Source organism: Diabrotica virgifera, chromosome 3, assembly GCF_917563875.1.
Source record: "Diabrotica virgifera virgifera chromosome 3, PGI_DIABVI_V3a".
In the NCBI taxonomy this organism is placed as follows: domain Eukaryota; kingdom Metazoa; phylum Arthropoda; class Insecta; order Coleoptera; family Chrysomelidae; genus Diabrotica; species Diabrotica virgifera.
The window spans coordinates 110,561,240-110,674,534 of NC_065445.1; the positions used below are offsets into that span (position 1 = coordinate 110,561,240).

A 113,295-nucleotide genomic window follows, 5' to 3' on the forward strand; every position below is an offset into this window, starting at 1 on the left:
AAAATAATACACACATATGGATTACAATTATAAATCAAAATTTTGTTTATTTTATATAAATGGCAATTACTGCTTAATATTTGTTAGATCTTATTTTTATTTAATACAAACATTTAAAAATGGGAATCTTATTTCCTTTTGGTTTCCAATTTAAAACTTTTATTAATAATGAAACTATTAGGATTTATTAGCAACAAATTGATTTAAGTTTGATGAAAATCTTCTGATATTAGCGATTATGTTCTTCAATTTTTAATGTGGTATTTAATACAAAAAAACCATACATTCATGTCTTGACAAATGAGACTGACCTTTATCTGGTGAACTGCGAATGTCCTCACACAAACCCGTTTCCTCCTACCCTTGGTTGCGATGAAAAACTCGTCCTGGCCTCCAGTAATGTTCTCCTTTGAAAACTACCTCATATCGCTCTCGTTCCTGCTTTTCTCGTGATGCCGTGTTCTACCTTTTTCGAACCACTTCAATCAGCCACCGGGACACTCTTTGCTCAAGGAGATTCTTTTCTCTCGACTCGGCCTACCTCTCGTTCCGATGGGTACTCAACACTCACGGAACTATACCGGCGTTTTCACTCTTCGTACACTACCGTCCACCACTGGACTTCGCCTCTCCACCGCTCAAAACATTCTGATCTCTCATCCTCATTCATTCCCCTACTTTCTCAATATCCCTTCCAGATTCCTAAATCAACATTCCACCACAAATTTTAATTCGCCGTATTCCTCAATACCAACTTTTAATCTTTCTAAATATGTTTAATGGATTTCAAGAAAAAATAATCATTTCCCAATTTAAACTTACTTTCTACTTTTTACAAAACTTAATGACCTATTATCTATTTCACTGAGTCTTATTTAGCGTAGGCTAATGATCGAATCTTCCGCGAACTCTACAATGGTCCGCGTCACTCAAACTTGTTTATCTTAGGCGCATTGTTATCGAGTTTCGTACACTTCTTCGAATCACTTTCTTAAAAACTAAATATAATAATTTGTTGTATACAGGTTGTTCTAAATTTACATGCCCGTGGTTGAGAAAATTGAAGATCTTTTATATTAATTTGAATTTTGCTTATAATTATAAAATTCTAATTCTCATATCAAATAGTAATATAACAAATCCCCGCCTTTGTATTCGATAAAATTTATCTGCATTTTTAAATAAATTTTCTCGAGGCAAAACCAACTCCCTGTATATTTCCTTACTTTAATCTCTTGTCGATACTTGTATGGAATCGGGTAAGTCTTTGATCGAAAATTTCCCAAGTTTTTCACCTCAAATGAATGTTCGTACTTTTTCGCCACTCTGTTTTCCTCATTGATCAAATTTTCGTAGTTTCTTAACATCAACCGCAATTCTTTTTCTTTCCCTTCTCCACATATCAATTTTCTGTCCTTTTCCTCAGATTCTTCACATATGTTTACCGTGCATTCTGCATCCTCGTTTGCATATACCTCCTCTTCAAATACCACTGTTTCAATCATATTCTTTTCACTTTCATTTGTTAGCTTTATTTCTTCTTCTCCTGAGCTCGTCTCTTCTTTTGAGGAATCCCAGGTTTCTTTTGCTTTTGATACTCTCAATTTTTCTTCTTTTGGGCTCAACTCTTCTTTTGAGGAGCCACAGGTTTCATTTTCTTTTATCTTTTTCTGACTTTTTCTCCCTTTTCTTCTTTGTCCTTGCTTCGTTGCCAAATTCATTTCCACTGTTTGTTCTTTACCTGATCCGTCCGTATTTTGTTTCTCCTGTTCCTTGTCCTGTTCTTTTTCTTTTTCTTCTGTTAGTTTCCTCGTATTATTTTTAAAATCTATCACTACATGTTTTTCGGCCAATTCGTCAACTCCTACTATCATGTCATGTGACATATTTGGCATTATTACACATTGTAGTGCATACATATTCTTACCCAGTCGTACCATTACTCGTATGCCTTCATTTATAGTTGCCAATGTCCGTTTGTTTGCGCCCACTAAATTTACCCTAGGTATTTTGTAAATTAAATTTGTTAAGTTAACTTCTTCTATTAGTTTTCTGTTGACCAATGTCATTTCCGATCCAGTATCTATCATAATTTTAATTGGTTTCTCGTTGATAAATCCATCCACAAATTTTAAATTAACTCCATTTTTCTTTTCGTTGTTTCCTGCCAATTTAATAAACTCCTTGGGGTGACAAAAGATTCCTGTTTGTTTTTTTGTTTTTAGTGAGCGCCGTCGTGAAAAAAACGCCGGTGGCTCATCGTTGTTTATATTTTCGTCATAATTTCTCTCTCCGTCATATTCTTCTGTCTGGGTATTATTTACCTCTCTTCTATTTTCTCTTGGTCTGTCGGATCTGTTTCGGTTTTCTCGATATCCCTGTTCATTTTGTCTACCATTATTTCTGTTTTCTTGATTTGAGCGTGTGATGTTTCTACTCTGGTATTCTCGATTTCTGTCCTCATTCCATTGCCTATTTCTTTGTTCATAATTTCCTCTTCCGTTGTCTCTATTTTCGTTTTCCCTTCTGGGATTAAAATCTCGTCTTGTATATTCTCTCCTATTTTGATTTCTCTCTCTGTAATCCTGTGTCTCTCGGGGCCTGTAATCTTCTCGCGACCTTCTTGATTTTCTTTCTCTTAAACATGATTCTCTTATGTGTAGGAATTGGCATAAACTATCTATGTCTTTGTAGTTTTGCAATGTGATATGGTCTTCCAACGTTTCTTCGAAATGTCTTGCAATCAGTTCGACTAATTGTTCCGATGAGTTATGATGATTATATTGTAAATGTTTTGCATTATTGTAAATTTGTAACGCATATGTCCTTTCTGATACACCCATCCTATCATTGTACTTCCCATTTTGCAATTCCTTGTTAATTTCCAATTGTTGGACCTTTCCCCAGAAATAATTCAAAAATTTTTGTTCAAATTGTTGCCAATTGCCGAATTCTTCTTCTTTGCTATCGAACCATAGGCTTGCTTCATATTTGAGATGGTTTCTGATAGTTTCTTTTGCTGTTTCGAAATTTCCGATGTGCTGTATTTTCTTTTTCAGGCTATTTATGAACGGCACTGGGTGTAATCTTCTTACATCCCCGCCAAACCTTATCTTCACGTCATCTGTGCTATGTATAACCATTTCTCTTCTTTCTCCGACATTTTGTTGAGTATTGATTTCCGCAATCTTTCTTTCCACTTCTTCTATGTCTGTTTTCCAAACTTTCCATTTCTTTTTTCTGGCAATTCGTTAACTCCTTCATTTTATTTTGAATTTTCATTTCTTGTTCTTTCATGTGGTCCTTCATTCTCATTTCTTGTTCTTGCATGTGATCTTTAATTTTCATTTCATACTTTTCTATGCGTTCCTCCATTTTCTTGTTGTTCTCTTGTATGGCTTGTTTTGTTTCCTGTTGGTTGTCTTGGATTTTATCCATTTTCTTTTGTGTCTCATCCATTTTTTTATCCAATTTTTGTTGTGTTTCATCCACATGCGATGAAAAACTCGTCCTGGCCTCCAGTAATGTTCTCCTTTGAAAACTACCTCGTATCGCTCTAGTTCCTGGTTCGGAAACAAATATTTCTTGGGGATATTTGCTGAGATATTTTGTGCAAAAAAATTTGTGGGGATTATTTGTCCTAAGTTCTTGTTTAGGCATCTTCGTGATGTGTTTTGGTTTAGTGGTGTAGGCACTTTTAACCCTTTAATGGCCGGTTTCACAAAGTAAAGTTAACTTGTGGTTAAGAGATAACCAGAGGTTACCCCAAAATATGCGTTTTAGTTTCAGGTCAACGGCGAAGTATGGTTAACTCACAGAATTTTTAACCAGAGGTTGGAGTGGGTTACCCTTATGAGTATACTCGGAAGGGTAACAATTATGAAACTGAAACGCATATTTTGGGGTAATTTTGAGGTTATCTCTTAACCAGAAGTTAACTTTACTTTGTGAAACCGGCCGTAAGGGTTGCTGGTAGTTATGTATATGCAAAATACTTAGGGCTGTAATTGTGATCATGCAATTATTGCATGATCACGATGATGATGGCATTGTCACTACAGCTATTTCGGCAAAGTGCCTTTCTCAAGTGATACCTCCTATCCGTGTGCAAAACTTGATGTGAATTATTTAGCTAGTAATCGTAAAAAAGTGGGTTTTCTCCAGGATGTTAATGTATTCGTTGGTGAATTGGTTAAAAAATCTTATTTCCTTATTAAATTTTTGTTTTATCTTCTACTAAACACAAGACTTATTTCATTTCTTTATTATTAAAATATATCTTCCAATAAGTACATTCTTGCTATTCAGTTTTCAATAACATGGAGAACCAGTTCAAAAAGTTGCCGTATAGTAAAACTAAAACTGTGATTAGTACAAAGATCTGTTTTTTTTTGTTGCAAAAATAATGTAATGATGGATTTTATTCTTTATCTGTACGTTTATTCAAATATTCGTAAGAACATAGTCACAGTAATTAAAATATAAAAGTCAATCCCAAATTTTACAAAAATAAAAACAAAAACTTCATTTTGTAGTTTTTGTTTATATAGCTATCTTCAGGATGCTAATTATCATTTTTTTTTCTTTGTACAAATTGCATTAACAGAGTAGGTAATAAATCCTAGATACATCTATATGTCTTCCTGAATACAGCTACATTGATCAATATTTGGAGATTAACCTAAAACGTCTAACACTAGAAGTAATGAAACTTATATTGTCCTTACTAACAAAACTATTGTATCTTTTTTATTTTTTCATCAGTATCTTTCAGTAAACGGTACTAAGTATTCTACGAAAGATGGCGAAGAAAAAACTGTTTTAGATTATTTCCATTAGAAAAATTATCTAGCTTGTCACTTGTAATAAGATTAAGTTACTGTAAAGTTGAGCCAGAAAAAAATGCATAAGTCCAAAATATTAAATTTTAGACTTTTGATGGCATCTGGTAGCATTATCCAAAAGCTATGTACGGCTCTGTTTTCTTCTAATATATTTTACTAGATTTTGCTAAAATTGCGAAAATGAAATATGCATAAGTCCATTAATGTTGAACACCATATGAAATCTGCACAAGTCCGCTCTTGTTAGTGACCAAACCATTAAAACGTTTCGGTGTTTTTCTGATGTTTATACAATAAAAAGTCTTTTTACTGTAAACGGGCGAGTACCTACAGGGTGCATATTAAAATAACACAACAGATTGATTACTAAAAACGTGAATATAAATTATTTAGGGACTTGTGCAATTTTCACATTATATTTAGTTGTATATAAGTGGACTTATGCAGGTAGTTATTTGTCTCTCCTGTAAAATCAGTTATTTTTAACTTATGCATTTTTCACATTAGGCCGAGGATATGTAATTATATTTATATATTTAATAAAATTATAAACAATACCAAACGATGAATATGTACTTTTGAATTAGAGGGACATTCGAGAGAAAAATACTAAGAAAAGTATATGGCACTGTGTAAGCGAAAGCTGGCACATGGAGAATCAGGAGAAACGAGGTTAATGAATTGAATGAAGGTTACAATATTGTACGATTTGTGAAAAGTCAAAGATTGTCATGGCTAGGACTAGAGATTGCAATTGCTGGATCCAGCGTCTTTTTTACGTGCTGTCAAGTTCGAAATAAGTTACTTCATGTTTTCATTGGCCTCTTTATTCAAAGCCGTGTGTCAGCAACAGTTTGCATACTATGCTGGAACGATTCTACAGTCTAAAATTTTGCATCGATATAGTGTTGATAGACATTGATTCTGCGATAAAATTCTCTGCTGGCGAGTGGTCAATAATCAACGAGTTGATCGCTACATTTCAACCGGTGAAACTGGCTGTAGAAGCTCTATGCAGAAGAGACTCCACTTTGATATCGGCCGACACAACCAGGAAATTTGCCTTAGACAAACTAAATAGTCAGGACTATTTAGTTTGTTTAAAAAAAAATGTAAACCTTAGTTCCGAGCAATCGAAAGCACTACGCAACAGAATCGCGGAACAGCGCCTCTCTGAAATTACAGCTACATCAGTGTACTTACAAAATCAAAAAATGGATGATGAAGGACTAAAGAGTCCTGGTTATTTCCCCATGCCGAAAAAGAATGCAATGCGACAGAAAATGAAAATTTTGTCGAGTCGTATAAATAAACAAGTGATTGTGGAACCAGTGCCAGAGGACATAATGGTAGTAGAAGACGGGTCGCTAATCCGGACTCCGTGAATTTTACTTTAGAACAAGAACTTGAAATTGAACTGAAAGAGGAGAGAGAAAATACTTCTATAACCTAAAAAAATATATTCTCAAAAAATTACGCAGACATTTTCAAAAAGGAAATGACCGTTTATGAGACCGAAACAGCGAAAATCGATCATAATTTGTCCATGGTTTATAACCATTTGATGACCTTAAAACCGACCAGCCTAGAGACCGAAAGGGCTTCCTCCGCAACCGGCAATATGTGCAGTTTTGTGCAGAGTAGATTAGGCGGTAAGGCAATAGACAACATATGTTTTATAAGGTCTCACTTTCAAGAAACTAAATAATTCATGTTGTTTAGAAATTTAGAATACAGACTGATTTTTATCATGAGATCCAAAAAACGTCCTCAGTAAGCCATGGAAAAAAACATATTACTTAACGTGTCAGCTCAAAATTGCCGTCAATGAAATTTACTTCAAATGATTTACTCTTACAACAGATAAGTTCATTTGGATAAAATTTTATTCATGACAATTCTCAGCCGACACAAGCAAAGTTGAACAAAAAATTGTTCAAAAATGAACAAAATAAAAACATTAAAATCGTGTTTTTATTTTGAATTTACATTTTGCTGGATCCAGGTTAATCTTGCAAAAATCCAGCTGGACTGAAAATGCTGCTGGATTGCAATTCCTAGCTAGGACATGTGTAGACAAGACGATTAAAAATAAAACAAAGAAAATATTACAATGGAAGCAGATAGGAAGGCGAAAAAAAAGTAGGCTCAGAACGAGATGGTTGGATGACGTGGAAGACGACCTGAAAACCATGAACAAAGCAAATGGAGAAGAAGGGCACAAGAGAGATCCGAGTGGAAGGGCATAGCCAGACAGGCAGACCCAACCAGGGTTATGATGCCAAAAGAAGAAGAAGAATTAGAAGGCATCCATGAGTATTAGAATATTCTACAATGCCGGTTAGGATTTAGAGATAAAAATGGATTCTCGTCTATTGGTATCAATACCAAGTTTAACTTTATAATAACCTGTTCAAAAATATCAAAACCGATTTTCTTCAGCATCTTACGTATATTAACTATTAATGTTTCTTTTTTAAGATTAAGAGATTTATTATTTAATAAAACATACATTGTATTTTTTAACTTTCAAATTGCTTTCTTGATTAACTAGTGTAGAATCCAGATTTTAAATAACAGCTAAAACCAAGCTATCTCTTAAATTATTATATTTTGATGAACCACCAAAATATAACAAATACATTTTTCTGAATAAACATAATATAAGACATAGTTAATCTGTTAAATATAAAAGACTATTGATATAATACAGTTATTTTTTATTAGGTATATCTTTTCTAACACATTACTACTGAAATGGTCATCACGATTTGTAAAATTAGTCACAAGATTTTAAAAATAAACTTACGTAATATATTCCATGAATATAACAAAACAAATTAGTTCTAGCTATTATCTAAAATTTGAATGTTAACAAATATTTCATTATTACAAATAAAGCAGCACGTTTTAGTTTAATTATTGTATAAAATGACTGTTCATTGGGGCAACAAAATTATTCTTATAATACATAACCAACTTTAAAGGCTACAGATATACAGCATCAGTCTATTCTAACTAATATTAGTAAATTTTGAAGGTTGAACTATGGAAGTTTTTCTTATAGGAACTGTTTCAGGAGTCGGGATGGCATCACCTGTGCCTACAAACGATATAGGGCCGGGCAACTGAAGTCCTGCTTTGTTAGAAATATTGCCAAACTTTTGTTTTGCCATTTGATAATCTCCAGAATCAAAAAATTTCTGTCCCTTTGACAGACGCTTTTGTAAGAAGGCTGAGTGTCCACTTGCTTTTAAACCTGGTCCTCCACCTGAAGGAATGTTGAATTTGGCTTTAAGTTTTGCCTCCTCTTGTTTCTCTAATTCTTGAGGAGTTAATTGATTGGGTTGGGTAGATTCAACAGGGGACTGCTCTTGGTCACTCATTGTTTCTAATTTTCACTACAAACAAATATTAAATTAATGACCAAATACAATTAAATGAATATATACAAGCTTAAAAAAGTAAATACATAATATCTATTAAGTTATTCTTATAATATCAACACATATTCAGTCAACCAACCATTAAATCCAAGATAAGCTCAGCAGGAGTGGAGAAATGACAAAGTGGCAAAATATGCTTGTGTTTTTGTAACGAAAATCATTAACTCTTCATTATGTATGTAAATAAGGTCACAAAATTTCAGTGTGTGTGAAAGAGTGTTCAGAGTAGTGTGAAAATTGCATGTGTCCCACCATGTTCTTCACAAGTGAAGTTTGTGTAATATTAATGTTACACAATAATATTAATCAGAATCCTTCTGTTAAAAACCAGTTACGCTATAGCCAATTAGCTTCTTGTACATTTTCCATTCATTCATGATAGAATTTTACAGAATTTTGGAACCCTGTACCAGTGTGTACAAATTTAGTTGATATGTTGATGTGTTAGAGATGTTCTTGGAGTCACTTGGTAGTCTAAAAAAAGGGTTTGCTGCTTGTGACCCAATTCCTCACAGTTATGCAAGATATTATGATTAACCCTTTCCGTGCAAATTATGTTGAAAGACCTCATTCACTTCTTAAGTTACAGGTGCATGACTTCTTTTGACACAAGAGGCACAGGCACACAATTACTTTAGTACATAGTCAGCCTAAAGAGAACAACATATTTCGACTCATTCGCACCAAAAGGGTTAACTGTTTCAAGTTCTTTGCTATAGAGTGTGCAGCCTTACACTGAGCTGATTTCTGCTTGTTTTCCACAGTCTTCAGCCCTATTAGTGCATGTCCCTCCAATATACATTTTGACCTGTGCTTGACTGGGCATACTTTCACAGTAACTTTAATATAGTGTTTGGATATAGGCTAAGAAATTCAAAAACTCTTCCCTGCCAAAAATTTCGATACTGATCAGGACCAATTCATGGCCCCTCAAAAGGAACTTAAAAACTATATTATAATGCATATCAAGAAAATATTTGCCATTTGGGTCATGTCTACAAGCAAAACTCTCTGCAATAAGAGCTCTATTATTGAGACTAAGTAATATGTTTAACAACCCTATAAAAATTTGTCATATTATGATTTTCTAAAATTTATAATATATAAGCTTAAAACAAGCTTATATTTTTCTAAAACTTTTTTTGTTAGTTTGTATACATGTTAAAGTAAAAAGTTCTACTCGCAGATTTGGCCGCTAATTGTTTATTAATTGTTTAAACAATAACAATTCTTGTGTATAAATAATTTTAAAAATATCGTTGACATTTTACTTTGATCAAATATGTTTCTATTTTGTTTTTGATTCTGCTGAATCCGAATATGGCATTACAATTTAAAAATTCTTATACAGAAGCTCTTATACAGTATGTCTGCGTAGCTAGGAACCACATGCAAAACTTTTTTATTATCAATTTTACGAAAAAAAGTTATTCTTCATAAAATGCTCTGGATAGTCAAAAATTTAAAACTCAACCGTCATATATCAAATTTTATCAATTTTATACGAGTTATGTCAAAAATATAAATTTCGTTAAATAGTAAAGTACCTTCATATTCCAGAATATCAAAAAATGCTATTATGAAAAGTTGTTTGAAATTAAAAATTATGTAATATACAATTACATCATTCTAATCGAAAAAAATTTTTTTTTTCATTTTTTTCTCAAATTACGGATACCTATCATCATTTTATTACAATTATGATAACTAGTTTATTATCAATTTTACGAAAAAAAGTTATTCTTCGTAAAATGCTCTACCTGGTCTAAAATCTAAGATACAACTAACAGATATCAAACTTTTGCAATTTTATACGAGGTATGTAAAAAATATGAATTTTATTTAAGAGTTAAGTGCCTTTATTATTCACAATATTTTAATTAGAAGGATGTAATTGAACACCGAAACATATTTTTTAATTCCAAACAACTTTTCTTAATAACAATTTTCGATATTGTGAAATATAGAGGTACTTTACTCTTGAGTGAAATTCATATTTTTTGACATACCTCGTATAAAATTAATAAAATTTGACATTTGATGGTTGCATCTTAGATTATATACGATGCAGAGTATTTTATTTAGAATACCTTTTTTTCGTAAAACCGATAATAAAAAAGTTATCAATAGGTTTCAAGTTACGCAGACATACTCTGTAAGAGCTAAAAAAAATTTTTTTGTTAAACATTTATTATTGTTGAAGCTTATTATTAAATGTATTTTAGGTAAGTTTTATAGAAAAAAGTTTTGATCACTTTGTATAAACATTTCTTTAACTGGTAATTTTCGGTTTTTCTATTTCATTTTTGTTATCTTTCTTAATTTTCTCAAAAAGAAATAGTTTATTTCATTTCTAAAGTAAAATAATTTAGTGCATTTTAAAGATTACATCCTAAGCTTTAAAAAAGCACCTATAAAACTGTAATAAATCTGTTCAAACTTGAGTAACACCGTCTTAAGTGGTGGTAATTCTCTAAAACTACGAAGTTTTCAAAAATTACATTTTTTGAGACGTCGTATCATTTGAATTAAATTTTTGAGATTTTTTTTGAGAGAAACATCGTTTAGTAAGATGTCTGAAAGGTAAGCTGTGCAAAATTGAGAGTTTTATAAGAAACATTGTATTAGTTTCACATTTTTAAATCATTTTTAAACCAAATTCATGTAAGTCTCAATTTCCGCCCACACCATACTTATGCCCATACATTTTATTTATTTTTATTACAACCATAAGATAGCTAAATTATTCTTCTTTCATGATCAATTTATAAAATTTCATTTGATCCATTAGTTAAAGAATTACATTAAAATAACTCAACCGTGCACTTCGCCGTACGCTAGTTTACAGTGCGCCAATGTTTGTGAGAAGGGTGACTTAAGCGTTATAAATAAAAAATTATAGAAGCTACAGATTTAATTTTAGAAAAATCCTTATAGAATGTTTTTTTTGTAAAATTTTCTGAATTTTTCAACGGTCAAGTCAGTTTTTTTCTACAATTTATATTTTCGGAGTTATTTAAAAAATACATCTAATTTCGCAGTTCATTTGTTTAATAAAAAATGAAGCACCCACTTTTCGAGTAGAACTTTTTGATATGTTGTTTATTAAAAATTTCTTAATGAAATTACAAAAAGTTCTATCTTATTTGATTTTTTCCGAAGTGAAAATCTATATGCACTCCCCTAATAGTCGAATCATAAATTTACTTTAAATGGGATAAAACATACTTATAAAAAGTTATTATAAGTTTCATTGTAGGCTCTGCATCAGAAGTCTCAATCTTATCAAGTTGTCTATGACAATATATTCTACTTGTTTTTGTCTTTTTAATTAGGAAATCAAATCATTTACAAATCCTTCACCATACAATATTTTATATCAATCTATCCATGCAAACTTTAACCTGCAAACTTTCTACTTTTTGGTAGTTACTGCGACCATTTCTTTACCATACGTCCAATATTTTATACAATTCATAAGTACATATATTTAAATATATCGTCGGTGATGTGACAATACCTCCTCTATGCTTTTTCATGAGTTTTGTAAAAGAGACTAAAAACTTTTTTTAGGCACCTCCTGATTTCATATGATATTTTTTGACTTGTTTTGTAGTAAATTCAACTATTTATTTACTACAAAACAAGTCAAAACTTACAGGTCCGTGAAGTTAGCCCGAAAAAATCGGGAAAAAAATGTGACCGACGCCATTCGATTGTCCACTGTGTTATTTCGTTAGTCCACCCATCAATTTTTTTTATAAACAAAATTTTTTTTCCGGGCAAACTTCACATATCCACAAATTTTCTCAAATTCAAAAACTCTCTTGCTATATTGTTTGCCCATGTTTGTCCACCAAATAATTTTGTTTGTCCACCCACAGATATTTAAAAAAAAATTATATATATTGCTTACGGATAATAGGACAGTACCTACTGCTGAAAAAGTACTTCAGACTCCATTAGAATGAATGTTTCTGCGGAGGCAGAACCTCAACTACCCGTTTGTCCACACTCTCGCAGCGTTTGTCCAACCCCTTAAAGTGCAAAACAACCCCCTTGAAGACTTTAATTTATTTTTTTTTAATTCTCAACCCGGGCCAAGTTCACGTCTGCTTTAAAACGCATTTAGACGTTATTTCAGGTCCAGAATCCCAACTACCCGTTTATCCACTCATTCGCAGCGTTTGTCCAACCCCTTAAAGTGCGAAACGACCCCTCTGGAGATTGTAATTTTTTTTTATTCTCAATTCGGGCTAACTTCACGTCCGCTTAAATGCGTATTTAAAAGTAAATTCGTGGACGGAATCCCAACTACACGTTTGTCCACCCCTTCGCAGCGTTTGCCCAACCCCTTAAAGTGCGAAACCACCACCCTGTTAATTGTAATTATTTTTTTATTTCTTAATTCGGCTTAACTTCACGTCCGCTTAAATGCGTATTTAAACGTTAATTCGGGGACAGATCCCAACCCAACTACCCATTTATCTACCCCTTCGCAGCGTTTGTCCAACCCCTTAAGTGCGAAACTACCACCCTGGAGATTGTAATTTTTTTTTTAATTCTAAATTCGGGCTAACTTCACGTCCGCTTAAATGTGTATTTAAACGTTAAATCGGGGGCAGAATCCCAACTAACCGTTTGTCCACCCTTTCGCAGCGTTTGTCCAACTTCTTAAAGTGCGAAACGGCACCCCTGGAGATTGTAATTATTTTTTTTATTTATTAATTCGGGCTAACTTTACGCGTGCTTAAATGCGTGTTTAAACGTTAATTCGGGGACAGAATCCCAACTACACGTTTGTCCACCCCTTCGCAGCGTTTGTTCAACCCCTTAAAGTGCGAAACCATCCCCCTGTTAATTGTAATAATTTTTTTTATTTCTCTATTCGGGCTAACTTCACGTCCACTTAAATACGTATTTAAACGTTAATTCGGGGACAGAATTTTAACTATTCGTTTGTCCACCCTTTCGCATCGTTTGTCCAACCGCTTAAAGTGTGAAACGACCCCCCTGGAGATTGTAATTTTTTTTTTTTAATTCTCAATTCGGGCTAACTTCACGTCCGCCTAAATGCGTATTTCAACGGTAATTTGGGAGCAGAATCCCAACTACCGTTTGTCCACCCTTGCGCAGCGTTTTTCTAACTTTTTAAAGTGCAAAAGGGCCCCCTGGAGATTGTAGTAATTTTCTTTTAATTCTCAATTCGGGCTATCTTCACGTCCGCTTAAATGCGTTTCAACATTAATTCGGGGGCAAAATCCCAACTACCCGTTTGTCCACCCTTTCGCAGCGTTTGTCCAACCGCCATAAGTGCGAAACCACCCCTCTGTTAATTGTAATTATTTTTTCTATTTCTCAATTCAGGCTAACTTCACGTCCACTTAAATACGTATTTAATCGTTAATTTTTTACTTACAACATTTTTTACTTTTACAGTCCAACTTTAAGGGGTTGGACAAACGCTGCGAAGGGGTGGACAAACGGGTAGTTGTGATTCTGTCCCCGAATTAACGTTTAAATACGCATTTAAGCGGACGTAAACTTAGCCCGAATTAAGAAATAAAAAAATAATTACAATCTCCAGGGGGGTTAGCCCGAATTAAGAAATAAAAAAATAATTACAATCTCCAGGGTGGACAAACGGGTAGTTGTGATTCTGTCCCCGAATTAACGTTTAAATACGCATTTAAGCGGACGTAAACTTAGCCCGAATTAAGAAATAAAAAAATAATTACAATCTCCAGGGGGGTTAGCCCGAATTAAGAAATAAAAAAATAATTACAATCTCCAGGGTGGACAAACGGGTAGTTGTGATTCTGTCCCCGAATTAACGTTTAAATACGCATTTAAGCGGACGTGAACTTAGCCCGAATTAAGAAATAAAAAAATAATTACAATCTCCAGGGGGGTCGTTTCGCACTTTAAGGACTGGACAAACGGGTAATTGTGATTCTGTCCCCGAATTAACGTTTAAATACGCATTTAAGCGGACGGGAAGTTAGCCCGAATTAATAAATATAAAAAAAATAATTACAATCTCCAGGGGCGTCGTTTCACACTTTAAGGGGTTGGACAAACGCTGCGAGGGGGTGAAACGGGTAGTTGTGATTCTGCTCCCGAATTAACGTTTAAATACGCATTTAAGCGGACGTGAAGTTAGCCCGAATTAAGAAATAAAAAAATAATTACAATCTCCAGGGGGGTCGTTTCGCACTTTAAGGGGTTTGACAAACGCTGCGAAGGGGTGGACAAACGGGTAGTTGTGATTCTGTCCCCGAATTAACGTTTAAATACGCATTTAAGCGGACGTGAAATTAGCCCGAATTAAGAAATAAAAAAATAATTACAATCTCCAGGGGGGTCGTTTCGCACTGTAAGGGGTTGGAGAAACGCTGCGAAGGGGACAAACGTGTAGTTGGCATTCTGAACCTGAAATAATGTTTAAATGCGTTTTTAAGCGGATGTGAACTTGGCCCGGGTTGAGAATTAAAAAAAAATAAATTAAAGTCTTCAAGGGGGTTGTTTTGCACTTTAAGGGATTGGAAAAACGCTGCGAGGGTGTGGGCAAACGGGTAGTTGAGATTCTGCCCCCGCAGAAACATTCATTCTAATGGAGGCTGAAGTACTTTTTCAGCAGTACTGTCCTATTATCCGTAAGCAATATATATAAAAAATTGTTTTTAAATATCTGTGGGTGGACAAACAAAATTATTTGGTGGACAAACATGGACAAACAATATAGCAAGTTTTTGAATTTTCGAAAATTTGTGGATTTGTGAAGCCCGAAAAAAATTTTTTGTTAATAAAAAAAAATTGATTGGTGGACTAACGAAATAACACAGTGGACAAACGTGGACAATCGAATGGCGTCGGTCACATTTTTTTTCCTGACTTTTTCGGGCTAACTTCACGGACCTAAAACTTACATATGAAAACAGGAGGTGACCCTAAAGGTTTTTCATCTTTCCTACAAAACTCATGAAAAAGCAGATAGGAGGTATTCGTCACATCACTGACGATATACAATTGTTAAACATATTTACCAACCAGTCGGTGTATTTTGATTCAATTCAGTCTTCTTGCAAAGCCTCTTTGATAACGTCTAAACCTAGAAACATGTGTCACAGGATGGCAAGGGACTCAAATTGAATCAAAACGAAACTCATCCTAATATACAGGGTGTAACAAAAATACAGGTCATAAATTAATCACATATTCTGGGACCAAAAATAGTTCGATTTAACCTAACTTACCTTAGTACAAATGTGCACATAAAAAAAGTTACAGCCCTTTGAAGTTACAAAATAAAAATTGATCTTTTCCAATATATTGAAAACTATTTGAGGTTTCTTATTGAAAACGGACATGTGAAATTCTTATGACAGGAAAATCTTAAAAATAAATTATAGTGAAATTTGTGCACCCCATAAAAATTTTATGGGAGTTTTGTTCCCTTAACCCCCCCCCCCAAACTTTTGTGTTACGTTATAATTAAATTATCATTGTGGCACTGTTAGTTAAACACAATATTTTTAAAACTTTTTTGCCTCTTAGTACTTTTTCGAAAAGCTAGTTTTTATCTAGATATTTTGCATATTTATCAAATCCACCACATATTTTTTATTGTATGCTGTTACATACGATTAAAGAGACCTGGTAATAATATGAAAATTTATTTATAAATTACAGTTTTAGGTATATTTTGAACCATATTAGAAAAGAAGCCACATCTCGATAAAATGTGCCTTATTGGAAAAATACTAAGAGACAAAAAAGTTTTAAAAACACTGTGTTTAACTAATGGTACCGCAATAATAGTTTAATTGGAACGTACACAAACATTTGGGGGGTTTAAAGGCACAAAACCCCCATAAAATTTTTATGTAAACATATTAAAAAAGAAGCCGCATCTCGATTAAAACTGGTTTATCGAAAAAATATTGAGAGACAAAAAGTTTTAAAAACATTGTGTTTAACTAATGGTAAAACAATAATAATTTAATTGGAACGTACATAAAAGTTTGGGGGGGTTAAAGGGAACAAAACCCCCATAAAATTTTTATGGGGTGCACAAATTTCACTATAATTTCTTTTTAAATTGCTTCTGCCATAATAATGCCACATGTCCATTTTCATTAAAAAATCTCTAACAGTTTTCGATATATCGGAAAAAATCGATTTTCATTTTGTAACTTCAAAGGGCTGTAACTATTTTGTGTGCATATTTGTACTAAGGTAAGTTGGGTTCAATCAAACTATTTTTGGTCCCAGAATATGAGATTTAATTTATGACCTGTATTTTTGTTACACCCTGTATAATCTCATCCATATTCTATTCACACATTCCAAAAAAATGTTATGTAGCTATTTGGGAAGCATTCAGAATCTTCATAAATTTACATTTTAAAGCAGTGAGTACAGAGGCCCTAGATGAAAGCAATATTCGTGTTTCAGAGACATAAGAAACTGATACAGGACAGCATACCTAATGTCAGTATGACGATAAGAAAAGCAGAAGAAGTTTCTGTACATTCGACAATCAGCATGAAAGCCTACATGCTGCATAGTATGACACCCAAAGAAGAAGACAAGTACAGGGTCACATCTCACATGTGGGCATATCATGTTTCTACAAGTGATTGGAATAATTGGATTAATTAAATATAAACAAATAATATCTTCCTAATTAAAACAAAGATGTGCATTCTACAAAATTTCAATTTTAGTTGCAGCTTTGCACATCTTGGTTTATTTCAAACCATAATAACTAAGCACTTCTGTTTGAACAGAATTTTAACATTAAGAGTGATCGCCCAGCCACTATAACTCTATTGGTTGATTATTTTTCTAACTGGGTATACATTGGTACGACTTATATCTATTTACTTCACTACTTAAGGCCATCGGTACATAATTCGCAAATATTTTACGGGTATCCCTACTTTTTCTGTCTTTACACGGCAAATTATGTGTAGTAAAATTCACACTGGTATGGATATGTAAACATTACTAGAATGTCATTATACTTGAAAATGTCATCATTAATTTAAAGAGATGGCTTTTGAATGTTCTTGGATAACTGTTATTTTTATAATTGCAACTTATTAATTTAGTTAATAAATGTGATAATTTTTTCACTAACTATGTATTCAGTGATAATTCAGTGTAATAATTTATATGTACAACAAAAACTAATACTCAATCGAGAAAAGAGGAAAAGTGTTAAAGTGATTTTTTAATAATATATTGTTACTATGGAACGCTTACAATTTTGAACATATTCAACAACAAAATACTTGGATCACAGAATATATTATCCTGATGTATTCTCTGCTTGGATCTTCCACAAATAATACACAATAAATTCATTAATGATATTACCCCTTGTTTTTCCCATACAAAAGCTCTCCTTTTCGCTGATGACCGTAAGTGCTTTACAATAATAAGATCTCATGATGGCACTCTTGGACTACAATCAGATATTAATCAATTATCCCAGTGGTGCTCTCTTAATGGCATGGAATGAAATGTTGGTAAGTGTTATATTATGCGTTTCTGTAGGAATCACCATTTGCTAATACATGACTATACTATTAACGATCAAGCATTGCAATCATGCACACAAATCAAAGACCTAGGCATAATATTAGATTCTTCACTCAGCTTTAAACACCACATTAGTACCGTTGCCCAAAAGTCTATGAAAATGCTCGGTTTCATTAAAAGAACATCTCGTGATTTCACAGATATAAATTCAATGAAAATTTTATATTGCTCACTCGTTAGATCTCATCTTGATTTTTGTTCCTCTGTGTGGTCTCCATATTATCTAATTCATAAAAATAAATTGATAGAGTTCAGTATACCTTTCTCAGATACGTAGCTTTTAAACAACATATATATCGTAGCTACACGGATATGGAATTATTAATGAATATTACTTCATTAGAAACCCGTAGAAAAAGAACAGATCTGACAATCTTATTCAACATTATTAATGGTAATAGTAGCTGTCCCGATCTTCTGTCAAAAATTAGTCTTTTTGTACCTACTCGGTCAACAAGACAAACCCAAACTTTTCACATAAGCTTCCATAGATATAACTATACTTACAACAATTTTTTACCACGAACACTCAGACAATTCTCTAAATGACTTAAATATATTCTGCAATTCCTTTGATAGATTTAAAAACCATTTGTTGAACATACAATGTTAATGATATAATTTCTATCAGCAATTTTTAAGCTTAAACTTTGTTTGTTTTTTATATTGTAATGTTCTTTTTTTTTTTCTTTAACTTATTAGCTTTTTTATCTCATAGATATTGTAATATTTGTTCTTTGTGTTGACACTTTATGTTTTTGCTTTTGTCTTTGTAATATTTTTTTTTTCTAGGGGATTTTTCTGCATTCTCTATTTCATTTGTTTGTTTTCGTACGAGTGGTCGTCCAAACCAGTACCTGTGGATCTTTTGATCACTGAGTGTGTTTCAAAGATCTACATCTTTTGTTTTTTCATAAACATTATCTTACTTACTCTAAAGTAATTAGGGAATTAAAACTTGAGAATGGCATTGTCAGGTTGGGCGTAGATTTACGTTCCTGCTATGTCTAGGTCTCGAATGTTGTTTTTTGATTGGAATGTGTCTGAAGATATTCAACCTCTCATCTTCACCGATGAGCCCATAGAGGTTGAAGAGGGCGAAACACATTTCTAAGAGCTGGTGCTTGGATCTTCGATTCTATTCAAAAAAGTTTTCCCAGCCCGAAGTAGTGGATATGTGAATTGTTCGTAAGGGGATTTTTCCGCATTCTCTATTTCATTTGTTTGTTTTCGTACGAGTGGTCGTCCAAACCAGTACCTGTGGATCTTTTGATCACTGAGTGTGTTTCAAAGATCTACATCTTTTGTTTTTTTTTTTTTCATAAACATTATCTTACTTACTCTAAAGTAATTAGGGAATTAAAACTTGAGAATGGCATTGTCAGGTTGGGCGTAGATTTACGTTCCTGCTATGTCTAGGTCTCGAATGTTGTTTTTTGATTGGAATGTGTCTGAAGATATTCAACCTCTCATCTTCACCGATGAGCCCATAGAGGTTGAAGAGGGCGAAACACATTTCTAAGAGCTGGTGTTTGGATCTTCGATTCTATTCAAAAAATTTTTCCCAGCCCGAAGTAGTGGATGTGTGAATTGTTCGTAAGGGGATTTTTCCGCATTCTCTATTTCATTTGTTTGTTTTCGTACGAGTGGTCGTCCAAACCAGTACCTGTGGATCTTTTGATCACTGAGTGTGTTTCAAAGATCTACATCTTTTGTTTTTTCATAAACATTATCTTACTTACTCTAAAGTAATTAGGGAATTAAAACTTGAGAATGGCATTGTCAGGTTGGGCGTAGATTTACGTTCCTGCTATGTCTAGGTCTCGAATGTTGTTTTTTGATTGGAATGTGTCTGAAGATATTCAACCTCTCATCTTCACCGATGAGCCCATAGAGGTTGAAGAGGGCGAAACACATTTCTAAGAGCTGATGTTTGGATCTTCGATTCTATTCAAAAATTTTTCCCAGCCCGAAGTAGTGGATGTGTGAATTGTTCGTAAGGGGATTTTTCCGCATTCTCTATTTCATTTGTTTGTTTTCGTACGAGTGGTCGTCCAAACCAGTACCTGTGGATCTTTTGATCACTGAGTGTGTTTCAAAGATCTACATCTTTTGTCTTTTCATAAACATTATCTTACTTACTCTAAAGTAATTAGGGAATTAAAACTTGAGAATGGCATTGTCAGGTTGGGCGTAGATTTACGTTCCTGCTATGTCTAGGTCTCGAATGTTGTTTTTTGATTGGAATGTGTCTGAAGATATTCAACCTCTCATCTTCACCGATGAGCCCATAGAGGTTGAAGAGGGCGAAACACATTTCTAAGAGCTGGTGTTTGGATCTTCGATTCTATTCAAAAAAATTTTCCCAGCCCGAAGTAGTGGATGTGTGAATTGTTCGTAAGGGGATTTTTCCGCATTCTCTATTTCATTTGTTTGTTTTCGTACGAGTGGTCGTCCAAACCAGTACTTGTGGATCTTTTGATCACTGAGTGTGTTTCAAAGATCTACATCTTTTGTTTTTTCATAAACATTATCTTACTTACTCTAAAGTAATTAGGGAATTAAAACTTGAGAATGGCATTGTTTTTTTCATAAATATTTTTTTTGTAATAATATTTTCTGAATTGGGCTTGCCCGTAAATAAATAAATAAATAACTAACTTTTTATTAAGTTCACGTCTTAAATCAATATTATTTAATCAACAACTCAAAATATTCCCAATGCCATGTCAAATATTTAAAATTGTCACTGATTGTCACTGTCTGACTGACAGTATGCTGACAATATTTTATTCGACTGAGTGGGTTGTGACAAAGATAGATTTTGAAATATTACCACGCACATTATGTTCATTTTTTTCGAATACTGAAAAAACCAATAAATATTCTTGAAAAATTTAAACGCAGAATGAAAGACTATATAATTACCGAGGGCCGAAAGTCCCTTAGAATAAATAAAAAGTTTATTTTGAATGAGATATTTTAGATTAAATATCACACTAAATTTTCTCTTAGTTTTTCACCCCTGTAACTTATTAAAATAAACATTATAGAAGTTCTCAGAGACTTTTGGCCTCGCCAATAACGTAATCTTTCATTCTGCGTTTAAATTTTTCAAAAATACTTATTAGTTTTCTCAGGATTCGAAAAAAATGAATCCCCATTTGAATAGCATTGCAGCCGAAAATACGTACCCATCCTCTTAATCTAAACTCATTCTAAACTTTTACTTGTTGTCTATTGTCTATAGCAGTGGTTTCCAACCTTTTTTAGCTTGAGGCACACTAACTTAAAAACTGGTTCAGACACGGCACACTTGGGTAAATAATCTCTATAATGATAGTGAATATAATCAAATTTGGCGGCACACCTACAGGGACTTCAGGGCACACCAGTGTGCTGCGGCACACATTGTCAAATGTGTCATTCTAATTTCTAGGGCATCATTGCCAGTTCAACGAAAATATTATTGAACTCTTGAGCCAGTTGTCAGAACCATCTTTTATTTTAGAAATTATTCTCGTTTTATCACACTAAGGGCCGGTTGTTCGAACACTAATCAACAATGATCATTATCAAATATTTAATTACTGTCACTAAAACTGTCAATGTCAACTTTGTTTGGGTTGCTGAAAACATAATTAATTACAATTATGAGATTTATTATTAATTATGTTAATAATTATTGTTATATTAATTGATTATAGTCTCAGATTTGTAATTAATTATGTTTTTAACAACCCAAACAAAGCTGACATTGACAGTAATTAATTATTTGATAATGATCATTGTTGATTAGCGTTCGAACAACCGGCCCTTACTTAATTGAGTTGGCATCGTTAAAGATTTACTTTGACCAACTTGTCAAATCTGACTGATGTTATGTAATTAAATAAGTCATCAAGGACTGGATCTATTGCTTTTTATTGTGTTTAATAGTTTAATTTTTCAGTTATAAGTGGATTTTTTAAGATTAACAAGGCTCTCTCTGATTATTAAATTTATTAGATACAGTTTTTTGATGACAAAAATAATACCTACAGTCGGAAAAATGAAAGAATAGGGCTTTCATTGATTGTCATTTGGTTCGAGCTTCTGCCAGGTGTCATCAAATATTAATATATACACGTCATGTGTTATTGGTATATACCAATGATACAAACCAAAGACGTATGACGTAGATATCTTAATATTTGATGACACATGACAGAAGCTCGAAATAAATGACTGTGAATGAAAAGCCCTATACCCATGAACGATCACATCAATCACTTATTTTGTATTTGCTGTCTTTTTCTATAAATAACAAACATTTGTTATAGAAAAAGACAGCAAATACAAAATAAGTGATTGATGTGATTGTTCATGGGTATTCTTTCATTTTTCCGACTGTTTCTAAAAACTTTATACATTTTTTAACGTTTTTTTTTTTTATTTATATCTAGTGAAATTCCAACGAAGTGATTCACGAACCATTGTGTCAAGTCTGAAGACAGGTTTACATTGGGAAAAAGTGTACCAGTTTTTTATGACGGGAAGTGTACTAAAATTGTTAACAACATTAATATTTTATATAAATAACAAACAAAAGTTGTATTAGTAGAACAAAACATACCGTTAATCAAACAGATTAGCTGTGTTCACATTTTGTATCATATTTATGTTTATTTCTTTTTCTGGCCTTGGTTTGGAATCTTTAGCCACATATTTACTAATGAGTAATGTGTAGTGTGTTTGTTGAGTAAATGTCTTGTTACCTAGTAAAGTCAACTTCATTGTCTTTACAAAGAGATGCTTATTGAATATGAGCCTCTGCTGTCCTTCAGGTGAGTACTGATCCCACAAGTAGAGGAATTATTATACAAATATAAAAATAACAAGACCAAAGTAGTGTACTAAATCAACACAGTTTAAAATTACTTTCATTGTTTCTAAAGAATCAACAGCCTACTGTTTATACCTAAATAGTGACCACATGTTTCTAAATTGTACAACATGTAGAGATATACACAACAAAACTTGTAAAAACTTATTTACATAAAATGAATTTTTATTTTATTAATTTTGGCTTTAGAAAAATTAAGAACTCAGCAACAGGAATAATTGTAATTGAATTAAAAATTATAATTCAAGTTTGAACATGTTTGACAGGTCATGAAGGACAATAACTCCATAATATTTCAATTTGATCCTTACTCCACCCTTTAAACTACCCCTATGACTGTTTAAATGTAAAAAGAGTAATTGTTTTTTATTTTCAATGAGAAAGTTAATTATCATAAACATAATTGGAAAACAATAGTTAATATAGTATACATTTTGTTCATGATATTTAAACGACAGTTCATTTACATTATGTACTTACTGCACTTTTTATCCTAATAATAAATAAAATCTAGAAAATCGTTTGCAACTGATAAAGGACTTAAAAAAATCTTTAAAATTTAGTAAACCAAACTTCACTATCATTGGTGGGTTGTTGAAGTTGAAGGTTGTTCGTTGTTTATAACAACGTCAAATGTCAAAACTAAAACTTCAAAATCCTCTATTTTAAAAATATTGATTTAGCAAACAGTTTTGTAAAAATCATTCAAAAAAAATCGTTATAAAATATACAGACATTTTAATTCCAAATTATGTTCTATTTAATTAATTTAATAGCCATAATAGGTCTTCACTTCGTTTTTGACGAGACTATGAATATTCTATTAATAGTCGGCTAAAGTAGTGACTGAATTAAATTTTGTAAATGAAAATCATATTAATTGTGTGGAAATATTTTAGCGCCCACACCCTTTATCCATGATACTATAAATAAAGCCTTTATCCAAAGAATACTCAAATATTTAAGTAACGAATCAAAATGTAATAGTTAATAAAAAATAAGTAAAATAAATGAGGACGTTAAAAAGTTTGAGACAAATTTTATTAAACCTAATGCGAATAAACACACAATTACAGGAAATAGATTGGTAACAATTTATATAAAATTATCAAAAAATAAATAATAAAATTGAATTCCTGAATATCTTAATTATTTTATTAAAATATGTCTTATTGCCATAACCTTCAAATTCAAATATTTATATCAAAATATTATTTTAGTTCTGTTATCTTAATTTTTAATTTGTGAGGAAGTCTATTAATATCGTTTTTTTTTTATTTATTTAAATACACAACCGAATCAAATTTTATTATATTATTTCAATATTAAAATAAAACTCTATCAAGAATTACGTAATAGCGGTAAGACAATCAATATCAATACATGACGTAAATTACTGATAACTAACGTAGAATATGGAAGGAGAAGGATTCATTGCGAAAGATTAAATTAGAATTATATGTGGCGCTTATTTTATAAATGTTAAAAATGTAATTTGTAGTGGTATATTTTTTTTAAATTCTGAAAACACATTTGTGAAAAATTGTATTGTGATAATTTGACATTGACGTTCTTTAAAATTTTCTTTTCTGACAACTCAATAAATAGGACTTATGAAGATTATTAATTAAATTATTCTTTAAGAAATAGTAGTAAAGGTATGCTGATAGTGCCGGTTTATCTTTAGAAATTCTTAAGTTTCAATAAGTTTATACAGGTGGATTGAAAAGAGTGCAATATGTCAATATATACGTCATTTTTGTTGTTTTAACACGTGCCAGAAGTATTTAAACAATTTTTATATTTTTATTTATGCAATAGATTTCAATAACATAAAAAATCATTACTTAATCACAGTGCAGTGTAACTTAGATGTAAAATAGAGGAACACCAACGATAAAACTTAAGTATCAACCTATATTTTTCTATTCTAGGCTGTAATTATAGCTATGCACAATTTAAACCCAGACGGTCCTTATGTCAATGTAAACGGAGCCACTAATACGGAGAGAGTGTGTATTCTAGATGCTGGTGCACAGTATGGCAAAGTTATTGATAGAAAAGTTAGAGAATTATGTGTGGAGTCTCAGATCATACCCTTGGACACCCCAGCCTTCAACATAAAAGAAGCTGGTTACAAAGCTATCATTATTTCTGGAGGACCCAATTCTGTGTATGCTGAAGATGCTCCTAGATACGATGCAGATATTTTCAGAATAGGTTTACCTGTGCTGGGTAAGTAAGCTTTATTATAAATGTATAGTTCTGTAATCAAACTGAGAGTATTCAACTCAGCGGGGTACTATAAAACAGGTCCATAAAACTTGTTGATAGAATTTCACACCTTGAAGAGTAGCACACGCTGTGCTGAATATTAATGACTCTTAGTTTGATTGCACCAGTATATGGATGCTTCAGAAGTTAAACGGTGTAAGTCAAGCTCTCCCTAAAAATGACTTATGAGGTAACACCAAAGAATACAATAATGACAAATAGCTTGTTCTTGTTTGTATTTATGAATATAATACTGATATTAAGGCGCATTTAAATCAAAGCCAACACGAACGAACGAACGAATTCATTCGTTAACTTTATTGTATTTGTACAGCGAATCGAGCACGACCGAACGAATTCGTTCACATTAGCACATGTTCCAACCGATGTCGGTAAGTGAGCGAATCATCAAAGGAAATCGTTGTTCAATGTGATCAGTGGATAGACGGTAGCGAACGAATTCGTTTAGAAGTACTGATTTAATTTATTTACAAACATTAGTTTGAGAGGGTTGTTTATTGTGTAGTTGTGAAAACATAATTTTGCAATATGGAATATGCCTATGAAACCCAAAATCGAAGCTATATAAAATAATAAACAGAAAAACTGATGCTTGTTTTAACATTTCTATAGGAATGGGTTGTGATGTCTCTGAACTAAAAAAAGAATGTATGTGTACTTTGTACGCACGTAAGAAGATATTCTTCTATTATATAATAGGTAATTTAAACGAAGTAAATATACTTAAAAGTTTATTTGTACTTATTTTATTTAAAAATCAAATTAACTTTCTTATCTACCACTTTCAAAAAAGAAGAATATCTTCAAAAATTATATAATAATATACTTACAATCATAAAATCTATAAAAAAAATAAAAAAATAATAACCTGCTTAGGGCTCGAACCCACTTCACATCTACCGCGCCGTACGAAAGTTGACGGCATTTCAAACTGCACCAAACTCTCGTATACGTCATGTGGGAATATACACAAACTAAACGTTTACACCATAAATTTATATGAATTTAATAAAATTATTAGTTTAATTTTTGTCGAAATAAAATACAACAAAATATAGAGTAAGAAAACGATATATGAGATGAAGATTTGTAGAAAGTTTGTTCGCAATCAGATTATGTAAATTAAAGCATTGCCTACTAATAGGTAACTACATTATTTTGTTTTCATTTTCCAAATAGATAGGTATTGAAACTATTAGGTATTTCCAACCGAAACATTTAGAATTACGTACCTGCGGCTTTTCAAAACTATTTAAAAAGTCACTATAATTATAAATTTGATTTTATTTCTGTCCACACATCAATAAAAACTAATATTATACAATATTTTTGTTTACCGATAACCTCCATATTGAACAATTATTGACAGATCATTTCAAAATTTCAACACCCAATCAGAGCCTGTATAACCACTAATACCATACTGTCGGTGTGCGCATGCGCGGGGATCAATCAAATTTTACCCTCAATCGATTCGCCGCCAAAGAAGAATATCTTCAAAAAAATGAATTAGCTTCTGGCATCATTTAGACGAGAAAGACAAAAAGAGGGTTCGAAGGGGTTTGCTTTTAAAAGCCTAATGTTTTTATTGGATAAATTTCAACCCAGAAACACTAATGAGGTAACCAAATCAAATTAATTGCTAAAATTAATTAAAAGCAAATTTATTTTGATACACCAATTTTACAATTTATTATTTATTTATTTATTTATTTATTTACGGGCCTTACCCATTATTACAGAATAATTTAAGAGCTAAAATATACATTAAACCTCAAAATAAATTATAAAAATATGTAAATATACGTAATTACAATCACAAAATGGTAACATTACACAGACATTATCACAGGTAATAAATTGACAAATATTATTTGGACACTTAACACTAAATCACCTAGCTACCCATAAATATACTTATAAATTTATAAATTAGTGTTCTTCCCCAAGCGCTAAATCCTTAATAAAGCACACAAAGCGTCTTTGACTTATACTGAAATCAATGTTCGGAGATAAGTTATTGGCTGTCCTTACAGACCTTGAACTAAAACTATTAAATTTTACATTAGTTCTACATAAAGATTGTTGAAACATGAGGTGAAATCTAGTATTCCTTGACGGCACTGCCAAACCAATAGAGTACAGTAGATCTGGGCAATCAGCAATACCATTAAAAATTTTGTATAGATTCTGTAAGTCGCTACATTGCCTGCGAATCTGAAGAGGAGGGAGAGAAAATCTCGTGTGAAGTGAATCATAGTTGTAATGGTAGTTGTCAGGGGGATCCACACCAGCCTTAAAGGCCAAATACCGCAAAAATCTTCTTTGCACTTGTTCTAATTTGTGTACATGGCATGTATAGAGGGGATTCCAGACTGAAGAAGCATACTCCAATAGGGGTCTGACCAATGAACAATACAATAGGCGGATTGCTGAGAGATTTGTGAAATCTCTTGTACATCTCTTGACAAAGCCAACCATTTTAAGGGCTCTAGAAACAATCTCTGCGATATGAAATCTGAAGGATAGAGCATTGTCAAATAAGACTCCAAGATCCTTAGTAGCTGACATATTGATCAAGATGGTGTTAGAAATTGCATAGGGAAAAGCCAAGGGGATACGCCTTTTAGAGAAATACATAGTGAGACATTTTTTTGGGTTTAAATCCATGCAATTTCTTTCACACCAGTCCACAAGTCTGGACAAATCTGACTGCAAGTTGATACAATCAGTGGTAGAAGAGACAGTTTTGAAGCATTTTAGGTCATCAGCAAAACATAGAAATTCGGAATATTGAAAGCAACTCTGGATGTCATTTATAAAGATGTTAAATAACAAGGGTCCCAAATGAGATCCTTGAGGCACACCAGAAGGTACTTTTATCTCCTTAGATTTAAAGCCTTTGACCTTTACTATTTGAGATCTATCAGACAAATAGCTGCCGATCCAGCTCAACAAACTACCGCCCAAACCTGCTATCCTCAGCTTATCCAATAAAATTGTATGATTTACCCTGTCAAATGCCTTAGAAAAGTCGGTGTATATACTGTGTACCTCACCACCACCACCCAAGACACCTGACAGAAACTCACTGTAAACTAGTAAATTAAGCTCAGTAGATTTTCCATTTAGAAATCCATACTGCAGGGGTATTATTGTTAATGATAACACTGATGTAAGATATTTTGTTACTATTTTTTCAAATAGTTTTGGAATTACATTTAAATTGCAAACTGGCCTATAATTGCACACATCAGCTTTATTCCCTAATTTGTATATGGGGGTTAAGAAGCTAGTCTTCCAAAACTCAGGAAAATAACCAGACTTCAAAGAAGAGTTAAATATCATATAGAGAGGACGAGAAAGTACGAAACTACATGATTTTAGAATAATGGGGGGTATTCCATCTGGCCCTGGACTCTTGTTGGTTTTTAGATTACAAATCTCTTCATAAATTGTTGAAATACTGATTTGAAGATCATTTATGCTGATATCATTAAAAGATAAAGATTCAACCGCCTGACAAACTTTTGTTGAGTAAACAGTTTTAAAATAATCTGCAAATAGATTTGGAAGATCAGGCCCCAGTTGGCAACTCACCTCGTTGTAAAACATTTCAGATGGTAAATCATTAGATTTTCGTTGTGAGTTGACATAGGACCAGAATTTTTTCACATTACTCTCATTGACAATAGCATTTTCCGAGCTGGACACAAATTCATTGTAACAAGTTTCAGATAGGACTGTACATTGTGATGTTAATCTTGAAAAAGTAATATAATCATACCTACTCCCAGATTCTTTAAACGCTTTGTGTGCTTGCTTTTTTAAAATAATAACATTTTTTAATTCTTGAGAGAACCATCTTGGAAAGTATCCTTGAGACACTTTCTTTTGTGGTACTACCATGTGTATAACTGTGTAAAGAACATCATAAAAAATATTAAGCATGTCATTGATAGGATGTTTTAATAATATCATGTCCCAATTAACCTCTCCAAGATAGCTATTTAACAAATTAAAGTCTGCTAACTTGAAGTCATAATAATATTCATCCTTGGTTGCATTAACTACATTAGTATGACTATCTGATATTCTTAATGTTACATTCACGGGTGGATGGTAACTATCCTCAGGGACCAGAGCATCATCTGCCAAAGTCACAACTACTGAAAGGGCATTCGAACCAAAAACCAGGTCCAGGGTTTTGCCCAAATGGTTGGGAACATTGTTAAGTTGGTACAAATTGTGAAAAGCACATAAGTTTGACATCACCTCAATTGATTCGGCATCCTGGTGCAAAGTATCTGGAGAGTAGATGGCATGAGAACAGAACTGGTCAAATGTCCATGAGGCCTTCGGCAAGTTAAAATCTCCAAGTAAGAGCATTGGGTATTGGTACTTCTCAGAGAGGCTGTCAATATTGTTACTGAAAAGTTGGTATTTTTCTGGAGATGATCTTGGTGGAATATATACACATCCTATAACGGTTTTATTAGAACCAGTGCCAATTTGAACAAATAATTGCTCCAGGCCGGGGCTTGACTCCACCAATTGAGCAGGGATATTCTTAGCGACAGCTATCAACACACCACCTCCCCTTGAAGCATCACTGGTAGTTGCATTACGGTCCCTTCTGTATATATTATATTCAAACAGCCCAAGCTCAACATCAGAGATTTCATCTGTAAGCCATGTCTCACTTAGGACAATTACTGAATTATTGTTAGAGATAACATTACTACGAAGAACATTCAGTTTGGTCCTAAGTCCTCGAACATTTTGATAAAAGATATCCATATTCCGGTGAATTCTGGAATGAGAACTTGATAAGGAAGGCCCCTTAATTAGTTTTTTCGTGCAAAAATAAATGGGGTACCATTTCGATATCTGATACTCACTTGTTCGCCTTTCGCTCTACGATCATTTAGTTCTTGCAATAACTTTTTTTCGCATTCTCGTTGTTTAGAGGTGAGATCGAAGTTTACAAAAACTTCTTTCCCCTTAAGTTTGGAACGATTTTTCACAATGTGGAGAACATCATCTGCTGAATTAAGCACTACCTTCAAAGCCCGGGCTTGATTCTTGTTGGGTTTGCCCATTCTTGATAAATGTACTACTTTTGGAGGAGTGTTTGTTACCTGTGCAATTATACCTTCTACCTGTTGTCTGTCCTCACCTTCAGGCACATTGAAGATCATAAGATTTTTCGACCTTGTTTGGCGTTCTTGCCACTCGAGAATAACTTCATCCTGTGCAGTTGGGTTAGCATTATGAGTTGCAGACATAGGAGGGGTGGGCTTTAATCCTTCGATTTCCGTCTTTACAAGAGATTTAATGTCTTCAAGGCTTGAGGCAAAGCATGTTTTAATACTTTTCATATTTGAACATAATATAGTCATAATATCAAGAGCAAGTAACTTTTTCGAGGAAGCATTTTAAGAAAGCTGGTTCTTTATTACATATGTTATTTTCTAAGCTCCCCCAAACCCCGTATAATACCTGCTACCTGCTATTTTTGTAAGCTATTATTGTATTAAATGGTATTAAAATTTACCCAGCAAGAAACACGAAAATAAACTTAAACACAATGTGTGACTGGCACTGGCCCATCAGCCCATCTTAAAAACATCTGCGGGCAATATGCACTCGATCATCAACGAATGCGAAAGTTTTCTTCAATGTAAATGGCCCTACTTTGTAGCGAACGAATGACCAAGTGAACACCTACGAATTCGTTCCTTCGTTCGTTCGTTCGTATTCGCTTTGATTTAAATGCGCCTTTATAATCAATAAAGATGCTTTACTTATCAATAAATCCTATCCAAGATGGCAGAAAGTAAAAATGTGCCGTCACCTCTCTCTATAGTACAAGAGGTAGATTTTGAAGAGAATACATTTAAATGTTGCCAAACTAAGCCTAATAAAACACTCGTTTGTATAGTATGTGGAAATAGTTATCATATCTCATGTGCTGTGAAAAACAAAGTGAAATTCTTCAATATAGGGGATTCGCGTGTAATCTGTTGCCAAAATAGTGATGGACAACCCATCGAATCATTTAGTGCCATAGCGATAGAAAATCAGTGGTTAAAAAGGCTGTTAGCTGAAAAAGATGATAAGTACAATTTATTATTAGATAACAATAATCAATTAAAATCAAATAATGAACATTTGCTAGAAAAATTAAATTTATTGAAATCAGAAATAACCAGAACCAAAATCTCACAAAAACCCAACACAACTGCTAATGAGGGTTTAATAAAAACTCAAGGTAATGAAGATAAGACAGCTAGTGTCCAGTCAACGAATTCTAAATACAAAACAAACAATGAAACTGACTCAAATAAAAATTTTAATGATAAAAACACCAAACATGTTGAAAGGAATTCTAATATACAGGGCAATTCAAAAATTACTACAAACGAATTAAATGCACAATTAATGGATATTCAAACCAAACAGACATGTGACTACATTACAAATTTAACTGTCGAAAATGAGGAAAGCACAAAAATGAATCTTAATCATATCACAATGGGGAGTTCAGAGAATAAAACGAATGATGAAGGATATCAGATTGTGACAAAAAGACGCAAGAAAATAATGGGAACTGGAATTGGTGATAAGGATTTCCATGGAAAATCCGAAAAACCAGACAAAAAATTGTGGCTATTCATCTCAAAAGTTCCCGATAGTGTAAATGCGGACCACATCAAGAGTTTCATAATAACTAAGACAAACTGCGAGGATATACAAGTAAAATTGTTACCAACTGACCAGAAAAGAAGGGATAATCAATGTTTCATGATAGGTGTACTACCTGACTTAAGGGAAGAAATTTACAATCCTGCTATTTGGCCGAAAAAATTGGCATTGAACGATTTAACTTTAGGTTAGGAAGAAGATTTTTAGATCGTGAGCATCACAATAGAGGTCTGTCAACTGGAGAAGATAGACCAGACTCTTTTTTAGTCAAGTAAATCCAAGAGAAAATAATATAGTAAATGTTATTTTATAGTTAGTATTTTAATGTATCTTGTACTGTGTTTGTACTATTCGCGGTGTGCAAGTACTTGGAAGGGGAAACGAGAAACTACCCTGCGCGAGTCGCGGAGAAATATTGCAACTTGAAATCTTAAATAATTCATATTATCAATTGAAATTGTCAAATTGACGTATATTTCATACCTGCTGTCAATGAAGCAGAAAAATTATATATTGCTCCACAATATTGATATGATATGCAATTATTATATAAAGGTAAATTTAATTAATTTTATTTTGCTTGCAGTACTGCATTTTAATAACTAATTTTATTTACTACATACAATTGTTGACGTTTTCATAACATAACCTGAATCTTATTTTTTCTTCTTATTATTTTTTTGGACTATGGCCTTGACAATTATCCAGTAACCAGGACTAATATAATTGGCTAATATAATTAAAAGTGCGAATTTTAGTATAGAGCGTAGAAATAGGGGTCGCTTTGCCGAACTTGCACGGTCCCAATACCACGTTGTGTTTTATAAATGTAAACTCATTTTTAAAAACAATAAATTTTCTTTCTCTCTCTCTCTCACTTATTTATTTTTAATGGCTCCATTTCAAACATTTATTGACTTACACCAATTGGCTTCTGAGGCATCCAAATGTGGTATGTTTTTATATCATAAGATTCCATATCTGGACCTCGGAGGTAAACTACACTACGTCGACATTGTGTTGGTTTGAATAAGTTACTTTAACTGTTTTGGCATAGCGGATTGAAATTTGAACCACCAAATTTTTGTTACATGTTGCACAGTGGTCCACAAAATGAACCACTTACCAATCTATTTTTATCAAGTTATATCTACGCAAGAAGTTTGTATTACTTATTCCCTCTGTTCTTATTAAGTCTGTGGTGCTAAGGCAAAACCAGATATGTCAAAAATCTTGATTTTGCAGCAGATGAGTTTAAAAGTTTGCGGTGTTGTTGTAATAGTGGACATATCGGAAACTAATTTTATCATCTACTGGTTACATGGATGCATTTAGCCATGTTGGGTTTTGTCATCATATTCTTCATCGCTCAAGGTACATATTATCATTAAAAACAAAATTGAAAATTTTTTACATATCGGGTTTTGCCTTAGTACCACACAAGTATAATCATTAATTGGTAAAATTCCCACAATTTAGTTATCAGCCAAACGCAAATGGTTATCAGTTGTTTCTTGAAAAGTGAGGTCATTTTACAACTGCAATTGAATGTTTCTGTGCAGCAAGGGTCTTGTCTAGAAAGTCTATAAAATCTCGTGCCGCAAAGAGTTAATGTCAAGAGTCATTAGAGTCACCAGAGTCAAGATGGCGGGCGATGAAGACGCACGTTCAGTTGATGGAGATAATTTTTCAATTTATTACAAATGTTGCATAAAGAAAGAGTGCAAAATAGTAGTGTGCAAATTGTGTTACAATGTGTTCCACCCAAGCTGCGCAAAAAGAGGTGGTTTAGATGTTTGTGAGAAGAACCTGACAAAATGCTGTGAAAAAACTGAACCGAACCTTAATGAAGTAGAAGCATCAGAAGACAACCAAAATCTATTAAAGGTAGAAAATAAGTTGCTAAAACGACTGATTACTGAGATGGATGATAAAAATGGTATTCTAAAAAAAATAATAGATTATTGTTGCAAAGAATCAACTTTTTAGAAAAAAATGTATCTGGAAAAACCACAGATCAAAAAACTGTAAACAGTAATTATCAACAAAGTGAGAAAAAAAGTGAAAGTGAACCCACTTTGATGTCAACACAGAACATGCTGCCTAAACAAACAGTAGATAAAACATACAGTCAGATGGTAACAAACAGTAGATCATTTGCCCCAAATCAGTTGACAGCTGACAACGTCAACAACAAATCTAATAAAAATAAACCAAAAGAATGAAAAAGGTTTATTTGGAGAATAATGGAGTAAATGAGGAAGCGCAAAATAGTAGTGCAGTTAATGTTGATAATGAGTCATGTGAAAATAATGAATTTGTAGAAATGGTAAACAAACGAAGGGAAAAATGGAAAACAAAAAGAAATATTGGTACTGCAGAGATAAGTCTAGATGAAAATAACAGAGGTTTTCTGGGAGAACAGAGTAAGGTATGGTTATACTTGTACAGAATTAGAAGAACTTCCACAGAAGATGATATTTATAAATTCCTAAAGGAGAAACGGGGTATGGAAGAGACAGACTATCATCACAGTAAAAGAATTGCCTACTCAGGAACATATGTTAAAGTGTTTCGTAGTATCTGCTCCTTTTAACCACAAGGACAAGATGTATCAACCTGACTTCTGGCCAGCTGGTGTAGGGCTAAAAAGATTTCACATGAACAGATATAAAGATTTATTTGACAATAGAGGTGGAAATTTTTAAAAATAAAAGCAAGCGAGTGTGATGAGGTCGTAAAACCATATGCTGTAGATGACCTTCCATTTAAGAAAGATGCTGCATCCAAGTGTCAAGAGCTTGATTGTGGTGCAATACAAAAGAATAAACTAAAGCTATTTCACATAAATATACATTCAATGAGGAATAAAACAAATGAATTTGAAATGTTCTTAGCTGACAAAAATTGTGACATTGTTTGTGTAACAGAGCATTGGCACACAAATGGAGAGATTGAAGCCTTACATATAACCGACTATAGATTGGCTGCAGCCAGTTGCAGAGACAGCATAGGCATTGTATGTAATTTCAGTTTACAGGAAACCATCTGCTTCTTTGGATATTTTTCTGGAAATAATGGAGCAAGCATTGACTATAGTTCATGGTAAAGGTAATCTATTAGTTGTGGGGGACTTCAATGTGAATTTTTTGTCTGCGACTCGAGAATGTGTTGAAGTATGTAGCTTGTTTTCCTCTTTTGGACTATCCCAGTTGGTCTTTGAACCTACAAGGGGGAATAATTGTCTGGACAATATATTTCTGAGTTTGGATCATCATGACTGTAATCTGAAGGTTGTTGAGACTGCACTCTCCGATCATTGTGGCCAGCTTCTTGATTTCCTTGTGCCTACTACTGGTAATGATCCAGCACTTGTTAGATCTGTATTTAGACCAATTACACAAAAGGGTAAATGTTCTTTTTCTCATATGTTGAAGGTTTAAAATGGGAGTTTCTATAAGATTCTGACTTGCCTGCTGAAGCTAAATTCTTTGCATTTCATAATGAATTAAGTAAGGCTTTCTTACACTCTTTTCCTGAAAAATCCTATAAAAAACGTAGAGATCAAAGTCGACTAATAAACTGGTTCAATGATGATTTGAAGTCCATGAGGGAAACACTGCACTTGCTAAAGGAGCAGTATGATGACTTTCCTACATTGGCTCAGAAAACTCTATTAGCAAATCACAAAAAAGATTACAAATTAGCAAGAAAATCTGCTAAACAAAGGGCCAATGATAACCTTATTTCAACTGCATCCAATCCAGTTAAGTGTATGTGGGATATCATCAATGAACACAGAAACAAGTCTAAAAGCAAGTTAGAAACAAAAATTACACCTAATGAATTTAATGACTTCTTCACTAATGTCGCCTGTAACTTGCAAACCCAGATTCAACCCTCCTTTTTCAATCCCTTGGATTTTGATGTCACCATGTTTGGGGAAGAATTTTTCTTCCAAGATGTTTCTCTCATTGAAATCAGAGACATTTTAACAAATATGGTGAACAAGAAAAGTAGAAACTACTTTGGATTCTCGGTTAACATAATAAAAGGTGTGAAACATCTCATTGCTGGTCCATTAAAAACACTTATAAATCACTGCTTTAAGGAAAGCATATTTCGTGATCTGCTCAAAAAAGCATTGGTGGTACCGATCTATAAGAAGGGTGACAATGATGACCCATCCAATTATCGGCCAATATCACTCCTTCCTATAATATCAAAGGTATTTGAGAAATGTATGGCAGCATTGATTATTAAGTACTTTGAATCCAAAAATTTATTCACAAATAGTCAGTTTGGTTTTAGGAGGGGTCTAAATACGACAAAAGCCATCATGGACTTAGTGATAAAGATTCAAGAGGCTTTTGAGCAGAGCTGCTATCTGTCGGCTACATTTTGTGACCTGAGCAAAGCTTTTGATTGTGTTTCACATGAACTGCTTCTCAGGAAATTGGAGAGATATGGGTTTATAGATAGTAACATTGCAATGATCTCCAGCTATCTCTCCGATAGAAAGCAGAGTGTGCAGGTGGGTAGAGTGAGGTCGGCAGAGAGAGCTATAAATATCGGATTACCTCAAGGCTCAATATTGGGACCACTTTTATTTCTAATTTATATTAATGATCTTCCACAGATAGACCTTACCAGTTCAGTTACTCTTTTTGCTGATGATACTACTATTACCTGCAAAGATTGGGATTGTAAGGCAGCAATAAAGGCATCAAAGCAAGCACAAGATAAGGCAGAACAATGGTTTGCAGCAAATATGTTGCTTCTAAACATCAATAAAACCCAGTCTTTGATTTTTTCAACAAGACAGCTTTCATCCGGAGATGCAGAAAAACAAATAAAATTTTTGGGAGTTTACTTGGATGCAGGACTATGTTGGAAAGCTCATACACGGTCCCTTGTTGCTAAGTTAGGAACTACAACTTTTCTGATTAGAACACTTTCTGAGTGTGTATCTCAGTTCACTTTACAACAGGCCTATTTTGCACTGTGTCATTCACTCATCAGCTATGCAATTTTGGCATGGGGTCACAGTGCTAGAGCCAAAGATGTCTTTCGTATTCAGAGAAGAATAGTAAGGATAATTGTTGGCCTGTCCTATCAGAAAGAATGTCGGCAAGCATTTGTTGCATTGCACATACTAACTCTGCCTTCGCTATTTATTCTGGAGAGTCTTGTTCATGTGAAACAAAATATAGATTGTCATCAAAGACATGAGGATGTACACCGATATGAAACCAGAAATAAGCATGCCTTAATACTGCCCTTCACCAGGCTCCAAAGAAGTAGAGACGGACCAAACTCTTATGTTTTAACATTCTACAACAAGTTGCCTACTGAAATTACTGAATTGCCAACTTTACAATTTAGAAAACAACTAAAGAATTTTCTCATAAGTCAAGCATTTTACAGCAGTGATGAATTTTGAAATTTTAACTTTAATGTTTGGAACTGGGTTGTGAATTGTTGAATTTTACTTTGTTTATTCTCAGGAACCCAGAAAATGTTTGTCTTAATTGATGTATGTATTATTTCATATTATGCCTTGTGTTTTTATACTTGTATTTTATATCTTGTGTTTTTATATTTGTATTTTATATCTGTGAACCAAAGCTGTACACTATTTTTCGACGTATGTAAGTACTTTTGTATATTAACATGAATAAATGACTTGACTTGACTTAATACACTTATTTTATTAGTTGGATTATACAAATTGGTTATATAACATCATTAAAATATGGTCATGGACGAGATAAGAAGTCAAGGAAAGTCTTGGAATGAGGTGAAGGCCCTAGCGCAAAATAGAACCCGATGGCGCGTTTTTCACTGAAGCTCTATGCTCCACTTAGGAGTTCAAGAACATTATATATATATATATATATATATATATATATATATATATATATATATATATATATATATAACAAGGTTGTATTCTTGGGGAATTCAGCAAATTTTATGTGAAAGAAAACACTTTTTACTTGATCCAAGCTTTCGTAAACTTTAATGAATCGTTTACATCATCAGGGTAGACTGTAATAAAAAACGATGGTAGTTTTTTTGGTATAGGACCTTATAAATTAATATACTCACAGTAAGTTGTGGTTGTTCACAAAAAGGTGTTGTAAAAAAGTTAATTAAAATCATAAAATGTCTCTTGAAGTTTAAAAAGTGATGGTTAAAATATTTTTTTTACATTGATAACTACAATTGTTTTTTAAATTGTAAACAGTTTTTTAAAAAACAAAATATCACAGAATATATATACTATGACAGATCGGATTACACAAGTAAATAACAGGCAGGAAATATTAGAATGATTTATCATAAAAAAATCGGTTTTTAAGCTATTCAGCCATGGTCTTGTTATTAATAAGTATTGAGTCAACTCCAGTATGATTTGAACAAAAGTTATAATGTTGTAATCAAAGTCATTTGAGATTGATAGTAAGTTATTATTGTTAAGATATAGTTTTTTTTTTATGTTTTTTTTTTTATTTTTATTTTTAAGTATTCTAATATAATATTAAAATATTAGTATTAGGTAGTCAATCTCAATGTAAAGGATAGTTATATAATAGTTATATAAATATTATATAACATTATCAGCAAAGACTTTCCTTCTGGTCTCATTTATATATATATATATATATATATATATATATAAAATATGGTCATATCGTCTTTCTACCAATTATGGGATATATCAGATTTTTATTAACATCGTAAGTGCTCTAAACTTTGTTGCAAACACACGTTAAACATAATTACTCGAAATAACATAGCGTAGTTTACCTCCGAGGTTCAGACAACATAAATCGTATCGTTTATACAAGTTATCACAAACTAAAGCATCTATTTTAAAATTCGACTGAAGAGTTATTCACGAAAGATATTTGTTTACTATAAATGAGTAGTAAAGAATGGACAATTTTGATTGTCTTTATTTAGTTTTTGTACAGTTTTTAAATAATAAGGTTTATCATATTTTTGCACATTGGTACAAAAAAAAGACATATTAAATATACATTATTGAAAATAGGTGATAACAATTAAACAAAAAAATCCAGTACTAATTGTAGCTGAAGGCCTTCCCCATATTATTAAAGCATCTAATCATCAGGTTATTTTGATACTTCCAAGGGATTTCACATACTATATAAAAAATAGATTTTCTGGCTACTTTTGTTAATAGGTATATACTGTAGATACTGTACCTATGCAAGCATGCAAAACACATATTCTGAGTGGCAATGGTCAATAAACATCTGGACTATATCTGCTGTAATTAGCTTATGAAGTCCAAGAAAAAATTGTTTTTTTTTTTAATTTGAAATGGTCATAAAAAACCACCAAATGGGTGAAAAAATTGAACCAAAACCGGAAAAAGGTTTACTTGTACGGTTGGATCTAAGATCAAAGGGCAGGAGTGGAAGTTGCTGTGCTTGTTTTTAGGCTATCCAAATCTCTTGGAAACACCCCAACTATCTTTCAGGCAGAAATAGCTATATACATTAGTACCCTGTAATGTCGCAACCGAGACACTGGTAGGGTTAAAGCCTTTATTTTATCAGGCAGCCAAACTTCCTTAAAAGTCTTAAGTCATTTACTTGTAAGTCAAACGTCAAACTTGATTTGGTACTGTAACCCTGTATCCCTTAAGAAACTGGTGGAACAAAACTAAGTAACTTTGATGTTGGTGGCAAATCACAAGGGAATTGCAGGAAATGAGGATGCTGACAGCCTTGGAAAAGAAGGGGCGAATACCCCATTCCAATGTCCAGAACCCTTCTGTGGGTTCTAAATTTATTAAACATTTGTGAAAGTACTTAGAAATACCTATCAAATGAGATCCCGAACAAGTTAATAGCATTAAAATTTATGCTCCAAAAATTTTTCAAACGTTTATTTTCAAAAAATTTCAAAAAAATGTTATTGTTTTGTTTTTAAGTAACTCCGTTAATTTTTTCGATATCATGTTCACCTAAAAACGATCTGAAAAATAATTCCAAGTGCTATTATAACACGTTGAACTTAATCTTTTAAACCTATTACTTTTTTAAAAATCAAAGGTTAAATGGCCATGGTTGCATCGTTCTCGCAGCAAAATTTAAGCTTTAAACGTTTCTATCTCGGTTATTTTTCACTCTACAGAAATAGTAAAAAAGTTAAAATATTTGATATAGAAAAAACTAAAATTTGGTTATATATCATATTTTTACGTATATTGCGTATTTTTGGAATTATTATCGAAAGAAAATTAAAATGACGATAATTTTAAAAATTCTGATTTTTTTTCAATTATATATTTTTTTCAAAAATATGCATTCTAAACCGGCGTGAATTGTTAAAATCATTACTTATGCTAATACAAAGAAATTTTTGTAAGGATTACTATAAATTTTAATTTTTGTGGAAATGGCGTTGTTTTATTTTTCACTTTTTCCTAAAAAAATCGAAAGGGTTCTCTTATTTTCATCAAAACTAGCTTAATTTTGATGCTATTAACTTCTTATGGAGTTCATTTGATAGATATTCCGGAGTTCTTTGACAAGTGTTTAGCAGGTATATTTTATAAAATGCATCGTTTTCCCGTTATTTAAGCTTGAATACTTAGATTTGAGTACTTGTCGAAAAAAATATACATTCAATTACCCATAACTCACTTTGAATTAACATTACTTTAATTTTTTAAGTAGAGTGTATTCAATTTTTTATTATCTTCAATTTTGGTAATAATAACTTTTTTGTAAAAGCTTTTTTGAGTTATACGTGAAAAACAGCTTTATAACATGCATTTTTTACGAAAAAATAATATCTTTGATCTTTAATAACTCAAAAAGTATTGATTTATATTAATAACTTGATATAACAAATTTTGCTTAGAATTTGTCCCTCTATCGATTTATAGTATTTTTTTTTAATAAAATAATTTTTACCACCGAAAAGGGATGGCATCCACCCCCAGGCTAAAAGCGCAAGTTAGCATCATGTCACCTTTGTTCCTTGAGATATCCTCTAACTGCACACCAATTTTCATGAAAATCGATGGAGGTTCAACGAAATCGGAGGTGAAAACCTTCAGTGACTGCACTATATATTGGTCTCACACCAGAAAAATACTTATAAAAGTGTTGCACACTACAACAAACCACCTTGTCGAAATGAGTAAACAGATATCAAAATGGTCAGTGGCCTTCTCACTGGTCACTGCCCTCTGAGCTATCATTTAACAAAAATGATCAAATCAGATGGTGAGAACTGTAGTTTCTGTGACCACAAAAAAGAAACCGAGGGGTTCGAGCGAAAACCCGATAAATACCAAAATTATGAAATCCGGTATTTTTATTTCTGCGGTAGTAAAAAACACGTCTCCTACCACTGGTAAATGTTATTATTTGACATTAACATTTTTAAGCACAATAACTAATAAAAATCAAACATGGTAAAAACCGTTAACTCCTATTTTTAAATAACAGCAAACCGATATATAACTTTACTGATAAAAATACTTTGTTCTAAACATATTTATAATATGACATTCCGTTAGAATCATTTATTTTCTTTTTCCTGTGTAAAGTTACTAATTTTGTTAGAAATATTTCTAAGTTAAAAACTGATAATTAATTTTATCTGAGATGAAGATTACAAAATTGTTCATTTCATGCGAAAATCCAATAGAGAATTTTAAACTATGATAGTTTATTAAATTTCAGCACACTTTTTTCCTGCAAAAACCCAATAAAAGATGGCGTAAATTGGAAATTGAATAGTACGAAAACAAAAAAAGGTGGTTAGAATGGGGCCCATATTTATAATGAAAAACAGTCAGAGCTTCTTAGGTTCCACAGCAAATCATTTATAGCAAATTTAATTTTGAGTGTACTGAAAAGTTTTCTGAAGACTATTGAAACTCTGTAGAAATTATTGAAGTCTAGTAGTAGTAGTCTAATCTAGAAAAAAATTTTATTTTGTACAATATAACTGTCAAATTAATTAGGACTAGACTTGACCCTAAAACTCCCCAAAGAAAGGAACGGACATTTAGTAAGAAATGTTTTTTTCCACTAGCTTACCATGGATGAATTCTAGTGCACCAAAAGTTTTTTACAAAAACGCTGTGTATATTCTCAGATGATATAATGAATGCTGTAGCTAACAGTGATTCTACTGGACGATATAAAGAAAACTATCGCGGAAAAGTTAATAAAAATATCAGAAGATATTGGTTTGAATTAAAAAACTCCTACTCTACGCACTAAAAGGCAAAAACAAATTTCATCCCAAAAAGCAACCATAGACTTAACAACTCCGGGCAATTTACCAAAATTATATAAAAGCACCCTTCCAATAAGTGAAATAAAAAACGGATTTGATAAAGATGTGCAAGAAAATATTTTTCCAGAAGAGGGGCGTGCTTGAATAACAAATTTAAAAACCGGTAATTATATTGTAGATCGAATTTCGGACGTAAATACGGGAGAAGAATCAGAAGAAGACATTTTACCTTTTAATTTTTGTAAAAAGAATGTAGATTAAGTTGGAATAATATTGGGACCGTGCAAGTTCGGTAAAGCGACACCTATTTTGTACGCTCTGCAACTTTATTCGCACTTTTAATTATATTGGCCAATTATATTAGTCCTGGTTACTGGATAATTGTCAAGACCATAGTCCAAAAAAATAATAAGAAAAAATAAGATTCAGATTATGTTATTAAAACGTAAACAATTGTATGTAGTAAATAAAATTAGTTATTAAAATGCAGTACTGCAGGCAAAATACAATTAATTAAATTTACCTATATATAATAATTGCATATCATATCAATATTGTGGAGCAACATATAATTTTTCTTCTTCAATGACAGTAGATATGAAATGTACGTCAATTTGACAATTTCAATTGACAATATGTCGGCGCACACAGTGGAGGCGGTTTCCGCTTACGGTTAAACCGCGCGGACCCGCTTTTAAACGTTTTCAAAAAGAATGCACGTCTTTAAATGTACACGAACATAGTCAAAGCAGGTCCGCGCGGGCCAACCGCTTCAACCCGCCTGACCGCTTTTGCTAGAATGAGAATTTAGTTTTTTCCGCGCGGTTTTAATGTTTACTCCAATGAGAATTTAGTTTATTCCCTCTTTTATAATAAGAATTAATAGTTCTCCATGTAATAAAGTCAATCTTATTGAAACCGTAATTCTGTGTGACTTAGAAATTTCTAAAATCATTCCAGTATTAACTATTAACTAAATAAGTACTTGAAAAATAAATTTACAACAAAACTACTTACCTCAATGTTATAACAAGCCTTTCTTCCGGAAGGATAGCCTGCTTATGTAAATTACAATAGTTTTTAATTAAACGATACTCCTTCTTCTTCTTAAAGTGCCTATCCGTTCCGGATGTTGGCGATCATCATGGCTATCTTGACTTTGTTTACCGCAGCGCGGAACAGTTCAGTGGTAGTGGTGTTATACCACTTCCGTAAATTTTGAAGCCAGGAAATGCGTCTTCTTCCCGGTCCTCTTTTACCATTTACCTTCCCTTGGAGAATCAGTTGGAGAAGGCCGTAACGTTCTTGATTTCCCATTTCATGTCCTAGATATTCTAATTTTTTTGTTTTGATGGTTATGAGAATTTCACACTCTTTCCCCATTCTACGCAGGAATTCCACATTAGTAATTCGGTAAACCCAGGATATACGTAAGATGCGCCTATAACACCACATTTCGAAAGCTTCGAGCCGATTCATAGATGCAACAGTTAGTGTCCACGCTTCCATTCCGTAGAGCAGAACTGTGTATATGTAGCATTTCAACAGACGGTATTTGGTTTTTAATGATATGTCTCGACTGTTGAAAATGGGTCTCATTCTAACGTATGCTGCTTTCGCTTTTATTATTCGCTGTTTAATTTCTGTTGAGTAGTCCCATTGGCTATTTAAATTCGTACCCAGATATGTATATTGCTCAACTCTTTCGATATTCTGTTGGTTGACTGTAAGTTGAGCGTTTAATATTGTTTTTAACGATACTCCACTTTCTCCAAAATATATTTAAAAGTATCTTGAATCATTCTCATATTTGGAAGAATCGTTCATTATCTTTTAATTTTTGAAATAGATGACGATATTCTCCATAAATTAATCTTTCTCGATTAATATGATGTACAGCAACTCTCTTTCTTTTCAGTTTAGTCAAAACAGAATCTAAAGCAATTATATCGTCATCGGAAGACGACGTTTTGCTACAAGTAGTAGACGCAACTGCCAAATTTGAACGATCTCTCTCGCTTTTACCCGTCTTCACTGTGTTACCATACCCGCGCGCGAGAACCGCGCGGTTTGCCCGTAAGCGGAAACCGCGTCCACTATGTGTGCCGCCTATGAATTATTTAACAAAGTTGCAATATTTCTCCGCTATTCGCGCACGATCGTTTTTCAATTCCCTTCCAAGTACTTGCACACCGCGAATACAGTTAAATTTTATTTTATAATTAAAAAAATTAAAAATAAAAACCAATAAAATCAAATGTTATACTTATTCAACGAGGTAAAACCCGATAAATATCACGTTTTATTTTTTTTTTGTAAATACGTTTTTATAAATTAAACTTAAAATAAATTATTCTAACTAAATATTAAATTCTCTACCTTTTGGCTATAACAAATGTTTGATAAAACTTCCTATGACGATTTTAAACCTTCTTCAAACTTCCTAAAATCTTTAATTGCGATTATCTCTAAACAATGGTTTTGTTAGTTCGCTCGAACCCCTCGATATACTATGCAACTATGTAGCAGTCTAGAGCCCTCTAACATAGGGAACAACTCACTGAGGAGGCTAATCAATTTCATCAGAAGTATTGGCATCCTAGAGTTTAATTATATTTAAAGGCCTTAACAATCTCACATAATCTAATCTAATATATTTCTAACTTTTATTCTACCATAATTGTTTATTGCTCCTGGAGGTGGTTGATTTTAATCTTCTACTTTGGTGGAAGTACTTCTTTAAAGTGTTCCACCTATCCAAGATATCATCTTTTGTATTGAGTAGATATTCCTCCTTGTCTTTACATATTCTCAGTTATCCCTTAGTTTGATTTTTTTTCTTGCATTATTCAATATTTTATAAAATTTTCTCTGCAGCGTTTTATTTTTTCCAATCTTTCATGTTCAAAAGCTTGCTTTTTTTTTCTAAGTTAGTACTTCTGTTATCTCCTAAGATGACACTCAGCAAGTAAACCCAGTCATTTGCATGGTAGTGGTTAGTGGTTGTCCCTGATTCAAGAAGAGTGAGAGTTTGGAGAGGACATAGTCAACAAGATAGACTGAGGGGTATACAATACAGTTCGTTCATATAATGGTCTACAAGTTATGATGTGGGCTGGAATAATTTTTCATAATCAAAGTGTTCCTCTTTTTGTGGAAGGCACTTTGAATCAATATCAATATAGTCCAGAAAGCCACTGCGCATCCGCTAGGAAAAATATTCCGACTCTTAACAAAGGACATCGCACACATCTTATGGAAAATATAGTGTCACTCAAATTCAATAAAATTTATACGATTAGATTCGTTTTAATATAACGATCAATTCTTATCATTGCGCCAACTCTTAATTATGATTAATTACGGCGCAAATTGCAATTAAAGTTTATCGAAATCACATTTTTGGAGTCCATAAAATGTTAGTTTACAATCATTATTGCTCTGAGTGCTATTCATAACAGCTTAAATCCCGCTGGGCCTAAGCGGATTAGTGAAACTAATCCGCTGATTTATGGAGTACCGAAAATCTGGGTATTTTAAAATATTTTTCTCTCTCTAACTTATGTACCTACCCATTTGATTTCAGATTTATTTATATCAATTTCTGCTCTTATTTTTGAAAATAGAGAGTTGGCGCAATGATAAGATTTGATCGTTAATTTAAAACGAATCTATTGGTATAAATTTTATTGAATTTGAGTGACATTATATTTTCCATAAGATGTGTGCGATGTCCTTTGCATGTTGCCAGGATCAAAAGTGGGTCAAACATTTTTTAAACGTTTTTTTTTCCTAAAATTATTTTTTTTGCCTGGGACAAAGTTTTTTAGGTTTTTTGGATCATTCCAAACAGAAAAGGTCTTCAGTGACTTTTCTCTAAAGTTGATAGTTTTTGACATATAAGCGATTAAAAATTGAAAAATTGCGAAATCGTCCATTTTTAACCCTCAAAAACTATGTTAAAAACTGAAAATTTGAATGTTGCCAATGTAGGTAGATATTCTTTAAACATCGATTGATGAAATCCCGAAGAGTTTTTTGCAATACAATATTCAGAACTCCTTTGTTTTTTAACTGCTAATCAAGCGTGCGCGACACTATTTTCCACTGTTGCATGTGTATACAGCATGGTGCAAATGAAAGGAATAAATTCGTTATTTCGTAAAACGGCGACTTTATGGAAAAGTCCCGAAACAGGTCGAGTTTTATTTTTAAGTTATGATATTGTGGCATAATATATGGTATACTAGTGACGTCATCCATCTGGGCGTGATGACGTAATCGATGATTTTTTTAAATGAGAATATGGGTCGTGTGCTAGCTCATTTGAAAGATTCTTCAATTCTCTATTCAGTAATATAAACATTTACATAATTATTTATACAGGGTGTCCAAAAAAAGTTTTTAATTAAATTATTTGAAAAAAAAAGAAGAATGTATGTAATTTATTTAATTCAAAATACATTTTACTGTTACCCGAAATGTTTATTTCACAAATAAACATTGCTTTTCGATTAAATTCAATGTTCACCGGTCAGCCACCTGCCTCTTGGAAGTTTGAACATTTAATTTAAGCGAAAAGCAATGTTTATTTGTGAAATAAACTTTGTTTTCTGATTTGTGAAAGCAGTAAAATGTATTTTGAATTAAATAAATTACATACATGCTTCTTTTTTTTAATAAAAAAAAAACATTCTTCTTTTTTTTTCAAATAATTTAATTAAAAACTTTTTTCGGACACCCTGTATAAATAATTATGCAAATGTTTATATTACTGAATAGAGAATTGAAGAACCTTTCAAATGAGCTAGCACACGACCCCTATTCTAATTTAAAAAAATCATCGATTACGTCATCACGCCCAGATGGATGACGTCACACGCCCAGATGGATGATGTCACGAGTATACCATATATGTCACTATCATAACTTAATCGACCTTTTTCGGGATTTTTCCTTAAAGTCGCCGGTTTACGAAATAACGAATTTACTCCTTTCATTTGCACCATACTGTATACACATGCAACGGTGGAAAATAGTGTCGCGCACGCTTGATTAGCAATTAAAAAACCAAGGAGTTTTGAATATTGTATTGCAAAAAACTCTTGGGAATTTCATCAATCGATGTTTAAAGAATATCTACCTACCTTGGCAACATTCAAATTTTCAGTTTTTCACATAATTTTTGAGGGTTAAAAATGGCTGATTTCGCAATTTTTCAATTTTTAATCGCTTATATGTCAAAAACTATCAACTTTAGAGAAAAGTCACTAAAGACCTTTTCTGTTTGGAATGATCCAAAAAATCTAAAGAAACTTTGTTCCAAGCAAAAAAAATAATTTTACGAAAAAAACAAAAAAAACGTTTAAAAAATTTTTGACCCACTTTTGGTCCTGGCAACATGTAAGTTAACCCATTAACCGCCAAGCAAAGAAATACTGCAATAATATGTAATATATTTGATCAACTAGAGTAAAATATACTTAAACATTCGTAAAAAAATTGTTTTACATTTTGATAATGGCAGTTGTCACAACAACAAAATGGTTCGTTTTCGAACCTTTGGCGGAACTGAGATATAAAAATTGAAATACACAATTTTATTTTTTGTGAAAAGTCTCAAAACATTTAGAGTGTAAATGGACCTGGCATTTTTGATAAACAAAAATAGTATGGTTAGAACATTGCCTACACCTTCTTCAGCTTCTTTGTCAAAAACGAAGTCGAAAGGCCCTCTATCTTTTTTAGAAATTATTTTAGATGTTTCCAATTAACACTTTTCAATCCTGTATTTCTCACTGTGCCAGTTGCATAAATTCGACAAATCGACATATTGTCTACAACACTACACAACCTCCCTCATGTAGCCCCCATCCCCCCCCCCAGCCCTAGATTATAACAAAACTGAATACCAGAATACCCGTCTTTGTAAAGGTACGTACCCACTATGTTCGTAATATTGGACCACCCAGGCGGAGCGCGCACTGTTGCACGGTCCGGAAGCGCCAACCATCCACTATGTTCACGAACTTCTTGCGCTCCCTGCAACTGCTCCAATCGATACGGTATGCGCTCCTCTACATATAAACCGACACCAATCGGAACGCCGAGGCGGAGTGCGCACGGTCCGGGAACCATTCACTATGTTTACAAACCTCTTGCGCTCCGCACTCCCTGAAACTACTCCCATCGATACGGCATGCGCTCCTCTACATATAAACCGCCACATATTGGACCGCCGAGGCGGAGCGCGCACTGTTGCACGGTCCGGGGGCGCAAACCATCCACTATGTTCACGAACCTCTTGCGCTCCGCGCTCCCTGCAACTGCTCCAATCGATACGGTATGCGCTCCTCTACATATAAACCGACACCAATTGGACCGCAGAGGCGGAGTGCGCACTGTCGCACGGTCCGGGAGCGCCAACCATTCACTATGTTTACAAATTTCTTGCGCTCCGCGCTCCCTGCAACTGCTCCTATCGATACGACATGCGCTCCTCTACATATAAACCGCCACCCATTGGACCGCCGAGGCGGAGCGCACACTGTTGCACGGTCCGATAGCACCAACCATCCACTATGTTCACGAATCTCTTGCGCTTCGCGCTTCCTGCAACTGTTCCAATCGATACACCGCAACCGATAAACCGCCACAGATTGGAGCGCCGAGGCAGAGTGCGCACAATTGCACAGTCCGGGAGCGCCAAACGTATCCACTATGTGGAGCAGTTCAGGAGCTCGGAGCGCAAGCATAGTGGATACGTGCATACATAATAAATAAAAAATATCCCAACAAATTACTGCCTGTGCGTCACCTTGAAATTCCTGATCAGGCAGGATTATAAGTCGACTTCCGCCAATATTTCGTTATCGAACCATTATTTTCAAACACGAGACATGATGACTCAGAAAAATTTTTTTTGTATTTTTATAACAATTGATGTACAAATAGGTTAAAAAATAATGTTAATTTATTTGACCACACAAGTGTTATGCCAATAAAATTACTACAGTAAAAATAAAGTTGTGTCGGTGGATTGAAAATGTCGGACATTTAGAAAATATTTTTGTGATGAAAACATGAGTTTGGAAATTACACAAAATTAAATTTAGTTACACTTATATCTTCTGGTGTCTTAAAAAATACAAAGATTTAAAAAAAAATTAACGAATTGTCAAAAAAAAACTACAAAAAAATGGTGCGTTTTCGCACCTTTGGCGCTAAATGGGTTAAAAGGGGTCCTTTTTGAGTAAGATTGTGTAAAAAATCTGAATCGGAATATTTTCCTAGCAGATGCCGCAGTGGCTTTCTGGACTAATATACTCACCTTATCTTAGAACCTACTATTGTCCTTCCATCTGCAAGTTATGATTTGTGTTACATGCAGGATAATATGGGGTAACATACTGCAGCAACAATAAGATATTTGTTACATATTGAGGTACTGCAATTTTACAGTAGTGGCCAGCTCAATTGCCTTCAGATGCTTCAGAAACTGCTTGCTCTCCCCTGCTCCCCATCTGCACAATGTTCGTATTAAACAAGTTCTTCAAGATTAACTTACAAAGGAATGGATTCTACTGCCTTAAAACAAAATTGATACTCTAATTTTAAGCATGACAAGGCGGTGTCAAGCTGTAATTAATGCTGCTGGAGAAAACACATATTATTAAACACATTTGAGGAGCAAGGGGGAAGAACGATGAATGTCTATCTGGAAGCATTTTCGGTAAAATGAGAAACAAAGTTACATATTCATTGTTTTGTCCCCTTGCGTCCAATCTGGTGGCGTGTTTTTAAGACGATTCTTATCGTTATTTCCCCTTGGCCATTTACAGCTTGATATTACTCTTTCTAAGCTAACAGATTGCACAAAAATCGCAAAATGGCCAAAAATGGACATTCATCGTTTTTCCCTCTGACCCTTCATTTGTTATTGGGTTTTTATGTTTTATATTGACTTTTATGTTAAAAATTTCCATTAAATTAGTGCACTTCTTAACTTTTGTTTGATTATTTCATCATAGAGAAATTGTATTACAATGAAATTAGGATCAATTAATTGCTAAAACTAATTAATAAAAGTATTTTGCTATTAATAAAAGTAAGCAAAAATCAATTAAAGTTAATTAGATCTCTGACACAGAGTAAAACAATATACACTGCGCGTCAGAGAAAACGGACACCCCAAAAAATGGGTCATTTTTGATGTCTCGAATTTCCTAAACCTGTTGTCCGATTTAAGTGATTTTTTTAATATGTTATAGCCTCATTCATTAGCAGTATCATTGTAATAATATTGTTTCTAAACAGGTAAATTTTCATTGTATACCAGGTGTACCAATCAAACTGTGTTTTTTTCTCAATGTTCACAACACCCTGTGGAATATTCTATCCTTTATAAAATACTGGGATTAAATTCCAAGTATAGCCTCAGGTTTTGTTAACATTCTGTTTTTCGATTCATTCGCTTATGTTGGATAATAAAAAAGTTAGGGACTTTAACAACTAGCCATGTTCTTCATCAATACAGGGTGTTTCTAAATAATAGCGACAAACTTTAAGGGGTAATTTTGCATGAAAAAATAATGACAGTTTGCTTTATAAACATATGTCCGCAAATGCTTCGTTTCCGAGATACGGTATGTTGGATTTTTTCTTACAAACTGACGATTTATTTATTGCTCTAAAACCGGTTGAGATATGCAAATGAAATTTGGTGGGTTTTAAATGGTACTTATTGCGCATTTTTTTAAATACAATTAAAAATTTTATATTCACTATTGGCGTGCATACGGCTAATGCGACCGGGTAATATGATCCGTATGCACGCCAATGGTGAATATAAAATTCTTAATTTAGTACATTCTTTCACGGTTTTTGCGGTAAATTTCTAAGAACCGCTTGGGTTGACATGGAATTTGGCATACGCATAGCTAATATGTCAAAGAAAAAAAGTGATATGGTGCCGATGTGTGCTTTTGCCCTGGGGGTGAGTGTCACCCCGTCTCGAGGGTGAAAAAATATATGTCCAAGATATGTCCCGAAATGGATAAACTGACTAATTTTAAGCCACTTTTGTTCTATACAGTTTTTTCAGTGAATACGTCCATTTTTCAACAAAATAACCACGTTTTTAGACGGTTTATCGCAAATAACTCAAAACGTAAGCATTTTGTCGAAAAAAATATTCTTAGCAAAACTATAGCCTATAAAAAAGTGAAAAAAACGGTGTATATATTAGTTCTCTATACCTAGCAAAAGCAGAGTTATAGCCAATGAAAAATAGTTTCATATTCGAAAAATTCCAAATAGAATAATTCAATGTGAAATATCCAAATAATGAAGCATTCTTGGGGAAAACACATTACAACTTTTTTAAAGTGTTTAAAAAACGCTTTATTTATGTTAAAACTTAATACATAATTTGTTTAATCCTAAATAAGGTGGCAATGACATATTTGCTGATATTTTTTAAGTTGCCGATTGTCAGAATGACAAGATCCAATAATTCAATTTCATTACGTACACCAACGAATGTATTTTAGACGAAGAATAAATTTAATAAATTGAAGATAAATTCCTTTTATTAGAACCACAAAATAATACAGTCCACCCAAGATATTTATACATATTTTTTGGTCCAATTCGAGCCCCATATTTTGAAAGTCAATTGCAACGATCTATTGAAGAAGAAGCCACAAGCGAAGTCTATAGTAGCAGTCAGTGGCCCAGTCAAGTAGTGAACAATTTTAAAGAAATTATTACACAAAGAGGTGATATTCAATAAAATCAATTGCAACAATCTATTGAAGAAGAAGCCACAAGCGAAGTCTATAGTAGCAGTCAGTGGCCCAGTCAAGTAGTGAACTATTTAGAGAAATTATTACACAAAGAGGTGACATTCAGTCTACAAACGAATTGGTCAACTATAAATTACAGTTCAAGAACGCTATTAAAATTATAACACGAAGATATCCTTTTAAACTATTTTCTGATCATATTACTGTAATTAAGGGTTTGCAGTTTTACATTATTTTAATTACCCCCTATTTGCAACTTTAAAACGATTATTTTGAAATTATTTAGAATATTTATTTTTGAATATTTGTCAAATTGACATTTCGATAACAGTTCCAGTTACTTAGAACTTGGAACTGATTTCATTTAACGTTGGTGTACATTTCTAGGTCAATATTGCATTTTTTCCTATTATTTCAAAATTGATACAATTTTCAAGTAAAATACAATTATTTTTGATGAAATAATTTGTCCATTTACCATTGCACAATAATTACACTTGGGATACTATTTCCATAAGTTCAAGTTCAAGTTTCAAGTTCAATATAAGTTCAATATAAGTTCAATTTTAACAGGTCTATTTATACCTGTTTTCAATCAATTGCCAATTTACCATTTCTATATTACGAGGTACGATTATACGAGGATTACGAGGTAGATACGATATTACCTCTATAACAATACAAATACAATTATTGTCAAAGGTCTATTTATACCTTTGTCAAACCATTGCTAGATTACAATTTTAACAGGTCTATTTATACCTGTTTTCGATCAATTGCCAATTTACCATTTCTATATAACGAGGTCGAGGTACGAGGATTACGAGGTATTACGATTTTACTTCTATACGAATACAAATACGAATAAAAATACGAATACAAATAATACAAATACAAATACGAAAAATACAATTATTGTCATAGGTCTATTTATACCTTTGTCAAACCATTGCTAGATTACAATTTTAACAGGTCTATTTATACCTGTTTTCAATCAATTGCCAATTTACCATTTCTATATTACGAGGTACGATTATACGAGGATTACGAGGTAGATACGATATTACCTCTGTTACAATACAAATACAATTATTGTCAAAGGTCTATTTATACCTTTGTCAAACCATTGCTAGATTACAATTTCTATTTAGCCTATATTTCCATTTTGATTATTAATATGTCTATTAAACAATTAATAAGAAACAGAAATTCATTGACTCAAGAACTAGCAATGTTAAATGAATTTGCTACAAGTATAGATACCAATTTGCCTACTATTTCAGATGTAGAATACAGGTTAACTGGTTACAATGATTTATTACAAGAATTTAATCAACTCCAGAGAACTATAGAGGAGAAATGTGATGAAACAGATCTAGAGACTCATTATGAAACACGAAAGCAATTTAAAACATCATTTTTTGATGCTATGGCAATATTAATGAACTATGTGAATAAAAATGCAATTAATGTTACTAATGGTACAACTTTCCCCAATTCAAATCAATCTTTTGACTATATAAAAAATAACTTTTTACCAAAAATAAAATCAAATATAAGCCATACCAAAGATCAGTGTAGACTAGATAATTGTAAAAAATGTTCAAAAAAGCATAGTACATTGCTGCACATTGATTCTCAAATTAAATCAACAATAATTTTAGAGCCATCTACTAGTCAAACAAATTTATTAGTTGAAAATAAGATTCCAGTTACACAAGTTTTGCTGCCTACTGTAACATTTCAAGGTAAGGATAAATACAACAATTTTCATAAAGCTAGAGCAATTTTAGACAGTGGTGCACAATCAAATTTATTCACTGAGCCTTTTTGTCAAAAAATTAATATTCCATTGATCAATAGACATATTCCAATTATCGGTATTAACCAATCTGAAAGCATTACTCATAAAAAAAGCAGCATCAATATAATTTCAAGCAATAAACAGTTTTCTACAATTTTGAACTGTCCAGTAGTACCAAGTATTAGCACTGCTACTCCATCATATGTCTTAAACAATTCTCTGTGGCGCATTCCTGAAAATATTAAATTGTCAGATCCGTCTCATTATGAGCCAGTATGCATAGACATACTAATTGGAGCTAGTGAATTTTGGTTTTTGCTATCAAAAGGCCAAATAAAATTAGGGAAAAACTTACCAATTTTACAAAATACAATGCTATGTTGGACAGTAGCAGGCTTAGCACCAATATCAAAACCCATTTCAAGTCAACACATTTTCAATTTTTCTGTTATTGAAAGTTTAGATGAGCAATTAAAAAGGTTTTGGGAATTAGAAAAAATTCCTGAAAGTAACTTTTTATCACAAGATTATATTGAAAGTAAACAATTATTCTTAAATACTACATCTAATGCTCCCAATGGACAATTCATTGTTAAATTGCCATTTAAATATCCTCCAGAAATATTAGGCAATTTCTTTGATACTGCGGTAAAACGCTTCTATTTTCTCGAAAAAATACTCACAACCAATCCAAAGTTAAAATACTTATACAAGCAATTTATTGATGGATATCAAGAATTTGGTCAATTATTCAATGTTACAAGGACTATTGATACACAATTTCAAACCTATTACTTTCTTCATCATAGTGTATACAAAGAATCAAGTCTCACTACTAAACTAAAAGTAGTTTTCGATGGAAGCTGTAAAACTACTAGTGGTTTGTCTCTTAAGGATATACAATATGTGGGTCCTAAGATCCAAAGTAATATATTTCCTATTTTAATCAAATTCAAACAATACATTTACGCAGTTTCAGCAGATGTCAGCAAAATATATGGACAAATTCAAATGATCCCTGAACATGAATCACTACAAAGAATTATCTGGAGAGATGATCCAGAGAGAGAACTTCAGGTTTTGCAGTTAAGTACAGTCACATATGGCACTTCAGCTGCTCCATATCTAGCCATACGATGTTTAAATCAGTTAGGTATTGATCATTCAAATAAATACCCACTTTCTTCCAAAACTGTTTTAAAGGACTTCTATGTAAACGATCTATTAACTGGTGCCAAGGAGCTTCAAACACTTAAACTTCTGTGTCAACAAATTTGTTCTATTTTAAATTCGGGCCATTTTCAACTTCGAAAGTGGATTTCTAATTCATAGTCTTTGTTAAATGAACTTGCAGACAACAATGTTTTCAACTCAATTCTCATGTTAGGAGAAAATGAATCATCTAAAACTTTAGGCATTCAGTGGCTTAGTCAACCAGATTTGTTTATTACACCTTCAGACCATGTTACAAAAAGAACAATTATTCTATCTTATATTTCCAAAATTTATGATCGATTAGGATTGCTTAGCTCATGTATTATAATAGCAAGAATTATTATTCAAGAGTTATGGTCTAAAGAATTACTATGGGATGAACATATTCTTAAAAACTTGTGGAAAACTTGGCATGAATTTTATGTTCAATTAAAAAACCTTAACAAACTACAAAAGATTTCTATAAATAAAGGAACTCTTAATGCAAGTAAACTCAATAGTGTTACAATGAAACTTAATAAATCAGCCCAAATTGAGTCATTTTATGATATTATTCACATTCTAAATACCAATAAACAATTACCAAAGCATTATAAAATACGTTCATTGCAACTTTTTATTGATGAGGTTGGTGTCTTGCGTGTAGGAGGCAGGTTACGTTTTACTTTGCTTAACTTTGACATAAAACATCCAAAATTATTATGTTCAAAGCATCCATTATCACACCTCATAATTAAACACAAACAAAATACACTCTTACATGCAGGAACTCAATCACTTTTGTCTTCTATTAGACAAAAATATTGGATAAGAGGAGCAAAAAATCTACTAGCTAAAAGGTTTATAAAAGACTATATGATATGCTTTAAGGAAAAGCCTACTCTCTGTACAGCACTCATGTCTAACTTACCTGACAAACGTGTTTTGCAATCATTTCCCTTTCAGCATAGTGGTATAGATTATGCTGGTCCATTTTCAATTGCAGATAGAAAGGGAAGAGGTAAACTAATTACCAAATGCTATATATGTGTTTTTGTATGTTTTTCAACCAAGTCAATACATCTTGAATTAGTTTCAAATTTAACGAGTGAAAATTTTGTGGCATGTACGTAGATTTATTTCAAGACGAGGTATGCCTTCAAATATATACTCAGATAATGGTACTACTTTTATAGGTGCCTACAATGAACTTAATGAGTTGGGTCAATTTTTACAACAGCATCAAGGTGTTGTTTTAGATTTTGCAGCAAATCAGGGTTTCATCTGGCATTTTATACCTCCATACTCTCCAATTTTGGTGGCCTATGGGAGGCTGCTGTCAAAAGTACAAAATTTCATTTTAAAAGAATTTTGAAAGATGCAATATTGACATATGAAGAGTTTAATACACTATTAATTCAAATTGAAGGAATATTAAATTGCAGGCCGTTATTTGCATTATCCAATGATCCTCCTGACCTAAATCCTCTAACTCCTTCACATTTTCTTATTGGACGGATCATCACAGACCCTCCTGATGCTGATTTTCAAGAAGTTCCATCTAACCGACTATCTAGACTTCAATTTGTGCAACAACTGAAGCAACAATCTGTAATCGGTTTTCAAAAGACTATGTCACTCAACTACACAAGCAGTATAAATGGAACGAACCTGCATCTCCAATAATAGTGGACAGTTTTGTCCTCATCAAGAATAGCCAGTTACCGTCTTTCCGATGGAACATTGGACGAGTGTTAAAATTTTTTTTTTTGGAAAAGACAATATCTCTAGGGTAGCGAAAGTTTGGACGTCCAATGGTGTTTTAAAACGATCTATTAGAGACCTCTCTTTACTACCATTACAGGACTCACATGTGTAATGTAGTTAATTTTGTTGTGTTTTATATTACATTAATATTATTATTATTTGAAGGTTCCCTTCAAGGTGGGGGCTATGTTAAAACTTAATACATAATTTGTTTAATCCTAAATAAGGTGGCAATGACATATTTGCTGATATTTTTTAAGTTGCCGATTGTCAGAATGACAAGATCCAATAATTCAATTTCATTACGTACACCAACGAATGTATTTTAGACGAAGAATAAATTTAATAAATTGAAGATAAATTCCTTTTATTAGAACCACAAAATAATACAGTCCACCCAAGATATTTATACAATTTATGTTTTTATAAAAAAAATTCCAGCACCAAATGTAAGCAAGTTACGCTCAAAATAAAGTTAGTCCCTTTGGTTTTGGCAAAAAAAAATCAGGAAGATCACCCCCAATTAGCAACTTAAATGAAATTAATCGTTACCGCTTCACAAGTTACTTTAGTTAAGTTGTGTGTATAATATGATCTGTAAGTTTCATCGATTAAAAGTGCTTATTTTTGAAAACATTTGGTTTTAAAGTAAAATTTTTAAAAATTTTAATTTTGAAAAAAATGCTTTTTATTCAAAATAACTTAAAAATTGTTAGAGATACCAAAAATCTTAAACAATAAAAAAAGTCGGCTTTACTTTTCTAAATATTTTGTATTTTTTTTTTGTTTTTCTGTAAGATAAAAATTGGTTAAGATTCGGTGTTTCTAAATTTGCATACACTCGTGATAAGTGACTCGTTCAAGCCCTTTTAACTACAGCTCTTTCAAAAATAAGGACTTAGAACCGATGAAACTTACAGATCATATGATCAATACGTACGCGAGTAAAAAACTTGTGAAGTAGTAACAATTAAGTTCTTTTGAAATGCTAATTAGGGGGTGATTTTCCCAATTTCTTACCAAAAAAAAGGGACCAACTTTATTTTGAGCGTAACTTGTTTACTTTTGATGCTAAAAATTTTTTTTAAAAAACAAAAATAAACATTTTTTAAACCCTTTAAAAAGCTAAAATGAGTTTTCCCCAAAAAAGTGCTTTGTTTTTTGGTTATGGCACGTTAAAATATTCGATTTGGAATTTGATGAATATGAACCTATTTCTCATTAGCTATATCTCTGCTTGTACTAGGTGTAGTGACCTAATATATACACCATGTTTTTCACTTTTTTACGTGCTATATTTTTGAGAAGCATTTTTTTTCGACCAAATACTTACTTTTTGAGTTATGTATTTGCGAAAAACCGTCTGAAAACGTGGTTATTTTGTAGAAAAATCAACATATTCACTCGCAAATAACTCGAAAATTATTAACTTGGTGAAAAAACTTTATAGAACAAAAGTTCCTTAGAATTAGTCATTTTATCCATTTCCGGACTTATTTCGAACATATATTTTTCACCCCCAAAAGGGGGTGAAAGTCACCCCTAGGGCAAAAGCACACATCGGCACAACATCACTTTTTTTCTTTTACTTGTTAGCTATGTGTATGCCAAATTTCATGTCAATCCAAGCGGTTCTTTAAAATTTAGAGGTTTTGCAATATTTTACCTTTAAAGAATGTACTAATTGTATGTGAAAAAATGCGCAATATCTACCGCTCAAAACCTACCAAATTTCATTTGCATATCTCAACCGGTTTTATAGCAATAAATAAATCGTCAGTTTGTAAGAAACAATTCAACATCCCGTATCTCGTAAACGAAGCATTTGTGTACATATGTTTATAAAGCAAACAGTCATTATTTTTTCATGCAAAATTACCCCTTAAATTTTGTCTCACTAATTTAGAAACTAATTTATGAAGAAGATTAGTTGTTAGTCACTAACTTTTTTATTATCCAACATGAGCGAATGAATCCAAGAACAGAATATTAAGAAAACCTGAAGCTATAGTTGGGTTTTAATAATTTCAGTATTTTATAAAGGCTAGAATATTCCACAGGGTGTTGTGAACATTGAGAAAAAAACACAGTTTGATTGGTACACCCGGTATACAGTGAAAATTTCCTGTTTAGAAACAATATTATTACAGTGATATTGTTAAAGAATAAGGCTATAATATATTAAAAAAATCACTTAAATCGCTTTAGGAAATTCGAGACATCTAAAATGACCCATTTTTGGGGTGCCCGTTTTCTCTGACGCGGAGTGTATGTAATAATTTGGGATGCATTGGTTATTAAAAACCGAGATCACTGATATCTTCAATCTCTTTATTTCGTTTTATATGTCTTGATTCAGGATTATCCGAGACTGTTGTCTTTTTATTTATATTTCTGGAGCCTCTCTGCACATAACTTAGGTCTTATTCACAATATTTTTTGCTTCTTTTTCCAATTCTAGCATTATTTTTGTTGTAAGTCTTCATTACTTTTTACAATGCTGACATTTTGCTCTCCATTAAAAGACATTTTGATATATGGAAATATACCATCTATTTTGCTTTGTAAACAAAAAATTGAACATAATAGCTACACATTATTTATTATTTGGCTATAGAAGGATAAAAACTGTAAATAACAATTTGGAAATTTTACAAAAATTGGATAACCACCATTTGTATGTTGTTTGACTAAGGAAAAAACAGGAAAAAATAAGTATATTTTACCAGTATGTTACTAAGCCCACTTTTCTTATCTTCAAACATTAATGCAATACTTGTTTTTGTATACTTAGTTAAAAATATTATACATTTCAACGTAATGAAAAGATAATCAATATATTTCTCAAACGAACAAATTTTCGTAATGTCAATCAAAAATAAATTACTTAAGAACCAAACAGCAAAATTGTTTATGGAAAATTATATCAACAATTGTGTAATTAATAATATTAGTATTAATAGGTGACAGTTACAGAACACATACCTAAATTGAACATAATAACGCTTGGAAATGTTCAATTTTAATATTTGTTTTCTCTGTTACAAGAAAATGTAACTTAACATGGTTTTAAAAAAATTTGAACAATGATAATAACAAAAACCTTTGACCTATTAGTTTATAAAAATTAGAAACCCTTGTTTTTACTGGACTTACTTTTTACAGTTTCTAACTTTTTACAATTTTTGAAGTTAGTATTTTTATAGATTTTTATAGAGTTAGTATTTATTTTGAAGAGTATTTTATCTGTTCAATTATTTTAATGGAACAAAAAAGGGCACATTTGATTATTACCACATATGGTATAGATATTAAAAATTATTTCAAATTGATAAACATTTTAAAACAGAAATCTGTTTTCAACCGTTGTTACTTAGTTAATATTATTTATTTAAAAATAAAGATTTATATAAATTTTAGCCAAAATTATTTGATAGTGTTGGATATAGTACCTATTCTACTCGCATTATAATGACTGTTATTCACTTGTATGATTTATGATACTCGCCTACGGCTTGTAAACTTCATACGCGTGAATAATAGTCACCATTATATATATGCTTGTTGAATAATATACTATTAATATTATTAGTTGAATAATAATGTATATCATCTAAAAAAATTTAAAAAAATATTTTCTTTTTGTCATTTCTTTCACTTTTGCGGAAACTTAAACAAAACCATTTGTTAACTGTGTGAATAAGGTTAACTTTGTATGTAAATTAATGGCAAAATAAAATACACTTACCATAAAATTTCACACTCCAATATAAAATTAGTTGTAAAAACAATTGTTTGTGTAATATAAATAAGTTCTATACCCTATTCCACGAATATACGCCTGTGTTGGATTATTTCGACAACGAATATTTTATTGTGCAAAATATGAAGAACTAAAATAAATTGCAAATTACATTGCTGTTTAATGGAATAATTATCAGAGCCATTTACTTTCGTACTTCTTATGTTGCACATTGAAATATTCGTTGCCGCGATAATCCAAAACAGGCGTATGTTGGTGGAATGAACCATATATGCAAAAATAGGACGAAAAAAATAGCAAAAAATCCAACAAACTGACAGCTACAAGTAAACAAACCATAAAGGTAAACGTCTTTAGTTTCATGTGTGGAAGACAATGCTGCTAGATAAAAAGTATGTGTTTTATCTCGCCATGTATTAATGACGCACGGATAAGAAACCATGGATTCAACTGTATATGTTTCTTTAACAGTAAATTGTAAAATTGAAAACCATGGCTAAATTTTGGCACATATAGGTGTACGTGTGGTATGAGATCGGTGTTTAAAACCAACATCACCAAAATTGTGATAATCCCTATGTCACCGATCGAAAGTTAATAATTAACAGCATAAAAATGTAGCATATTTTTTTTAGGAATTTGTTATGGAATGCAGATGATGAACAAAGAATTTGGGGGGACAGTCATTAGAAAAGAAACGAGAGAAGATGGAATTTATAATATCGAAGTTAATTCAAAATGTTTGTTGTTCAAGTAAGTATTGTAAGTATTTTTCTAAATCACTTCAAAGAGATCGTGATGAAAAAAAAAGGGGGAATCGAAAAACGACTAAAATCCTTTATACAGGGTGTCCCGAAAAGATTGGTCATAAATTATACCACACATTCTGGGGTCAAAAATAGTTCGATTGAACCTAACTTACCTTAGTACAAATGTGCTCATAAAAAAAGTTACAGCCCTTTGAAGCTACAAAATGAAAATCGATTTTTTTCAATATATCGAAAACTGTTAAAGATATTTTATTGAAAATGGACATATCATTCTTATGGCAGAAACATTTTAAAGCAAAATTATAGTGAAATTTGTCCACCCCATAAAAATTTTATGGGCGTTTTGTTCCCTTAAACCCCCCAAACTTTTGTGTACGTTCCAATTAATTCATTATTGTGGTACCATTAGTTAAACACAAGGTTTTTAAAACTTTTTTGCCTCTTAGTATTTTTTCGATAAGTCAGTTTTTATCGAGATGCGTCTTCTTTTTTAATATGTTTACATAAAAATTTTGTGGGGGTTTTGTTCCTTTAAACCCCCCAAATGTTTGTGTACGTTCCAATTAAACTATTATTGCGGTACCATTAGTTAAACACAGTGTTTTTAAAACTTTTTTGCCTCTTAGTCTTTTATTGATAAGCCATCTTTTATCGAGATGTGGCTTCTTTTTCAAAATATACCTAAAAATATAAATTATAAATAAATTTTCAGATTATTAACAAGTTTCTATAATCGTACTTAACCATATAAAAATATGTGGTGGATTCGAAAAATATTCAAAATATCTCGATAAACACTGCCTCATCGAAAAAGTACTAAGAGCCAAAAAAGTTTTAAAAACATTGTGTTTAACTAACGGTGTCACAATAATAATTTAATTGGAACGTACACAAAAGTTTGGGTGGTTTAAGGGAACAAAACCCCCATAAAATTTTTATGGGGTGCACAAATTTCACTTTAATTTTTTTTTAAGATATTACTTCCATAAGAATGCCACATGTCCATTTTCAATAAAAAATCTACAAGAGTTTTCGATAGGTATATGAAAATAAAACGATTTTCATTTTGTAACTTCAAAGGGCTGTAACTTTTTTTGTGTGCACCATTGTATATAGGTAAGTCAGGTTCCATCAACCTATTTTTGACCCCAGAATCTGTGGTATAATTTATGACCAATCTTTTCGGGACACCCTGTATAAGGTATACAGTGTGTTTCATTAATAATTGTCCATATAGTAACTGGAGAAACCTTAACACAAAATACGAAGATTTAACCTAAAACACTTAAATAAAATGTGGTTTCTTACTGAATTACAGGGTGTTTTATCTAAAAATTTAAACACTATTTTTGCTCAGCATTTTAAAACTATTCAACGTATCCTTTTCGTATTTGGCAGGAAGTATAGGTACTGTACAAACTACTAAATTATGTTAAACAAACGTTTATGTCTATTACCAGAGGCGTACGACGGGGGAAAGTGAATGGTTGACCCTCTCCAAATTCTACGCCACTGGCGGAATTGCTATTTTAGTTCAATTTTTGGATTCTCCAATACTTTCTATGAAAATAATATACTCTTCGTTCGTAACGATAAAGTCATTAGTTTTCGAGATCTTTGAAGTTAAAAATGAAACGACACGGTTATTTTGATTAATGTATTGTGTCGCTTTATTTTTAGTTTCAAATATCTCGAAAACTAATCATTTTATCGTTACTAATGAAGAGTATATTATTTACATAAAAGTATTGAAAAATCAAAAAATTACACTAAAATAGCAATTTCGTCAGTGGCGTAGAATTTGGGAAGGGTCAACCAGCCACTATCCCCTGTCATACGCCTCTGGTAGTAGCTAGAAACGTTTATTTATCTTAATTTAGTAGGGTGTACAGTACCTACACTTTCTACCAAGTATGATAAGGATAAGCCAAATAGTTTTTTAAAGTACTGGGTACAAATAATTTTTAAATTTTAATCATATGAATCATATCCTAAATTAATCAAAATAACTGTGCCGCGTCATATTTAACTTCAGATATCTCGAAAACTAATGACTTTATCGTTACCAATGCAGAGTATATTATTTACGTAGAAAGTATTGGAGAATTTAAAAATGGTACTAAACTAGTAATTCCACCAGTGGCGTAGAATTTGAGAAGGGTCAACCATTCACTATCCCCTGTCGTACGCCTCTGGTAGTAGCTGGAAACGTCTGTTTATCATAATTTAGTAGGGTGTATAGTAGTCTCACTTTCTGCCAAGTATGAAAAGGATACGTCGAATAGTTTTAAAATGCTGAGCAAAAATAGTTTTTAAATTTTTAGATAAAACACTCTGTACCTCAGTAAGTAACCACATTTTATTTAAGTGTTTTGGGTTAAATCTTCGTATTTTATGCTAAGGTTTCTCCAGTTACTATATGGACAATTATTAATGAAACACCCTGTATATTTAAAAATCCCTAAAAAGGGCTACATCACAGAACTAGTTTTCGATTGGATGACCAATCATCATCAGTGCTTACGTGATCTAACATGGTAACCACCAAAATACAATATCGTAAAAATATATGGGTTTAAAAGTGATCCGTCAAGGAAACATAGATGAAATATGTGAACTTAAACATGGATGTTCATAATATTCCATGTAATATGCTCTAGGTACCATCTGAGCTCTAAATCGACTTATTCACATGATGACAGTATGGTGGCAAGTGACGGATCACTTTTAAAGGGTTTTTACCCATATATTTGTACAATATTGTATTTTGGTGGTTAGCATGTTAGATGATTGGTCATCCAATCGAAAACTAGTTCTGTGATTTTAAGGATTTTAAATATATACCTTTTATAAAGGATTTTAGTCGTTTTTTGTATTATATGGTATACAGCCAACTACAGAAAAACTTTTTCCTTGTTGATTGGGAAATCGAAACTTTTTGAGATATAGTATGTCATTTTAATTACATCTTCTTTAGGTTTCCCATTATGGGTTCGTCGTCTTCGTCTATCACGGCACTCTATTCTCCCAGTCGCCATCTCTGAGGTCTCTATCTATCGTAGCATTTCCTATGCGTTTTCCATCTCATAGCAGGTCTTCCTCTCCGTCGTCTTCCCGGCGAGTCCCAGTCCAGTCCACCTGTGCTCTGGCATTTTTTGTACATGCCCGTACCATTGCAGGGCTCTGTTTTCCAACTTTCTTGTAATTGAGCATTCTACTTCCATTCTGTTCCATATTTCCTCTGTTCTTATTCTATCATCTCTGGTGATTTGTAAACATCTTCTCATAAAGTCCAATTCAACTGTTATTTTGTTACATATTGTTGTCATTGGCCATGCTTTCGCTCCATATAGGGTAATATTCAGCAGTATGCTCTGAGATATCCTTTTTTTGTTTTCTTTGGTTAGAATTTTAGAGTTTGTTCCATATCACTCCATGGAGTGCTTTCATGTGCTATTTTCATTTCTATATCTTTCGTCTTACAAGAAGTAAAAGGGAGAGTAGAGGTAGCCCGACAAGTGTTTACCAAAATGAAAAGTTCAGTTTGTAACAGTAGCATTAATATCGACTTAGATGTCGTTTTCTGCATTGCTATGTGTGGTCAAAAATTTTGTAAGGAACGGAGGCCTGGACACTCAATATAACACTGATGAACAAGTTATAAAAGCCTTTGAACTCTGGCTTTATAGAAGAATCTTGAAAACACCTTGGACAACCCACACCACCAACGAAAATGTTCCGAGGAGAATAGGTACAGGTAGGAAACTGCTAAAAATCATTAAAGTCAGAAAAGTTAGCTACCTGGGACATAATGAGAAACAAAAAGCACCGCCTCGTGCAAGTGATCATTCAGGATAAAATTGAAGTAAAACGGGGCGGAAGTAAAATGCGCCCGGCAGGCGCATGATTTCATGTCTTAGAATTATCAGACTGGATCGGCCTTGATTCAACATCTTTGTTTAGAACCGCATTGGACAGAGACAGATTTGCCAGTATTGTCGCTAACCTCCACTAAAGGAGAAAGCGCCACAAGAAGAAGAAGATATCTTTCGTACAATTACCATCTTGGCTTTTCATTGACCTAAATACTTAAAAGTCTTACAACTCCTAATAGTCTCCTCTAAACTTAAGTTCAAATCTGCAACTTCGGATCCAATACATAAGTATTCGGTCTTGCACATATTCTTGATTCCTCATAGCTCAAACTCTTCCTTTAATTTCCTTGTCATATATTCCATGTCCTCCCTATCATGTGCAAAAATGACTTGGTTACCGGCGAAAAGTAGTAAGTGTAATGTACTCACTTGTGCTGGTATGCCCGATGTTCCACATTTTCTATACCATCTTTTCAAAACCTGATTGATGTATATCATATTAAAAAGTGTAGGTGATAGATCACATCCCTGTTTGAGGCCTTTTGTTGCGATGATTGTTTTGTTATTTCATTGTCTAACAAAAAAATTATAACATTGAGAAATAAACAAAATATTAGATTTCAGTACCAGTGTATCCATATAAGGGAGCTCTGTAGCCAAAAAGGGATACATAACTATTCATTATATTCACACATCTGTTCACACAAAAATAGCCCATTTTCTCATGTATATATTGATATTAATTATAACGTACTAATTAATATGTTTTTAATTTAGGGGTCTCGACAAAATTCAGCCTGTACTACTAACTCATGGAGATGCAATAGATAAAATAGCCGAAAATTTTAAACCGATTGCACAAAGTTCGTCATTTTGCGCCGGTATCTGCAACGAAAAGCTTCAATTGTATGGCGTTCAATTTCATCCGGAAGTAGATCTAACTGCCAATGGTAAAACGATGTTAAAAAATTTTCTGTTCGATATTGCCGGTTTGACCGGAAACTATACGATGGATGGTCGTGAATCAGAATGTGTGAGATACATAAAGGAAACTGTAGGTAAGTCATATGATAATTGTTTATGTAAAAGAAATGGTCATTACCATAAAATTCAAATAGAATTTCAGAAAATTCCTAGTATAGATACCTACATATTATAGTTATCTTTTATCTGAGGCGTCTTTGCTAAAAAAAAACAAATATAGCTAGTATGCTTATATCGTTAACATCTCGAGTATCGCCCGGGAGGTAGTGTCAAATTTGACCGGAGCATTTTAGCAGGGCTGTTTTCTTTTTATTTAGTTAGTAGACCAGTAAGGATCTGCGAAAAAACGTCTATTTTTGGATGTAAGAGGTGGCATTCGGATTATTGCAGATAAAGTTAGGTGACACCTTCAGTAATAATAATTGACTTATGCTCCTTCTCAAATATGCCCGGAACATTATTAAAACAATTAAAATATTTAAAAATTTCGAAAAACATCGATTTTTTCTGCTTTCTTTGCTTATAACTTTAAAACGATTCGTTTTGGAACAAAGTCGTACAGAAATAAAATAAAGATAATTGAATTTTGTATGATATACGACTAGTAAAAAATGTCTTAAGGTATTACCTTTTCTGCAATATAGCAATAAATACAAAATAAGGGGGCAAAATAAGTCTGTTGTTATTCAATATTTTTTAACCACTTTGGTGGCACTTAGAACCTTAGTAATTCGCTTAGGAAATTCTTTGTAAAATACTTAAATCGTGTACCAAATTTCATTAAAATCGACCTAATAAATTTTGCATAATAAATTTGCAATCTACTAAATGTTTTTAAAAAAGTTCAAATTTTTTAAAATCTTTCTGAACAAAAAGTAGACCATTTAGAAGTTGGCTAATTTTTTGACATATAAAGAGGTGCTCTACCTATCTAATACACTTTACAGAATTAAAATCGGATTATTTAAGGGGCCCCAGCAATGTTTTAAATTTATAAACAATTTTTTGGTTGTTTAATAATAAAAAAATTAATTTTTAGAAATGCAAATAATTAAAACCGGTATAATTTGACTTAAACTTTCAAAAGCAGTCAGCAGAATTGCTATTTTATTTTTTAATCAAACGTTATTCGCGTTCAAAAATTGCAATTTCTCGATTTTTTGAAAGTTCCACCGCGTTTATCTCGAAAACTATGCATCCTACGAAAAAACTTGTAAGACCATTGTTTGCTTAGAATTACCCAGGAAATACAAAAAAAATTATTTTGCGAAAAATCGATGTTATGTAATTCCTCAAGTTCTTTGTTTATAACAATCTTATCGACATTTTTATTTATTTATTTTATTTATTTTATTTATTTTATTTATTTTATTTATTTATTATTTATACATATATGACCTGGCCTCTAGTGACTAATCCAGGTCGTTTTTTCCTGATGGGATTACAGATTTTTTTTTATATTTTTACATTTTTTACTCAACTATTAAATCTATTTTTACAATTAACAATTTGCCATAATCTATTAATTACGTTTAACAAGCAAATTTAAATAAACAATTTAAAATATTTTTGGTACTATCAACTCCCTTCTAAGTTATAAAGACAGTCCTTCTATTTTCAGAAGAGAGTTGGTAGTTTTTTTTTTTAATTTCGTGAATTATGTATTGAATTATTATTTTTATTTATTTATTTTATATTGAATTATTATTATTATAATTGTAAATATCTATTTTTGAATTTATATTTTATTTTATTTATTTTAACTTTATCTTACTCAACTTCATCAGGGTTGGATTATTGGTTGTCTTCTTCTATTATTATAGATTTCTTGTTGTTTTTTAGATATTATTTATGTGAGATTGTTTAATATTTCAAAATATTCTTCATTTTGTAATATATCTCTTATTTCAATTCTTTCTAATCTTCTTCTCATTTCTCTATGTTCTTCATTTTCTATAGTATTTTCACAATGTAACACTATATGTTCTGGTGTACCTAGTTCTCCACATTCACAATATGCATCATCTTTTAAGTTAAATCTTTCCAAATATGTTGGGTACGGTCCATGTCCTGTTAAAAAGTGTATTAAACCTTGTTTTGGATTAAAATAATTTGGAATGTTTTCTAATATTGGTATAAAATTGTATAAACGTCTAGATTTTGTTGAATTTTCCCATTCATTTTGTCTTTTTCTATTTATTATTTCTTTTAATTTTCTTTTATTTCTTATATCTAATCCTATTATTTGTATTATTTTTTCATATTTTTCTTTTTTTAGCCAATAATTACATGCTCTTTTTTGTGTTTCTAAATGCATTGGCATTACTCCAGTTAAAACTGTGAGTGCCTGTGTTGCAGTTGTTCCAAATGCTCCCGTCATTCTTACAAGAAATCCTCTCTGAGCTCTATTTAATTTTTCTGCATTTTTTTTATTTATTAATCTATGTGCCCATACACTTGAACCGTACCCTACAATTGATGCAAGTATTGTACTTAGGTATATTCTCATATAATATTATATATTATATAATCTCATCGACATCCGGATCAACTGTTACCCAAAAAATTCGTGTTCTACGGGTCAAAATACATAAAAAAACTTGGGAGCCCATAGCACCCCCTCCTGGCCACAGCACTAATTTGTTTATAAGCCAAAAAATTGTTTATAACTTTAAAACATTGCTGGAGCTGCTTAAATAATCCGATTTCAATTCTGTAAAGTGCATTAGATAGGTGGAGTTTAGAAAATAGAAGTTTGGCAGTCAAAGCGAGAGGATCTACGGCCGGTGTGCTTGGAGATAAGGTAAATTCGGAATCGAAACCTATCACAATAAAAACACCGGTTTTTTAAAAGACCTATCGTTATCGATAATCGTTAAAGATAAAAAGTGTACTTGTGTGAAATTAAAAATAGTCTTTAAAGTGTAAGTATATAATAATATTTATATTAGTGCTGAGGATAACATCTAATAATTTAATTTAAAATGGCCAGTGGCGGAACAATCCGAAAGAAAACCAATAGAAGGAACGAATATAGTAGCGACGAAGAATCTAAGAATAAAAAATATAAAGGGGATGATTTGTATTTTGAAAAGAGTAATATGACGAGACGAACACCGAATAAAACCAACGATACAAATGAAGAGATGATAATAATGATGCGGGAAGTTATGTGGAAAACTGATGAAATGATGGCAGAAATAAGAACCATACGGAAAGACCAAAAGGAAACGATGGAATATATTAAAGAGCTAAAAGAAAAAAAAAATTGGAAGAAGGTTTGAAAATGGCAAACAAAAGAATAGAACAATTGGAAAAAGATAGACGGAGAAATAATATAGTATTAAAGGGCCTAACACTGGATCCTAACGACGGAAAACCAGTAAAGGAGTCAGTAGAACACTTCATAGGAAGAAATCTGAAATTACAGGTCAAACTGAGAGGAGCGGTGAAGGTCGGAAACCAAATTTTTGTAGCAGAAATGGAAAACCTAACGGATAAGCTAAGTGTACTAAAAAACAAAGGAAAACTGAAGAATCTACAGGGACAAAAGGTGTATATAGAATCAGATTTAACAAGAAAGGAAAGGGAAATACAAGCAAAAATTAGGAAAATGGCAAAAGAAGAAAAAGACAAAGGTAATACTACGAAGATAGGATATATGAAACTGGAGATTAATGGGAAGGAGTGGAAATGGGACCATAATAATGAGAAAATTATACAAATTCACAGAAACGTCGGGGAAAGGACCCCAAAAAAGTAATAGAAAATATTGAGACCGGACACACAACAATGACGACCAAGGCAATGAATGGGAAAAGCGATAGGGAAAAAGATGATGCACAGGTAAACAAGGATGAAAATAAAAAGAAAGGGAAAGCTAGATTGCAGAAAAAAGGAGAGATAAAATGGGAACATGGAATGTGAGAAGCATCAGTGGAAAAGAGGAAGAACTGGTAGAAGAAATGATAAAACAAAAAATAGAAATACTAGGAATAACGGAAACGAAGATGAAAGGAAAAGGTCTTAAGAAAATACACAAAGGATATTGGTTGCTTTGGGTAGGAGCGGATACAAAAGAGAGAGCAAAAGAAGGAGTCGGGATAATAATTTCACCGAATAGACTACAACAAGTTATAGAAGAAACATATGTTAACCAGAGAATATTATCGGTGAAAATGAAACTGATGGACGAAGAAATATGGACAATAATAACAGCCTACGGCGTAAATGAAGATGCAAGAAAGGAAGAGAAAGATAAATTTTTCGAGGAGCTCCAAATGCAAATTGATAATGGGGAAGAAAACATAATTGTAATGGGAGATCTAAACGGTAGAGTCGGAAACAACAACAGCGGAATAGAGGAGTGCATGGGAAAAGAAGGAGAAGAAATACTAAACAGAAATGGTGAAAGAATAATAGAAATATGTATGGATAACAAACTAGTTATAACAAATACAAAATTTAAACATAAAGAAGTACACAAATACACGAGAGTACAAGACAGCAGAAACGAAAAATCAATCATAGATTACTTTTTGGTAAGCAGCAACAAATGGAAAAGAGTACAGGATACGAAAGTGAAAAGAGGCTCAGACATTGGCAGTGACCACCATCTAGTAATAATGAGAATGAGAACAACTGAAGAAAAAGAAGAAAAGAGAAGAAAGGTAGTAAATGAAAAAATAAAAAGTTACAAATTAAAAGAGAAAAGATATAAGAAGAAGGTCCAAGAAAAATTAGACAATACCCTGAAAGGTAGGGCGAAAAATACAAATATAGAAGAAAAATGGGAATATCTAAAAACCAGCATAATCAAAGCAGCTGAGGAAACTTGTGGGAAAGCAAAAATAGCAAATACTAACATGAGGAGAACGGAATGGTGGACGGAAGAAATACGAGAGAAAATAAAGAATAAAAAAGACAAATGGAAGAGATACCTAAGCACAAAACACCCAGAAGATTACGAGGCATATAAAGAAAAAAGGAAAGAGGTTAAAATAGCGGTGAAAGCAGGAAAGGAAAGGTCATGGGAGAGATTTGGACAAAAAATGACAAAAAATTATAGGGAAAACCAAAAACTCTTCTACGGCGCATTAAAACAACTCAGACAAAAGAAAGAGCACACGATGCCGAATATAAAAGACAAGAATGGAAACGTACTAACAGAAGAAAAACAAATAATGGAAAGATGGAGAGAACATTTCAAAGAGCTAACTCATGCAGACACGGACAACACAGGGGAGATACAAGAAAGGAATGAAGAACAACAAGTGGAATCCATAACAAGAGAGGAATTAGAGAAAGCGATAGAAAGAGTAAAATTGGGCAAAGCACCAGGCAAGGATCATATCACCCCGGAAATGATAAAATTCATGGGGACAGAGGGAATGGATAGCATGAAAGAACTAATGAATGATATCATAAATAGAGCAGAATTACCAAAGGACTGGAAGAAAGACATTATACTACCAATACACAAAAAGGGAGACAAGAGAAACTGTAATAATTACCGAGGTATCACCATATCAAGTATCCCTGGGAAGGTTTTCGCAAGAATAATAGAGACAAGAATAAAAACCCAAATAGAAACAACTATGGAAGACACACAGTGTGGATTCAGGAAGGACAAAAGCACGCAAGACCTAATATTCACATTAAGACAAGTAAGTGAGAAGGTAATCAAGAAGAATAGAGAGATACATATGTGCTTCATTGACCTGGAAAAGACGTTTGACAGAATCCGAAGAAAGGACGTATGGAAGACACTAAAAGAAAGGGGAGTCGACAGACACATAATAGGAGTAATAAAGGATATGTACAAAAATAATACAAATACAATAAGAACCAATAACGAGGAATCCAGAGAATTTACTACAAGTCAAGGCGTCAAACAGGGATGCGTGCTGAGTCCACTGCTATTCTCAGTGGTACTGGATGAAGCGATAAAGAAAGCCAAGAGAAGAATGAAAAAACTAACATTAGGATACTGGCAAATGAAACGGACTCAACTATCGGAGCTACTATTTGCAGACGACATGGTATTGATAGCAGAAACCAGAGAAGACTTACAGAACAATCTTGAAATTCTAGAAGAAGAACTATCAAACATAAATATGAAAATTAATACAGAGAAAACAAAAACAATGATAATTTCAAATACGAGGAATACACACGCAATAGAATTAGACGGGAAACAACTAGAGCAAGTGGAATATTTTAAATACCTAGGAGTAATAATCGAAGCAAATGGTAAACAAGACATGGAAATAAACGAGAGAATGGGACGAACAGGAAGCTTATTTAACGCTATGAAAACAACATTTTTGGGGAAAAAAGAGATACCGGAGAAAGTAAAAACGGCAGTCGTTAAATCAGTAGTTAGACCAACAATCATGTATAGCAGCGAGACATGGACATTGACGGGGAGACAAAAATCCAGAGTCAATGCTATGGAAATGAGATTCCTGAGGAAAATAGCAAACAGAAAGAGGACAGACAAAATACGAAACGAAACAATTAGACAAAACCTAAAACTGGAACCAATCAATGAAAAAATAGTGGAGGGACAACTAAGATGGTTCGGGCACGTGTGTAGAATGTCGAACGAGAGGCTTACAAAACGAGTGTTCGAAACGAGAGTGCAGGGGAAAAACAAAAGTGGAAGACCAAGAGTTATGTGGGTAGATGAAATCAGGAAAGAAGTCGAGAAGAAGGGATTGACATTGGAAAGTGCAAGAAACCTAACGCAAGATCGGAAAGCATGGAGACTACAATGCCAAACTCAACTCCACCAGCCTTACACCTAAAGGTAGAAAGGCTTAGGACTAAGTAAGTAAGTAAGTAAAATATTTAAAAATTTCGAAAAACATCGATTTTTTCTGCTTTCTTGGCTTATAACTTTAAAACGATTCGTTTTGGTACAAAGTCGTAGAGAAATAAAATAAAAATAATTGAATTTTGTATGATATACGACTGGTAAAAAATGTCTTAAGGTATTACCTTTTCTGCAATATAGCAATAAATACAAAATAAGGGGGCAAAATAAAGCTGTTGTTATTTAATATTTTTTAACCACTTTGGTGGCACTTAGAACCTTAGTAATTCGCTTAGGAAATTATTTGTAACATACTTAAATCGTGTACCAAATTTCATTAAAATCGACCTAATAAATTTTGCATAATAAATTTGCAATCTAAATGTTTTTAAAAAAGTTCAAATTTTTTAAAATCTTTCTGAACAAAAAGTAGACCATTTAGAAGTTGGCTAATTTTTTTTACACATAAAGAGGTGCTCTACCTATCTAATACACTTTACAGAATTAAAATCGGATTATTTAAGGGACCTCAGCAATGTTTTAAATTTATAAACAATTTTTTGGCTTATAAACAAATAGCTTTGCTTAATAATATAAAAATTTATTTTTAGCACTGCAAATAATTAAAACCGGTATAATTTGACTTAAACTTTCAAATGCTGTCAGCAGAATTGCTATTTTATTTTTTAATCAAACGTTATTCGCGTTCAAAAATTGCAATTTCTCGATTTTTTTAAAGTTCCACCGCCTTTATCTCGAAAACTATGCATCCTACGAAAAAACTTGTAAGCACATTGTTTGCTTAGAATTACCCAGGAAATACAAAAAAAAATTATTTTGCGATAAATCGATGTTATGTAATTCCTTAAGTTCTTTGTTTATAACAATCTTATCGAAATTTTTATTTATTTATTTTATTTATTTATTATTTATACATATGACCTGGCCTCTAGTGACTAATCCAGGTCGTTTTTTCCTGATGGGATTACAGATATTTTTTTTTATATTTTTACATTTTTTACTCAACTATTAAATCTATTTTTACAATTAACAATTTGCCATAATCTATTAATTACGTTTAACAAACAAATTTAAATAAACAATTTAAAATATTTTTGGTACTATCAACTCCCTTCTAAGTTATAAAGAATATTTCTCTATTTCTCTATTTTCAGAAGAGAGTTGGTAGTTTTTTTTTTAATTTCATGAATTATGTATTGAATTATTATTTTTATTTATTTATTTTATATTGAATTATTATTATTATTATAATTGTAAATATCTATTTTTGAATTTATATTTTATTTTATTTATTTTAACTTTATCTTACTCAACTTCATCAGGGTTGGATTATTGGTTGTCTTCTTCTATTATTATAGATTTCTTATTGTTTTTTAGATATTATTTGTGTGAGATTGTTTAATATTTCAAAATGTTCTTCATTTTGTAATATATCTCTTATTTAAATTCTTTCTAATCTTCTCATTTCTCTATGTTCTTCATTTTCTATAGTATTTTCACAATGTAACACTATATGTTCTGGTGTACCTAGTTCTCCACATTCACAATATGCATCATCTTTTAAGTTAAATCTTTCCAAATATGTTGGGTACGGTCCATGTCCTGTTAAAAAGTGTATTAAACCTTGTTTTGGATTAAAATAATTTGGAATGTTTTCTAATATTGGTATAAAATTGTATAAACGTCTAGATTTTGTTGAATTTTCCCATTCATTTTGTCTTTTTCTATTTATTATTTCTTTTAATTCTCTTTTATTTCTTATATCTAATCCTATTATTAGTATTATTTTTTCATATTTTTCTTTTTTTAGCCAATAATTACATGCTCTTTTTTGTGTTTCTAAATGCATTGGCATTACTCCAGTTAAAACTGTGAGTGCCTGTGTTGCAGTTGTTCCAAATGCTCCCGTCATTCTTACAAGAAATCCTCTCTGAGCTCTATTTAATTTTTCTGCATTTTTTTTATTTATTAATCTATGTGCCCATACACTTGAACCGTACCCTACAATTGATGCAAGTATTGTACTTAGGTATATTCTCATATAATATTATATATTATATAATCTTATCGACATCCGGATCAACTGTTACCCAAAAAATTCGTGTTCTACGGGTCAAAATACATAAAAAAAACTTGGGAGCCCATAGCACCCCCTCCTGGCCACAGCACTAATTTGTTTATAAGTCAAAAAATTGTTTATAACTTTAAAACATTGCTGGAGCTGCTTAAATAATCCGATTTCAATTCTGTAAAGTGCATTAGATAGGTGGTAGGTCTGGATCCCGCGTATGAAAAAAAAGTTGATTAATAGCAAGCTGAAAATTTGTTAATAGCTTAAGACTGTCTAGTCGGATAAACTTTGATATATGGGAACACTGGAACAGGGGCAGTTTTAATTGTGGAACAGGTTAAAAGTTTGGAACGGTCACACCACGAAAACGGCACATTTATTTTGTCCGACAGAACAGACTTAAACTCTCCGAACAGAGATTAAACTCTCATGCAAAAATCAGACTGCTATTTATCACCTGTCATAATTCCTGTCATTTGACATATTCTACATGTTCCACTCATTAAAAAGCCCATTTGGTGATAAATAGCAGTCTGATTTTTGCATGAGAGTTTAATCTCTGTTCGAAGAGTTTAAGTCTGTTCTGTCGGACAAAATACATGAGCTGTTTTCGTGGTCTGACCGTTCCAAATTTTTAACCTGTTCCACAATTAAAACTTCCCCTGTTCCAGTGTTCCCATATATCAAAGTTTGTCCGACTAGACACACAAAGCTATTAACAAATTTTCAGCTTGCTATTAATCAACTTTTTTTTTACACGCGGGATCCAGACCTATGGAGTACTTCTTTATATGTAAAAAAATTGACAAATCTTTGTATGTTCTAGTTTTTGTTGTGCAAGATTTTAAAAATATTTAATTTTTTAAAAAAAGTTTAGATTGCAAAATTATTATGCAAAATCTAGTAAGTCAATTTTAATGAAATTTGGTGTACGGTTTTAGCACATTACAAAAGTTTTCTAAGCGAATTAGGAAGGTTTCAAGTGTAACCTAAGTGATGGAAAATCATTGAATAAAAACAGGCTTGTTTTGCCCCCTTATTTTATATTGATTGCTATTTTGAAGCAAGGGTCATAAATTAAGACATTTTTAACCAATCGCATCTGATAGAAATTTTAATTATCTTTGTTTTATTCCTATACGACTTTGTTCTAAAATGAATAGTTTTTAAGTTAAAAGCAAAAAAGTAGAAAAAAAAAACGAAATTTTTTGAAAATTTTAAATATTTTATTTTTTTATTAATGTTCCGGGCATATTTGAGAAGGAGCATAAATCAATTATTATTAACGAAGTTATCACCTAACTTTATCCGCAAAAATCTGAATGCCACCTCTCACATCCACCTAAGAACAGATCCTTACTGGTCTATAGGTGTTCCAAAGCTTATTAACAAATGATGTGTCAGCTGGCCCAAAACCGGGGATTTTAGGCAAGAAAAGGTAAAATATGAAACTTGATTGATAAACGCTACATATTATATGTCAAATATTTATCTACGTGACTTTCGTGTATAGAATACCTAGCCACTGTCTTCCACCCAGGCGACTCGGGCTCGATTCCTGGCGTTGGACATTTTTTTTTTGTTTTTAAAATTGACATTTTGATTTGAAAAATAATTATTTTTTGATAATACCCCGTTTTTATTATTTATACGACACAATATAAAACAAGTCTGTATGTCTTTTATAGAATAAAACTATGCATTTGATCATAAATTATAATTGACCTTAGTAAGCAAATTTGTTGTACATGAACCCCTGAAGGTTCCTGAGTTGGTACGACCAATCAAGTGAAAAGGGGTGTCGTACCAACTCAGGAAGCTTCAGGGGTTCATGTACAACAAATTTGCTTATTAAGGTCAATCATAATGTGATCAAATGCATAGTTTATGATTCTATAAAAGACCTACAGACTTTTTTATATTGTGTCGTATAAATAATAAAAACGTGGTATGTATTATCAAAAAAATAATTATTTTTCAAATCAAAATGTCAATTTTAAAAACAAAAAAAATTTCCAACGCCAGGAATCGAACCCGAGTCGCCTGGGTGAAAGCCATTAGCTAGGTATTCTAGGCCATTATACACGTAAGTCACGGAGATAAATATTTGACATATAAGTTGTAGCGTTTTTCCATCAAGTTTCATATTTTACCTTTTCTTGCCTAAAATCCCCGGTTTTTTAAAATTTCCAACGCCAGGAATCGAACCCGAGTCGCCTGGGTGAAAGCCATTAGCTAGGTATTCTAGGCCATTATACACGTAAGACGGAGATAAATATTTGACATATAAGTTGTAGTGTTTTTTCATCAAGTTTCATATTTCACCTTTTCTTGCCTAAAATCCCCGGTTTTGGGCCAGCTGACACATCATTTGTTAATAAGCTTTGGAACACCTAACTAAATAAAAAGAAAACAGCCATGCTAAAATGCTCCGGTTAAATTTGACACTACCTCCCGGGCTAATATTGTATTGTATTGTAAGTTGCCGGTGTGACATTGAAATAAAATAGTAAAATAAAAAACGCGATCCCCCACTCCACCCCCTGGAGGTGGGGTGGGGGTAACTTTAAAATCTTAAATAGAAACCCTCAGTTTTTATTGCAAATTTTGATTCCTTACGTAAAAGTAAGCAACTTTTATTTGAGACATTTTTTCGAATTGTGGATAGATGTCACTATAATCGGAAAAAACAATTTATTGTAATAGGTAAATTATAAAAACGCTCTAATATCTCGACAAATACACTTTCAAATGAAAAACCAAAAAACACGTGTTTAATATTTTTAAAAAACTTTCGACTCGAATAACACCAAACATGATCCTCCATCTCACCCCCTACAGGTGGGGTGAGGGTTAACTTTAAAATGTTAAACGGTAACCTATATTTTTTATTGCAGATTTGGATTAATCATGAAAAATTGGGCAACATTTATTTGAAACATTTTTAGAATTGTTGATAGATGGCGCTTGGAAAAAGACTATTTTCTAAATTCTAAAAATTGTTTCGAATAAATGTTGCTTAATTTTTCATCACGAATTCAAACCTGCAATAAAAAAAATGGGGGTTGCTATTTAAAATTTTAGAGTTACCCCCACCCCACCTCCAGGTTGTGGAGTGGGGTCGTGTTTGGTGTCATTCGACAGGTTTTTGAAAAATATTAAATACATATTTTTCTGTTTTTCGATATGTTTATTTCGAGAAATATTCGACTGTTCCGCTACTTTTGGGACACCCCATATAAAAAACTTCAAAATGCAAAAAATTCGACAAAAAAACAGCAAAAATTCAGCAGACTGACAGCCACAAAAGTAAACAAACCAAAATGTCACAAATTATTGTACTTAAACTCTGAAAAAATGCCCAAACGTCTTTTTTTGTACCAATCTCTTTTCGATGTACTGGGTCTAGAGCGTTCATAAAATGAAAACATGTTTTTACTTAAAAACGGGCGGTAGCTGGTTTGTCTTTAGTTTCATGCGTGGAAGAGAATGAATTCTAGATAAAAAGTATGTGTTTTATCTCGCCAGGTATTAATCACGCACGGGTAAAGAACCCTGAACTCAAGTGTACACATCGACGTATGTTTCAATTAATGATTTGATTTAACTAGTTTGAAAACGATTCACGTTTGGGCAAAGATAAAATGGAACAACTATAAGTAGTATTTTTAGTTAAATTCCTGTATAGTTCATACCTGGTTCATACAGATGGATTATTATTTTCTAATTATTATTTTGTGTTACAGGTAACAATAAAGTACTCTTATTGCTTAGCGGAGGAGTTGATAGTACCGTGTGCGCCGCTTTATTGCACAAAGCCTTAAATCCCGCTCAGATTATAGCTATACACATAGATAATGGTTTTATGCGGAAAAACGAAAGTAGCAAAGTTCACAACTCCTTACTTAAAATAGGACTCGATGTAAAAGTAAGTTAAGTTGATCTTATACATTTATAATTGATGCTATCAGAGCAGCAGTGGCATAAGCCCAAAAACGAATTTTTGAGATAAATGCAACTTTTGCATTCATATTTCCATTATGTTTATGGGATTGCGCTACAAATGACGTAGCGCCATCTAGTCAAATATAGGGGTAGATTGTGTAGGCTTCTGTTAATCCGAAGATTTAATGTTCCTGCTTTTATTAATATATTAGTCTAAAAATTCTCAATTTGTGGCTTAGGCCATAGTTGCTCTGAGGACCTCAATTCATGTTTATTAGATATAGCCATTTAAATGATCAGTATTATTTTGTTTTTAATTTAAAAGATAATAAATTTCAGTAGTCAAGTTATTTCATTATAGATTCTCAAAACATGTGATAAGTGAATAGCGAAGCCTTCTTCCAATATCCGCCAAATCTAGAGAGGTTAATAATCTCGCAATTGTCCTCTCTACGAAGTTATTTCGTTATTCTTTCTTAGTCTAACTTCACCAAAGATCATCTTTTAATACAGGTCGTTTCATTGGGAAAGTAACATACGTTAACTCTAGAAGGAGGACACTTAGGCGATCTCAAAAATACCATCTTAATGAGTCTTACTTCATTAATAACAAAGATACTGGGTGTTTTATCTATTTTACCATTTTCTTATTTGGTTCATAACTTTTTAACCACACTGCATATTTATTTTATATTTGACACGCAAATATTCTTTAAGGTGTACAACTAATTAATTTATTTACAATTGTAAAAAATCCAGGTCCGGATTAAAAAATATTGGAAAAATGTTCCGACCCAAAAACAACACCCTGTACATTAATTTTTTTTAAATGGATTTTGCATTTAAAAATGGGATGAAAAACTGAATTTAGTGGTATACTTTGAATTTTCGGCAAAATGATTTTTCTGGTAAAATTTTGAATTTGAATTCTGAAATTATGTGAATTACGAGAGCTCGAAGTAGAAAAAAAAATTGAAATACGACTTACAACTTGTTAAACACACTGTATATTTAACACCGAATATTATTTAAGGTCACCAATCAATTAATTTATTTATAATTATAAAAAATCCAGGGCCGGATTAAAAAATATTGGAAAAATGTTCCGACCCAAAAACAACACCCTGTACATTAATTTTTTTTAAATGAATTTTGCATTTAAAAATAGGATGAAAAACTGAATTTAGCGGTATACTTTGAATTTTCGGCAAAATGATTTTTCTGGTAAAATTTTGAATTTGAATTCTGAAATTATGTGAATTGCGAGAGCTCGAAGTAGAAAAAAAATTGAAATACGACTTACAACTTGTTAAACACACTGTATATTTAACACCGAATATTATTTAAGGTCACCAATCAATTAATTTATTTACAATTATAAAAAATCCAGGTCCGGATTAAAAAATATTGGAAAAATGTTCCGACCCAAAAACAACACCCTGTACATTAATTTTTTTTAAATGGATTTTGCATTTAAAAATGGGATGAAAAACTGAATTTAGTGGTATACTTTGAATTTTCGGCAAAATGATTTTTCTGGTAAAATTTTGAATTTGAATTCTGAAATTATGTGAATTGCGAGAGCTCGAAGTAGAAAAAAAAATTGAAATACGACTTACAACTTGTTAAACACACTGTATATTTAACACCGAATATTATTTAAGGTCACCAATCAATTAATTTATTTACAATTATAAAAAATCCAGGGCCGGATTAAAAAATATTGGAAAAATGTTCCGACCCAAAAACAACACCCTGTACATTAATTTTTTTTAAATGAATTTTGCATTTAAAAATAGGATGAAAAACTGAATTTAGCGGTATACTTTGAATTTTCGGCAAAATGATTTTTCTGGTAAAATTTTGAATTTGAATTCTGAAATTATGTGAATTGCGAGAGCTCGAAGTAGAAAAAAAATTTAAATACGACTTACAACTTGTTAAACACACTGTATATTTAACACCGAATATTATTTAAGGTCACCAATCAATTAATTTATTTACAATTATAAAAAATCCAGGGTCGCATTAAAAAATATTGGAAAAATGTTCCGACCCAAAAACAACACCCTTTACATTAATTTTTTTTAAATGAATTTTGCATTTAAAAATAGGATGAAAAACTGAATTTAGCGGTATACTTTGAATTTTCGGCAAAATAATTTTTCTGGTAAAATTTTGAATTTGAATTCTGAAATTATGTGAATTGCGAGAGCTCGAAGTAAAAAAATTAAAATTTGACTTAATTTTAGTTAATACCATTATTTAATCTAAATTGGTAAAATGTTAACATTGCAGTGTTTTTTTATTATGGCGACAAATAATTCATAACAAATATTCACCTTTGATTAATGAATAAATAATAAAGAGTCCACAAAAAATACATAACTTTAATCAACGAACTATCTTAAAAATTAAAAAAAAACAGAAAATTTTTTCCAAAAAATAACTTATTAAAACTATAGTAATAATTGTTCAAAATGGCCACCACCTTGTTGAAGGCAAAGTCTTGTTCTTTTTGTTATTTGTCTGAAGGCGTCTCGAATCGGGTCAAGAAGTTCTTCCCTACTATTTATTTCCTCGTTATAAACTTTGGATTTTAAATATCCAAAAGTTATTTTCAGCAAAATTTTTTCTTGTGTTTTTTTAATTTTTATGATAGTTCGTTGATTAAAGTTATGTATTTTTTGTGGACTTTTTATTATTTATTCATTAATCAAAGGTGAATATTTGTTATGAATTATTTGTCGCCATAATAAAAAAACACTGCAATGTTAACATTTTACCAATTTAGATTAAATAATGGTATTAATTAAAATTAAGTCACATTTTAATTTTTTTTACTTCGAGCTCTCGCAATTCACATAATTTCAGAATTTAAATTCAAAATTTTACGCGAAAAATCATTTTGCCGAAAATTCAAAGTATACCAATAAATTTAGTTTTTCATCATCTTTTCAAATGCAAAATCCCTTTTAAAAAAATTTAATGCACAGGGTGTTTTTTGGATCGGAACATTTTTCCAATATTTTTCAATCCGGCCCTGGATTTTTTATAATTGTAAATAAATTAAATGATTGGACAACTTAAAGAATATTCAGTGTTTAATATAAAATAAATATACAGTGTGGTTAACAAGTTGTAAGTCGTATTTCATTTTTTTTCTACTTCGAGCTTTCGTAATTCACATAATTTCAGAATTCAAATTCAAAGTATACCACTAAATTTACTTTTTCATCATCTTTTCAAATGCAAAATATATTTTAAAAAAATTTACTGTACATTATTATTATATTGTTATATAATATATCTTAATGCGGACCTGTATTTTTTACAATTTTAAATAAATAAATTGATTGTACATCTTAAATAATATTTGCGTGCCAAATATAAAATAAATATACAGTGTGGTTAAAAAGTTATGAACCAGATAGGAAAAGGGAAAATAGGTAAAACACTCAGTATCTTTGTTATTAATGAAGTAAGACCCATTAAGTATGGTATTTTTGAAACCGCCTAAGTGTCCTCTTTCTACAATTAACGTATGTTACTTTCCCAATGAAACACCCTGTATAACATACATACTACATTTGAGAGCAAACAATCGACCCAAAAGCGAAATTTGAGATTATACCTGCTGTTTCAATGTAAGGAGTATGAAAATACGAATATGTAATGTACAAACAATAATTACGTTATTATTGAACTTACAAAAACTGCTATTGCATTACATATTTGGAGGACGAATTATAAAAACAATATGCAATACGAACAGTATTTGATATTACCAACCCTACTCCTACTTACACTTTCCAATCGATTTCGCATGGATCAGATGACTTCTAATAAATTCTTTAGGCATTGGTTCCCATTTGTCATTAAGTGCAGCTCTCAATTCCATTATGCTTCCTGGTACATGATTTCTGTCCTCGGATCCTTCATTTAAGTACATTCTAAACATGCTCTATTGCATTTAAGTCCGGGCTCAACGCAGGCCAATTTATTGTAGTTATGTAAATTTCAGTCAGATAGTTGGTGGTGACTCGTGCGGTACGGCATCGTGCATTAAAATAGAGTCATCACCAATAAATTCCGCGTATGGAACCATATGTTCCTCCAAAATGTCTCTGATGTAAAAATCCGCCATTAAACCTCCTCCACGGCCTGCACCAGACACGAAAACCAATTTCGTTTTCCCATCCATGGAAATGACTGCCCAAAACATACAAGAACCACCTCCATATGACACCGTTACTCATACAACATAGAGCAAATCGCTCTTCTGGTCTTCTATAGACTCGACTACTCTTGTTGTTGCCGTACCGTATAGGCACATCTTACTTTCGTCGGAGAATAATACCTGACTCCATTGATAGTCGTCCCAATCCAGATGTTAGCGAGCAAATTATAATCGCCTTTGCTTCTAGGCTGCAGTTAGCTTGAGACCCGCAGCTGTACTTTTTGGTGACAGGTTGGCTGCCTTCAGTCTCCTTCTGAATGTTCAAACGCTGGTAACTACACCTCGGATCTCTCTAAGCTCTTCTGTGAGATTAGCATCCGTCAAATGTCGATTTCTCAGTGCTAGATACAAGAGATCGATCATCTCTCTCCGTTGTTTTCGACCTCCTCCTTGGCTGCGGACATAATCATTAGTATCTTGGTACCGATGATACACTCGGACAGGGTTGGCAAAACCAAGGTTTTTCCAAACATAAAAAACAGGTTTTTGGTTTAAACCAAGTTTACTTGATAGAAAGTATTATGAGTTTAAATACTTTAAAAGTGAATCAATTATTTTATAAAATAATAGTAATAAACGATGAAAAACTCTTATTTTTATTTACACACACAAAAAATTAATATACCAAAAAAAACATTTTCAAACGTAATAATCTTCAAAATAACGAAAATACAAAAATATAATTTATTTATCTTCATTTTCTTTTCTGTGCTAAATTTTGATATGTATGCCTAAAAAAGGTCAGAATTTCTACAACTATTTTAAAACTTTTTTGTGATCGCAGCGCCTTAATGGAGATATAGGTTACTTATCACACGACCAGATACAGACCGTTTAGTTTTTGATTAGATATAAGAGACTGAAGGAGTGCTAAAATCGGCAACATTGCTATATACTATAATTTAACCCATCAGAATCAAAACCTGCTAAATCCTAAATTTTTCGTTCTGCCAAATCCAAACTAAAAGTACAAAGAACCCCCCAGAAACCTTATGGGAAATGGCTCTCTGTCAAATGCTCTGAAACTTTGGGTTCTGGTAGGCCTTGATGTGTAGAACAAAAGACTTAATGGGCGCGTAGCTCGAAAAATCATGGTTTTAAGATATAAGCCTCTGAAGTTATAGGTACTGTGAGGACGTTTGAGTTGGAATAAATTGATTTTCTCGAGAATGGACGACTCTGGAGATAAATTACGAATCAGGTCGATTTTTATTTTTAAATTTTAATTTTTTGGCATATATATTATACTAGTGACGTCATCCATCTAGGCGTGATGACGCAATCGATGATTTTTTTAAATAAGAATAGGGGTCGTGTGATAGCTCATTTGAAAGGTTATTCAATTCTCTATTCACTAATATAAACATTAACATAATTATTTATAGAGGGTGCCCAAAAATTTTTTTTAATTTAATTAATTGAGACAAAAAGAAGAATGTACATAATTTATTTAATTCAAAATACATTTTACTGTTGTCCGAAAACAGAAAAAAATGTTTGTTTAATAAATAAATATTGTTTTTCGCTTAAATTCAATATTAAAGCTGCCACCCACCTGCCTCTTAGCAGTATGAACATTTAGTTTAAGCGAAAAGCAATGTTTATTTTTCAAATTAACATTTTTTTCTGTTTTCTGACCGCAGTAAAATGTATTTCGAATTTAATAAAAATTATATACATTCTTCTTTTTGTCTCAATTAATTTAATTCAAAAAAAATTTTGGGACCCTGTATAAATAATTATGTTAATGTTTATATTAGGGAATAGAGAATTGTATAACCTTTCAAATGAGCTATCACACGACCCCTATTCTTATTTAAAAAAATCATCGATTGCGTCATCACGCCCAGATGGATGACGTCACTAGTATGATATATGCTAAAAAATTATAATTTAAAAATAACAATCGACCTGATTCGCAATTTATCTCCAGAGTCGCCCATTCTCGAAAAAATGAATTTATTCCAACTCAAACGTCCTCATAGTACCTATAACTTCAGAGGCTTATATTTTAAAACCACGATTTTTTGGAACAACGCGCCCATTGAGTCGTTTGTTCTACACATCAAAGACTACCAGAACCCAAAGTTTCAGAGCATTTGACAGAGAGCCATTTCCCATAAGGTTTCTGCGGGGTCTTTTCTAAAGATGTAAGGGGCATGCAGAAAAATGACAAATTAGTGTGCAATTTTATGATATTTATTGATGCCCCTTTGATTGAGAAATGCCGGATACTTTTTGGAAAATTTACATTTTTAATGTTTTTTAGCCTCCTGGCAAAATTTCAAAACATGGATCTAGCAGGTTTTGATTCTATAGGCCTGAATTGTATTTTAATTTGTTAAAGATGTTCAAAAGTTTATCTACTCGTTCCGATAGTAACAATATTAGTCCAAGTAATGAAGCTTAAAATAGGAAAATACCTCGCAATTTTTACAAAATGGATCGATTTGCTTGATAATTTGAGAATAAGTAGTGGATAGTCCAAGGATCAAAATCTATATCATGCCAAAAGGCGCTTTTACCATGGGGGTGGCTGCCACCCCATCTCGGGAGTGAAAATTTTTTCTTATATTTCAATCACAAAAGTTGGTAAAAACGTTCCATACATTTTTTTGATAAAATTGGTAGTTTTTCTTCTAATAACTCAAAAAGTTTTCGTTTCATCAAAACAATTTTACTTAACAAAAATGTACCTTTTAAAAAAATAAACAAAACCCTTTTTTTAAATTTTCTTTAAGACCAATAGTAATCGAGCTATACTGTATTATATGTTGGTCTTTGGCCTTATTTGGTCTTTTTTATTTATGTATTATTAATAGGTTCTAGAAGTTTGACCGGTTTAGAATGATTAGTTAAAAAAAATGATAAAGAATTTTTGTAATTTGGAAAAAATGGCCTTTTCTTCAGAATAGCAAGATTAGCATCAGAGATACGAAAAAATGTTTAAATATGAAATTGTAGCTTATTTAATTCCCAAGAAACTGGTTTGCAAAAATTTTTTCTACGGCAAAAATTGAGTGAGCTATTGACAATTAAAACTTGTAATAACATGCAAAAACCACCTTTACCAACCCTTTCAAAGTCGCCTCTTTTTGCGACTGAGGATTTTAAAAAGATTTAATACTAACAGACTCATAGATATTATAAAAACCTACAAAATTATTTTTTACCAAACTTTCTAAGATAAAAAATAAAAAAGTTACGGTTAAAAAATCAATATATTTTCTTGAAAAAAAAAGGAGACATCCAATTGGAAGCATAATAATGTAAGTTAGCGGTGTTTTTAGTCATTGGCCTTATTCATTCTTATTTATTTATGTATTATTAATAGATTCTAGAAGTTTGGCTGGCATAGAATGATTAGTTTTTAAAAAAACTGAAGTTAAAAGCGAATAACTAATTTTTGTAGTTTCGTAAAAAAGTACATTTTCTTCAGAATAGAAAGATTAACATCCAAAGATAGGAAAAAAACGTTTAAATATAAAATTGTAGGATATTTAATTCCCAAGAACTTGGTTTGAAAAAATTTTTGCTGCGGCAAAAATTGAGTGAATCGTAAATGAGTAAGTATATCGAAAAACATTGATTTTTTCTATACAAAACTAACACTTTCGATGGCGAATAAATCGAAAACTGTTAATTTTATCAAAAAAATGTATAGGACATTTTTTGCTTAGAATGAATGTTTTTATCAACTTTTGTGGTCAAAATATAATAAAAAATTTCCACCCCCAAGATGGAGTGACAACCACCCCCATGGTAAAAGCGCCTTTCGGAATCATATAGATTTTGATCCTTGGACTATCCACTACTTATTCTCAAATTTTCAAGCAAATCGATCCATTCTGTAAAAATTGCGAGGTGAAAAGCTTCGGTTCCTGGCCTATATGCTATTAAAAGCACTTTATTTATTTTTCTTTTTTCTGGATTATATTTTATTGCATAGTATATAAATTATTGGAATTACTGAATACATAGTTAGTGAAAAAATAATCCTATTAATTAAAGTGAATAATTTAAGCGATTATGCAAGTACATAAATATTGTCCAAGAATATTCAAAAACTAAACGAAATGGCTATTATCTATTTTGCTGGTGAAATTGATACTCCGCCATCGGCAACTAATACAACTTGCTAATGTTTACGTTTATTGCGCAGTGTTGTCATTCAAAGGGTGTATATCTAATTTAAAACTAAACAGTCTGTATATTCTTTTAGTTATTAACACTAAGGTGATAATCCTTTTCAGGTAATCAAAGCAGCTTCGACTTTTATGGAAGGTACAACGATAATCCCAGTAGACAAACAAGAAAGCAGTAGAACAATGATAACGAAAATGCTGTGCCACACGACGAATCCCGAAGAAAAACGAAAAATCATCGGCGACATTTTCGTCAAAATCGCCGACGAAATAGTCGCCGATCTTAATCTCAAAGCTGATGAGGTTTTCTTAGCTCAAGGTACTCTAAGGCCGGATCTAATAGAATCGGCTTCTAAGTTAGTTTCATCGAAAGCCGATACGATAAAGACACATCACAATGATTCTGAACTTATTAGAAAACTTAGAAACGAAGGTAACTAATACATTACATTGTAAGCTATAACACAACACTTCACACTGACATGCACTATTTTCTTCCAATGCTATTTTATATACACATAGTTTCAAATGTTATGTATATGTATAGCCCAAAATTTTCAATATTAATATCACAAGAGAGTGAGAATAAATTGAAAATAATGCGACAATTTTTTGAAAACTTGTTGCCGGGCAATAGGCACGAGAGCTCGCATGACTTGAGTGACTATTGCCAAATGGAAACAAGTTTGACAAACAAATTGGAGCATTATTTTCTTATTTATTCTTACTATCGTGTGATATTTGTAAGTTTATTTTTTACATACTACTTACATACAAAATTCAAGTCTTTGTACCAATATAAACATTCAGTGACATTTATCACATCTAATGTTTTTCAACTTGTCAAAGTGAACAGCACAGTTTAGCAAATATTCAGACGAAGATATCAATAAAATATTAGTTAAAATTATTTATAAAAATACAGTTTTATTCATGAAATAATCTTACCGAACTAAACTCGACCTCTTAAAATTACCGATGTCCTCGTGACAATTTGACGTTAGATGCAGAACTAAAAGTTTATTTTGGTTCATTTACTTAAATGTGACAGTTGTCAAAACTATAAAACTCGTTGTGATTAAACAGAAATAAAATACCAAAAAAATTATCCCACTAAAATAATGTAAGTACAAAATTTCCAACATTAATATCGCAAGAGATAAATTGACAATAATGCGACAATTTTTCGAAAACTTGTTGCCTGGCAATATACACGAGAGCTTGGAGGGCTAGAGTGAATCTTGCCGAATGGAAACGAGTTTGAGAAAAAAATTGGAACATTATTTTCTTATTTATTCTTACTATCGTGTGATATTCGACAGGTCATTTTTTAATACTTATGTACAGGGTTATTCACTATATTTTGACCCCCCTGTAGACTGCTTTATTTACAGAATTAGAAAAAAATATTAAATGCAAAAGTTATTCGATTTTTAAATTATGATTTTTTGACAGATATATCATACTAGTGACGTCATCCATCTGAGCGTGATGACGTAATCGACTATTTTTTTAAAATGAAAATAGGGGTCGTGTGATAGCTCACTTGAAAGGGTACTCAATTCTCTATTCAGTAATATAAACATTAAGATAATTATTTATACAGGGTGTCAAAAAAAATTTTAATTAAATTAATTGACACGAAAAGAAGAATGTATGTAATTTATTTATTTCAAAATATCTTCTACTGCTGTTAGAAAACAGAAATAAAAGCTTATTGCACAAATAAACATTGCTTTTTGCTTAAATTCAAAGTTTAAACTGCCAAGAGGCTGATGGGTGGCAGCTTGAACATTGAATTTAAGTGAAAAGTAATGTTTATTTGTTCAATTAACATTTATTTATGTTTTCTGACAGCAGTAGAATGTATTTTGAATTAAATAAATTATATACACTCTTCTTTTTGTGTTAATTAATTTAATAAAAAAAATTTTTTTTGGACACCCTGTATAAATAATTATCTTAATGTTTATATTACTGAATAGAGAATTGAATAACCTTTCAAATGAGCTAGCACACGACCCCTATTCTCATTTAAAAAAATAGTCGATTACGTCATCACGCTCAGATAAATGACGTCACTAGTATGATATATATGTCAAAAAATCATAATTTAAAAATCGAATAACTTTTGTATTTAACATTTTTTTTTTCTAATTCTGTAAATGAAGCAGTTTACAGGGGGGTCAAAATATAGTGAATAACCCTGTACATGCAAATTCCAGTCTTTGTATAAAAACATTCAGTGACATTTATCCTAATTAATGTGACACACATTTTTCAACTTATCAAAGTGAACAGCACCGTTTAGCAAATATTCGGACGAAGATATCAATAAAATATTAGTTAAAATTATTTATAAATACATTTTTATTCATGAAATAATCATACCGAATTTCAATCGAGCGCTTAAAATTGCCGATTTGTGTTGTCCTCGCGACAATTTGTCATTAGATGCAGAATTAAAAGTTTGTTATGGTTCATTTTCTTAAATGTGACTTGTCAAAACTAGGAAATTCGTTGTAATTAAACAAAAACAATCTACCTAAAAATTATTCCCACTATAATAATGTAGGTAGAAAATTCCCACTATATAGTCGGTTCGCTAAACTCAGACGGAACTGGTTAAATATTTTAGACGATAATTTTTTTGTTTTTTGCCAATTTTGCAAAAATTGGCAAAATTACTAACTCATTAGTGATTATTAACTATTTAGTAATTATTTTTTGACAATTTTACTAAAATTGGGAACATTACCGACTAAAATATCTAGAAAGTTGCGTCTGAGTTTAGCGAACAGACTATAATAATAATCTAATAGGACAGAATTAAACACGTGATGAAAAATCTTACTACACGATTGGAAGTTAAAATCAATAAAAAATAGTCACTATAATAATAATCTGATTGGACAGAATTAAACACGTGATGAAAAATCTTACTACGATTGCAAATTAAAATCATTAAAAAATAATCGATATAATAACTATTTTCAGAAACTACTATAAGAGACCATTTATAAATAAATATAATAACGTTGACAGATATTTTTTGTATTAAAAAGGAATACTATTTTTTTTAATAAATACAAAATTTAAAACTAACAAAAATATTTCTTGGTAATTAAAATGTATTTAATACTTTTCTGTGGCAGATTCTCCCCTTTTTTCTACGAGTAATTGAAGGGCTTAATGTGAAACAATGACAAGTCATACATGAGTTCAAAAATAGTTAGTGTTATTATTGATTAAAGTAATATTATAACAAGCCACTAACAAATTATCTCAGCCCTTCATTAATTGATGGCCCGATAAATCTATGGTGACACTATTGCATAGGCCTAGTTTGTCCCTAGTATCTACTCAACATAATGACAAGCCACATCAAAATGGCGAACATGGGCAGAAACGTTTCGGATAATTATTGAGTTCTGAACTTGACATTGGATGACAGTGACCGTGACCCTATGTACAATCTAGAAGTGACTCAAATAATGAAAATACAGCGATATGGATTTTTTTCCTAAGTGTGGCTTGTCACATTATTACCATTCAAGATTAATGTAGTGGCTTGTGACGTGGCTTGTTATATTATTGCATTTGGTTATAGGATAATGAACAAGGTCCGTCAATAAAAAGGACAAAACCAAACACACCCGTCAAAAATTCCAACAAGTTGATGGAGACAAAGAAATAAACACTGTTTAACACCTATAGGGTTGAAACCACCCCCAACTCAGTGAATAATAGAAAATTCTGAATTTACATATATCTAAAATTTTGGTATTTATTATTAATGTAATAATGTAACAATCCCATTTTTTTTAAATAAAGGCCGTTTTTTTCGAGTTTCAAGTAATTTGATTAATATTGTTGTCAACTATAGTTCCATAGGGCATGATACATAGAAGTATCTAAACTAAAACAATAAAAGTTGTTACTGGATTTTTTAATATTATTTTTAACATTCAAAGTCAAATATCTCACTTTTACCTTTTTGAGGCTTGTCATTGTTTCACATTAAGCCCTTCAATTGTAAGTTAAAGATGGGTTCTAGGAGGATTCCTCCGGACATGAACAGTTCTGGGGACCACATTCCATGGGTAGTCAATGGGGTTCATACACTCCTGGCCAAAAAAATCGGGACACCTTAAAAATGGGTAATTTTTGAGGACTCGAATCTCCTAAACCTGTTGTCCGATTTTGGTGATTTTTTAAATATGTTATAGCCTTATTCTCTAAGAATATGGATGTGGTAATAGAGTTGCTGAACAGGTAACTGTCATTGTATACCGGGTGTAACAATAATACTGTGTTTTTTCCTGAAAGTTCGTAACACCCTGTAGAATATTCTAGCATTTAAAAAATACTGAAATTAAAGCTAAATTTTAGGCTCAGCCTTTCTTAACATTCTGCTTTTTGACTCATTCACTTATGTTGGATAATGAAAAAGTTAGGTACTTTGACAACCAGCCAGGTTCTTCATCAATACAGGGTGTTTCTAAATAAGTGCGACAAACTTTAAGGGGTTGTACAAAGGGTGTGTACAAAGTACACACACGTTCTTTTTTTTTCAACACTGTATATCTTTTATTTTCAAGTTACATGGAAGTTCAAAAGGAAGATTTTTAAGAAAATTTAAAAATGTCCTCTATAATTTATCTTATTTTTTTAAACCATTAATTTTAAACCCGTCCAACATTTTGAATATAGTAATAACACTATTATAAAAGGTATTGTAGAAGGAAAACGATGCATTTAAATTCTGGTGGATGGGGGTTAAAATGAATTCTCATTTTTTCTTGAAATACATTAGTTATCAATATTCTTTGCAGCATATCTCGCTTAGTTTTAACGTAATGTACCTTTAATATATCTCATTTTAAAGGTCATTTCAAGCACTACAAAAGGTATTATACATCTAAAATCGATCGTTTCTCTGTTATTTCAAGTTGAATACACCAATTTGAGCATGCACTAAAAAATCAAACTCTTTTCACCTACCATATCTCTTTTTGTATTATAGCTAAAAGATTTATGATGGAACGAGTTTCTTTGTTTATTTATAAGCTATAAAAATGTTTTATATAGTTTTTTTAGTTAGATGCATAGTTTTTAAGGTATCCGCAAAAAACCGTTCTATGATACTAAGATACTATGTTGCAATGCAAATGGCCAATTTTCAACCACGACTAACTCAAAAGTAGTGAGTTTTCAAAAAAAATTATAGAACAGTTTTAGCTTACAATTAGGTTCTCTAAACGCTTCCGTGGTTATTTTGACCAAAAAATTTTCCACCCCCCGAGAAGGGGTGGGAACCACCCCCAAGATAAAAGGGCACAATGGCATAGGGTAGACTTTGACTAGGGAGATAAGTAGAGGCTATTCCCAAAATTTCATTAAAATCCATGCAGTAGGATAGAATTCGGAGGTAGTATCCTGTTCTTGCTCTCATTGACTAGCGTATTTGTAGTGTTAAGAGTCCCGTCAATAAATACCAATTCCGTGCGGCCAGCTGTCATAATACCTGCCCAAAACACTGCCACCAGCAAAAGGAAGTACGGAACGGGTATGTGCTGGTTGTGCAGCTCTTGTTGGCTCTCGCCAAACACGGATTCGCTGGCTATCACTGTTTAAACAGATTGTGGTCGTGTCTAAAAAAAAGCACAAAATTTCAAAACTGTTAAGGGAGCTGTGTGTATTTTTGAACCACCTGGACGCAGCGCAAATCATGTCTAGATTGCAGCTGTGGAACTCTTATTGGTCGACGACTCCTCAAACCTGACTCTAAAAATTTTTCTTGTTGTAGTCAACAATACTCTGGCTCTTGTAGTACGGCTGAAGTCTCTTTGGAAGGCTGGTGCAGACATAGCACTTTTCCGAATGATATATCTATTCTGTTGCTCATTGGTTACTCGAGCTCTATTCTGTATCGAATTTGACTCCAGGTACCTATTCCATATCCGTGAGACATCCCTCTAAGAAACACCCACTCTTTCCGCCACGAACCGATGTGAATAGCCTTCTTCAACTAAAGCGATAACGTTGGATGTGTTGCATGATCCAACTCAGAAATTAAATTACGAATCACGTTATCACAAATTTTATCAGAATAAATTTTTAAAACGTTCACACCTTGGCAAGACCATATCAATTAAATGGTTATTTAAATAAAATAAAATCAAAAAGGGGTATGTTGTATGAAAATGGCCTATTAAATATTGTGATTTTATTGTGAATGCCTATTAAGGATTTATAAAAGTGTAAAAATGGTGATGCGAAGGATGATGCATAACTTTTGAAACTATAAAATATATAGTTTAATTCAAACATTCCAAGAAAAGCCATTTTGTGTTTTTCATTTCTAAACTTGTATTTTGTAGGAAGAGTGGTAGAACCTCTCAAAGATTTCCATAAAGACGAAGTTAGGTCCATCGGTAGGGATTTGGGTTTACCTCCCGAGATAGTAATGAGGCATCCTTTTCCCGGTCCTGGTTTAGCTATAAGAGTTTTATGCGCCGATGAACCATACATGGAAAACGATTTCTCAGAAACTCAAGTTTTAGTGAAAATTATAGTTGAATTTCATCAAATGTTGCAGAAGAGACACGCGTTATTAAATAGAGTAGAAGGATTTATTAGCGATGAAGAAAGGTAAGACCATATATATTTTTTAATTCGGGAGATATTAGGAGTAGTGATCATTAATAAAATTAGGCAAGCACATGAAATTGGTCGAATCAATCATATTTATTTATAAGGATCTTAATAACTTTTTATTCTAGTACTTCATTCCGATAACTCAAATTTTTTTTAAATTTCTATGTCTTCTTCGTCATTAATTATTCGTTACATAAAATTACAAAAGTCTTAATAATTAGTTTTACGATTTCTTTTCAAAAGAACTTGTGCTACCAAAACAATATGAATACAAAAAGAACCATAAGTATAAAATTATGTTGTGACACTTCTGAATTAGAAAAGTAATTGAAATACACCCCTGGGCCCTGATTCTAATTCAAATTTCGACTCAAAACAGGTCGCAATCAATATGGCGACGTTGAAATGCGACTTTGCGATCCCTGTGGATTTCAGTTGAACTAACTAAAGGACGTCATGAAATTTCGTTAGGTCGCAATTAATTTCGACTCCTCAAAAGTGGTTGAAATTATAATTTCGAGTCGAAATTATTGTGACACGGACATGAATGAATGGCTGAAAGCGAGGTTAGGTTTAGTTTAGGAGATGTGTTTTGTTTGTTTCTTGCAAGGAAAACTAAAGCAAAAGGTATTAATATGCCTGGGTTTTATGGAAATTTGCTGGTTTTGGAGGAATTAGATATAATAGTATTAAATTAGAAATATACTAATATTGAGAATGTCCACAACGTGAATTATCAACTCAATGAAAGATGTAAGGTAATAAACTGGGAAAATTAATATAAAACAAGGAAAATTATGTACCAGCTATTTTATTGCTGGACATGCTGGAATCAAATCTTAAGATTTCATATATTAGTAATACATATAGCTATGCAAAGTCCGCAGAAAGTGTGCTATTTGGTTTATAAACGAATTAGCGCTCCGAAATCTTTCTTTCAATTATTGCTCTGTAACTCGAAAGATTTTAACAATCAAAAACACTCACATAAAAATTCACTGTAATTTAATTCTGCACTTAGCGATTTCCTTCGGCGGAAATTTTCCTCGGAAAATTCGGGTTTTCCAAACAAAATCTTTAATTTTCAACTAAACTTTTAGGGAAGTAATTATTTATCAATAATTAAATAACTTGGTGACATATAAATCTTTTTCTTATGAGTGTCTTGAAGATATGAAAATTTGTATGTACAAAGAGGACCGAAATAAAAAGGTAATGGTTCAAACATTGAAATCCTGTTGTTTATAACTCTGTCGCAAATGCCGGTCAAATTTGACTGGTTATACCTGGAACCACTCTTCGCATTTCAAGTTTTTTTCTTCGAAAAGGGCACAGAAGCCGTGCCCTTTTCAACTTGTTTCAATTGTTTCTTATAACATTCCTGAGACCGCTCAAATAGTCCAATTTCAATTCTGTAAAGTACGTTGAATAGGTATAGTGCTTTTTTATACGAAAATCATAGTTATTCGGGTGTATCATAATCTTTCTGGTTATTATTTCGACCGAAATTTTTAATTAACATTTTAATTATTGCTAAACCATTGGTTAGATTGACGCCGGCCTCCTGATATATAATGTACTATAAAAAATCTTTCATGTCACCAATTGATTTAATTAGTGATAAATAATTACTTCCCTAAAATTTTAATTGGAAATTGCAGATTTTTTTGAGAAAACTCGGATTTTCCGAGGAAAATTTTTGTTGAAGAAAATCGGAAAAAAAGTAACTTTGCAGAACTAAATTACGGTGAATTTTTATTTGAGTGTTTTTGATTTAAAGGAAATATTTTAGGAGTTACAGAGCACTAATTGAAAAAAAAAAGAAGATTTAGGAGTGCTAATTTGTTTATAAATAAAATAACACACTTTCTGCGGACTTGTCATACCCCATATTACTAATATTGTGCAATCTTAAGATTCGATTTTAGCAATAAAATAGCTGGTAAGTAACTTTTCCCAAAAATGACATTTTTTTGATAATTTACCCAGACTACCAACAAACGTCGCGGTGGTTGCATAACCAATAAATCCAATAAACCGGAGGACCAACCCAAATTCTGAGCAGTATCAAAATGCTAAATCGCTATAAATTGCGACCCTCATGGCGGAGTCGAAATTAAATTGCGACCTAGAAATGAATTAGAATCTGGCCCTTGGTTAAAAAAAATCCGGACACTTGCATTTTGTTTGTTTTTTTTTTTTAATTTTGTCATTGTATAGTGGTATTAATGAGGAGAACGTAAACATTAATAATAAAAAACGTTCATTCATAACAATAAAACGGCTCTTGTTATGTTTTTAAATGATCGCTTCAGATTTTTTGCATTTTTTATTGCATTTTCGATAAGTTTCACGGTTATTCTGATAAATTCAGATCACTGTTTACTGTTTTCAAATCGTGTTAGTATGACTCCCGAAAATAATACACAGGTTGTGGCATTCCATGAAGATCGTCTCAGTATACATTATATTGAAAATCATTTGAATATTGCCAAAAGTACCGTCCGTGATTCTCTTACGAAGTGTCATCAGACTGGAAAATACACTAGAAGACCAGGATCGTGCAGAAAAAGATACAGATATCAGCGTGATGAACGTTTTTTTATCCGCATTGCGGAACCGGTCTTTAACATCAAATTTTCTCGCTAGCCGTTTGTTAAAAGCTCGAGGAACTCATATTTCTGCACGAACTGTAAGAAGAATCGTGCAGGAAAGTGGTTTACGTTCTCATACAAGACACAGTAGCAGCTCATCGAGCTAACTGGATTAGATTTACGAATGATCAGAGAGACTGGACTTATCAGCAATGGAGTGTTGTAATGTTTTCTGACGAGTCCCGTTTTTGCTTACGATCTCCCAGACGGGCGCGAAAGTGTATGGAGGAGACCCGGAGAACGATTTGCACCTTGCTGTATTTCACCCAGAATGCAGTTTGGTGGCGAAGGTATTATGGTATGGGCGGGTATTTCTTTCTACGGGCATCCAATTAATTTTCATCGAGCAAGAAACAGCAGACATATACATACGATAGTGTCTGGAGGACAATGTTGTTTCGTTGGGATATATCTTATTTATGCAGAATAATGCGCGTCCACATACTGCGCGAATCGTCATGGACTACCTAAAAACTGTCGCAATTCCCGTTTTGGATTAGTCCGCTTGTAGTCCTGACATGAATTCATTAGAATTAGAACATTTATGGGCATGGGGCATTTTAGGGAAAAAGATTAAAAAGAGGAAACCATTGCCAGAAACGATTCAAGAGCTGAAAATAGAGTTGAATGAAGAATGGAAGCATATAACTCAAGAACGGATTCAGCAACTTGCAAGTATGCCTAGGCGTATAGAAATCCTCCGCAGATGTAGAGGATCCCCGATACTAAATCTAAAGAACGGCCAACTGTGGCAATTATAATTTTATTTTTTCTTTTGTTTAATTTTTCGAACACTGTTAATTTTTTTGCGTTACTTGTTACTTTCACTTGGGTTACTTATTTTCATTAGCATTACTTTTTTAGTGTTTTAAATAAACGATTTCTATTATTAACGTCTACATCCTCGCCAGTAAAAACACTATACGCCGACAAAATTTAAAAAATATAAAATGCAAGTGTCAGGATTTTTTTTACCAGGGTGTATGTTACCGGCCAAACCCGATTTTAGGATAAACTAGTTTGGCCTAGGCCAAACTAGTTTGTCCTGAACGTGTTAGGATAAACTAGTTTGGCCTAGGCCAAACTAGTTTAACCTGAACGCGATAGAATTAACTACTTTGGCCTAGGCCAAACTAGTTTGTCCGAGGCCAAACTATTAGGGTATAGTATAAACATTATAGTATACCTACAAAACCAAAATAATTATATAAACTGAACAAAAAACTAGGTAACAGGAAAATAAACATTTTTAATTAAAATAAAATTGGTCGTTGTTAAAACTAACTGACAATAGGCAATACAAACAATCACATTATAAAAAATAATCATGTTTTTTTTATAAAAGCAATAATTATACTTCAACTATACAAATTATGATTTATTTTTTCATTGACTGCTTTGGTGACAAAACATTGTCCTGATCCAACCGAATCTCTCGTATCTGCAACTCTTAACGATATTTTGAGCCTATCTACTACCTCTCAAAAAGTTTGAGAGGCAAATGTCGAATTCTAATCTGAAAAAAAAATATCAAATGCAGCTGCAACAAAAAGTATTTCACAAACAGATGTAATTGCAAAAAGGCAATGATACTTTGCAAGTGTTACCAAAGTACTCCATAGAAAACTAAATAATAATTTTTATAATTATTGAGGTATAATATTATTGTTTTTATAAAAAACACTGAAAGCCTAGGCCAAACTAGTTTATCCTGAAATCGGGTTTGACCGGGAACATATGTATGGGCTAATTACGCAAAATTTTTTTTGACATCCATGTGTGCCCAACATACACTCACCGGCACAAAAGTCCGTCTTCCAAAGTTTTTGATTCTTGCATCAGTTTGTAGGTACGTGTTTTCATGTCGTTTGTTATTATTCCGGTAACAAACAATTTTTGCTTAGATGGCATTATACGGGACTGAATGGAAACGTATTTTCTCCTAGCTTTGAAGAATTTTGTGGAAAAATTGGAGGGCTGATTGTGTTACATACTCCTTTTATATTATCCTGGAGGTATCCCTAAGATTTTGTTTTTTGAATTATCCGAATATCTCTTTTCTTATAAAAGCTGTAAATAAAAACACTGCTTTGAAGGTTTACTTAATTAAAAATATCAAACGCACTAAAATTAACAAAACAAAACAAAATTAACAACAAAACAAAACAATTCAATAGCGGGTATGTCCACCTCTCGCAGCACCGACTGCTTGCAATCTGTTTGGCATCGAATAAAAATGTGTCACCCTTGCCTGGGGAATAGCCCGATATTCCTCTATCAGTGCCATAACTGTACCAAATTCTCTGGAGGCCTAGCAGACGGCGAATAGCTATTTTGAATTCATCCCGTAAATGCTCAATATGATTGAGATCTGGGCTGCATGCGGGCCATTCTAATCTTATCAATCCAACTTCTATTTAAGATATTTATGTGTATGAGTCAATCAGTGTTTTTATTTACAAAAAAATGTACAGCTCTTACAAGAAAAGATATATTCGGATAATTCAAAAATAAAAATCTTAGGAATATCTCCAGGATAATACAAAGGAGTATGTAACAAAATCAGCTGAAACAAATAAGAAGTACTTCTGTTGGAGTGAATGTAAAGAGGGGGATAAACTCCAACAGAAGTAGAAAAAGGGAATATGATAACTAGTCGGACAAAATGAAAATAGATGGGATGTAAAGAAGAGAGTGAAGTGGCTTCTACGTGGAGAAGCCGCAGTAGGAAAAATACTACTTTTCAGTAGTATTGGTGGAGGAAAGTGGAAGGATGTAGAGACAGAGGCAACTGAATAGAATTGGCTAGCAAGAGATGCAAGAGAACAACTTGACACTCAAGGATGGATACAGCTCGTTTGCATGCCTGTCGAAGAACAGTGGCTTTAAGTAGATAGTAATGATGACTAAAAGATGAAATAATAAAATAAGAATAATGTACTGAAAATGAATGAAGATGAATAATTGCTAAAGACGAACAAAATAAATAAACTAACAAATCATGGGCGCCATGAAAATGATCTTCGATCATTCTCCCAGGTATCTTACACTGCTGTCCAATATTAAATATATGAGTAAATGTGAATATAAAGGAATAATAAGAAATAACTGATATACAAAATAAATAAATATTTATTAAAAATAACTACTAGATTGTTGACAATCTCTGAGTTAAACAATGCATAGAATGTGACTCTAACATGACAAGTTATACAAAAGTTAAGTTAACGCTAAATATGATATATCATATAATAACAGTCCTGTTATATGTATGTACAAAATTATATACCTCTTACTTATACATAGGGTACAACTCACATGAGACTTATACCAAATGGTTATAGTACGCTTGCTACGTACCACTAAATTGAAACCGACGAAGATGAAAATAATACAAATAAATAGGCACAAGCCTGATTACGAGAAAATACTATAATGGATTAAGCAAAAATTAATGAATAAAATTGAAGCGAAGAAATATAATATGAAACCTACTTGAATTTACCGACTGAATGAAGATAAGTAAATGAACAATAAAATATTTGGGAACAAGCAATTAATATTACAAAATAAATATCAAACCAATAATAAAGTATAAAAACCTAATTTTCTGGGACTGATTACCTTGTGCACAATGTAACGTACCATATGATCGTAAATAAGTTTGGGAACCTAATACATTAATAAACAAATATGTTATATAAAAAATACAGGCAGCTAAATCTGAAAAAATATTAATAAACATAGTGCATTACCAAAAGTCCGAAATATAGAACACAAAAGTTACTCAAATCACCAAACTGAGTGTTCCCAAACAAACCCATTCCTCAAATGTATAACCAAAAGGTTCCCAGAAAATGAGCACGAGGATAGTGCCAAACCATGCTTCCTGTAAGCACAGGTGTAGACAGAAAATGAAGCTGGAACGCTTCGCTTGCTCCCAGGTGACTGACTATGTAGCCGGAATAGGTTCCTCTCAGGTGGGTGAGGGTCTATGATTTATCATGTTCGTTTTATATTATTTCCCCAAAAGGCTAAAACAAATATTTCCCAGTCTTAGTTTCAATGTCAAAGTCTAGGAAAAAGTCAAAGGAGAAAAAAAAGAGAAACTAAGAAGTGGTTTTTAGTATAGATTTTAATGTAAAAAAGGGCCATTAACATACAAGAAAAACTTTCATTATTGGATAGTACTTGACCAAATTTGACCTTCAGAGCGAAATATGTGATATTTTCAAATTACAGTAAGGAATAAATATGATTTCTTTAAAATAATTATAAGATACTTATTAGGTGTTGCAATAAAATATACAGATATCAAAGATACCTATAGATAAATAGCTAAAAGTTAAGGTGTATATTTTCTCTGAATGAGTATTACTTAAAGATTTTGGGCGTGCAAATTGGATTATTTCCAACATTAATTTAGAAATTCATATGTTTGGTTATGTTAACAAAATATTAGAAAAAGAATATAGAATTTTCGTGGACGGAATCTTAAATAAAGATTGATTAATCTATATAAAATCCAAATAGAAATTGATTTGAATCCAACAATGAGAATCCCATATTTCACAAAACCGATATACTTAAGCGGTCATAAAAAACCTGACTATATAAAAAGTAAATAATTACCGGGAATAAACTCCTAGTGGACTGCCATCTTCCCTGGTTCACGACACAGCTGGGTACTATAATATTATTTATATAACGACAAACAGAACTGTAGACAAACTTAATTAATTTATGGAGATATTCTCCGCCATTTTGGGTACTGGTACTTCACTATTTCGGCTCCACGAGTCAAGTGAGGAGCAAAATGTGCTTCTCCCTATGGTAAACGTCAAACTCTCTCAGAACACGAAATAATTCTCGATAGGTGGCGTACATAGTACGTTCCATCACCGAGGTATGACGTCACGTAAGTAGTTCTTTACGAGAAAGTTACAGAAATTAATTGGGAGGTCAAGAGAAAATAATTATAAAAAATAATGAAAGAGCTAAAAATGATATTATAACGGGTGGACCGTTACACAGCCCTCCAATTTTTCCACAGAATTTTTTAAAGTTAGGAGAAAATACAATGCTTCCATTCACCCCCGTATAATGCCATCTAATCAAAAAATTTTTGTTACCGAAATAATAACAAACGACACCAAAACATGTACCTATAAACTGATGTAAGGATCTTGAAAATCGGAGTACAAATAATAAAGTTATAAATTGTCGAACTTAATAAAAATTTTGGGTGGCGGAATTTTGTGCCGGTGAGTGTAGTTTTTACTTCAGGAGTTTTCCGAATTATTTATTTTTAATAATTTATTTTTTAACAAATATTTACTTTTTATTATCAATTTTAGGGATATCTTAAGTCAAATTTCTAGTAAACAAAAATTAGCAGCAACCCTTCTTCCCATTCGTAGCGTTGGAGTTCAAGGGGATTGTCGGTCTTATAACTATGTAGTAGGTATATCCGCCGACAAGGAACCCGATTGGGAAGATCTGGCTTTCTTATCCTCTCTAATACCAAGAATATGCCGAAATGTAAATAGGGTATGTTACATATTTGGGGGTATCGTGAAGGAGCCACTGCCAGATATCACACTTACTTATCTCACTACTCACGTTTTGGGTACTTTAAGGCAATGTGATGATGTCGCAACTACGGTAAGTTTAATTTTATTCTTATAAGATAGGATGAAAAGGTCGTAGGCTGACACTACTGGTAAATCCATAATATGATTTATAGCCAGCCCTAACCTTCAAAAGATGCGTGTATAAATTTGACAGCTGTCGAACTGTGAGTTTATGAGATATATTCTCCTTTTCATGAACATTTTTCAGTGCGTCACAAATTATAGAAAAAAAGGTAAGTCCGTGATAATACATATTTATGACATTTATTCTAACGTGACATTTTAGTTAAATCTGACAGTTGTCAAATTTTATTTTCAATTTGGAATAAAACCAAATCAATTGTGTCTATTGCATTTATAAAATGGTATTTTCTTTCATTTGTATAGTCTTATAAATTGTACAGATTATATTGATAATATTATTATTTTATTTAATAAATAATTCTTTTTTGATTATGGCGCCATCTATCGACAACTAGAATAATCACCGAACTAGAATAATTACCGAAGTATTCCCAGACGTGCCTTTTTTTCTGTCACATACAATTTAATGCGTTAGAGAGAAATCGAAAAACTGTGACGCACTGAAAGATGATCATGAGAAAAAGAATAGCATTTTGAGTGAAGCAAGTTGTGTTAGTTTAAAAAATTGATAATTTCTAGTCTTAATAATCATTGCTTTTTGGCGAAAAAATGCTGTTAAAGCCAAGACTTGGCTTGATAAACGGGCGACTACGAACTCCCCCACGCTACCTAGATTTTAATGGGTTCAGTTTTATAGTAGGATTAAAAGTAACTACGAACTGCCCCACGCTAACTAGGTACTTAGATAATATTTTTGTGAACATAATATATAGCTTTTATTTTACTTTATTGTATTCAAAAAGGAACCTAATTCCCAAAGCACGAGCGAGAATTTTTAATGATTAAATAATGAAACTATAACAATATAATCGAATAAAGTTTATTTATAAATCTACCTTAACTTATATACAATAACAAAAACTACAGTTAAACAATAACAATGCTTAATTCTAATGTCTGGTTAGTGATTAAAATAAGTAAGAGTGAACACTATATTTTAGATTTTTACCCTCAAACCACACGGACCACGCTGCAGCGCTATGCTGTGGATCCACAAAAGTAGTTTACCGTGGGTTCTTATGCGAGCGACTGTGGCCGACTACACTCGCTCGTGTGGGGTGAGCCGGCCACTCTACATAAGAGCCCACGGTAAATCATCGTCAGCCACTCTGTGGATCCACAGAGTAGCGCTGCAGCGTGGTCCGTGTGGTTTGGCTCTAAAAGTTAGCTGCATAATAATTGCAAACTGACTTAACCTTCCGATGACCAACCTTTTTTTGTTACACGGATGACTAAGGGGGGGGGGGGAAATGACCCCAGGTAAAAAATGACAATTAACAAAAAAATGAAGTTTTTTTTTAAATTTTTTTTTTAGCATGGACTTTATGTCATTCAGCTAGTCACAACATGAGTATTAGTGTCATGTGTAGTGTGTATGTTGAGTAAGTGTCTTGTTACTTTGCAAAGTCGACGTTATTAGCGTAAAACTACTTGGAATTACACATAATAGACGGTATTTTACTAAAGATCAACTTCAGAATATATTTTTTATTCGTAAAATATAGGGAATTTTTTTTATTTCAAAATACGAGGATATCTAGAAAGATATTAAAGTCAAATAAAAAAATAATGAGTTAAAAATTGAAAATACTTTTGAATTTATTAAAGAAAAACATACGCTGGGGTCACAATTTCCCCCGCTTGGTCATCCGAAGGTTAATGAAGTAATTTAGTAATGTTTTGATTAACGTAATGTTCATTTAGCCTATTTTCAATAAAATCAACTTTTCTTTTTGCCGTTTTATCAAGTTTTTTTTCGAATATATGTGCAGTTCTAATTTTCACATATACTAATTACGTCTGCTTGAAAATTTAACAAAATGTCTGTAAATTTAAATATGTCAGGATGTGATTTATAAAAACATTCGTTAAATTTCGAGTGAAATGATTCACGTGCGTTTGTATTAAATATAAGAGAGGATGAATTTAAAGTCCACATGTAAGGTGGAAATGTTGATAGGTCTGGATCCCGCGTATGAAAAAAAAGTTGATTAATAGCAAGCTGAAAATTTGTTATTAGCTTAAGGGTGTCTAGTCGGACAAACATTAATATATGGGAACACTGGAACAGGGGAAGTTTTAACTGTGGAACAGGTTAAAAATTTGGAACGGTCAGACCACGAAAACGGCACATGTGTTTTGTCCGACAGAACAGACAACTCTCCGAACAGAGATTAAACTCTCATGCAAAAATCAGACTGCTATTTATCACCAAATTGGCGTTTTAATGAATGGAACATGTAGAATATGTCAAATGACAGGAATTATGACAGGTGATAAATAGCAGTCTGATTTTTGCATGAGAGTTTAATCTCTGTTCGGAGAGTTTATGTCTGTTCTGTCGTACAAAATAAATGTGCCATTTTCGTGTTCTGACCGTTCCGAATTTTTAACCTGTTCCACAATTAAAACTGCCCCTGTTACAGTGTTCCCATATATCAAAGTTTATCCGACTAGACACCCTTAAGCTATTAACAAATTTTCAGCTTGCTATTAATCAACTTTTTTTCATACGCGGGATCCAGACCTATGAATCTTCCGTTAAATAATTATCAACTATGTAATCACAAAATTGCAAAACTCTGTCATCTTCTGGCATAATATTAAAAAGTGCATCAGAAAAAAAGTCACCAACATCATTTGGATCTAAATAAGGAATGCCGAAAAACAATTTTAAATATTTTCCAATAACAGTTTGATTTTTATATTCCGAGGACAAACCTAAATTTTGAATTTTTCGGTACCAATTTTGTGTTAAATGAAATTTGCAACAAAAAATAATAATGTCGGGCCACACTAACTTGGCTGCATTTTGAATTGCTATTTCAAAATCAGAAATTGTTCGCTTCGGTTTGAAATTTAAATTCAAATCTGTACATATTGTTATTAACGTATCAAAAGTACTTTTGTACGATTGCTGTGATTTATTTGGTAACAAACAAAATACTAGAGGAACATAAAAACCATTTTTGTAGCCATGTATAAATATAGTAAATATAGTAAACATCTGACAAAAATATTTAGAACAGTATTGAAAAGTTCCATCTACATACAAAGAATCTACATTACACAAAAAGTAAAGATTTGTGAAACAACTAAAAATTGCGGAATTATTTTTCGTAGATAATAAAAAGTTTTCACCTATATTTGTTTTTAAATTTAAGTTCACTAACACTTGTAGAACTTCTTCCTGTGACTTGAGCAATGATGGTGTGGATTTTCGTCTTGAAGCATAGATATTTCTTCGAACGCAAGAAATGTCTTTCGTCGTCAGCGGTAAATTGCTGAAATTTTCCTTCCTCAATTCCTTGTGGACAATCTTTAAAGGTCGTTCACATATATCTTCTACAGTTTTCCTCTTTGTAGAATTACTAAAAATTTGCCGGTCAACGTGGATATCTGGAGCATGATTAAACTCCACCGATGCTTTTTCAAGAATAACGTAATTTTCATCACCTTCCTTTGTGTACACTTTTTGTTGACACCTTTTTTTGATGCATCGCCATCTAACTTTTCCATCTTTGGAGACATGGGCCTTTGAATATTATTTATATTCATTAATTATTAATAAAAGTTCTCCCCTTTGACTAAACATAGTCGTTTATGACTAAACATGACTAAACAAAGAGGCTGTTACTGACGAAAACGTCAAAAAAGTCCACAAAATAATTTTGGATGACCGTAAAGTGAAGTTCGAGATAGCTGAGACTCGTTAACGATGTCAAATGAACGTTTGGGCATGCGAAAGCTCTGTGTAAAGTGGGTGCCGCGAGAGCTCACAATCAATCGAAAACAACAACGAATTGATGATTCTGTGTTTGAAGTGTTTGAAGCTGTTCAATCGTAACAAAACCGAATTTTCACGTCGATATGTTACAATGAATTAAACATGACTCCATCATTTCACACCGGAGTTCAGTAGACAGTCAGCCGAGTAGACTGCACGTGATGAACCGACTCCAACGCATGGAAAGACGTAACAGTCGGCTGGCAAGGTTATGGCATCAGTAGTTTGGATTTCGCATGGTATAATATTCATCGACTATCTTGAAAAGGGAAAAACCATTAACAGCGACTGTTGCATTGCGTTATTGGAGCGTTTGAAGGACGAAATCGCGAAAAGACGGCCCCGTTTGAAGAGGAAAATGCTATTTCATCAAGACAACGCACCGTGTCACAAATCAATGAAAACGATGGCAAAATTTCACTAATTTGGCTTCGAATTGCTTTCCACCTGTTCGCTGACCTCAAGAGAATGCTCGCTGGAAAGAAATTTAGCACCAGTAAAGAGGTAATCGCCGAAATTGGCGCTTATTTTAAGGCAAAAGACAAATTGTATTATAAAAATGGTAATAGTAAAATTGAGAAATTGTATGTAATCGTTGTATCGCTCTCGAAGGTAACTAACTATTGAATAATAAAATCAAATTTTATCAAAAAAAATTGTTTCTATGTTAGCCTACGAACTTTTCAGTCCAACGATTACTATACAAAATCTAAAGCTAAATTATATTTTTCCACGTAAATCACTATGCATTTTCTTTTTCAGATACTACATAATAGCGGATACTCAGGATCAATTAGTCAAATGCCGATTGTGCTTATTCCTTTGCATTTCGATAGGGATCAAGCGTTAAGAATTCCTTCGTGTCAAAGATCAGTGGTTTTGCGTCCTTTCTGTACCCAGGACTTCATGACTGGCGTACCAGCTATACCAGGAAAACAAATCCCTGTTGAGGTATGTAATGTAATTTAATCGATCAACGTGAACTGTATATAACAGTAATTTCAAAAACAATCCATAATTGTACATCAAAGTGATGTTCAACTTTTAACACTTTGGCTCCAATGAATAATCATTTTTGATTTACATGTTTACTCTGATAGGAGTACGAAGGGAACCATTCTCGTTGGAACTTTACCGCGCTGAGCAGATTGGACGTGAATATAGTAAAATTCCCTCATCTTCCTTAGTCTCGGCATCCGTATGGCTTGCAAATTGTAGAAGCCTCGGAGGTGTAACCAGAGAAGGTTCCCATTGCTTTCAGTCTGGTAGGATGTAGAGTAACATTATGTTGTTTTATATGCCATTAGAGTGAAAACTTAGTCTTTTGCTAGCAGTTGCCGCTAGGGCATCTATGCCATTTCGTTCGTTGCAATCCGGGAGTGCACGCCGTGGTTTGTTTTGGTTGGATCAGAGAGGGCAGCATATGTGCCTCCTGATGAGAGACTAATAAGTTTCGAAACCGGTAGAGGTGCTTGCTGCACTCTGTGATTGGACTAGAATATAGTGCAGCTGTATTTTCGTTTTGCAACGAAATTGAAAATGGTTATTCATTTTTGACTTATTATTGAATCTATGCACCGTCGGACATAAAATATAAGGTGCATATGGGTTGTTCGAAATAAAATTAGTCAAGTATTTCTTGCCAGCCCATGTGTACCACATATGACCACACTTATTTTTTTGAAAAATCATGTTCCTGTTTTAACAAAAATGTGTTTAAATTGTTCTTAATATTAATCTTCATGTCTTTATATCAAAAAAGTATAATGGGTCGGCATAAAGTTTTTCAAATTATGCCCTGGGAGTTAAAGTGTTAAATATCACAATATGTGATACAGTAACCCTTCTGGAGACCACAAAAATACGATAAAAAGCACAATTAACAATGAATGTCTCCAGAGTAAAATTGTAAAGTAAAAATAATGGTATTGCAGGACGTTTTTTAAAGAAACGGGATGTAGGTCGTAGTACAATCTTTCCAGGAGACTCGTTCCTATTTTTCTTCATCGGGGTGTTATTGGTCGAGGTGTGAATTTCCATAAACAAGGGATCGTGACAAAGTCTGGATCACAACACAATGCATTTTCCGCCTACCAAACTGCAATTTTTATTTGTCCTTCAGGCTAAGTGGTCAAGAATTTTCTTGAAGCTCTCCCGAATCGAAATAAATAAATAAAATCGAAAAATCGAAATAAATAAATAAATAATAAATAATAGCTTTATTACCCAACAGTTTCCCATTTCTGGGGTAAAAATTTGGAATACATTTTTTAGTTAGTATACAATCAGTATGTTGAAAATAAAGAGTGAGAACAATTTAATTAAAGAAATCACTATGTAAATAAGAAATAAAAAAACTAAATAAAAAAAATTAACAATTTAAGGTACTCCATAAACCAATGCGGTATCAACTAGATGATTAATTGAGCATGAAAAAATATCACAATGGTTGCATATTTTTTTATAGTTATCACACATAACATAAATCGGTGACTTAGTAATAACATGTTTGTTCTCGCGCGTGAACAAGTAAACACGATAGTTGACCTGAAAGTTAGTCGTGGCACATTAAATCTAATTTCGTCTGATATATCACTGCAGTCGATACAACTATATCAGTGTAACAACTTAAATAAAAATGAAACCGAAAATAGAACTCTTCTTAACTAACTTACAATATCAAACCTGGCTAATTGGCTCTGCCAAAGCCATTTTTCAAAAAAAATATCAAACCTGTTACATAACAAATCGTAATCATAACCATAGGCAGGATATACTCCATCAACCTTAAATGCTAAATATTTTAAAAGTTTCCGTTGTACCTTTTCAATCTGTTGCATAACATTTATAAATAGGATACCAAATGAAGCTACAATATTCTAGTTTTGTTCGCACTAACGATAGATACAGCAGTTTAATCGCTAAAATTTCTACAGTTTCTGATAACACCGTACATTTTCATAGCATGAGATACTTTCTGGTCAATATGGTGGTTAAAGGTTAATTTTGAATCAAATATAACTCCTAAATCTTTAATGCTCTTACATTTTTCCAGTTCTGACCCCTGAATTACATAATTAAAATCAACCTTATTTTCCGTTCTAGAATATCTTACTACTTTACATTTATTGACATTAAGAAAAAGTTTGTTTTTTATACACCAAGTATCTACATAATTTAGATCGTTCTGCAAATCTATACAGTTAGCAATTGTTTTAATTTCACAGTATATTTTAAGATTATCCGCAAAACATAATTTTCTGTTATTGATATCTAAAAATAAATCGTTGATATACAGGGTGTCCCGGAAAGATTGGTCATAAATAGTGTGACCAACTTCAATTTAGTCGAATTCGGGACAAGACTGAAAAAACTACCTAAAATTAGGGACTTTTCAATGAAAATCGGGCCATTTTTTTTAAATATAAAACTTTAATATCATCCTTTTATTGATTATTTAATATTTTTATGTTGACAAACATTTTTTTGATGGAATGGGTTGTAATGATAATTACGTTTTTGTTTTTTGACTTTTTTTGTTTTTGATGTTTCGACTTTCAAGCCGGAAATCGTTCTCAAAAAAACGAAAAATTAGAAAATCAACGAATGTTGGATTTTCATGTAAATTGAACCTTGGGTTAAAATATGATTATCATTACATATTTGATATTCATGTTTTTAAATCGTCTTTTCAGAAGACGATAATTAAAATACAGAATCCGGAAAAAGTCCAGAGTTAGAGTTTTCGTAGAACTATAATAATACGACGATATAAAATGCATGCGTTTTGGATGTGGTATTAGCGAACGGCTTCACGGGCGAGAAATTGACGCTAGCAGTAGCCGTAAAATGAACTTAAGGTTCCACGGAACGGAATAGGAATAGCCGAACTGAACCGACTACGCACAAGTCCTGTAGTCGGTACAGTTCGGCTATTCCTAGTCCGTTCCGCGGAACCTTAAGTTAGTTTTACGGCTACTGCTAGCGTCAATTTCTCGCCCGTGTAGCCGTTCGCTTAGTATAACAGTCTAGAAATGGTCGACTTTTTTTGGTCCCACCAATTCAATTTGATGTGAATTCTTAGAAGAATGATGTATTAAAAATTTCAATACGGAATTTTACCAAAACGTTGAAAATTCGGATGGCCCGGAAGCCTTGTCCGGGACGCCGGGACACGACTTCGTAATTCGGGCCATGTCCCGGATTTTTCGGGCTAGTTGTTCACACTAGTCATAAATTATACCACACATTCTGGGGTCAAAAATAGTTAGGTTGAACCTAACTTACCTTAGTACAAATGTGCTCATAAAAAAGTTACAGCCCTTTGAAGTTACAAACTGAAAATCGATTTTTTTCAATATATCGAAAACTATTAGAGATTTTTTATTCAAATTTGACATGTATCATTCTTATGGCAGGAACATCTTAAAACAAAATTATAGTAAAATTTGTCCACGCCATAAAATTTTATGGGTTTTGTTCCCTTAAACCAAACCAATTTTTTGTGTACCTTCCAATTAATTCATTATTGTGGTACCATTAGTTAACAAAACGTTTTTAAAACTTTTTTGCCTCTTAGTATTTTTTCGAGCCACTTTTTATCGAGATGCGGCTTCTTTTTTAATATATTTACATAAAAATTTTGTGGGGATTTTGTTCCTTTAAACCCCCCAAATGTTTGTGTACGTTTCAATTAAACTGTTATTGTGGTACCATTAGTTAAACACAGTATTTTTAAAACTTTTTTGTCTCTTAGTCTTTTTTTGATGTCACCTTTTATCGAGATGTGGCTTCTTTTTCAAAATACAGTGGAACCTCGATTATCCGTCTCTCTATTAACCGTCACCTCTGTTAACCGTCAGGGTCCATACCTACATAAGTAATATTAACTACATAAGTAAAAATTTAGTCATCAATTCATTTTGTTTGAACATTGCGATAAGCCAAACGAAATTCCTTGAAATGTACACGTGCAGTTATGCCACCACCGCATTTTTTTATGTAAATAATTTTTGTTCTTATTCAGAACTCTGGATTAAATTTCAATTTAAATAGGTGATAAATGATACCCTGCTTTTAAAATTCTATTTTTAGAATGGCAAGCTGAAAATAAAAATGCACAGCACAATAATTATTACAGTCAATATCTGTGTGTCACCATAATTAAATTTTATTCAAATTCGAACATTGATTGTGTCACCTAGTCGTTTGATCAATTAAGTTTTGTTAATGTTCTGTTAACCGTCTTTTGGATTATCCGTCATACCCTGGGTCCGGTGCCCTGACGGATAATCGAGGTTCCACTGTATACCTAAAAATGTACCTAAGTTATAAACAAATTTTCAGATTATTAACAGGTGTCTATAATCATACTTATCCTATAAAATATGTGGTGGATTCGACAAATATTTAAAATATCTCGATAAACACTGGCTTATCAAAAAAGTACTAAGAGGCAAAAAGGGTTTAAAAACATTGTGTTTAACTAATGGTGCCACAATAATAATTTAATTGGAACGTACACAAAAGTTTGGGGGGGTTTAAAGGAACAAAACCCCGTAAAAGTTTTATGGGGTGCACAAATTTCACTTTAATTTTTTTTTTAAGATGTTGCTGCCATAAGGATGCCACATGTCCGTTTTCAATAAAAAAAAATCTCTTCGATATATGAAAAAAAAATCGATTATCATTTTGTAACTTCAAAGGGCTGTAACTTTTTTTGTGTGCTTTGACCCCAGAATTGGTGGTACAATTTATGACCAATCTTTTCGGGACACTCTGTATAATAGGAACAACAATGGACCTAAAGTTGATCCCTGCGGAACGCCGGATGTAGTAAAGATTAATTCTGATGTGAAACCATTATATGATACAAATTGGTTCCTACCTATTAAATAGCTTTCAAGTAACTTTAAAATGTTTCCAGAAAATCCTAAATTTGATAATTTAAAGAGAAGGTATTTGTGATCAACTTTGTCAAACGCCTTGGAAAAATCAGTATATATTACATCTACTTGACCTTGTACATCCAAAACATCTGAAATATATTGAGTTATTACAGCTAAGTTTGATACAGTAGAGCGTTTATCTATAAAGCCATGTTGATAAGGTGATATCCATCCCCTAACAGAAGGGTATATACGATTATATACAGTTACTTCGAAACCTTTGAAAAATTGGATAACAAAGATACCGGTCTGTAATTGGATACATCAGAAACGAAAGGTTTCATAACGATCTGTCTTACTTTAAAAAAGTTATAGGCGATTTTAGTGTTTTATTTCCTCCCCTAGAACCACATTAAAAAATTGTTTCTAAAATATATATTTTTTGCAGGTGGTTCAAAAAATGGTACAGGAAGTGGTGCAAATACCGGGTATTTCTAGAGTGCTTTACGATTTAACACCAAAACCCCCAGGAACGACAGAATGGGAATGACACTCGCTAATTGTAATTATTTTTTGTGAAGTAATATAATTTAAGACAAATTGTTTGCGAATAATTTTTCCGTTTTATTGTTCGTGTTTTTTTATTTAAGGTTTATTAAACCTCCTAGTTTCTATTACAAACAGTTGTTTTAATGTAGTGAAACCTTAAATTTTTCCTTCCTAGAGCTTTCCTTGTGTCCTTTTGGCATAGGATTTGTTTGGTTTTAGAAATATAGTCTTAAAGTCGTTAGAGAGTTTGAGGTGCACTAATAATTTCATATTGAATTTATTAAAACTACCTTAGTGTAATGAATGCTGGAAAGTTCAGGCGGTAGAGTGTCTGACTTCCACGTAGAAGGTCACGGATCGAATCCCAGACTAGAACATCCAAATATTTCTAAATATCTGCAGACCCCAGGTCGATTTAGCATGAATAAAATGAGAACCTTGGGTAAAACCAGGGGTAATAATAAGCGGTTGAAGTGTAGCACTGGCTCTGTTATCTTGTATACCGTAGGCCCAAGAGGTAGCAGACTACCCTGCTATAATCCCAAAGCCGCGGTAGCAGTATTATGGGAGACTATTATTATTACCTAGTGTAAGATGTATGCCATTGATGTTCACAACGTGTTTGTAGAGTTCAAACAGGCATACGACTGAGTCAAAGGGAACAGGCTATATAGTCGGAATTGGCAATATATACC

The 113,295-nt window shown here is 32.3% G+C and overlaps 2 protein-coding genes across 3 annotated transcripts; one reads left to right on the forward strand and one right to left on the reverse strand.

The window, feature by feature from the left end:
- Positions 1-4,418: 4,418 nt before the first annotated feature.
- Positions 4,419-23,419, reverse strand: LOC114332622 (alpha-endosulfine). Its single transcript, XM_028282443.1, has 2 exons — positions 23,265-23,419; positions 4,419-8,245 (listed from the first exon to the last, which is right to left on the reverse strand). Exon 2 carries the CDS (start codon positions 8,228-8,230, stop codon positions 7,859-7,861), a length of 372 nt encoding a protein of 123 aa, XP_028138244.1. The 5' UTR covers positions 8,231-8,245; positions 23,265-23,419; the 3' UTR covers positions 4,419-7,858.
- Positions 23,420-24,164: 745 nt separating this feature from the next.
- LOC114332623 (GMP synthase [glutamine-hydrolyzing]) lies at positions 24,165-112,732 on the forward strand. Of its 2 annotated transcripts, none has more exons than XM_050646828.1 (10): positions 24,165-24,274; positions 24,719-25,019; positions 61,053-61,170; positions 65,840-66,120; positions 78,702-78,883; positions 87,394-87,718; positions 93,669-93,939; positions 101,957-102,263; positions 106,926-107,114; positions 112,500-112,732. In XM_050646828.1, exons 2-10 carry the CDS (start codon positions 24,734-24,736, stop codon positions 112,599-112,601), a joined length of 2,061 nt encoding a protein of 686 aa, XP_050502785.1. In that variant the 5' UTR covers positions 24,165-24,274; positions 24,719-24,733; the 3' UTR covers positions 112,602-112,732. The 2 variants fall into 2 exon arrangements, with proteins under 2 accessions (XP_050502785.1, XP_050502784.1); XM_050646827.1 differs by having other exon boundaries at positions 24,222-24,442.
- The last annotated feature ends 563 nt before the right edge of the window (positions 112,733-113,295 follow it).

What these genes read in the sequence shown, in the direction of transcription:
- LOC114332622 (XM_028282443.1), bottom strand. Translation starts at nt 8,230, where the DNA reads ATGAGTGACCAAGAGCAGTCCCCTGTTGAATCTACCCAACCCAATCAA.
- LOC114332623 (XM_050646828.1), top strand. Translation starts at nt 24,734, where the DNA reads ATGCACAATTTAAACCCAGACGGTCCTTATGTCAATGTAAACGGAGCC. An exon ending in AATAGGTTTACCTGTGCTGG is followed by an intron (nt 25,020 to 61,052) that starts GTAAGTAAGCTT and finishes TATTTTTTTTAG; the next exon opens with GAATTTGTTATGGAATGCAG. An exon ending in ATACATAAAGGAAACTGTAG is followed by an intron (nt 66,121 to 78,701) that starts GTAAGTCATATG and finishes TTTGTGTTACAG; the next exon opens with GTAACAATAAAGTACTCTTA.